The following is a 121896-nucleotide window of genomic DNA, read 5'->3' as shown; positions in this document are numbered from 1 at the left end:
CTAAATGCTAGTTTCACAGCAGGCCAAGAAATTCAGAATAAGGAACAGCTTGGTTTTGAAGCCAAAAACTGAAAATTCTCCAGAACAGAATAAATTGTCAAGTTGCCTCTGGGAGGAAAATTCATGTAAATCAATTTTTCGTTCCCACTCACAGTTCCAATTTAGCAATTTGCACAACAGTCAGCTCTCTTCCTTCTCTTTTCCCCATTAAGGGATCTTATTTCCTTTGAAAAGGAAAATAAAGCTTCCACTATCTCCCATGCCAGAGAGTAGATGTCTGAAATATGACAGAACACATATTGATTCTGCAAACACTTATTAAGCACTTATTGTATGCCAAGAACAGTGCAAGGCTTTGGAAATACACATATAAGTGCCCAAAGAGCTCCATTCACGGGTATTCCTTGTGCTTGGAATAATCCCACAGTTCACCCACATCTCACCTACATATATGCCTTCTCATCTAAGCTGAGATTACTTTCCTCTGACTTCCCATCTCCAGCTCTAAAATTTTTTGCTTTCTAACATTCACCAAACTCGTAATTACTCATTTAGTATCTGTATTTTGGAAGCTCCTTGATATTTTGATTCATGTCATCCTATTCACTACCCTTTCCTCAATGCTCAAGGGAAGCTCAGTAGGTTTTTATTGAATGGATGAGAGTGCCACAGCCCAGCACAGTTGGAAAGAGGAAAGAAGCATAAATAAAGTCTCTCCTTACAAATATTTGGGCCAACAAAGAAAGGATCATGGAAGAGACAGATCTGTTACAGTTAAACCTGAGGAGCTTCTATGAGCTGCCCCCTCTCCTGGTGCTGGAGGCTTGCTTGCTTTCTCTTTCTTTCTCTTTCTTTTTCTTTCTTTCTTTCTTTCTTTCTTTCTTTCTTTCTTTCTTTCTCTCTTTATTTGAGAGAGAGAGCGCGCGCGACCAGGGGAGGGCCAGAGAGAGAGGGAGATACAAGAATCACTTAGAGATCTTATTAAAATTCAGACTCTGAGTCAGTAGATCTGATGTGGGGTATAGAGTCAGCCTTTCCAACCAGCTTCCACCTGGTGCTGGTGCTGCTACACCAAACATCACACTTTGAGTAACAGGTCCTTTGATGACACCTTTTTATTATACAAAAAGATCTGTGGTTGTCTGGACGGTTGCAGATATGACTTTTTTAAAACAGCATCCTGTTTTCACACCTAATCCATCCAGCGACTGACAAAAGAAATAACACTTAAAAATGTATTAAATCAAGACCTCGTCTTCCAGAAACTGTCCTATTATGCACAGTTTAATCACGTCAATAGGGCACAGGAGAATCTAAGCCTTGGAATTTTCTCAGCCAGGGACACAACCTTCTTTTCAGTTCATTTCTGGAATGACTTAGTTGGTTAGGCCAGTGGAAGGATTTCACAGTCACTCTTTATTTATTTATTTATTTTTAACGTTTATTTATTTTTGAGACAGAGAGAGACAGAGCATAAATGGGGGAGGGTCAGAGAGAGGGAGACACAGAATCCGAAATAGGCTCCAGGCTCTGATCTGTCAGCAAAGAGCCTGATGCGGGGCTCGAACTCACGGACCGCAAGATCATGACCTGAGCTGAAGTCGTACGCCCAACCGACTGAGCCACCCAGGCGCCCCCACAGCCACTCTTAATAAAAGTAACCACTTCTTAATATCAAACCTAAAATCTTTTTATGATAAAATATTTTATCCTAAAAATATAAAGTATAACGAATAATGATAAACCCTATGTACCAGCTTAAGAAATGGACTAGTAACACCACTGGGGCTCTGTGTGTGCCTCCCCAGTGTGACCCTCCACCTTTCTCTCCCCAAAATAACCCTATTCTGAATTTCAATCTTCTTGGTTTTCTTGAAAATTTTAACACATATATATGTAACTCCAAGCAATATATTGCTTAGTTTTGGATGTTTTTGAACTATATATATTTGGGGTCAAACTTTATTACTCATCTGCAAATTATTGTTATTATTTGCTCATTTCCTTTGAGTCATCTTTCTTGACATAGTTCATTCATTTTCACTGATGGAAAAAACAACAAAATTTACATAATCCATTCTCTAATTGATAGGTATTTGGGTTTTTTCTCTATTCTGCTGTTATGAATATACTTGTACAACTCCTTTGGAGATGTGAAAGTTTCTATAGGATTTTAGTTATGTACAGGGGTGAGAGTCAAAATATTTAACAACTGGTAATACATAAATCTTTACTTGTTCTCCTTCCCCACTCCCACTCTGAGACAAATTCTTCTGTGCAGGTGGTTTATTTTGGAAAATGATTCCAAGGAACAGGAATAGGGGCTGGGAAGCTTGAAACATGAGGGAGGAAAAGCCAATCCAAGGCTGTTTCTGAGATGATCACCTGCTGAAGGCCACTGAGGCTTGATAGTGAAGATTCTGCAAGGGCCTGTGAAGAACACACCTCAGAATTGTCCACTTAAGGGGTGTGTATTTGTATACTGGCTCCCATCCCCATTGTTTGAAAGATGGACCATAGGGTGCCAACTCTCTAGCACCTCCTGGTTTGACCATAGGTGAAAATGACAGAGTGCATTCAAATCAGTTCTAAGCTGTGAGGCAGAGAAAGCCCAACCCAGAAATTATGGTGATGCAAGGTGCTGTCAGGTTATACCTGGACAGCTGGTTGCTGCAACAACTGGAATAAAAAGGTGGGCCAAGAAGATGTCAAGTGGACCAAAAGAAGACCAGTACTGATACAAATAATTGAATAATAAATGGAGGATAAGAGACAGCTCTTCCTTATGGTAGAATTCTAACAAATAAACGTAGAGAAATAATGTAAGTAGAAAATCACGATTATTAGGCAAATAGTACAGGAATGATTGTTGCCACCAAGAAACGACCACGAAGGCTTAAACTAGTGAGTGAAAGTGTAATGGAAAACAGGATGTTTACATGGTCTAAAACGATCTCACAAGACACTTATTAGCCACAAAGGGGTGAATAGTAACCTTACAATGGCAGATCAAGGTTAACGTCATCAATAAGACTACATGCTAATGGCACTGAGAAGGCCACATCACTTTTGCAGCATTCTAACAAAAACGCAGAGCCTTAACCTAATCCTAAGAAAATATCAGGCCAACCAGAATTGAAGGGTATTCTAGAAAGTAACTGCCAGTACTCTTTAAAAATGTCAAGAAAAAAGAGACTGAGGAACTGTCAGATTGGAGGAGACTAAGGAGACATGAAAATAAGTGCAATGTGGGATCCGTGATTAAATCCTGGGCCAGAAAAAGGACAGTAAGTTGAAAAATTGACAAGATCCAACTAAGATCTGTAGATTAGTTAATCCTCTTATATCAATGTGAATGTCCTGGTTTGAGTAAGATGTTAATTAAGGGAAGCTGGGTGTTGGGGGGAACTCTGTGTGCCATTTTCACAACTTTTTTGTTAAGTCTAAAATTATTTCAAAATACAAAGCTAAAAAACTAAATACTGGGGGATCTTATTAAAATACAGAATCCAGGGGCACTTGGGTGGCTCAGTTGATTGAACATCCAACTTTTGATTCTAGCTCAGGTCATGATCTCACAGTTGTGAGATGGAGCCCCGTGTTGGGCTCTGTGCTGTCAGCACAGACTGAGATTCTCCCTCTCTCTCTGCCTCTTCCCCACTCACATGTACTCTCTCTGAAAATAAAAAACAAAACAAAACAAAACAAAATAAAACAAAACAAAATAAAATAAAATAAAATAAAATAAAATAAAATAAAATAAAATAAAATACAGGATCTGATTTAGAAGATCTGGAATGGGGCCTGAAATTACATTTTCTGAAAAGCACTTTGGGGACACTAAAGCTACTGGTCTCAACAACGTATTTGGGACTTTTCTTCCCCCCATTGTGTTGAAGTGAAACTGATATGCAATAAACTTGCAAAAAGTAAACGTAATTTGGTGAGTTTTGACATATGCATACACCCATGAGACCACTGCCACTATTAAGATAATGAATTTATTGTTGAGGGTCAATTTTACATGGCTCTCTCATTTGTTTGTCTTACAAGAAGAGGCACTGAGGCCTTTGTCCCAAAATACACCTCTCCATCCTGAGGGCATTTTTGCTTATTATCCACTATAATAAAAATAGTTTCCTCTGGAGTAAGCATTGGACATGTTTACTTGCAGCCCATTACAAAAGACTCAAATTTCCTCAGCTTGAGAGTCCTCAGCTGTACAGAAGACTCAGGGTGTGCACAGCATCAACCTGGACTGCTCCATGTAGGAGTTGAGTGGCAAAGGAAACCAATGTAAATATGAAGATTGTGATGTTTGCTATGCCTGAGTAAAAAGTCCTTAATCTCTGACCCAGGAGTCTCCTATCTTCTGCCAATATCCATAGAACTGTGGGACACTTAACTTATTACTTTCCAAGTAGAGTAAAATTTTTTTTTTTGCCTTTCTTATTCTTTTTTTTCCCCAATATATGAAGTTTATTGTCAAATTGGTTTCCATTCAAGTAGAGTAAAATTTCAAACTCCTTTTCAGTTCTTGACAGCATTTGGTGATGAAGCCGAGATGCTGACAGAGACTGGACTTTCTAGGAGAGACAGGACGAGAGGCTTGTGGACTGCATGAGGACACAGGAATTTCCTAGTATCTGCTAGCTCATGTTCTTACCCAAGTGGTAGGTGAGAAGGAAGGGAAATTAGCAAATCTAATATATCTGCCCTAAAATCTTCACCTCTTAATGGGTTCTGTTCCTTTTCCTTAGTAAAAAACCCATCATTATTCCCTACCATCCCCATTTTTTCCTACAATTTTTTACAATTGCAAGATTCTTTAAAAATATTGCTATAAAATAGATAAATTTCGGAAAAGTCAGCTCCACATTATCTCCATAATAGCCCCTTTCCTTATCCTCCTCTTTAGACTAATATTACTTTGACCTAAAATAAAATTAAAAGAAAACCCCTTTAGGGGTGCCTGGGTGGCGCAGTCGGTTAAGCGTCCGACTTCAGCCAGGTCACGATCTCGCGGTCCGTGAGTTCGAGCCCCGCGTCAGGCTCTGGGCTGATGGCTCAGAGCCTGGAGCCTGTTTCCGATTCTGTGTCTCCCTTTCTCTCTGACCCTCCCCCGTTCATGCTCTGTCTCTCTCTGTCCCAAAAATAAATAAAAAACGTTGAAAAAAAAAAATTAAAAAAAAGAAAAAAAAAAAGAAAACCCCTTTACTCTATTAAGTGAATGTCTATTATCCTTCAAATATCCTACTTTGGAATGATACCATGGTCTCCATTACAGTCAAGGAATGGAATCCAGACTGACTGATCCTTCACCATCTGGATGTCACTTCACCATACTGGATGTGTATGTGTGCAAACCCAAAGCAATGAACAGAGAAAGACTAAATAAAAATGGCCTTAAAACATAATATGTATAGAAAAATCATTTACTTTTTCATTGTAGTTTCCCAAATAATTTTAGGTAATTTTCAGAAGGGACTTTTAACTACTAGGTTGATTCTATCATATTAGTATTTGAATTTTTCCTCATTATTTAAAATCTAAGTATTTAAAAATACAGTATATTGTCACAACAAGTTATAGCATCTTTTTCCCACTGCAAAGGATTAACCCTCTTCTCTAGTAATTTCCCTTGTGCAAAAATGTAGAATATAGAATAAGTCTAACATGATCTAAAGAGGCAGGGTTACAGAAAACCTTTCTTCTCTGACCGTATTAAGCTCACATTTATCTTGAGTAACAATTGAGTAACATATGCTTATTTCTCTGTGACCTTCTTAATGTGCAAAAACCAAAACAGGAAATAGTATTAAACAATTTCCAGGTAAAATTAAAAAACAAATCCAAAAGTTAAAGTGGAAAAAAGGTAAGGGAAAAACTTACATAATACATTTCTATTGCAATGCATCCTAGATTTTAACTGTAGATCTTAACATTGATTTATGAGGTTCTCAATGACTATTTAGTATAATTCTGAAATTTGTAAAGAACATCAGAGAAATAAGATTACAAATTTGTTGATGCATATGAATTACAATCAAAATTGTCTTGCACAAATAGGGAAATTTCAAATTAGTTTTCCACAAAATCATTCTGAAACATTTATACAAATCAGCTTATTTTAAATAAAAATGATTACAAACATTATGATAGCTTATGTACAAAATATGTATTTGTACACCCTATTTAACATTCTAAGGAAAAGTATCCTTGAAACTTTTTTGCCATTATACAATATTATGACTATACTACACGAATACAGAAAGAATGTAAGAACTCTTCTGCTCCCTACATTATAAAATCACATTCAAGTGCTGTATACACTTTGCCTAGAAGGATTTAGGAATGTTACTTAATGACTTCTTAAGTCACTGGACTGATTTTAAAGTTGTTTCTTTTTTTTTTAAAGAGATTTAATCTAAAGATGGCTCATTTAGCAAACACCCCAATTAGCAAATGGACAAAAGATATGAACAGGCATTTCACTGAAAAGGATAAACAGATGGCAAAAAAGCACATGAATAGATGTTAAGCATCATTATTAATTAGGGAAATGCAAATTAAAACCACATTGAGAAAACTTCACACCTATCACTGTGGCGAAATAAAAAATTGTGACATCAAATGCTGGTGAGGATATGGAGAAACTGGATCTCTCATCCACTGCTGGTTGGAATGTAAAATGGTACTGCTACTCTCGAACAGTCTGAAAGTTTCTTGGAAAGATATGGCTCATTTAAACTCAAACCTTACATCATTTATATTCTAAATAGTATAGATATCTGTACAGATACAGCCACTTTATTTCAATAAACCAAATTTATAATAAAGGGGGGAAAGGCAGTAGAAATAGAATACAGAGAACTTCAGAAATAATCTGACTCTTCAGGTTCCTGTCTCTAACATTCCCACTCCCAAGATCATTCCTGCATTCCCCTAAGGGCAAAGGTCCCATGGGAATGTGGTGACAATATAGCCAGTAACTTAGAACTGATGCTGGTACCAAAATATTTATGGCTACGAGGCTCCAAAACTTAAAAACATGTGATTCTGGATCACCTATTTGACTTCTCTGGGGTTACTATTTTGACTGGTTTGAAACAGATGACCCAGTATTGGGTATGCAAGATGATTCTGGGACCAGGCAAGTCTAGAGTATGTTTTAATTCTAACTGAGAAACATGATCTAGATTTCCCAAAGAGATTCGGAGTCTTTGGGGGTAGCTCGGAGCCTTCTAGGCTATCTCTGGATGACTCTAGAATCACTTCAAGTCGAAGAACTCCAGGGTCCTCTTTTCAGAGAATTATAAAATTCTTGCCAAACTCTTGGATTAGATTACTTTTAATTAAAGCCTGGTCCCCGGTAGAAGTCCTCTGCAGAAGGGGCTGTTTCTGAAGTTACTTCCCTCTAATGCCAGAGGGTTTGGTATTCTTAAGATTCAATCGGTGAGCTGTATACAATCAAATACACAAAACCTGTGAATGAACAGGCTTTAACCATACCTTAGAAAGTTGATATAACTATGTGTATTTATAGATGTGTATCTCTACACAAATATATATGCAAATATATAAACATGAAGAATTTAAAAATAAACAGTATGAGGATTCTAGCTCTCCTAAGTTGACCCTTGAACAACATGGGGGTTAGGAATGCTGACCCCCTGTGCAGTCAATGTATAATTTTTGACTCCCCCCAAAACTTAACTAGCCTACTGTTGACCAAGAATCCTTACCGATAATATAAACAGTTGGTTAACACACAGTTTGTATCTTATATGTAGTATACACTGTATTCTTACAATAAAGTAAGCTAGAGAAAAGGAAATATTATTAAGAAGATAATAAGGAAAATACATTTACAGTATGGTACATATATTTATGGAGAAAATCTGCATATAAAGCGGACCTGCACAGTTCAAACCCATGTTGTTCACGGGTCAATGTTGTCCTTCTTAATCCAACAAAACATATTTTACGTGCAACAAATATAAGCTACTTCCTATCAACAAATGCATGTAAATCAAGGATAAAATATATGCGCAAAAAAAAGTTGCACTTATAAAGCAAAAATTCACCCAACCAATAGGAAGGCACAGAGTTAAGTTGTGGAAATAGACATGGTTTCTGCTTCTGGGAAGCTTCCAGTTTGATAGAAGTGTTGCAAGGAGGCAGATAAAAGAGTGATCATCTCTTTTGTTCAGAGATGAAAAGGAAGCAAAAAGGCAGATCACATCAAGATGTTTTACAGACTACATTAATCCTATACTGAAGTCATCAACCCACTCTTCAAAACCACAGAGGATGCACGCATGGGGATGAGGGTGAATGGGTAAAAACAGCAGAAGGCAATTACAGCATAAGATTTTTTTTTTTTTTGCCTTAATAACCAGTAAAGTAGAAACACTATTCAAGATACGACCACCTCTTTTTGCTAATAACCATTTCCTAAGATAAAATGAGGCAGAGAGAAAAGGAGTGTCACAGATACTATATCTGCAGAGTCTTCAATTTTCTTCTAATAGTCTATATTAGTGGTTCTCAATTGGGAGTGATATTGCCTCCTGAGGTCCATCTGGCAGTGTTTGGAGACGTTTTTGACCACCGCAACTAGGGGGATGCTACTGGTAGCTAGTGGGTACAGATCAGGGACACTGCTAAATATCCTATAATGCATAGTACAACATCCCAAAATAAAGAATTACTTGTCCCAAATGTCAATAATGTTGAGATTGATAAGCCATATTATGGTCGGATGTAAAAAAATTAAAAATCAGTAAGTCTCAGTATGAAAGCAATTAGTACCACTTTAAGAAGGATTGTACAGAAACATTCTCTTCTGATAATATAGCTACAGATCTCCTAAAAATACCTGATTGATCCATAATAGGAAAATAAAACATGCTGAGAAATCTTAGCACAATTTTTTTTTAACTGCAAATATTAGCATACAAATGAAAACAAACTTGGAAGATGGAAGGGATAATTATTTTGCTCAACTGATTTTGAATAGCAACTGTTTCTACAACTACAAAAGCAAATGTGGTCATGTTCCTGATTTAGGTCAAATCTGGCAAAAGATTTACTAAACTGTGTCACTAAAAAACAATGCGAGGTAGTAAAAATAAATTAACTCCTAGACAAACAGAAGGAAAAATTAGCCACTGATTTTTGAGATGCTCAATTCTGATGAGACATATTCTAAGTTACTCTCTCACATTATCTAAAAGGTATTTAACCTTTATTTTGTGGTTGTATGATGTAAAGAAGAATGTGAAAAAGAAATGAGCTAACAGATTTTTAAGTATTAATAATATTACAATTCAGTATATCTTAATACAGAAAGACAATTCTTTCCTATGAAACCATACCCACTGAGAAGCAGAATCTGTAAGAAATAGTAAAACAGCAGAGATGCTTGCATATGATCTGATTTTGGTTAAAAGGCCTATAAATGCTCACTAAGCTTTGTAAAAAGGACATAAAAAATGAAAAAGAATAAAAGAACACTATCTACATAATGGAATCTAACTTGTTACAGTGAACAAAACACCTCCACTTAACAAAAATATTTCCAAATCTTAGTTAATGGAGTTAATGATACCATTGGCTATAATGATTCCATCAAAAATGTTAATACTTTAAGAAGACATAGTTCACTGAAATAGAATTTGGTGAAATGCAATGTGGCCCCTAGATGTCTATCACATCTGTCACTGAAATAGATACATGTGACAGCAACCACAAAATTCCCTGCAACAGTCACTTTTTAAATTACATTAGTATTTAACAACTAGTTCTAGAACAGTAGGACTTCATGTGACAAAGCCTGACTAAGAGAGAAATAAATTCATTATTGCTACAAGTCTAAATGGAACCTAGCCCAAATAGAGAGAGGGCCAAACAGTATGAGAACAGGTTGGAAGGTAGTCTCCTTCCATAGGACAATTTTACACCAGGCCTAAAGCTACTCACAACTCTGATTCTTTTACATTTGTTTCTATCAAGAAAGTTTGATATTGTAGAACTGTCCCTGCTCCTTTCTGTGGAGCTCTGGCCCAGGTGGTTATAGGGCAATCATTAGCATGGATATACTCTGATTACCTCTGTCCGCTACCCACTGAAGCTATCTGAGAGAGATGAGCAGATTGGACAAAAATAAAAGATATCTGGACAAGTTAAATACCGCAGTGAAGGCAATTCTTATGTCACCAATGAATTAGGGCACTTTCTTCAAATTAAGCACTGTCAATTAGGCACTTAATAAAAGCAAAAGACATTTATGCAAGCATCTCAACAACAAAGATAAAGAACAGGAAAAGAAAAGCAAGATTTATATTCACTAGCTGGATTTTGAAAAACAAAAACAAAAACGGGATGTTATACTTTAGGCAGAAGTTTTTGAAAGAAATGCTGTTTGAGAAAGAAAATATCTTCTTGTTCCTGATGAATCAAGACCTTTTTTAGTTTCATTAACTAAAGTTATTTTTCCAATACATACAGAATGTTCAGATTTTGGTTAAACAAGTAAAAATTAAGGCAGTGTCTTTAAGCCCAATAAAGGAAAGAACTGACTAACAAGTAAGCCTATCTGTGGGGCATATTGAGCTCATATTTGGATACAGTACTGAACAATTATGGTTTTAAATATAAAATATTAATGTTTCAAAATTTCGGCATTTCCTCATTCTTTCTTTCTAGCTGTGTGAACTTCATATAGCCCATTTAATTTTAAAGAATTAAAGGAACACTTGTCACTTAGTTTTGGAACAAAACATGAACGGTGCTTGACCCAGAACTAGTAACTCAGATAGCAAATGTGTGTATAGATCACTGACCCCGTATAAAAAGGAGAAGGACCCATAGCTGTAAAAATATGGCTGGAAATGGCTAATGTCCTTTGGAATTTACTATAAAACAGAAGATACAAAGTTTTGAGGTACTGTTGCCTTACAATTTACCAAGGTTTATATTAAAAAATGAGGGATTTTTTGTTTTTTCAAAAAAGCACTGTTTTTTTTTTTTCTCTCAGGTTGCAAAGCTCATCTTAAATCTTCTCAGTCATCGTCGTATTGGTTATTATCCCTGAGCTGTGTCTCATCTGCATGTCACATCAACCAACCATTCCACTTAGTGCTGCAGCTTGTTATACCAATTCATGGAGCGTTTCACTGCTTTGACCCAGTTTTCCATACTCATTTCATATTCTTGCCATTTCTTCTGTGGCTTGAAAACCACTTCACTTTGCCTCAGTTTCTTTAGTTCCTCCTTGTCAGTCCAAAACCCTATAGGGAGAAAAAAATTACTCTCAAATTTTAAGGCAAATAAGGAGTCCATAAAGTTTATCCACAAACCTATGTGAACTGGTACACAGATAAACAACTATTGTTTATTTTTTTAACAACTATTGTTTTAAAACACAATCCAAAATATTTTGCTGCTTTTGAATTTTGTTAGATTGACTATCCCTAGGAATAAATACACCAGGATTTCACAATCTTTTGTTTCTAACTATCAGCTTTATTTCTGTGTGGCATGTTGCCAAAGCATGTCTAGAGCAACCTGACCCTGTCATCATTTACTTTCATAACTTGCTAGAAGGAAAAAAACAAAAAACAAAAAACCCTGAAAACAAACAAACAAAAACAAAAAACCCTCCACAAAAACCAAGTAAGAAAGAGTATACTTTCTTTTTACATAATTAAAAAACTAAAGATAGGGGTGCCTGGGTGGCGCAGTCGGTTAAGCGTCCGACTTCAGCCAGGTCACGATCTCGCGGTCCGTGAGTTCGAGCCCCGCGTCAGGCTCTGGGCTGATGGCTCGGAGCCTGGAGCCTGTTTCCGATTCTGTGTCTCCCTCTCTCTCTGCCCCTCCCCCGTTCATGCTCTCTCTCTGTCCCAAAAATAAAAAAAATTAAAAAAAAATAAAAAAAAAATAAAGATAAATTAAGATTTTTGTCATATATCCTGAGGTACGAGGCAACTCCCTGGGATACTCGTAAATCCAAAGTTGGGGTTGAATATAATAAGTAGTGTCTTTTTCAAACTACTGTATTTCATCATGATAATATTGCTTTGGCATATATTGTTCTTCACAAAGAGGATCGTGTGATTTATAATAAAAAGCAGCAAGAAAACACATTTATAACTATGACCATAGTTACGATTGAGGTGTCTTGTTAATTAGGTATATCTTACCTACTTTGAAGTACTAACATAGTTGACAAATCTTCATGAAATACATTGTCTGTTACCAATAAAGCCGACACAAAATTCTTTGCTCTAAAATTTTGTCAGGTCACATTCTTTCTAATTTACAAAGTCAGCATTTTAGACTTACCTATACTTAGAGATATTAACTAATTTATATAAGTTATTAAAAGACTCAAGAATGGTTTTTATTAGTATAGTACAGTTAGATAAGTCTAGTCAGGAAATTAATAAGCATGTTCTTAAAATCCTTATTTCCAGAATTATTTACTAAGGACATACATATTTTTTGAAGTAATTTTTTAAAATATGTATCAAATAGACTCAGTTTCTAGGTGAACTTCGAATATACAGAAGATGTGCATAGCCTTCAAGTCTCAGATTTCTGAAAGAGAAGCAGTCCAACCAGAAATCTCCACTTCTCTGACACAGTAAAACTGCTCTCTGTAGTCAGTGAAGTCACTGTGAACTGGAAAGGTTTGAAATTCAATATAGACAAAAGTGAAACAGATAAAGCTCAAGCCACTATATTATGTTTAAGACAAATTTGTATGTGTTTGTTAAAGTATATTTAAAATGTTCAAGAGAATCTGACATATTTAGTCTTACAACATGAAAAGGTACAGAAGAATGTGATTTACCTTATAAATAATATTAGAATATTTATGAGCATTTGATTTACTGTAAATATAAGCTTAATTTCTTCATTTTGCAAAAGCTGTTTAAGTTCTTGAGAAGACGTTTTTAGTTACACTTGTAAGTTTGCTCAGTTAGGCATATGCAGTTATTAACAAGAAAATCAACTGTATTAAATTTATATTAGTTGAAATATACAAAGGAATTTAATAAATTTTTAAATGGGAATGATTATTTAAGAGAAAGTTATTTTCTTCAATTTAAATTTACCACACATTAATCATGAACAAATGAAAGTGACTGGTGTAATTTTATTCAAAATTAACAGATTTTTAGTAGAATAAGGTTTAAGTTGAACTTACAAGATTTCATGCTTTGGGGATTTATAACCTTAACATGCTAAATATTAGCCTAAAATTTTTAACTGTAAGATATCCTGTTTTGTATGAACACTCTTCCCTTCCACAGAGGAACACATTAAATATTCCCAGTGCCCTAAGGCAGCAATGTTGCTTCCTAGGGAGCCCTCTAATTGAAGTCCATTCTTCACCCCTCCCAACTAATCCTCTCACTAATTGCCAAAGTGATCTGTTCAAATACAGATCTGTCCATGTCCCTCCCCTGCTCAAAATTCTTCAGTGGCTCTCCAGTGCCTTCATGATAAAGTTCAAACTCTTCCTTATGAGGAGTCCACCCCAACTGGACCTCTCTTCCTCTCCAGCCTTCCATCTTGCTGTTCCTCTAATAGCACTTACCGTAAAGGGCTGGGATATTGGCACAAGGTGCTTTCTTTATTAGACCACTTAGCTCTTATGGCTCCTCACCTCCTCACCTGGCTGTCTGCTAATTCCTTCAAAACTGAGCCTCCTTGGAGAGCCTATACCACTTGCTTAATGCCACGGCTGTTCGCCAGGTTTAACACACAAGTATAATAATTTGTTGACTTGTCTGACTGTACCTAGAGACTCCCATAGCGGGGACTATGTTTTTAAACCTCTTTATTCCCAGCGGTGACTGTCATGCAGCAGGTACTCAACCAATTTTCAATAAAGGAAAGAATGGAGTGGTTCCTAATGCCAAAGAAAAGCCTATCTACTCAGAAAGTCTACCCAGAGACCTTCCCTTTGCAGAAGACAGAGCGGCTGAGAATTAATTTTCCCTGCCTCATAATTCTGAGTGAAGAAGTGAAATGAGGATGGAAGAAGTACAACCAGACCATCCACAGAGGAGGTCATATTTTGTGAGTAATGTGTATCTGTGTATGGAGCTTACTGGACACCAAGGTTTTCCAGACCCTCTCTATAATTCTGTCATTTGGGAAGAGAAATGCTATTGGCAAGAAACAGCCTGCAAGACAGCTCTCGCTTTTATAAAATCCACACATACCAACAGCAAGGCCAGCTAGAGAAGCTGCACCAAGGCACGACATGTCTGTGTTGACAGGTCTCTCTATTTTTTCATTAATCAGGTCTGAAGTCATCTGCATGACAAAATCATTCTTACAAACTCCTCCATCTGCCCTGTGGGGAGCAAGATATTTGAGATAAATTATTCCAACAAATGCATAAAAACATTATTCACCCTTTTTAAAAGGGCCACATATAATTTTTTAGATCCTTGATATTTTTTTAAGCTCAACTTTTTAATTCCAAAATTATATCACTTGGCACTGACCTGAGGATAAATAAAGGGCCTTGCTAGGTAATCTTCAAACATTTTTCCTTATTCCTAACATCAATTTTCTCACCTGTCCTGTTCGTCCTGGGACTAGTTTAAAATAGGCCAAGTAAATTAAGCCAACATAAAAATTCATTTGGACATCCCAGCAAAGAAAATTTGATGTTTCCATGCCAAAAAGATGGCTACACACCCGAAAAAGAGATTTTAAAGATGCTTATGATAGGGGTGGCTAGCTGGCTCAGTTGGTGAAGCTTGCAACTCCTGATCTTGGGGTTTTGAGTTCAAGCCCCACATTGGGTGTAGAGATTACTTAAAAATAAAATCTTAAAAAAAAATAAAAACAGATCTTTATAATATACATGTGGGTGTTAAGATCATCTTAATTTCTATATTGTGCTATATTCTCTATAAATCCAAAATTAGCTTCCCTTTGCTCTCCAAATTCCTATGACCAAGAATTTTGTTGCAAAGAAGGTAGGCATATGTATATTTTTAATCCTGAATAGTCATAATGATGAAAGTACTAATAGCAGTTACCACTCACTTTGATTTCTAATTAAATCTATTGGAAACAAAGTTTACGTACCGGACTTTTGTCACAGGGATATTGATCTCTTTCTGCATCAACTCATATAACTGTTTGTTTCTAGTCAAAAAATCAAGATAACTGTTTAGAAGAAATTCATATCATGATAATTCCCTATTCTTTTCAAATTGAGAAAAAACTGGTTTTATATATATGATATTTATAAAATATGCAAAAGAAAACAAATATATTATGTTAACTGAAGTTGATATTAGATGGGGCCTTGGGCTTTTCACCTTGATAAAAGGGACCATATTTTTCATTTAGAATTAAATTTAATCTATTATCATTCCTACAAATAAAAATTTAAAGCAACCATTCATTTAATAGAAAGCTATAAAGATGACATACCATGCATAATACCTAATAGAATTCATCAAATAAGAAATTATCATTTTGTAATCAGAAATTTTTATTTTAAATGTTCCAAGTGTTCCATATTCATGACAGCCACATTCTTAATTTTAATAAACTACAAATGTGCCATAATGAAAAGATCACAGGGAAATATACAAAAAAATAATTTTGGTGATTTAATCTTTGAGCATTATATTTAGAATTCTCCTTTATGAATAAGTATACAAAAACCTTTGAAAGTCCAAACTTTAAATCTTTTATACATAAGAAATTAGATACAGTTGACCCTTGGATAACGTGGGGATTAGGGGTGCCAATTCACCACAAAATCAAAAATCTGTGTGTAAGTTTTGACTCCCCCCCCAAACTTAACTACTAATAGCCTACTACTGGTGGGAAGCCTTACTGATAAGTCAGTTAACACAGAGTTTGTATGTTATATGTATTGCATACTGTCTTCTTACAATAAAGAAAGCTAGAGAAATGAAAATGTTATTACTAAAATCATAAAGGAAGTACATTTACAGTACCATATTGTATTTTTTGAAAAAAATTCACATATAAGTAGACCGCACAGTTCAAACCCATGTTGTTCAAGGGTCAACTGTATTTTTAAAAATCATTCTATTTTCAGATATCAGATCTAAGTGGTATTGATACTATATTAAAAAAAAAAGATGTTAAGGAAATTAGCAATAATTATGTTATAAACAGTATGAATTTAAAGGTATAAATGCTCATTCAAAATTAAGAAATTTCAGGGGCGCCTGGGTGGCTCAGTCAGTTGAGCGTCTGACTTTAGCTCAGGTCATGATCTCACGGGTTCGTGAGTTCAAGCCCCACATCCGGCTCTCTGCTGTCAGCACAGAGCCAGCTTCAGATCTTCTGTCCCCCTCTCTCTCTGCCCCTTCCCCGCTTGCACTCTCTCTCAATAAATAAATAAAAACATTTTAAAAATTAAGAAATTTCATAATCCAGTTTAGGAGAAATTAATAAAAGCAAATGGCAATACTGTATGGGGAGAGATTAGTTTAAGGCCGGTTTTGGTACCTGAAAGCTATTGATTCCAATATTGCTCGTACAAGATGGTATTTACTGGTGGAAGGCTTCAAACCCATAAAAGAGGCACATGCATAGGGGTCATCTAATGGAGCCTAAAGAAGAGATAGTAACAATTTTTATTATTGTTCTAAATTAAATCTATGGAATTAAAGACATACGCAATAAAAACATACCCATGTTAGAAAAAAACAATGCTTATTTAGAGTTAAGAAGTCTTAAAATAAATGACAGTCCCTAAACATGTTAACTATTAGGATAAATCTCTAATAGGACTTAAACAAGGTTGATTTATAGATATTGGACTTAGCTATACCTTCTGTTGGAGCTCATACAAAGATAAGGGACTAAAGCAGAGTAACAACTTATTAAATATCTAGCGTTACAAGAGGAAATGAAAAGCAATCCTAGTATTTCTCCTTTCCTCCACGTGTGAAGTTTTTACACTGAAATTGTTTTTGTAAAGTAGCTTTTTGAGGGTATAAGTTAATCTTAGTAAAAAACCATAATGCAGAATGTATGTTTTTCAGTGTCATAACTTACACCTAATATTTTGTCAGACATTCAAACTAAACTCTTCTATTTCTTAGCTTAATAGTCATATTGCCTAATATGAGAAATGACCCAGCCTAACATCTGTCTTTAAAAGAGCCAAAGTCTTGTAGCATCCGGGTGGCTCAGTCAGTTAAGCGTCCGACTTCGGCTCAGGTCATGATCTCATGGTTCATGGGTTCGAGGCCTACACTGGGCTCTGGGCTGACGGGGCAGAGCCTGCTTCAGATCCTCTGTCTACTTGTCTCTCTGTCTCTCCCCAAATTGTGCTCTTTCTCTCTCAAAAAATAAATAAATATTTAAAAAAATAAAAGAGCCGAAGTCCTGAGGTGGAATTATGTATCTATCAGATGAATTTTGTATTCATTGCATCCCCAGAAATCCAAGACAATTCTAGAACACAAAGATGAAGAACAAAGACCCTTGCCAGAGCTTATGGTCTCACTAGGAAAGATACAGAAGAACAGTTCCAACATCTGATAACAGGTCATGACAGAGGGACATTCTAGTGCTGTCAGAAAATGATGGTCCCTAGGAAAAGCACCTTCTACCTTCAGGGCCTTGAAATATCATCTCATTACCTGGAAAACTTTTTACTACCCCTTCTCCTAGTTAATCCTTCTCCTCTTCCAAAGCTTGGCTCAGATTCCTCTGGGAAAACATCGATCCCAGAGACAAGGCCAAGCCACCATCATTGCTTTTATGGAGACTGATGAACTTTGCTTCATATCATGTATATATAACCACATACGTTTGTGTGGATGTCTGTTGAAACTCTATCTTCCCCGTGGAAACTCATTTAATGTACTTCCTATGTGTCTCCAGGTCCTTGCAATGCATCTGGCCCCCACAGGGAATCAACACACATTTGTTCAGTCAATGAACAAACAATACTTTTCCTCATTATTTAACTGAAGAAATTCCATATTACATCTTATCTGTACTGTAGCTATGATTTTCCTCCTATTGTGATTTTATCCTGATAATTTTCCAAATTTATTAACATGTTTTGGTGATCCACTCAGTAAAAGCTTACTTATACAGTAACACTGGTCTATATCAGGTGGTAGAATACTGTATTAGTGCCTAGTAGTGTGCTATGGTTTTTTTTTCTGCATAAAAATTACTCCTTCTAATTAATACACCACATAAAATCCTGGTATGACCAGCCCGAAATGACTTTTGTAAAAACAGCTATGGACATAATTTATAATTAGTAGTAGGTCAATTTGAGGGGGTAATAAAGTCCATAGACACATAAACATTTCTTATAGGTTATAATGTCCCTGCATTAGTTAGTCCAAGTGAATCTGTCTTTGGGATGATATGGTAGGAAAAACACTGGGAAGTCCTTTAGGTCTGGTCACATCTCAACAGGGCAGACAGCCTCCAGCCACACCTTCAATCCGTCAATGTCAATCCCTTGAGTAAGCCTCCCAGACCATCAATCAACTAGGAACAGGGAGATTCTGTAAAGTTTTGCTTGGAGCCCTGAGCTAACCTTGCAGACCCCTGCCCAAGGCATAGACTACCAGCCTCGGCAGGCCCTTGTCACCATGGGTATCTTAGCCTAAACTGCTGGGTACTTGTAAGATGGTTAATGTCAACATGCCTCTTGCCTGTTGTCAACCTTGAACCTAAAGGCATCTACTGTGTCTTCCCGTTCTCATATTTTATGTTATACCATGAACCAGTACAACAGAAGAGTTAAGAACTTGGACTCTGGAGTCAGAACAGCTGGGCCCCAAAACCAGCTCTGTTGCTCACTAGCTGTGTGAGACTAGGCAAGTGACTTAACAGCTCTAAATCTTACTTTCCTCATCTTCAGAACGGGATGGTAAGAGTATCTTCTGCCTTGCTGAGTTACTGAGGATTAAATGAGACAATGCATGACATTTAGAACTGTGCCTGACACATATTTCACTACAAATTTTATATTACTATTCTTGCTTACCAAACCCCTTCCCACTACTGACTTTCTTCATATCCCCTTTCTGTGCCTTCTGAATTCTCCCTTCTATTGTAAATTAATTCTCCCAAACCATAACCAATTCTGAGAAGTTCTTTCTACTGATTTTGTGGTTGCTGTAACAAACCTGCCTCTTTGCTGGGCAAATTGCTTCAGTTGTAGCTATCCAGAGGACTGCCAAGCTTCCATACCACAGGGACCAGAAGAACACTGTACTTTTTTTTTTTTTTAATTTTTTTTTTAATGTTTATATTTATTTTTGAAGGAGAGAGAGACAGCATGAGCGGGAGAGGAGCAGAGAGAGAGGGAGACATAGAATTTGAAGCAGGCTCCAGGCTCTAAGCTGTCAGCACAGAGCCCAATGCAGGGCTCGAACTCACGAACTGTGAGCTCTAAAACTAAAGGCAGTTCTAATATTCTAAAATTAAAGGCAGTATCACAGATACTTGACCCTTCCTTTCCATTCCCCAATCCCTCGTTTTCTTTAGTTGTTGACATAGGCAGTTTATCAGCGATCTCCCTCCTATTTTCCAAACAGCTTAGAATCAACACACTATTGTCTGAATTAACTTTCGGTTTCTACTTAAGAGTTTCGTGTTACATTAGGAAATACTTGAGTTTGTAGTCCTCCTCCACCCTTCTCAAACCCACCAGATTGCCAGGTTGCAATCATGGCAGGGAAGGGACATATTTTATTAACGTGAAATTAAAAACCGCGTCTGTGAGAGTTTCCTCCGATCTTTTGGGTTTTAGTAATACTTTTTATCATATATTTCATATTATTTTTACAGACATATGGATTGATGCAGAAGTTAAAGACAGCTGCCAAGATAAAGTCACTACTAAAGTCCCCAGCAAATATTTCAAAAGGGAAGAATATATAGTAGCCTAACTACCTTGGCTGATGACAACTATGCATCTAAAGCTTCCTCCTGAAACGTCAATCCAACAAATACTCTTCGCCCCCTGTCCTATGATGGATGCTATTTAGTTTCCTCACATTACCCTAAAGAGGACCTAGTGCAATCTCTATTATGTCATTTATAAACTTTTAGTCCTTCAGGGTAAAGTACATAGAAGGAAATTATTACAGATACTAAAATAATGCCCAGGGGAACCTGGGTGGTTCAGTGGGTTAAACGTCCAACTTCGGCTCAGGTCATGATCTCGTGGTTTGTGAGTTCAAGCCCCGTGTCAGGCTCTGTGCTGACAGCTCAGAGTGTGGAGCCTGATTCAGATTCTGTGCCTCCCTCTCTCTCTGCCCCTCTCTCTCTCTCTCTCAAACATAATAAACATTAAAAAAATTAAAAAAAATAATGTCCATTTAAATGTCTAGTTTGGAAATACTGTATTTTTAGAGATTTGAAACACTCTGATTTAATCCTTTTCCACCAGTTTCTACATTATATTATCCAAACTTTCAAATTTTGGACTTCAACTGATTGCCTGAATATAGCATGGACTAGAAGAGAAATTTTTGTTTTTTGAAAGGAAATAATATTTAAAGAATGATTAAAAGGATAGGATAAGCTTCCCAAAAAAAGGAATTTTGTTCATAATAATATACCTTAAAAGTTTTTTAAAAAGCCTTTGTAATAATATGCTAAAATCAAAGGCAATATCCATAGATCTTTCAAATAATTACAAAGTCAAATATTACAAAGTCATTTCTCTTACTGGGTTCACTTTCTGATTAGGCAAAGTAACCAATACTCCACCACAACCAAAAGAAAATTTGATTTTTAAAAAAGTTAATGAAATTTATAACTGCTCAATATACCCATACGTGTGTGTGTGTGTGTGTGTGTGTGTGTGTGTGTGAGAGAGAGAGAGAGAGAGAGAGAGAGAGAGAGAGAGATCTTAACATTATTTTTCTAATTCTCAACTTCTTCTAAGTAAAAAATGTCAATATACTGATACATTTTCCCCACTGGGAAATGGTTAATTTTGGTTATGACAAAATAATGCTAAGTCTTATGTAAAAGTTCTATACCAAACCTACCAACTTTTCATTTCCATAAGGATAGAGTTCTAAGTTGAATTTGCTCCGCTTTTCTCATGGAATTAATGCTAGATCACAGCTTCTCAGCCCTGGAATGTACCTTCACTTTCATACTGCTCAGTGCCCAAACTTTCAAGTAAGGGAGTGGCAGATAAATAATTTTAAATGTAGGTATGAGTAGAGAAATGTCTGTTAATTGCCATTGACTAAGAAAAAAAAATACCTGCAATCCACTAAAAGATGGAACAAAACAGACTCCTTCAGAATCTTCCAAACTTTTGGCCATTTTTTCAGTCTCAGCAACATCTGTGAAAAGGTCTGCAAAAACAAAAATAACAACAACAAAAATGCTAAAACGAAATGGAGGGGTTGGAGAGGAACAAATAGAATTATGTTATATGACTAGTATTTACCTGCATCCACATTTATTATGAATACAGTATGAAAGGTCGCTCACTTGAAAGCATCAACACCAAGGCCAATCTGCTCTAGTATTATCTGGGCTCTCACACTGCATAGTTTATGAGCCCATGGAAGGTCTTCTTAAATGGGCTCTGTATGCAGCAGGACTTACTTTTTCCTTTAAAGATATTTGGACTGTTTAAAAATCAATTCTCTGCTTTTTTGGCATTAAAATAAATTATTCTCCTGAAGATAACACCAATCCTAGCTTTCTGAGGAAAAAATCATCTACCTATAGTAACCAAGAGAAACAACTGAAAAACTACTCCACCTAATGGGTTCAATGAGGGGCCGGTAATAGGTAGATATATGAAAAGCCAATCTTTAAAAAACAAACAAAAAAAATCAAGATCTAATTAATTTAATATACTATTTTTACTGAAGTGTATAACATACATGTAGAAAACTGCACAAATCCCAAGTATACAGCAAGATGAATTTTTAGTGTGAATACACCTAGGTAAACAACATCCAGATCAAGATACAAACTTCTTTTGTTTAACATAAAGTGTGTGAAATTCATTCATATTGTTAAAAGTGGTTGCACTTCATTCTTACCCTTGTATAATATTCCACTGTGTGACAATACACAATTTATTAAACTATTCTACAGCTGATATGCATTTGGTTAGTTTCTAGTTTTGGGCTAATATACATAGGCCACTTTGAGCACTCAGACATTCTTTTGGGTGAACATATGTGTATGTTTCTGTTTGTTATATACCAAGGGATGGTAATGCTAGTCCTAGGGTCTACAAATTTAGGACTAACTTTAGAAGATAGTGCCAAACCATTTTCCAAAGTGGTTATACCAAATTAAGGCTCCTGCCAACAGTATGAAACTTGCAGTTATGCCATATTTTTGCCAATAATTGATACTGTCTATGCTTTTCATTTTAGCTATTTTGGTGGATTGCATGATGGTTTGATTTTGTGTTTCTTTATTAATTAACAAAGTTGAAATCCTATTCATTCATCAGTTGGATATCCTTGTTTGTGAACTGACTCCTGAATAAGCATGTAGGACAGATAGCACAGATCAGATGAAAAAGCTCAAGAATCAGTCATAGTAAATATTGAAGGCTTTGTACAGCCTCAAGAAAATTGTTTTAATTTTATTGCATGTTTTGTTATTCTTACAATGAAGAACTGAGTAAAGTTTAAGAAACACCTATGTTAAAACTCAAGTTAATAAGGCTAGTTCAATAATATCTATAAATTGTATTCAAAATGAATTATCAGATCCATAAATCATATTCATTTGGTCAACATGTTCATACAACACATCAAAATATCTCTAGTACTTCAAAAACTAATTATTAAAAAATAACATTGGTTTTTAAATGTATACTTTAAACAAATCATGTCTAAATGTCTAAATTTTTCAATCAAAATTTGGAATAATGGCTGGATGGCTGGTTTGAGGAAAAGTTTTTTGGCGACAGGCAAAGAAACAGGAAAAAAAAAGAAATACAGTTAATTTACATTCTTCATTGGCTGTTCCAATGAATATACTTGCTTGAAGAATTTCTCTAAGTAATCTTCCACTTAAACTCTTCTCAAATGAGCTTACAATGTAAAATCTTTGGGAGTAAGCAGATTTCACTCCGTCTCTCCCACTGAATACAACTAAGAATCCTGACGGAATGCATGGAAAAGCTATCTGAGGACTCAAAAGAATAAGGCCGGCAGGGAACTTGAAGTAATGCCACACCAGTGGTGAGTTTCCTGTTTTCACTTTCTCTGATATCAGGGACAGCCTAAAACCTAACACTTGGATCTATACACTGGGTGCACATATGAAGTGCTTCCATAGAAGTACCCCTTTCTGGTCTGAGGTGCAGGACTCAGGAGTCTCTATGGAACAGACAGTAAGTGACAGATAACATTACACACCTATTAGAATTGTAAAAATTAAAAAACAAACAGACAAAAATGACAATACCAAGCACTGGAGCAACACACACACACACACACACACACACACACACACACGCTGCTGGTGAGAACGTAAGATGGTATGGCCACTCTCAAAAACAGTTTGGCAGGGTTTTGTTTTTGTGTTTTACAAAGATAAACTCATACTTATTTGTGTGTATGTTTATATAACACATATAACATCATGTTTATACAAGCCAGCAATCCCATTCTTAGATATTTATCCTAGAAAGATTTTTAAAAAATTAAACAGATGTTCACATAAAAACCTGTAGATGAATACTTATAGTAGTTTTATTTATAATCACCCAAAACTGGAAACAACAGCCCACAGGTCCTCCAGTAGGATAATGGATGAACAAACTGTGGTATATCCATAACATAGATTATTGCTGAGTAATTAAATAAAATGAACTGTTGATACATACAAAACATGGATGAATTTCAAAGGCATTAGGTTAACCAAAAGAAAGCTTCTCAACTGGTTATAGGATTCCATTTATAAAATATTGTGGATTCTAATATCCGTTTATATGATTCCATTTATATGAGAGCCATTTAGAGGATACTGTGCAAAAGGTCAAAAGCTTCACAATGCGTAAGACTTCTATTTCAGTTCCCAACTTCTGTAATTCATCCAACCAGATCATTCACTGATGTAAAGGATTCAATGAGGAAAGAGGCTATGGGGAAACAGTATCAAACATTTCTGGCTGAGGGGCACCTGGGTGGCTCAGTCGGTTAAGTGTCCAACTTTGGCTCAGGTCATGATCTCAGGCTCAGGTTTGTAAGTTGGAGTCCCACATTAGGCTCTCTGCTGTCAGCACAGAGCCTGCTTCTGATCCTCTGTCTCCCTCTCTTTCTGCCCCTCCCCTGCACTCTCTCTCTCAAAAATAAACAAACAGTAAAAAAAAGTTTAAAAAAAATTTCTGGTGGAAATGCAAAATGGCACAGTTCCTACAAAGAGGAATTTGGCAATGTCTAACAAAATTACAATGTATTTATCCTTTGATTTAGCAATCTCTGTTCTGGGAATTTATTGTAAAAACATACCTCCAACAAAAAGAAAATCCATATGTACAAGGTTATTCATTGCACCCTATTTGTATTTGCAAAGTATTGGAAATTACTTAAGTGCCCAAATACAGGATATTGGCTGGCTAAACTATGTACATACACATACTGTGCAGCTGTGAAAAGAATAAAGAAGATCTCTGTGAACTGATGAGAAGTAATTCTCAGAATATATTATTAAGTAAAAATGGCAAAGTACAAGAGAGCATATATAGTTTACCTTTTATGTAAGAAATTAGGGAAAATACAAAGCATGCATCCCAAATGATTTTGCAAAAAGAAATATAAAGGATAAACCAAAAACAAGATGTAGGGAGACAGATGAAGGGACAGGTGAGGGAGTCAACTTCTCTCAGCATATCTTTTTTCATGAGTTTGACTTTGGGAATCAAGTTAAAATTCCATATCAAAAATATATTGATAATGTGGGGCACCTGGGTGGCTCAGTTGGTTGAGCGTCCAACTTTGGCTCAAGTTATGATCTCATGGTTCCTGAATTCAAGCCCTGCGTTGGGCTCTGTGCTGACAGCTCGGAGCCTGGAGCCTGTTTTGGATCTTTGTGTCCTCCTATCTCTCAGTCCCTACCTCACTCATGCTCAATCTCTCTCTCAAAATAAATAAACAGTAAAAAATCTAAAAGTATATATATTGATAATGTTTTTAAAAAGGATGCAGGGGGGAGGGAACTAAAACTGGTAACAGAAACAAACTCAACTCTATTTCAAATTAATAAAATCGCTGAAGGAAGAAGAGTAAGAACTAATCGAAGTAACTTTTGAATAGTGTTCTTTGACCATATACTCATATACCCTTAAAATAAAGGGAAAAAAACTTGCAAAGGATCTTGAGTAAATATTGTTTGTTGTAGTGGGACAGTCTAGTAATTCTGAAGATCTTTTGTGTATATTTCAAGGGAGAGTAAATGAATGTATATCAATGTTGTTGGGAGCCAGAATTCTCGATGTAGAAGAGATAAAAATATAGAACATAAAAAGACAAGCAAAGACCCTTAGGGGCTAGACTAGAATTGGAGGTGTGATATTTCAAAAATTGTTAACACACACACACACACACACACACACACACACACACACTTCTAGCCCTGTTGAAATCTGCTGCCAATCACTGCTGTTACATTCATTCATTCATTCATTCATTCATTCATTCAAGTAGGCTTGACACCCAGCATGGAGCCCAACACAGGGCTTGAACTCACAACCCTGAGATCAAGAATCAGACACTTGTCGATACTACCCAAAGCAATCTACATATTCAATGCAATCCCTATCAAAATAACACCAGCATTCTTCACACAGCTAGAACACACAATCCTAAAATTTGTATGGAACCAGAAAAGGCCCCGAATAGCCAAAACAACCCTGAAAAAGAAGGGGCACATACACCCCAATGTTTATAGCAGCACTATCAACAATAGCCAAAGTATAGATAGAGCCCAAATGTCTACTGACTGATGAATGCACAAAGAAAATGTGGTATATATATACATAATGGAATATTACTTGGCAATCAAAAAAAAGAAATCTCACCATTTGTAACAATGTGGATGGAACTAGAGTATATTATGCTAAGTGAAGTCAGTAAGAGAAAGATAAAACATCATGATTTCACTCATATGTGGAATTTAAGATACAAAACAGATAAACATAGGGGAAGGAAAGGAAAAATAAGATAAAAAGAGAGAGGCAGGCAAACCATAAGAGACTCTTAAATACACAGAACAAACTGAGGGTTGCTGGAGCTGGGTGGGGGGATGGGCTAAATGGGTGATGGGCATTAAGGAGGGGACTTGTTGGGATGAATACTGGAGTTATATGTAAATGATCGATCACTAAATTCTATTCCTGAAATCATTATTACACTATATGTTAACTAACTTGGATTTAAGTTGAAAAATAATAATAATAAAATTATAAAAAATAGAAAAAAAAAGAATTACTTAACTGACTGAGCCACCCAGGCGCCCCTTTATTTATTTATTTTTAAATTTTATTCTTATTATTTTAAGTAGGCTCCATGCTCAACGTGGGGCTTGAATTCATGACCCTGAAATCAAGAGTCACTCATTCTACCAACTGAGCCAGCCAGGCACACTGCCAATCATTATTTTTCAATACCATTTTCCACTCATAGGAATTAGGGCTTATTGGGAAAGTGGCTAATTCCACTTAGGGAGTAGGAGAAACCTAAGATGAGCTTAAAACATCTTGTGCCAGAAACTAATAAAGTGTTAAAAAAAAAAAAAAGATATGGACATTTAAAGACATAGAGGATAATTTGAGAAGATTCTCACTGGTTAAATCCAGGACAAACTGAACATGAAAATAAAAAGAACTATAAGATTTGTAACCTGTTGAATAAGAAACCATGAGTTTATAGTGATAATAAGTAAATAAAAGGGGTGAAGTGGAAGCTCTTCACTGCACAATAGAAGGCTAACTACTAAACACGGAAGGGATAATAGAGTTAGCAAACACCATTTTGCAACCATTGGAATAAAAACTGATCCAGGCAAGAATTATCAATGAATGCTAAATTTAGAGGATGGGGGAAATTTGATGAGAAATGGGGTATCTAGCTAGTTTCAAAGTATCTCCCCACATATTATTTATTACAAAAGTAAAAACAGTAATTATACAATGGAGAAATTGGGAAACATCTTATGCATGTGAACAAAATTTTTTTAAGTTTATTTATTTATTTATTTATTGAGAGAGAGAGAGAGAGAGAGAGAGAGAGAGAGAGAAATGAATGAGCGGGGAGGGGCAGAGAGAGAGGAAGAGACAGAATCCTGAACAGGCTCTGTGCTAAGAGCACAGAGCCTAACGCAGGGCTCAAACTCATAAACCACAAGATCATGACCTGAGCCAAAATCAAGAGTCAGACACTTAACCGAGTGAGCCGCCCAGGTGCCCCACATAAACAAAATTTAATAGAACCAAAACAAGACTAAAGGACACCCTGCATCTCCAGGTATATATTCTAAGAAGGATACAGTTATCATTTATGTATGATATCAACCAAAACTACATAAGATGGATCTAGTCACAAGAACCCAAATTAAAGGATATTGTAGAAAATAACTGGCCTATATTTTTAAAAAATGTCAATGGCATGAAAAACAAACAAAGCTGAGGAAACAGTTCCAGATTAAAAGAAATTAAGCAATTTTGGATTTGATCTTGTAATGGGAAAAAAATGCCATGAAAGACATTGTTGGGACATTTGACAAAACTGGAATAGGGATTATAAATTTCATAAGGGGTGCCTGGGTGGCTCGGTTGGTTGAGCGTCTGACTCTTGATTTCAGCTCAGGTCATGATCCTATAGTTGTGGGATCCAACCCGGCTCAGCATGAAGCCTGCATAAGATTCTTCTCTCTCTCTCCTCCTCTGCCCCTCTCCCCTGCTTGTTCCCTCTATAAAATAAAAAAAATTAAATTAAAAAAAATTTTTTAAGTATTACAGTATAGCCAATGTTAATTTTTCTCAAGTTTATAACCATACTTTAGATAAGTAAGAGAATATTCTTGTTCTTAGGAAATGCACCATGAAGTACTACAGGGAAAGGAGCATGATGCATGCAGTAGATTCTTAACGAGCTCAGGAAATTATAAAGATATTTATCTAAGGGCACCTGGGTGGCTCAGTTGGTTAAGTATCTGACTTCAGCTCAGATCATGATCTTGCGGTCTGTGAGTTCAAGCCCCGCATCAGGCTCTGTGCTGACAGCTAAGAGACTGGAGCCTCCTTCAGACTCTGTGTCTCCTTCTCTCTCTGCCTCCACCCCTCCACTCTCTGTCTCTCTCTCTCAAAAATAAATAAACATTAAAACAATTTTTTTAAAAAGATATTTATCTATCCCACAGCATATGGGATAGATGGATGGATGGTAGGTAGACCGATAAAGCAATCACGGTAAAACATTAAAAACCAGCAAATCTGGGGGGTGCCTGGTTGGTGGAAAGTGTAACTCTTAATCTCAGGGTTGTACATTCATTCAAGCCTCGTGTTGGGTGTAGAGATTACTTTAAAAAATAAAATTAAAAAAAAAGCAAATATGGGGCAAAGGGTATACAAAAGTTTTTCTGCTATTTTTACAACTTTAAGTTTGAAATTATTTCAAAATGAACAGTTAAAAGAGTTCTCATTTTTATCTCTCTCTCACTATATGCCTCACTGTATATATTACCAGTGAAACATATATAAGGTACCAAGTCTTGGATATTTTAAAAAGAGATTTAGTTTATTAATTTTTACTATTTATCATTTCTCAGTTTTATAATTTGTATATCCTTATACTATTTGGCTGGGAAGTTTATTATGCTTCTCTCCTTTTTCTTATTAATAAGGATTCATCATTTTCATCTAAGTACTGTTCTTACAGAATTATAGTTATTTTCTATATTTTTTGGACACTATCAAATTATGTTTCAAATGTTTTCCTTGGCCCTATGCTACTCAAGAAAAGACATTTCAAATTTCCATGTGGCTAAGTACCATTTATATATTGTTTTTGCTATTCATTTCTAACCATATTACATAATAGGATGAGATGTTCCACTCTATTGCTTTTCAAAGTATGGAACTGAGAAAAGGATTTGTGTGTGTGTGTGTGTGTGTGTGTGTGTGTGTGTGTGTATGTGTGCATGTGTGTGCGCACCCACGCATATGTGTTTAGAAAGAGATTTCCTTGAACTTGAAATGAAAATATAAATGAACAGAAAGAAAAAATGAAGAACAGAAAAAATGCACACTTTGTGGTCTATTCTTGACCAGCACTTTACCCCAGAAGTCATACACCATGGAATTAAACTCATTTATGGGAAGAAGGGAAAAACAAATAAACAAACAAAAACAGGATACATTTTGAAACTTTTAACAGAAAAGTTTCTATAGAACAACACATAAAATATTTAAGTCTAGTTTAATTAGAGGCTCTTTTTAGTGTTAATTTCAATCTCTTAAAGAGATTTTTGTACATTGTTCCTAATGTACAAAAATAAAGATTTTATATTACAGTAAGATGTCTTTTATCAGTTTGGTATAAGACCAATTCAAATAATAAAGAACAAAATCTGGCCTGCTACTGGGGAATAAAAAACGTTATTTTTTGAAAAACACCTTATTTATTATATACTTTGCTTTGCCCATGTTGAGATCTTTGCTCTATTTTCTTTTGGCTAGAGTACCTCCTTGGGTAATTTCCTCAGAAAGTATATGCTGCATGACCAGAAAATGTCCTTTTTGTACTTAATATGAATGCTATCTTAGCCTGGCACCAGATTATTGACTCCTTGATCTTTTTCCTAATATGTACATGTTCCACTTTCTAAATTTTACAACTACTTCCATGCCAGTCTAGTTTTTTTCTTTAGAAATAAACGGCTCTTCCTATCTTGAAGCTTTTCTTTATTCTTGGGAATCAGATAATTCATACACATAGGACTGTCTTAGTTTATCTTTTTTTTCAACTTGGTAAGCTATTTCCGTCTGTGTAGTAAGGTCTTTCTTCTGCTCATGGAAATTTATTTCCAATTTGTTGCTTCAATTTTTACATTTTTATAACTCCATTTCCATAATTACATTTTCATATGCCACAAAAGACTAGTATTCACATATTTTTTTCTCTTATCTTTCCTCTGTATCTCTTACCTCTTAGTTTTATCTTCTATTTGTTTCCTCTTCTTTGTTTTTAAATTTTCCCTGATTCCTATTTGCATTTTCAGCACTATTTTTTGTTTTGTTAGTATTTCTTTTTACATTTTACATATCTTGGTTTTGTTCCTCAAAACTCTTTATGTTTTCCAGACATTTCTTTGTAATATTTTCTTTCATCCCTTTAAGTTTGACTTTTGTTGGTGTTATTTTAATCTTCTGTTTCTCCCATCCTCTCTGCCTGCATAGGAGCTACCTGTTGAGCTTGGTCACTCCCATTCAGGGCGCTATATGCTCCTACACTGTGCTCTCTTTCAGGTCAGGCTTATGGGGTTATCAGGCAATGAGAGGTAGGGGAGTGAACCTTGGCTCTCTGGTTTCTGGAGATATGAGAAAGTATTAGGCCTCCCCACTCAGATTGGAAGAGGGGCAGTGCAGACCAAACAGTACTGATGTCATTTGGTAGGCTCACCCAGGGATTCGCCAGGCCACCTTTCTTCTCCACATGATAAGGGGATTTTCTCCTGGCTCAGCAGGCTGGATCCATAGAAAACATCTAGAGTGTCTTTAGCAGCGTCTAGTATTTTCACCAATAACACTCAGGTAGTGCCCTCTACAGACCCTGGGCCTGCATTGTCTACTTGAGAACTCAAGGCTTCAGTTCTTGCTGGGTTTCACTTCAGCTTCAGCAGGAAGCCACACTTCTCTTCCCCAGGAGGAGAGAGAGACAGGATCATGAACTAAGATCCTATTCACCACCAGTAACATGTATCTGTTCACTCCCTAAAATTAGTTCACATGTGAGAAAATGCTTATCTCATTCTCTCTAATGAAGGATATGTTATCTCTCTTGGGAAGATAACCAGAGAGGAATCAGTTTCCTTATTTCTAGTAAATAAGAGTCCTCGGTAATTTTAAATGAGCATGGGGAAGTCTTAGGGGATCGCCCGGAGCAAGCAGATGTGACGTGTAGCAATTAAAAGTGATACTGCTAGGGAAAAAATGTCCCCTGACCTGTGTTACTGGGGCACAGCAGAGAAACATGGCTATGTAATACACAGGCTGTTCATCAATCACAATAGCTAAAAAGTGGAAACAACCTAAATGTCCATCATCTGATGAATGAATAAATAAATTCTGGTACTTCCATATAATGGAATATTCAGCAATAAAAAGAAATAAGTACTGATATATGCCATGACATGGGTGAACTTTGCAATGTTATGATGAGTAAAAGATGGCAGTTACAAGATGCCACATATTGTTTAATTCTATCCACACGAGATGTCCAGAATAGGCAAATCCATAGAGACAGAAAGTAGATCCATGGTAGCTGAGGGGAGGTGGATAGAACAGGAAGTCAATGTCAGTGCATACGGAGGTTTCTTTTAGGGGGAATAAAAATGTTCTAAAATTAGATGGTGGTGATGGTTGCACCGTCCTGAGACATACTAAAGAACACTGAATTTTACACCTCAAATAGGTGAATTATTTGGTTTGTGGATTATATCTCAATAGAACTGTAAAATAAAAGCAAAAAATATTTACATAGACTGTTCTGCAACTGCTTCATCCCCTCCTTAATGTGCCATAGGCAGCATTCTGCATCAATAAGATATACAACTACACCGTTACATGTGACTGTACAATGTCCCACTGTATGGATATACTGTAATGCTTTATTATTAGACAGGAACTTATTTCCAACTGCTGCACTAAACACCTATGCATGTACACGTCTTTGCATATCTGTCCCATTGTTTTCTTAGGAAACAAAGAATAGAATGAGGCCAAAGGGTCTGCACTCTATAAATTGGCACATATTGCTTGCTTGTCCTCCAGAAAGGCCATACCAGTTAATATTCATCACAAAGGAGGGGTGCCTGGGTGGCTCAGTTGGTTGGGCCTCCAACTTTGGCTCAGGTCATGATCTTGTGGTTCATGGGTTCGGGCCCTGCATCAGGCTCTGTGCTGACAGCTCAGGGCCTGGAGCCTGCTTCAGATTCTCTGTCTCCATCTGTCTTTCTGCCCCTTCCCAGCTTGCACTCTCTCTCTCAAAAAAAAAATAAATAAACATTAAAAAAACATTCATCACAAAGGAAAACAAGAAGAGTTTTTTTCTCTATATTCCCACCAATACTGACCATCATCAAACTACTTAGTAATCTCTGCCAATTACAGGTGACATCAGTTTTTAGATGTGTATTTCTTTGATTATTGAATTGAATTGCATTTTTTTTTGTTTTGTTTTGTTTTGTTTTTTAGTAATCTCTACACCCTGTGTGGGGCTTGAACTCAAGACCCTGAGATCAACAGTCACAAGCTCTTCTGACAGAGCAGCCATGTGACTCTGAATAGCATTTTTTAATAGTTATTTGATTTGTGATATCTGTACTTCTGTCCTTTGTCCATTTTTGTCATTTTTTTTTAAGTTTATTTATTTACTTTGAGAGAGAGAGGGAGAGAGAGACAGAGAGAGAGACAGAGAGACAGAGCATGCAAGCTTGGGGAGGAGCAGAGAGAGAGAATCCAAAGCAGGGTCCACACTGCCTGACACAGAGCTCCATCTCATGACCACGAGATCATGACTTGGGCCCTAATTAGGAGCCAGACACTTAACTGACTGAGCCAGCCAGGTACCCCCACTTTTTTTCGTCATCTTTATTAATTTTTCTGACGTATGCTACAAATTGTTCTTACCAAGTTGTTTTTTAACTTTGCTTATGGCATCCTTCTCCTTACACATTCTAATAATTTATATAAATTTGTTATTCTTTTTCTTTATGGTATCTGGCCTTAATGCCTAGCCTTTTACTATCCCAGTATAATAAAATAATGCCCTATATTTTCTAGTTCCTTTTATGTCTCATTTGAACAATCCATTCATTCCCTACTGATCTGTAGTCCTATGGCATTCTTGAATTCTTTAAGTGCGGCCTATGAAATCTGTTTATAAGATGACTTACCTAATTGTTGAGCCCATTTTATGACTGTACCAGTGTCTCCTGCATTGCTTTCAGCTAAGCATACAACTTCTTGCCCAATCTTCCACCCAATTAGTGGATAAAAGCCTTAGAAACAAAGAAACAGTATAAGTCAAATATAAATAGATAATTCATCCAGAGATGACTACAGTAGAACAATTTGATTTTCTTAAAAAATAGCAAAGTGGCAGGGTGCCTGGGTGGCTCAGTTGGTTAAGTATCCGACTTCGGCTCAGGTCATGATCTCGCGGTCCTTGAGTTCGAGCCCTGCATCGGGCTCTGTGCTGACAGCTCAGAGCCTGAGGCCTGTTTCAGATTCTGTGTCTCCCTCTCTCTCTGACCGTCCCCCGTTCATGCTCTGTCTCTCCCTGTCTCAAAAATAAATAAACATTTAAAAAATTTTAAAAAAATAGCAAAGTGGCTCTGAAGTCAGTGGTCTCACAAATTTCTAACCTCTTAGCCTTAGTTTCCTCAATTGTAAAATGGTCTACCTCAGAGAGCTACTGTGAGAATAAACTGAGTTAATGCATAAAAAGAACTTAGTGCAGTGCCTGATATGTAAAATGAACATTAAACATTAGCTTTTATTATCCATAGGCATGTCTATGTCTCTAGAAACAGAGGAATAGAACCAACTACACTATCTCATTTATTTGTGGAGGTTCCTAAGTAGAAACAACCTGTTGCAATCAATGATCAGATTTTCTAGCTTCCATTTCCCTAGTTACGGGAAAAGGAAGAGCTTGAGGGGGGATGGAAGGTAAGAAAAAAAAAAAAAAATATATATATATATATATATTTTTTTTTTAAGAGAAACAAAGCTTTTTTTTTTTTTTTTAATGTTTACTTTTGAGAGAGAGAGAGAGAGAGAGGAGAGAGAGAGAAAGCGTGAGCACGAGTCGGGGAGGGGCAGAGAGAGAGGGAGTCACAGAATCTGAAGCAGGCTCTAGGCTCTGAGCTGTCAGCACAGAACCCAACGCGAGGCTCTAACTCACAGACCGTGAGATCATGACCTGGGCCAAAGCTGGAAGCTTAACCGACTGAGCCACCCAGGCACCCTAAGAAAAACATTTTAAAATCTACCTCTTAGTAACCACAGTAGGAGACCATAGCCCAGATTAAGAGCTCACAGGCCTCTTAGGGTGTTCTTCCACAATCTAAATTTCTTGGTTTATACATCCTAGGATGTCTTCCATCAGGGAGATCAATTTCTTGGCAATTGCCATTACATATGCATGGAACACTAGTTGAGAATTACCACAAAAAAAATTTTTTTTTTCACAAAAAGAATTGCTAACACATAAAAAGAAAATTTAGAGGCCTAGAAAGATGTTTTAAACACATATGACAAATTAGGCAAATATTTGGAAAACTGACCAAAATACCCTAATCCTGAGTTTTTCTATAATAACATCTTTCTCATTTTTTATGCTTTGAAGAAGGGAAATAGAAATTAACTAAGAATAATAACAAAAAATATATTACAGAGTGTCCTTAATATAAACTGGGAAAACAGTATCAGAAAAGTTAAATATGAAAATAAGTGATATTTGTCAAGAAAAAAGATAAATTCTAACTACCTCCAACAGTATGTTGCACGCTATTTCCAGTATTAATATCCAAAAATGTCCCAGTTCCCATGGTAAGTTTCACGTCTCCAGTCTGGAAGCAGCATTCTCCAAACATGGCTGATTGCTGATCGGCGACCTACCAAAAATGTTCAAATGTAAGATGGCTGGTCCTTAGCAGTGGCCTATTTCACTGTATCCCACTGTCTCCTATACTATATTCTCATACTTCAAAATTTTGTTTTCTTTTTTCCTTTTCTTAAAAAAAAAATCCCTGGAAAGAACAAAGAGCAACAATAAGATAGAAGTCTCTCTAGGGAATGTGCCTCGGGAATTTTTAGTGGGCAATCTACTTTATGATTTTTAAGTGTCACAGGAATAATCTTAGAAATAAAGGTCAGAATAAAAATTGCGCAGAAAAAACAATGAAGATTTTTTAACTTAAAAGCAGTTTCATTCATTAGTCAAATAACTGACCTCACAAATTTCTCTTTTAATGAGTGAGATAGGTGTATGCTTAATCTAAATACATGTAGGTCGAAACCACACATTCCCAACCATACATTTTTGTTAGAAGAAAAAATATAACATCTTGTGAAAATAATTAAATGTACATATACATTGTTAAGTAGCAAAAATTCAATGGGGTAAATTTTAAAGATCTAATTGGCTTTATTAATTGATGCATGAATTGGGCAGCACCCTATCTAGCAGAGGTGAGCTCCAAAGGGCTAACGAAAAGGATAGTTTTTAGAAGCAGAGAAAGAACGGAGAAAAAAGGAAACTATTGCCAAAGAATTCATTGTTTTAGGCAAGGTCACCTTCCTAAGGGGAACAGAGGAGTCTATCGTTAAACTTCCTAGTGCTGACCAGGAAATTCCCATGTTGACTGGTTAAGGGTTATATTTCTGGGGGGTTGAAACTACAGATAGATTAGCTGTTAAGTCTTGGTTAACTGGCTTGGGACCACCATTTGACGCCTGTGGTTTTCTTTTTAACAGTTTCCTCCCCTTTGATCAGACTCTCAGCTTAACTGAGAGATGTGATCAAAATTTAAAGCATTAGCGCCATTCTCTGCCATCAGCTCCAAAGCTGATCAGTTGTTACTGGTCCTTTGTGTGGCACTCACAGGTCATGATGGTTTTTTTGCTTGATCTCTGTGACATTCACAGGTTACAACTTCAGGTTCACAATTTCTAAGTCAATTGTCCTTTTCATTCTTTTTCTGACATTCCAGTCTTGGGGAAATCATTTGCTTGGTGGTTAGCAGTTAACATGCATTTAAAGCTTTTGAGAGAATACAATATACCAGGGGGATTATTACGATAACTACAAGCAGGATAATTCCCAGTGTTTCGAGAGCACTTCAGAGCCATAGTCCCCAAGACTCAAAACAATTAAAATCAAAGAAAGACCCTGCTGAAGAAGTTATTCTTTTAAACCAAGCAGCTTGCTCAGTGATCTTATGTAATTAAATTTCAATTTCCCCAGAAGGGTTAATCCAGATATAGCAGGTGGTGTTGGCCACAGCAGAGGTACCTCCTTGTTCAGCTAAAAGATATTCAGGGGCTATCCTACTATTAAGAACAACTTTGGCCAAAGAGTCTAAGGATCTTTGTTGGACAGCAGTTGCTTTAGCAGCAGATTTTGCAATAATTTCAAGAATTGAGAAGTTCCTGATCATAGGTTTATTTACACTTATCCCTAATAAGGGACGTAGGGACCTACCAAGAGGAATGAATCCTGCATCATAAAAGCCTCCCAGCAGATCCTTTCTAGCTCAACAATGAAACTTCTGGGGAGTTGTCCAAAGAAATGTCTTATTTTGCTTGTGAAAAGTTAGGGGGTCAGTTAGACTTTCTCATGGCCTGAAATAAAAGGTTGTTCTAAATTCCAAAGGTTTACCCCCTTAACAATGGCTTGGGGAGAAACAGATGAGGGCATTTTCTTTCCAGGTCAATGTTACAGTAAAAGAAAGGAGAAGGAGAAAGGGTTTCATGTATAAAGTTTAAAGTCTTGATCCATAGTCTTGGGCAGAAGCAGGATGCCTTGATGTAAGCAATTTCTCTTCCTCATCAATTCGATTTGGAGGTTTCCAGTGTCTGTACAGGGCCTGGTTGCAGGTGGAGCCTTCACAAGCTGAGAGATATGTACTCAAGGCTCCATCCCTTCTGGTTTTGCAGCAGTATCAGTGATCAGGAGCCCTTGGTAAGATTCCTCTTCAAATGGGGCCTGAGAGCTACCTTCCTCTGATAATGTTTCCAGAATACCTAAATCTCCAGGCTCTACATTGTGACCAACAGGATCATTTGAATTGGAATCTGAGAAGGTTTCTTTAACTTGTTGATGATAGGCTTGAGCATAAGATATTAGAGGTTTACAGTAGTTGGTCTTAATAGCATGAGACAACAAAGGATCAGCAGACGCTTGTATACTGACAGAATTTCAATAAGTTTTGCAAGGTTTTCGTTAAGGCTCATAGGATGTGCCCTGTGAAATGGGTGCCTCGATTGCTGCAGATTGTGGAAGGTATGCCCCAAATGGGAAAACATTTTCTAACAGTTTCTTTGCTACTGTGAGGGCATCACAGCTTTGCAGCAGGGAAAGGCTTCAACCTGTCCATAAAACATACAAACAATAACAAGAATATATTGATAACCCATTGTAAATGGCAGTTGAATGAAGTCCAGTTGCAGGTGTTAAAAGGGGCCAGAGCGGGGAGGTCTGAGGCTCTGGGAACAAAATCAGTTTTTCCAGGAGGACCTGACAAATCAGAAATTCCTGGTAAATTGTTTTTGCAATATTATAGAAGTCTCCCTCCCAATGTCTATTCATAATTTGGGTCATCTTAAATGCCCTATGGTGCATGAAGGAATACACAAATTGAAAAATAGTGTTTGCCAGGGAGCTGGGAAGAACTAAGCAGCCATCTTGGTTTTCTGATAGCCCCAACTACTCATTTAATTGGCAATGTTTACCCATCTTAATATCTCTGACTCAGCACCAGGCTGTTGCCATGTTATAGGACATTAGCATGGCAAAAATCTGGCAATGAGAGGACTTTTTTTTTTTCAGAAGCAGAATGGACTTTATGCACATGCACCAAAATCTTACAACATAAAGAAGGCTTAGTATTACTTCTTTTTTAAAAATTTATTTACTTAAATTCAAGTTAGTTAATATCCAGTGTAATAATGATTTCAGGAGTAGAATTTAGTGATTCATCACTTACATATAACATCCAGTGCTCTACCCAACAAGCGCCCTCCTCAATGCCCATCACCCATTTAGCCCATCCCCCACCCCACACCTCTCTAGCAACCCTGTTTGTTCTCTGTATTTAAAAATCTCTTAAGGTTTGCCTCTCTGTTTTTATCTTATTTTTCCCTCCCCTCACCTATGTTTATCCATTTTGTTTCTTAAATTCCACATAGGAGTGAAATCATATATTTGTCTTTCTCTGACTGATTTATTTTGCTTAGCGTTAACACTCTCCACTTCTATCCACATTGTTGCAAATGGCAAGATCTCATTCTTTTTGATTGGTGAGTAATATTCCATTGTATATACATACCACATTGTTATTCATTCATCAGTCTATGGACATTTGGGCTCTTTCCATATTATGGCTATTGTTGATATGTGCACCTTCAAATCAGCATTTTTTTTATCCTTTGGATAAATACCTAGAAGTACAATTGCTGGGTCATAGGGTAGTTCTATTTTTAATTTTTTGAGGAACGTCCATACTCCAGCGTGGCTGCACCTGTTTGCATTCCCACCAGCAGTGCAAAGGGGTTCCTCTCTCTCCACATCTCTCCAACATCTGTTGTTGCCTGAGCTATTAATGTTAGCCATTCTGACAAGTATGGTTTTGATTTGCAATTGCCTATGATGAGTAATGTTGAGCATCTTTTCATGTGTCTGTTAGCCACCTGGATGTCTTCTTTGGAAAAGTGCCTATTCATGTCTTCTGCCCATTTCTTCACTGGATTATTTGTTTTTTTGGGTATTGAGTTTGATAAATTCTTTATAGATTTTGGATACTAACCTTTATTTGATATGTCACTTGCAAATATATTCTCCCATTCCATCCAATGCCTTTAGTTTTGTTGACTGTTTCTTTTGCTGTGCAAAAGATTGTTTCCTTTGCTGTGCAGGGGATCTCATACCCCCCGCTGTTCAGGCAGCCCCCACAGAATAGTGAGGGCAGTCAGCTCACCCCACTCCAGCTCCACAACTCTCCTACATTTTTTCTTTGGCATGCAGCTGGGATTCGAAACCCTAAGTCTTAAAGGACCACGTGGATCCTTTCCCTTCCTCTGGAGTACAGCTAATGAAATTTTGGCTGGCACCTACAGGGTCTTTTGTCCTTGGGGAAGCAATAAACCCTCTTCCAAAAGCCTTCCAGGAAGGGAATGTTCTCTCCCAGTGAACCCTGGAGATCCCTATACCACCCTATGCACTCCATGGCCAGCTCCCTCCTCTCCAGAAGCATGAGCCACAGCTCTGGTCCAGAGAAAGTTGTACACTTCCAAAACCTCAGAATTTGAGCTCCAAACATTGTTTGCAAAACACATCTGGGACCCTTAGTATTTCTCACTCCCCAGTCCATGGTCCAGAGAGGTTTTCCCTCTTGTGTCAACTCTCAACCTCTCTCTCTTACCCTCCCTTGTCCCTCTCCACAGAAATGGTTCCCTCCCCTCAGCAACACCACCATTTTTCTCTCCCCAGTTCACTTCCATGTACCTCACACTTGCCAAGCTGTCTCCCTCTACCTGTAGGGATCCTTCTGTCACTCAGTGGATAGATTTCCTGGATGTTCCAAGTGATCAATACAACTGTGTTTGAGGGACAAGGAAAATCCCAGTCCCCCGACTTCTCCACCATCTTCAGTGCCACAGCATCTTAATGAATCTTTTCTTGCCCACTATTACACTGCATCTAATGATCATTTTGAAATGTAAATTCATTCATGCCCTCCCCCTCACACAGAGTCACTTAAGCCTCTAGTGGTTTACCAATCATTTAGAATAGCATTTCCAATGCTTACCAGAGAATAGAAAGTCCTGCATTATCCACTATGCTATGTATAGCTTTCTTTAATTTTATCTTCTAACACATTCCTCACGGTCATGAAACTCTGGGTGCTCTGACCCCAACCATCCCCTGATCTTTCTAAAACATTTACTCCCTCTTTGGCATCCACCATTCTCATTGCCTGGTACGCTCCTCCCATATGTATCTATGTGATTGCTCATCCTTCTTTTGGATCTCTGCTCAGAAGTCACTCAGAGAGGCCTTCCTTGATTCTCGTATTTGACAATGCTTCCCATGTCATTTAACATATCAAATAAACTTAAATAGTTTAGCAAATTCTTTGGAATGTTCCAGGCCAAAAAGACTTAAGCCAATCCAAAGTCCAAACAAACAGGGGCGCCTGGGTGGCTTAGTCAGTTAAGTAGCTGACTTTGGCTCAGGTCATGATCTCACGGTTTGTGGGCTCGAGCCCAGCATCAGGCTCTGTGCTGACAGCTTGGAGCCTGGAGCCTGCTTAGATTCTGTGTCTCCCTCTCCCTCTGCCCCTCTCCTGCTCATTCTCTGTCACTCAAAAATGAATAAATATTAAAAAAAAATTTTTTTTAAGTGCAAACTTTGTCTTTTTAAAACAGAAAACCAAACTCTAACTTTGTATCAGTTTAGTTTTGATATTAAAATCAATTCATTCCAGTCTGAGTCCTGACCACATATACAATTCCTTTCCAGAGATTCCTTTTTCACAAACTTTCTACAACTATTTTTTCCTAAAAAAAAAAATACATCTCAATTCCTTACACCTTTTTTTTTTTAATCAAAAACATATATTTTACTTCCCTTGCATATGGAGATGTTTCCCTTATTATTTCTAGTAGTGTTAAACAAATGGGAACTGTCTGTTATACCAGCATTCTTTAGATTGGCAAATTTATAAATGCATTTTATAATTTTTAGAAGCATATGCCTTTTAAATTTTCCAATGTAGCACTAATGATGTGGGGAACAAAGACAAAAGAAAAAAAAATAATTTCCTTACAACTTCGAGCCCATTGACAAGTCCTTGAGACAGGAAGTAACCTTCCCCTAGGTACTCAGCGGCCTCAATGATAACACTTTGCTAAGGGCAAAAGGCAATTTTAGCTTAACATTATCCTGACCTCCAGGATCCTGTAAGTCTCCTTTAACATATAAAAATTCTTTTAGAAACCTCCTTTATCTCTACGCCCCAGGATATAGGTTAGCAATCATCCTCCAAGCATAGGGCTCACTGATACACATCTAAAGGGTCTCATGACTAAGGTTTTATTAGACAGTACTTTTAAATGACCTTTTCCTAACAACAGCTAGCCCTTAAAGGTCCTGGAAACCTTGTTTCCAAAGTTCCTTAGAGACTTATGCTATCCCTAAACCCCTCCCAAGAATGTATATAATCAGTCACCCGTCACTACACCAGTACAGCTCTTTCCTATAGGTCCTGTCCCCATGCTTTAATAAAACCACCTTTTTGCACTGAAGACGTCTCAAGAATTCTTTCTTGGGCTTGGCTTTGAACCCCAGTATTTCCACATCACTGAAACATCCAATTATATTTTAGTTTTTCTGTAATAAGAAGCCACAAGTAGATAAAACTATGTTCAATAATTAATGTTTTAGTATTTCATGTTATTTACAAATAATCTAGATATTTAATCAATTTAACTTAACTCATTACTTAACCTAACTCAGCAAAACCTTAAGATGTTGGGTTACCAAAAAGATTTAGGAAACTATTTAAAAGTTTACCTAAATTTTTGGGGCGCCTGGGTGGTTAAGTCGGTTGAGTGTCTGACTTCAGCTCAGGTCATGATCTCACAGTTTGTGAGTTTAAGCCCCACGTTGGGCTCTGTGCTGACAGCTCAGGGCCTGGAGCCGGCTTCGGAGTCAGTGTCTCCCTCTCTCTCTCCCCCTCCCCCACTTGCTCTCTCTCTCTCTCTCTCAAAAATAAAAATAAAACATTTTTTAAAATTGGGGCAATTTTGGGACTGGTGAAGAAATAGGTAAACTTTGGATTGCCTCTAGAGCTACATTTTTAGTTTTGTAAAGATTGTAAGATAAGGACAGTTGCTTTCAATTCCTCTAAAAATTGGGTTGTAACTTAAATGACATAGGTTGATCCACCTATCCAACTATATTATTCTCGGTTTGCTTCATTTTCTTCTAGGGACATACTTTGAATTTTCAACATTTCTGTTGGTATTGAATAAACCCCCATGGGTGTAAAAAGGGTCCCCAAAGAGGTGCAAAGGATACTACCTTCCCTAGATCTAAAGTCACTCTCAATGACAGTCAAAATAAAGAACACTGCTGACAGTGTAGAACCTGCTTGGGACTCTCCCTCCCTCTCTCTCTGCCCCTCCCCATGTGCTACGCTCACGCTTGTACATTCTCTCTCACAAAATAAATAAATACACTTTAAAAAAGAACTTTCATAGGGGTGCCTGGGTGGCTCAGCTGGTTAAGTGTCAGACTTCAGCTCAGGTCATGATCTCGCAGTCTATGAGTTTGAGCCCCTTGTTGGGCTCTGTGCGGCGGGCTGAGAGCCTGGAGCCTGCTTTGGATTCTGTGTCTCCCTCTCTCTCTGCCCCTCCCCTGCTCATGCTCTGTCTCTCTCTGTCTCAAAAATAAATAAAAACATTTAAAAAAAATTAAAAATGAACTTTCACCCTTTGCTGGCTCCTGCTAGTTTTTCTAGGAACCCCTCTGCAGGCTCTGATATCTACCAGAGTTTCCTCTTGACTGTTTCATGGAGTAATGTAGCAGTGTTATCAGAAAATCCCTCAGTTTCAACAACTCTAAGAGAGGCCTATTTGGGTGTCCTCCTTTGAAGGTAAATACAGGGGTGTCTATAAGGCCATTAATGTGGTAGAGTTTTGTTTATCATTGTGCAGTCTTTTCAGAGTGGAAAAACAATTCAGACTGAGGATGAGTGGAATGAGTATTCCAAGGAGGAAAGAGCGGAGCAGTAGGAGTTACATCAGTCTTTTGTTTGGGGTACTTCTTCTATCTTTAATTTTTCATCAGCCTTTTGCAATGAATCTTTTAATGAAACAACTTGGGAATTTTGAAACCTTTTGGAGGCTTCTGCTTGCCAATTAAAACAGGTATCTCATTCTGTTTAATTTGGGAATCCTTGCTTCCAAGTGCATTTCTTTTTTTTTTTTTTCTTTCACTGTTTATTTATTTTTGAGAAAGAGAGAGAGAGAGAGAGGGAGGGAGAGAGAGAGCATGAGTAGGGGAGGGGCAGAGAGAGAGGGAGACACAGAATTCGAAGTAGGCTCCAGGCTCTGAGCTATCAGCACAGAGCCCGAAGCAGGGCTTGAATTCAGGGACTGTGAGATCATGACCTGAGCTGAAGCTGGACACTTAATTGACTGAGCCACCCAGGAGCACGCCAAGTGCATTTCTTAAATGATATTATCTAATTGGAATGTTCCCATAACAGCAATTGTATTTCTAGGTTGTAATTCCCTCGAAGGCTGACAGCAGTTTGGTAGGATTCTAGGTGCAAATGAAGTTAACCCATATTTCTGTCCAGCCATATGTAGCTGCAAATGGGGTGTAACTCATATTTCCGTCTGGCCTTATTTTGGAACCCCAACCTGATGGTTACCCAGCCAAGTTCTTCAGGACACAAAACAAGCTTAGGAAGATTGTGCCATTGTTGCAAGACACCTGCAACTGCCAGGACTATAGTTCTTAGACATAAAGTAAGCCAGGTGTGCCAGAAGGTGGCATGCTTGACTATTTAGAATTTAAAGATCCCATTAGCAAGCCTTTGGGTTTCCGGAGCTGAACTAATCCTTAAAAGGGACTTCAGGGGCGCCTGGGTGGCGCAGTCGGTTAAGCGTCCGACTTCAGCCAGGTCACGATCTCGCGGTCTGTGGGTTCGAGCCCCGCGTCAGGCTCTGGGCTGATGGCTCGGAGCCTGGAGCCTGTTTCCGATTCTGTGTCTCCCTCTCTCTCTGCCCCTCCCCCGTTCATGCTCTGTCTCTCTCTGTCCCAAAAAAAAATAAAAAAACGTTGAAAAAAAAATTTATAAAAAAAAAAAAAAAAAGGGACTTCAGGTTGGGGCTGTTGGGTTGGGGATCATGCATATTTTACAGTTCTATACAGTACCTTACTGTATAGAAGTTTTCTTGAGGTTGATGGGTGAACTTGTGTCAATCTAACCTACTCTGTGATCAACTTCTTCTATTTTCTTGAGGTGGTGAGCACTCTAACACCCTTTAAATGCTCAACCTGCACCGACCAGTTTTTGCAGTTTTTTGGCATCTTGAGATCTCTGACAGCAATAGCTTTTATCTACACAAAACAAGACAAACATGTGCACCTTACTGTATCAGCAACAACCAAGAGATGTTACTGTGTCCTGGCCAAAAGAAGGCCCTGTGCTCACCACCACCAATTCTTGCTGGGTGGGAACCTTGCTGGGGTTTTCCAGCAATTCCAAGGAAATTGTGGTCTGAAAGGCTAGGGATTTGGCTCTGGGCAGACCCTTTTGTCAGCTCAGTTGGGCTCCAGGCAAAACTGCCAGCCCTGGGCATAACCTTCTGGCAGCTCAAGCTAACCCACCCTGTAAAGGAAAGCCAATTAGACTGAGGGAGCTTGAATGCACAAAGAGCAGAGCTCAGAACCAAGAGGGAACTTACCCACAGCCCTCAGAAATAGCGAGAAAGACAGTGAATTCAAAGGGTGTGCAGGATACCATGCCTGCTTCTCTTTGTCCCTGAATGCTGCTGGAAATTCACTTTGGATCTTGTTGCTGCCTGCCACCCAATCTGTTTAATAACAAAAACTTTAACCGAGTAAATTTTAAGTTCTAATTGGCTTTATTAGTCAATTCATGAATCAGGCAGCATCCCATCTAGCAAGCAGGGGGTGGGGTGGGGGTGGGGGGTGGGCTCCAAAAAGCTACAGCAAAAGAAAGATTTTTTTTTTTTAGTGTTTATTTACTTTTGAGAAAGAGAGAGACAGAACGTGAGCAGGGGAGGGGTAGAGAAAGATGGAGACAGAATCTGAAGCAGGTTCCAGGCTCCAAGCTGTCAGCACAGAGCCCAACGCGGGGCTCAAACTAAAAAAACCACGAGATCATGACCTGAGCTATAGTTGGACACTTAGCCAACTGAGCCACCCAGGTGCCCCAGAAAAAGAAAGATTTTTAAAGGTAGAGAGGGAGTGTAAAAAGGAAATTATTAGCAAAAATAAATTAAAAAAAAATCCATTGTTTTAGGCAAAATTGCCATACTATGGGAAATTTGCCTATCAGTAAATTTCCTAGTGCTGATGGAAAATTCCCATGTTGACTGGCTAAGGGTTACATTTCTGGGGTTTGAAACTATTAGGCCATGTATTATTAAGTCTTGGTTTACTAATTGGGCCACCATTTGGAGCCTTTGGTTTTCTTTCCTTTCTTTCTTTTTTTCTTTCTTTCTTTTTTTAATTTTATTTATTTTTAAGGCAGAGAGAGACAGAGCATGAGTGGGGATGGGGCAGAGAGAGAGAGGGAGACACAGAATTGGAAGCAGTTTCCAGGCTCTGAGCTGTGAGCACAGAGCCTGACACGGGGCTTGAACTCACAAACTGTGAGATCATGACCTGAGCCGAAGTCGGACGCTTAACCAACTGAGTCACCCAGGCGCCCCATCTTTCTTTCTTTTTTTTTTTTTAAAGATTTTACTTTAATTTTATTTATTTATTTACTTACTTACTTACTTACTTACTTACTTAAGAGAGAGAGAGAGTGTCAGGGAGGGAGAGAGAGAATTTAAAGCAGGATATAGGCCCAGGCAGAGCCTGATGTGGGGCTTTATCTCAGGACCAGGAGATCATGACCCTCAGGTCATGATCAGTTGGCTTAACCAACTGAGCCACTTAGGTGCCCTAAGATTTTATTTTTAAGGAATCTCTACACCCAATGTGGGGCTCAAACTTCCAGCCCAAAGGTCCAGAATCTCATGCTCCACTCACTAAGCCAGTCAGGCACCCATCTTTTTAACAACATACAGCAATATTATAAGGACCAAAACTCCATCTGAAGAATACTTTGTCACTAACCTTCAATTCTTCCAGCCATACCTTAATCTGAACCTGTGTCTACCATTAGGTTGGATAAGTCTAATCCTCTCTAAGTGACCAGGAATTTGTAACTTAGGAATTAAATTCCCCTTCCCTTACCCGATTCCTCCAGCTACTATAGCAACCATACATCTAGGGAAAGATGGTCTGTACTTCCTACTTAAGCTATTATAGGAAATCAAAGTCAAGGTCAGAGTTTCAACACCCCCCCCCCCCAACCAGCTGGTAAATCCTTGAGATTCTCTAAGTTCTAGCTCTCTCATCCAGACAGAAAGAGTACAATCAAGAAAATCCTCAAAAACCTGAAACAGCTAATTTTTCTCTCTCCCACAGTTTCTTTACTGGTACATGCTGGTTAAGGGTTTTATACAACCTAAATACAACATTCTTCTTTAAATTGTCTTGTCACTGTTTGGTTACACTGTATCAAATACAACTAAGCATTGGCCTTATCCCTGTTTTTTGTCTCAGAGTATCCAATATAAACCACACGTTACTCAGAATACAACATTTAAAAAAAAATTAACAGCTTTATAAAAAGCAATACATATACTTCTATATACATATAGAAGTAAGGAAAGATTATAAAGTGCTTTCACATAAGGCCCAGTGATCCCCTTTCCAGAATACAAAAAATTACTTCTGATTATATCCAGGGCACTTTAACTTAAAAAGAAAAAAAAAACACTTTAATTTTATTCTGCAAGGACCTTCTATGTCTCTTAAATCTAATCCCAACTATTCATATATATTAGTTTATACTCTACATGGAGAAACCCCCAAGTTTTCTACTTACCAAGGCCACTACTGGTATAGGCACACCAAATATCTCTTCATCCACTGATCCGAAATGGTGGCTTCAAATAAAATTAATTAAAAAGTCAGTTATAGCTCTAAAAATATTAATTCTAAAATTTGGCAAATTGATTTTCACATAGGCCAAAAAATTATATAATGGACACACAAGCATCTCAAACAAATAATAAAATGCTTTCCCTACTAAAGCAAAATTTTGCTGGTTTCTGTATCCGATGTCCATTAATACCTCGTATCCCTCACAGGAGGCAGGAGAGACAGTGGTATTGAAAGCAGGGAGGTCAGGAGCCCACTCCAACACATCTGAGTATAAAAACATATCATCAGAATCCAAGCTAAATGATACAACAATTAGTGATTGAAAAGGAAGGGAAAAAACCCTTACCTTAAAAGGGTCAAATAGCCCAGTTGCACTGGCATTTGAAAAATCCGTGGCAAATTCAGAACCTAAATTTACATTGAAATAATATATTATCTGATGGTGTCAATCAACAACTATCCCTAGTTTATAAATTAGACCTTTGGCCTCAAAATCATTCCAAAATGTCTATTTCCAGGACAAGGTCTCCAAAGGAATTTCCCACTTAATCTTTTTGAACTTTTAGAGTTTACAAAAGTACTTTCAAATACACTGTCACATCATGATCCCCAGCTTCAGGATGAGGAAAGGGGTTCAAAGATGCAACGTGATTGCCTAGAGTGACCCAGCTGCAAAGTGGCACATCTGGTATTGAACTCATGTTACCACTTTTGAAATTAAGACTGTTCCTCCACCTTCTATTTGAGGGTTCATCACAATTTAAATATCACCCTCCTTGGGGTGCCTGGGTGGCTCACTCATTTGAGCGTCCGACTTTGGCTCAGGTCATGATCTCGTGGTTTATGAGTTTGAGCCCCACATCAGGCTGGCTGCTGTCAGCACGGAACCTGCTTCTGATCCTCTGTCCCCCTCTCTCTCTGCATCTCCCCTGCTTGTGCTCTCTCTCTCTCTCTCAAAAATAAATAAAACATTAAAAAAATAAAAAATAAAAATCATCCTCTTACAAATTCAAAATTAAGGTAACTTTACTACTGCATGGAGTTACTGGGGTACCAAAAAGCAATGTATTTGGGATACAGGAAGGAACAAAAGGAACCTCTATTTTTTTTAGGTGAATCATTTCTGTCATTTCTAGCAGTCAAATTTCAGTTACTTGTTGTGGAGGAGGGGTGGAATCCTTGGGTGGCTCAGTTGGTAAAGCATCTGACTCTTGATTTCAGCTCAGGTCACGATCTCATGGTTTCTGAGTTTGAGCCTCACATCAGGCTCTGCATTGACAGTTCGGAGCTTGCTTGGGATTCTCTCTCTCCTTCTCTCTCTCTGCCCCTCCCCGGCTTGCTCACCCACAATAAACAAACATTAAAAAAATTTCAAATCATGGGAATCTACTCTCGAAGCCAAAACTACAGTGTATACACTGTATGTTAGCTAACTTGCCAATAAATTATTAAAAAAAAGTAAATAAGTAAAAAAAAAATTTCAGTCACTGGAGACAGATCTATCAGATCATCTTTACCTTTTGTGAGCTTGTGTAACAACCAGGTATCAATAGTCCCAAAGCAGCAATTATCTTCTTCAACTGCCTTTTGCACCTTGAAAACACAATGGCACAAAACTGACTCAAAACGGTTAAATTATTGGGGCGCCTGGGTGGCTCGGTCAGTTAAGCGTCCAACTTCGGCTCAGGTCATGATCTCGCTGTCCATGAGTTCGAGCCCCACGACGGGCTCTGTGCTGACAGCTCAGAGCCTGAAGCCTGTTTCAGATTCTGTGTCTCCCTCTCTCTCTGCCCCTCCCCCGCTCATGCTCTGTCTCTCTCTCTCTGCCAAAAATAAATAAACATTAAAAAAAAAATTTAAAAAAAAGGTTACATTATTAAGTACACAATTAAAGGCCAAAGAATAAATACAATATAATCCCTTTTTTTTTAATAAGAATGAATATATACAGGGGTGCCTGGGTGGCTCAGTCAGTTGAGCATGTGACTCTTGGTTTCAGCTCAGATCCTGATCTCATGGTTTGTGAGATCAAGCCCTGCACTGGGATTCTCTCTCTCTCTCCCTCTGCCCCTCTCCCCTGCTCATGCTCTCTCTATAAAAAAAAAAAAAGAAAAGAAAAAAAAAAAGAAAATTTTTTAAAAAAAGGAATGAATATATACATAAAGAAACTATTTTTAAAATATACACCAAACAGTTCTAAGCAATTACTATAAGGTATAAAAGGCTTTAATTTCACATGAAGCATGTATTTTTGTGATGAATAAACAAATAAACTTTGTTCATCACAGAAGTATATATATATATATACATTTTTTTAAACATAAGAATAGGTTTAACTATAAGAGGTCTAAAACAGGGGATGGTACACTATGACCACAGTTCAAATCCAACCCATTGCCTAACTCTGTACAGCAAGTTAAGAATGGTTTTTAAATATTATAATTGTTTTTTTTTAAAGAATACTTTGTGACATATGGAAAGTACATGACATTCAAATTTCAGTGTCCACAGATAAAATTTTACCGGAACACAGCCATGCTCACCTGTTTATGTATCATCTATGGCTGTTTTCATACTACAATAGCAGAGTAGTTATGACAGAAACCTCATGGCCTTCAAAGTTTAAATTATCACTAACTGGCATGTTACAGAAAAAATCTGCTAACCCTTAGTGTAAAGCATGCCACAGAAAACAAAAGTATCAAAAGCTCTTTAAAATACCTAATAGAGAAAATGAAATGCTTATTGAAATATCATTATTACTATTTTTTAAAGAGGCTCTATGCCCAACATGGGGCTCGAATTCACGACCCTGAGATCAAGCATCTCATGCTCTTCCAAATGAGCCAGCCAGGTGCCCCCAATATATTATTTCTTTTCAAGATATTATTAACATAGTAGAAACAGTGCCCTGCATCACACTTTACCACCTCTCTCTTATTTGTCCATCAAGACTAGCATTTCCTGGCTTTGCCAAACTTGTCATCCAATGGCTATATTCCGTGTGGCCATTATCTCACAACATCATTACTTCCCTACTAGAGCCTAAGCTACTTAAGAGCAGGAACTAAATTGCATTCATATTTATAAGCGCAACACCTAGGAGGGTTCCTGGCATATAACAGATGTTTAAAAAATGCTTCCTAAATAAATGAGATAAAAAGAATAACAAATGAATACACTTACGGATGGATTATATGTTAAGAGTAGAAAGGATCAATAAAATGAAAATGACATAAATTCCAAAAAAAGAAGTCACTTGTAGATTGTTTGTAACAAGTATTTTGAAGATTCAAGTTTTGTAAAACTTAAGTATGGAGTGCTTAAAGTAATATTACTTTATTTCAAACTCTCTTTAAATTTAGAAATTGTGATTCTAAAATTTGTTCCAGATTAGACAAAGGTTAATCTGTATTTCAGTGAGTAGCAACAATGCCTGGCAAGTAGTAAATTCATCTGTTCATTCAAAAAATGTTTGAGAGCCCAGTCCTCTGATAGGTAGTAGGTCGATATGAGGCTATGAAGACAGAGTTGATATTAGGGCTTCCCAAGGTAGGAGGATCAAGGTCAACTCTCCATGCTTTGGGAGAAGACTCCAAATGCCTCTACTCTATGAATAAGAGTAAACCAGAAAGACAGGTTCTCACAGGAACTGAAACTCAGTTTTAAATCATCTCAGTCACTAAACTGGATTGAGGTAATCCTGGTGTCTAGAAAAATGGAAGAAACATAAATCTTATCCAGAGCAAGAAAATGCTATGTTAAGGCTCTCATAATTTCTACACACAATTTTCCAAATACTATGTCTAGCTGATATACATACACATGCATACAAATAAGTAACTAGGCTCACCGAACTCATCAAGTTGTATATATTAAATATGTTCAGCTTTTTGTATGTTAATCATACATCCATAAAGTATTTTAAATTTAAAAGAAATGAAATAATCAGGCCTCTGAGGAAACAAGAGAACATGAAAATAAAAGAGAGAGAAAGACAGAGTCCATGGGGCTACACATACTAGAATAGTCATGGACTTTAAAATACCATGCTAATTATGTAAAGAAAAAAGTTCTAGAACTAAAAAAATTAAGAACTTCATGGATGGGTTTTAACAGTACATTAGAAGCAACGTAAGAGAGAATAGGTATGAGAGAGAGGTTAGAAGAAAATATCCAGAATGAAGTACAAAGAGACAAAAGAATGGAAAATATGAAAGAGTGAGAGACAAAGGTATTTAATGAGAAGGTCCAACATGCATATAATCAAATTTTCTAGAAGGAAAGGAGATAAAGAGAATGGACTAGAAATGCCTTTTGAAAATAATGGCTGTAAAATTTTAAAAGCAACAGAAGATACCAAGGAATAAACTCAAGACACCCTACAAACCTCAAGTAGGTTGCCACTCTTAGACAATAGGTGCAGAAAATGTATTTAATAAATTTAACATCCACTAATAATAAAGAGTCTTAGAAGGGGGGCCTGGGTGGCTCAGTCGGTTAAGCATCTCACTTCAGCTTAGATCATGATCTCACAGCTCACAAGTTAGAGCCCTGCATCAAGCTGTGTGCTGACAGCTCGGAGCCTGGAGCCTACTTCGGATTCTGTGTCTCCCTCTCTCTCTGCCCCTTCCCTGCTTGTGCTCTGTCTCTGTCTCCCTCAAAAATAAATAAACATTAAAAAAATTTTTTTAAAAGAGTCTTAGCAAACTAGGAATAAGAGAGAATTTCCTTAATTTGAGAAAGGTTATCTTTTTTTTTTTTTTATGTTTATTTTTTGAGAGAGAGAGAATGCACGAGAATGGAAGAGGGACAGAGAAGGGGACAGGGGATCTGAAGCAGGCTCTGCACCAACTGCAGCAAGCCTGATGTGGGGCCTGAACTCATGAACTGTGAGATCATGACCTGAGCTGAAGTCAGACACTCAACCGACTGAGCTATCCAGGCATGAGAAAACCTAGTACATGGGCACCTAGGTGGCTTGGTTGGCTAAGCATCTGACTCTTGATTTCAGCTCAGGTCATGATCTCACAGTTCGTGGGCTTGAGCAGTGTGTTGGGCTCTGCACGGACAGCACAGAGCCTGCTTAGGATTCTCTCTTCTTCTCTCTTTGCCCCTCCTGCGTGCACACTTTCTCTCCCCAAATAAGTAAGTATTTAAAAAGAAAAAAGAAAAAAAGACTTACTACAAATTCTTACTAAATGGTGAAATGTTTAAAGCTTTTGTTCCAAGATCAGGAATGAATGAAAAAAGAATGTATGTGACCATCCCTTCTAGTCAATATATCCTAGAAGTCCTTGTCAATGTTTAAAAGGAAAAGGCATATTTCTATAACATCTTGTTGCGTTAAAGAACTGCAAATTAAACCAGTGAGACACTACTTCACACCTATTAGAATGGCTAAAATCCAAAACTGGTATCAAATGTCAGCAAGGATGTGGCCCTCTCTTTCACTGTTGGTAGGGGTGTAAAAAGTACAGTCACTTTGGAACACAGATTGGCATTTTCTTACAAAGCTAAACATAGTCTTACCATTGGATCCAGCAATTGCACACCTAGGTATTTACCCAAATAGGTTGAAATTTATGTTCATATAAAACCTGTACAAAAATGTTTATAGCAACTTTATTCACAAGTGCCAAAAATTAGAACCAGAAGTGTCCTTCAACAAGTGAATGGATAAACAAATTGTAACAATCTAGGCCATGAAACACTAATCAGTGACAAAAAGAAATGCACTACCAAGCCACAAAAAGACATGGAAAAACCACTGTCTTTATATTTCTTCCCGTCTGCTCCTGTGGGTTCAGTTTGCCATCTTTTGCCAGTGTCTTAAGGTACAATGTTAGATGCTTTGTTAATATAGTCTCTATACATGGGGAACCTGGGTGGCTCAGTCTGCTGAGTGTCCAACTTTTGATTTCAGCTTAGGTCATGATCTCACAGTTTCTGAGATTGAGCCCTGCATCAGGCTCTGTGCTGAAAGTGTGGAGCCTGCTTGAGATTCTCTCTCTCTCCCTCCCCCCGCCACTCTCAAAATAAATTTAAAACTTTAAAAATTAAAAACATAAAAAATATATATAGTCTCTATACATAATAGTCTTGCTATTAATTTCTATTTAAACACTGATCTTGCTGCAACACATAATTTGGTATGTTTTCATTTTCATTCATCTCAAAGTATTTTCTAATTTCTCTTAGGATTTCTTCTTTTACCTACTGGTTATTTAAAAGTACATTGTTTGGGGGCACCTGGGTGGCTCAGTCAGTTGAGCGTCTGACTTTGGCTCAGGTCATGATCATGCGTTCATGGTTTCGAGACCTGTATTGGACTCTGGACTGACAGCTCAGAGCCTGGAGCCTGCTTTGGATTCTGCATCTCCCTCTCTCTCTGCCCCTCCCCTGCCCACACTCTCTATCTCTCAAAAAATTAAAAAAAAAAAAAAAAAAGTTAAAATTTTTGTAAAATACACTGATTTCCATATATTTTTGAACTCTCCACATTTTTCTGCTAATTATGTTTAATTATGTTTTTAAGGATTTTATTTTATTTTAGCGTTTATTTATTTATTTTGAGAAAGAGAGAAAGAGAGCAAGCACGAGCAGGGGAGGGGCAGAGATTCCCAAGCAGGCTTCACGCTGACAGAGGACAGCCCAATGTGGGGCTTGAACTCACCAACTGTGAGATCAAGCCCTGAGCCAAAACCAAGAGTCAGACACTTAACCAACAGAGCCACCCAGGTGCCCCATAAGGATTTTATTTTTAAGTAACCTACACCCAACGTGGGGCTTTAACGCACAACCCTGAGATCAAGAGTCACATGCTCTACCTACTAGGCCAGCCAGGAGCCCCATATCTGTTATGTTTAATTTCATTCATTATCAGAAAAATATTTTGTATAATTTCAGTCCTTTTAAATTTATTAAGGCTTGTATTATGGTGTAGCATGTGATCTATCCTGGAGAACATTCCATGTACACTTAAGAATGTATATTCTGTTGTTACTGGAGATCTCTATAAAAGGTCTAGTTAGCTTATACTGTTGTCCAAGTTTTCTATTTCTTTGTTGAGCTTCTGTCTAGTTGTTTTATCCATTATTAAAAGTGGAGTGTTGAAGTCTCCAACTATTACTGTTGAATTGTCTATTTTCCTCTTCAATTCTGTCAATTTTTGCTTCATTTGTTTGAGGCACTGTTACTACATACATATATGTTTATAATTGTTATATATTTCTGATGGATTGACTTATCATTACAAAATGTCCTTCTTTATCTCTAATAACATTTTTTGTTTTAAAGTCTATTTTGGGGTGCCTGGGTGGCTCAGTTGGTTGAGCATCCGACTTCGGCTCGGGTCATGATCTCCTGGTTTGTGAGTTTGAGCCCCACGTCAGGTTCTCTGCTGACAGCTCAGAGACTGGAGCCTGCTTTGGATTCTGTGTCCCCCTCTCTCTCTGCCCTTCCCCTGCTCGCACTCTGTCTCTCTCTGCCTCTCAAAAATAAAGAAACATAATAAAAAAAAATTTTTTTTAAAAGTCTATTTTGCTGGATATTAGCATAGCCACTTAGTTTATGGATGCTGTTTGCATGAGAGATCTTCTCCATCCTTTTACTTTTTAATGATTTGTATTTTTGAATCTAAAGTGTTTCTCCTATAGACAGCATGCAGTTGGATCTTCTTTTTTATCAGTCTAAAATCACAATGAGAAAGCACTATTTAAGTACCAGAATGGCTAAAATAATAAAAAAAACCTGATAGTATCAATTATGATGGTAAATGAAATAAGAAGTCCTCTCATTGACTGATAGTGGGTATGTGAATTGTCAAAAACTGTGGGAAACTTTTTAACACTATCCACTAAAGGTGAAGATACACATATCCATTCATGCCCTAAAAATTTCATTCCCATGTATAGATGTAACAGAAATGCATTTATATGTACTTCAAAGACAGTATTAGTCATAATTGCCCCAAACTAGAAATAACTCAAAAGGACATGAACAGAAGGGATAAACAGATAGAGATATAATCATATATTGAACACCAAATAGCAATGAAAATGTAAGAAAATTAATTTACACCCAATATGGGTATATTTCATAAATATAATATTAAACAAAAGGAGTCAGACACAAAAAAATAAACACGGATTCCATTTATACAAAATTCAAAAAAAATTCAGGTAAAACAAAAAGATAGTGTTAAGAAAGAAACATATAAGTAAAAAAGTAAAAGTGGAAAGAAAATCTGATACACAGTTTCATAATGTTCTGTTTCTTGATTTAAATAGTGTTACACAGGTGTTTGCTTCACAGTGTATCACTGGGTGGTATAGTTTTGTTTTGTTCCGTTTTCTATTATGTGTTATGACTCACAATAAAAAGGTTTAAAAAAAAAACGAGTAAAGATTCCTTGTATTCTATCCCAATATGTAGTGGACACCTAATTTTCCCTGAAATAATCAAATTATTATCTTTATTCCTTTAATTTTGTCTTTCCTATAGTCCATACACACACACAAACACAGGCACACACAATCTTTCCTTACCTCAACCAGGTTCTGTAAAATCCAGGCCAATCTCAAAGAAACATGCTGGTTTGTGAAACTGAACATACTGACTGCAAAAAATCGTTTACTTCTAGTGAAAAAGTGTAGCACTCGGCAGGAGCTCTGTATTAGCTGTTAAAAAAAAAACATATTTTAGGAAAATGCACTTAATGGTGTTTGATATTTCTATATTAATTCTACACATATGAAAACAAACCCAATAACAAATCATTCAACTACGTCTAGTGTTCTCAGCACCTAAGAACATGAAGTAAAGCAATGTTACCCCAAGTGGACATTCGTATCCTAACATACGAGATATAACACATCTACTATGTCCTTCTTTAATAAACACAAAAAGCTCAAGTCTTTTATTTTATTATTATTATTGTTTTTAATGTTTATTTATTCTTGAGACAGAGACAGAGCGTGAACAGGGAGGGGCAAAGAAAGAGGGAGTCACAGAATCTGAAACAGGCTCCGAGCTGTCAGCACAGAGCTGGACGCAGGGCTTGAATCCACGAACTGTGAGATCATGACCTGAGCCTAAGTTGGACGCTTAACCGACTGAGCCACCCAGGCACCCCTCAAGATAAAGTCTAAAAAAAAAAAAAAAAAAAGGGAAAGGGATGCCTGGCTGGCTCAGTGAGCAAAGCATGCGATTCTTGATCTCGGGTCATGGCTTTGAGCACCACACTGGGTACAAAGATTACAAAAAAACAAAAAAAAACAAAAAAAAAACAAAACTTAAAAAATATAAAAGAAAAAGAAAAGAAAAGGGGGAGAGTCAAGGGATAGGCTATAATCCTATATGAAATATATTTTGAATGAGGTTACTATTAACCCATAAGGGAAATTTCCCTACACACTAAGTACCTAAAATTGGGATATATGATTTCACTGAACACTACCTATACTTAACAAAATCAAAGATGAAATATATATAGTTTTAAATTTGCTTCTTAGTAAGCAAAATCTTTAGTTAAAAAGAAAAAGCCTCTCACAGAAAACTTGCTTTGAGTTTTAAGGTTTGTAAGACATAGTAAAAAAAAAAAATCAAAAACAAAAACTCTATCCTGCCACCTACTACAAGAATGCCGATGGACAATTCAACTTCTGAAACTGATGTTTTAAAGAATATTCACTTATAGAGAATTTACTGCCTTCTTGCATTTTTCCCTCTGTTATTACTCACCCCTCCCCTAAAAAATAAATATAAAGGTTTGGGTTTATTTAATAAATAATAAGTGTAACAATCAAGAAAATGTATAGACTCAATTCTCTCTACATTTTAGTTTTGTCCTTTGTTTTTTAAGTTTATTTATTTTGAAAGAGAAGGAAAGAGAGAGCAGGGGAGGGGCAGAGAGAGAGAGGGAGGGAGAGAGAGAGAATCCCAAGCAGGCTCCTCACTGTCAGCACAGAGCCTGATGTGGAGCTCAAACTCATGAACCCATGAGATCATGACTTGAGCCAAAATCAAAAGTCAGGCGGCATTCAACCTACTGACCCATCCAGGCATCCCTTGTCCATTTTTTTTCCTTTTCGTTTTGCTGAAAAGTTCTACTCTTAGCAAATTTTAATTATATAATACAGTGTTATTAATTATAGTCATGTAATACATTAGATTCTCAGACCTTATTCATCTTATAACTGAAAGTTATAGCCCTTTTAACTTCCTTTTCATCTCATTCAGTGCTCAAACTTCCTGTGTTTCTACATATTTTGTAGACCATCTTATTGATGGTTAAGAATACATCCTGCTTGGGGCGCCTGGCTGGCTCAGTTGGTGGAATGTGTGACTCCTGGCCTAGGGGTTGTGAGTTCAAGCCCCATGTTGGGTGTGGAGATTAATTAAAAATAAAATCTTACAAAAATATATCCTGCTTAAAATCACCCCTTTTAAATTAGAAAAAAAAAGTATGTCTTATAATTCACACATTGCTGGGGGGAAGGTAAATGATGCAGCTACCCTGGAAAAAGTTTTCTGACAGTTTCATATAAAACAAAACATGCAATTACCATTTGACCTAGCAATTAATTGTACCTTTGGGGTATTATCCTAGAGAAATGAACACTTACGTTCACATAAATGTCTGTACACAAATGTTCAAAACAGGGGTGCCTGGCTGGCTCAGTCAGTTAAGCGTCCGACTTCGGCTCAGGTCATGATCTCACGATTTGTGGGTTCGAGCCCCGTGTCGGGCTCTGTGCTGACAGCTCAGAGCCTGGAGCCTGCTTCAGATTCTGGATCTCCCTCTCTCTCTGACTCTCCCCCATTCATGCTCTGTCTCTCTCTGTCTCAAAAAATAAATAAACATTTTAAAAAATAAAAAAATAAATAAAATTTAAAAACCACAAATGTTCAAAACAGACCTATTTGTAATAGCCAAAAACTGGGATTTCACAGATGTCCTTAAACAGGTAGTGCATCTGTACCCCTGAATACATCACAGCAATAAAAAGAAACAATCTACTGATTCAGGTACAACTTGGATTCTCCAGGGAATTACACTAAGTGAAAAAAGCAAATCCCAAAGGTTTTATACTGCATCATTCTAGGTATATAATATTTTTGAAGTCAGAAAATATTTTTAATGGAGGACAGATTACTGGTTGCGAGGAGTGATGGATGGGAAGAGGCTGGAGAGGTGCACAGGACAGAGATGGCTGTGGTTATAAAAGGGCAACATAAGGGGCCCCTGGGTGGCTCAGTCAGTTAAGCGTCCGACTTCACCTCAGGTCATGATCTCACGGTCTGTGAGTTCAAGCCCCATGTCTGGCTCTGTGCTGACAGCTCAGAGCCTGGTGCCTGCTTCAGATTCTGTGACTCCCTCTCTCTCTGCCCCTCCCCTGCTCATGCTCATGCTCATGCTCTGTCTCTCAAAAAATAAACATTAAAAAATTTTTTTAAATAAAAAATTTTTTAAAAATAATAAAAGAGCAACATGAGGGACCTTTGTAATGATGGTACAGTTCAGCGTCCCGACTGTGGTGGTGGTCATACGAACATATAAAAGAACTGTACAGAAGTCAGAACACGCCCACATACAAACAGAAAAGAGTACAAGTAAAATAGGGAAATCTGAATATGATCTACAGATTGTATCAATGTCAGTATCCTGGTTGTGATGCTATACTCCAGTTTTGTAAACTGTTACCATTGAGAGAACCTGCAAAGCCTATAAGGGATCCCTGTATTATTTTTTACAACTGCATGTGAATCTATAATTATCTCAATTAAAATTTCAGTTGAAAAAATTATACGTCTCAAAATCTGTGAAATATGATAAGTGCTGTGAAAGAAAGAAAGGGTGGTTTGAAGCAGACTGGAGTCGGGGAAGGGGGTCATGCTACTCTATATAAATAAGATGGCAGGAAAGGCCTCACACAGAGGAGGTGGCAGGTGAGCTGGGCTCAGAAGGATGAGAAGAATCCAGTCATGATGGCAGGAGAGCCCCTTGCAGGTCTGAAGGTCTTAAGGTGAGAGGCTGCTTGGGTGCTACAAGAACAAAAGCAGGCTGGCAAAGCTGGAGCCAGATCCTTAGCAGCTTCAGGGAAGAAGGGGTCTGGGAAATGGTCAGAGTTGTAGACAGAGCTGATCCATGGTAGGGAGTTAAGATTTAGTGCTAAAAGCAAAGAGAAGCCTTAGCAATCATTAAGCAAGAATCAGAACAACAGTGAGAGGAAGCATGGCTGCTGGAAAGACTGGAGGAAAACAATGGTGCCAGGAGATTGCCAACACACTTTAATTACTTCATCAAGTTGCTTGGAGCTAGCCTTGGCTAAACTGACAACTTTGGTGCCATTTCTGGCACATACACCCTAAACATTTCCAGGAGCCTCAATCAATAAACCATAAGGATCTGGGATAGGATGGGTGCAGGGTGGGGTTCCTCCACTGGCAGGACAGGCCCTGGAATCATGTGTGCTAAACTGTAAGAATCCATGCACATTTTTTCCTAAGAGAAACCAAGCATCATGTGCATGTTCAATATCAAGTAGATGAAGTCCTTTAAATGCAGAGTTTTGTGTATGAAGTCAGTTTTGTTTTTATTATTATTTTTTAATGTTTGTTTATTTTTGAGAGAGACAGAGAGTGAGTGAGGGAGGGGCAGAGAGAGAAGGAGAAAGAGAATCCCAAGCAGGCTCTGCACTATCAGCATGGAGCCCCATGTGGGGCTCGAACTCACAAACTGTGAGATCATGACCTGAGCTGAAATCAAGAGTCGGATGCTTAACTGACTGAGCCACCCAGGCATCCCTATAAATTGTCTAATTTTAAATTATACCATTCAATGTTCATGACATTTTCTTATAATCATTTTCAACTCCTTAATCACTCTTTCCTGTACACAGCATCTCTCAGTACTCAGCCTTACAAGTTATTAAAGCAAGGTACATCTTCATATATTAAATTTTTTTTTTTTAACGTTTATTTATTTTTGAGCCAGAGAGAGACAGAGCATGAACGGGGGAGGGTCAGAGAGAGAGGGAGACACAGAATCTGAAACAGGCTCCAGGCTCTGAGCTGTCAGCACAGAGCCCGACGCGGGGCTCGAACTCGCAGACCGTGAGATCGTGACCTGAGCTGAAGTCGGACACTCAACCGACTGAGCCACCCAGGCGCCCCTGCATCCTCATATATTAAACTAACAAAAGAAAAACCAATGTGGGTGACATTATGGCAAAAGTGTTTCTTTCACTCATGCATTGCTGTCATATTCTATAATATATTCATGTTTGTTTCCATATAAAATTAGTGTCTCCAAATAGTTATTGAGTCAAATCAATGCTCCAGATACTCTCTGAAGCATCATTCTGTAGAGGCACCTGAGTTGAAAAGGCATTTAGCTGTGTGGCATTAGAATATTTAAAATTGCAGCATGCAATATTAATTATAACATCACATATTGCAGGTCTGGCCACATTTGGAAAACTGTCTTACCCTCTGACTCAGTAACCCCACACTTATGCTGCCACCACCACTATTGTCACTGTCATAGTCACAACCATTGTCATTTGCTACCATGATGTGGTAAGCATCAGATGAAGAGCTTGTGACTGTCAGCCAGTTATGCGTCTTGATATCCATTCTCCACTTTTAACAAAAGATTATGAAATTTGGACATTTCTCTATTTTTTCTGGACATGGTCTGCATTTTGTCCACTTCTCCAAGAATGGTAACATGAATTCTCACTCACATGAGACGCTGAGGTCCATCCTAAACCTTCTCAGGGCTTCCTGAAGTGTAGTTGTTAAGTACTTTAGTCTACCACATATGCTTTTGGGTGACAATTATGAAATTTCCCTGATGTGAGGAGTGTGCATATGTGTATTCTCTTCTCAACATTCTAAAACAGCACAGGTAGGAGATTATACAGGTAAGGGACATTTACAGGGAAGACAGTAATATCTAAACCACAGAAGATAAGAAAAAGATTACCTTCATTAGGAATGAATTATTCCAAGATTTTACCAGCTCAATAGCTCTTAGGTCTTGCCAACTAATGAAGTTGTGAAAATGATTTCCCGTTTTCCTAAGAATGATAAAAACAGTATTTTGAGACTCAATATAAATCAGAGACTATAGTAAATAAAAGATCTGGCACAAGAGAAAACAAAATTAGAGGCAACACTGGAATATCAAAGTATAATTTAATTAGATGGGGCTTGCCGAAAGATTTTTTCATTTTATAAACTGAACACATTTTGTAACAATTATAATGTGATAAATAAAATGAAATTCTAGATCAAACTCTATCAAAAAAGATATTCTTTTTGAAGCAGTACAACGTGCACACGTCTAAAACAAAACACATCTAATAAGAAGGCCTTTAAAGACTTGCTTATACACTTTAAAAAGCAAGAAGCCAATGCTTCCTCCCTTCATTTTACTTGAAACACACAATCAGATAAAAACATCTGTGGCTACACAGAAGAGCTGAAATATTGCCTGACCCTATTTCTATACCTCTCACCTTTGGGACTGGCTTATCCTCTGCAACCTACTAAGCTTATCAAAATTTGTCCAATTAGAAGAAGTTCAACAAACTCTGGGTCAACACTACAATAAAAGTACAGAACTAAGAAATATCATAGAAATAAGTCATTTTCCTTTTTGGCTCCTGCAAATTCAACCACTGACATCTACTAATCTTTGACATACAACTCAGGCTTGCTGTCTACCCTATTCCAGGTGCCCCTCTGTGTGAGTTTGACCACATTCAATTCCCTAGACTGTCATTTCCCACACTTCTTAAGCAGTCCACACCCATGGGCACATCCTCAACTTTATTACCTGGAAACATTCTACACCCGAAATTTTAACATTCCAATATATTAGTCAACACATCTAGCTATTATTTCAGTTCTCTCAATCTTACTCTGTAAATACCTTCCCTTCAGGGGCGCCAGGTGGCTCAGTCAGTTAAACGTCCAACTCTTGGTTTCAGCTCAGGTCATGATCTCACAGCTTCATGGGTTCATGCCCAGCTCTGCACTGACAGTGCGGAGCCTGCTTGGGATTCTCTCTCTCCCTCCCCCAATCCCACTGTTTCTGTCTCTCTCAAAGTAAATAAACAAACTTAAGAAAAAAAATACCTTCCCTTCAAACTCACTGTAACCATTAATCCCTCAAACACGTGTCTTCCTACCAACCTCTCAGGCTTCCGTCCTTTCCTGCATCCCATGATCTAGCATACTCTCTACCCCGTGATTCTCTCTCTTTTTAAAAATTGTGGTAAGAGGGGCGCCTGGGTGGCGCAGTCGGTTAAGTGTCCGACTTCAGCCAGGTCACAATCTCGCGGTCCGTGAGTTCGAGCCCCGTGTCAGGCTCTGGGCTGATGGCTCGGAGCCTGGAGCCTGTTTCCGATTCTGTGTCTCCCTCTCTCTCTGCCCCTCCCCCGTTCATGCTCTGTCTCTCTCTGTCCCAAAAATAAATTAAAAACGTTGAAAAAAAAATTAAAAAAAAAAATTGTGGTAAGATATATATAACATAAATTTGCCACTTTAAGCATGTTTAAATGTGCGGTTCAGTGGCATCAAGTACATTTCACAATGTTATATATTACCATCACCCTTATTTCCCAACATTTGGGTTGTTTCTACCCCCTTGCCTTTGTGAATAATGCTGCTATAAACACTGCTATGCAAGTACCTGTTTGAGTCCCTGTTTCAATTCCTTTGGGCATATACCTACGAACAGAATTGCTGGGTCATCTGGTAAGTCTAGTTTTTGAAGAACTGCCAAACTTTTTCACACAGTGCTGCACCATTTACATCCCTGCCACCAGTATACAAGAGTTCCAGTTTTTCCACACCCTCACCAACACTTGTTGTTTTCCATTTTTTTAATTATAGCCATCCTGATGGGTGTGAAGTGGTATCTCATTGTAGTTGATACGTGTTTCCCCAAGGACTAATGATATTGTACATCTTTTCATGTGCTTATTGACTATCTGTATATTATTCAAGTCCTTTGTCCATTTATGTATTGCTTTATTTGGGGTTTTTTTTGGTGTTGAGTTGTAATAGTTCTTTATATATTCTAAATATTAATTCTTTATCAACTACATGATTTGCAAAAAAATATTTTCTACCATTTTGTGAGTTTTCTTTTCACTCTCTTAATAGTGTCCTTCCCTTTCATTTTTCACTTCTTTTTTTTTTTTCTTTTAACGTTTATTTTTGAGACAGAGAATGAACGGGGGAGGGTCAGAGAGAGGGAGACACAGAATCTGAAACAGGCTCCAGGCTCTGAGCTGTCAGCACAGAGCCCGACGCGGGGCTCGAACTCTCGGACCGCAAGATCATAACCTGAGCCGAAGTCGGCCGCCCAACCGACTGAGCCACCCAGGCGCCCCTCATTTTTCACTTCTACTAATGAGAATCATAGCATTCACCTACATTCATGAACACGTTACTTCTTTTTCCTCCAGTGATCCAAACAGCCACCATTATCATTAGCACAAATCAGAGACATGATTTTCCTACTGTAGTCCTCCATCTTAGATGAAATTACAAAGCAAACACACCAAGATGCACACCAAGATGCACACCTTCCACATTATAGGCCGTAGTCAGTTTCCAGAAATCTAACTGCACATTTAAGATATCAATGACTAAATTTTCCTAGACATACATATGTATTTTTTTATCTCAGCCTCGCAACCCTGAGATCAAGACCTGAGCTGAGATCAAGAGTCAGATGCGTGGAGAAACGGGAACCCTCTTGCACTGTTGGTGGGAATGCAAATTGGTGCAGCCACTCTGGAAAGCAGTGTGGAGGTTCCTCAAAAAATTAAAAATAGACCTACCCTATGACCCAGCAATAGCACTGCTAGGAATTTACCCAAGGGATACAGGAGTACTGATGCATAGGGGTACTTGTACCCCAATGTTTATAGCAGCACTCTCAACAATAGCCAAATTATGGAAAGAGCCTAAATGTCCATCCACTGATGAATGGATAAAGAAATTGTGGTTTATATACACAATGGAGTACTACGTGGCAATGAGAAAGAACGAAATATGGCCCTTTGTAGCAACGTGGATGGAACTGGAGAGTGTGATGCTAAGTGAAATAAGCCATACAGAGAAAGACAGATACCATATGGTTTCACTCTTATGTGGATCCTGAGAAACTTAACAGAAACCCATGGAGGAGCGGAAGGAAAAAAAAAAAAAAAGAGGTTAGAGTGGGAGAGACCCAAAGCATAAGAGACTGTTAAAAACTGAGAACAAACTGAGGGTTGATGGGGGGTGGGAGGGAGGGGAGGGTGGGTGATGGGTATTGAGGAGGGCACCTTTTGGGATGAGCACTGGGTGTTGTATGGAAACCAATTTGACAATAAATTTCATATATTGAAAAAAAAAAAAGAGTCAGATGCTTCACAATCCCAGACTTCAAGTTATACTACAAAGCTGTAATCATCAAGACAGTATGGTACTGGCACAAGAACAGACACTCAGATCAATGGAATAGAATAGAGAACCCAGAAATGGACCCACAAATGTATGGCCAACTAATCTTTGACAAAGCAGGAAAGAATATCCAATGGAATAAAGACAGTCTCTTCAGCAAGTGGTGCCAGGAAAACTGGACAGTAACATGCCGAAGAATGATCCTGGACCACTTTTTTACACCATACACAAAAATAAACTCAAAGTGGATGAAAGACCTCAATGTAAGACAGGAAGCCATCAAAATCCTCGAGGAGAAAGCAGGCAAAAACCTCTTTGATCTTGGCCACAGCAACTTCTTACTCAACACATCTCCAGAGGCAAGGGAAACAAAACCAAAAATGAACTACTGGGACCTCATCAAAATAAAAAGCTTCTGCACAGCAAAGGAAACAATCAGAAAAACTAAAAGGCAACTGACAGAATGGGAGAAGATATTTACAAGTGACATATCAGATAAAGGGTTAGTATCCAAAATTTATAAAGAATTTATCAAACTCAACACCCAAAACACAAATAATCCAGTGAAGAAAGGGGCAAAAGACATGAATAGACACTTCTCCAAAGAAAATATCCAGATGGCCAACTGACACATGAAAAAATGTTCAACATCACTCATCATCAGGGAAATACATATCAAAACCACAATGAGATACCACCTCACACCTGTCAGAATGGCTAACATTAACAACTCAGGCAACAACAGATATTGGTGAGGATGCAGAGAAAGAGGATCTCTTTTGCATTGTTGGTGGGAATGCAAGCTGGTACAGCCACTCTGGAAAACAGTATGGAGGTTCCTCAGAAAACTAAGAATAGGACCACCCTACGACCCAGCAATTGCACTACTAGGCATTTATCCAAGGGATACAGGTGTGCTGTTTCAAAGGGACACATGCACCCCCATGTTTATAGCAGCACTATCAACAACAGCCAAAGTATGGAAAGAGCCCAAATGTCCGTCGGTGGATGAATGGATAAAGAAAATGTGGTGTGTGTGTATACACACACACACACACACACACACACACACACACACACACACAATGGAGTATTACTCGGCAATCAAAAAGAATGAAATCTTGCCATTTACAACTACGTGGATGGAACTGGAGGGTATTATGCTAAGTGAAATTAGTCAGAGAGAGACAAAAATCATATGACTTCACTCATATGAGGACTTTAAGAGACAAAACAGATGAACATAAGGGAAGGGAAACAAAAATAATATAAAGGAGGGGGGCAAAACAAAAGACTGATAAATATGGAGAACAAACTGAGGGTTGCTGGAGGGGTTGTGGGAGGGGGGATGGGCTAAATGGGTAAGGGGCATTAAGGAATGTACTGAAATCATTGCTTCACTATATACTAACTAATTTGAATTAAATTTTAAAAAATAAAAAATAAAGTTAAAAAAAAAGTCAGATGCTTAACCCAGGTGCCCCAAAGACATATTTTTAAAATGCAAATTGTACATTATGTCAAAATAATTTCAACATGGCTTTATTTTTTATTATTTATTATTAAATTTGGGGCAATTTTTATACTTCAGAGACTTCCAACAGTTAAGAAAATTAAAGAAAAATTAGTTGTCAAAAATATGAAAATATTTTAATAGTGTTCTCTGATGCATAAAAGTTTTTGATATTGATGAAGTCCAATTTATCTATTTTTTTGTTTTATTAACTGTGCTTTTGGTGCCATTTAAGAAGTCGATGCTAGACTCATGGTCATGAAAATCTTCCTCTATGTTTTCTTTAAAACTACAAAGTTTTATCCTTTAAATTGAGTCTTTGATCCATTTTGTGAGTTAATTTTTATATATAGTATGTGGCAAGGGTCCACATTCATACTTTTGCAAATGAAAATCCAGTTTTCTCAACTTTGTTGAAGACACGTTTTTCCACATTGCCTGGTTGGTGTCGTCAAAAATCAGTTGACCATTGTATTTGATTCCTTAGGCTGCCATAACAGCTTAAGACAAAAGCAATTTATTGTCTCAGTTTGGAGGCTAGACGTCCAGAATCATAATGCTGCCAGGGCCACACTCCCTCTAAAATCTATAATGGAGTCCTTCCTTGCCTTGTGCTGGCAGTCTGTAGCAATCTCTGGCATTTCTTGGCTCATTGCTGCATCACTCCAACCCTTCTCCTTCACATGAAATTCTCCATATGTCTGTCTTCATGTGGCTGTCTTTGTATGAGGACACTAGTCACACTGAACTAGAAATCCACCCTACTGCATTATGGTCTCATCCTAATTTAACTAATTACATTCGCAGTGACCCTATTTCCCGAGGTCAAATTTTGATGAGCTGTTGTTGCTTCTGTTGGGTTATTTCCCCCAAATCTCCCTCATTCCTAAGTGTGAGATTACTGAGTCCAAGGGTAAGAAGACTTTCCAACTCCCCATATGTGGCCAAACCTGCAACAGTTGATGTTATAGTCAATACTGCATATTGATTATAATACCACTTCCAATGCCTTCTCAGCTAGGGTGCCTGTACCAGATGGTGCTTCAGGGAGCGTCTGGAGCATTGGTTGTACTTGATAACTATTTGGAGACATTAATTTTATATGAAAATAAATATATTAAAAAATATGAGAGCAATGTATGAGTGAAACACTCCTGCCATAATCTCACCCAGACTGTTATTTTGTTAGTTTAATATATAAAAATGCGCCTTGCTTTAATAACTTGTAAGACTGAGTACTGAGAGGTGCTATTTACAGGAAAGACAGAGTCATTATGGAGTTGAAAGTGGTTATAAGGAAATGTCATGAGTCCTGAATTGTACAGTTTTAAATTATACTATTTATTATGTGTAATTTTATATCTTAATGTTTAATTTTAGTCTTTAACAGATTAATTCATCAAACATTCCTTAGGGTGTGACTAATTCCTTCAGTCAGTGAGATGCGTAAAACGTATTCCTTTGAAAATAAATGTGATAACTCTAGAAATCTGGTTTACCCCCTCCTCAGGGATTGCTGATTTTTCTTCCTTGAGGGTTGGAGTTGTCAGTGTGTGACTTTTCCAAACTATTATTGCAAAGTGTGTATTCCTTGTTGTGTGTAGTCACTGAAGTTTCTGTGACTTCTGTTCTCTCTGTGTCAGTGAGCTGACAAAGATTTTCTTAAATGTCTGGCTCCAGAAAAAAACCATTAAATCTCCCAACAGACACTGGTTAAGAAAGCCACTGCAGCTGAGAGGGCTGGAACCTAGGTAAGCAGCTGTGCCTGTCCCGTGGGGCACCACCAAAGCATAAACCAAAGCATAAACATCCAAATTTTCGTAGGACAGTGTCCCTACTGCTTGTCCTAGTAGCAGCCACTCACTCCAGTAATGGGAGCTGCTTTTCCCATACCCACAGAAGCACTGAGGAGTAAAAGACAGTGGTCAGTTTGCACACACCCTCTTACCTGAGAGTAGTTGCCGCTACTTTCATCCAGCACTCCCCTAGTTGTTAGAAGGCCTAATTAGGTTCTAGAGTTTTGAAGCAGTTTACTACAACCTCTCTTTCCAGCTCAATGGTTGCTTTGACCAATCCTCACCGGTTCCTACTCATGAGGTTCTTTTTACCCCTTACCTTTCAAGTTAACCATCTATCTTCCCAATACCTAACCTGGGATCATTCCAGCTTTCTTCTGTGTCTGCTTTCTTTGTTTTTAAAAATTTTTTAAGTTCTTTTTTAGTTTATTTATTTTGAGAGAGAGAGAGCGAGAGAGAGAGAGAGAGAGAGAGCGCACAAGTGGGGGAGGGGAAAGAGAGAATCCCAAGCAGGCTCTGCACTGCCAGCTCAGAGTCAGATGCAGGGCTCGAACCCAGAAAACCGTGAGATCATGACCTGAGCTGAAATCCGGAGTCAGAGGTTTAACCAACTAAGCAACCCAGGTGACCCTCCTGTGTCTGCTTTAAATGCCAGAACCTTGTGAACTGGTACCGATCCGTATGTACGGAATACAACCTAACAAAGCCTTCAATGTTTCCTCATAACCTCTCATTACCTCAACCAAATGTGATACAAGTACAATTCAGATTTCTCATCATTCATGAAAAGTATATTCACTGTGATAACCACTGTCTTCCTTATTTCCAGATTTACAGGCTCATTTCTATTTGACTTGACCATTCTGCAATACTGATTCCGGACCATCACTTCATCCTACCTAAAACTCACTTTCCTGGAGTGCCAGGGTGGCTCAGTCGCTTAAGCGTCCAACTTTGGCTCAGGTTATGATCTCATGGTTCAAATCTGAACCCCACTTTGGGCTCTCTGCTGTCAGCACAGAACCCACTTCAGATCCTGTCTCCCCCTCTCTCTGTCCCTCCCCTGCTGTAGCACTCGCTCTCTCTCAAAAATAAACAAACATTTAAATTAAAAAAAATAACTGTCACTTTCCTAAGCTTCCATGATATCACTGTGCTGTTTCTCCTCCTACCTCTCTAAGTATATGTTCTCTGGTTTCCTCTGTAAATATTTCTTCCTTTGACTGCCAGTTAAATGGCTGGTATCTGCTGAGGGTTATATGCTTGGTCCCCTTCTCTTTTTAACTAACTGTTGTCTGTAAAGAAATCTGACCCACACTCATGAATGCTGTCAGCACAGGACTACTCACCCATCTACAACTCTAGGGCCAGCTTCTCACATAATTTCCATCCCCTCACAAATAGCTACCTTCTACTTATCTCCTAGAATTGCTCCATGCCACCTCAAATGCAACACATCCACCCCAAACCTGCTGCCCCTCTTTCTCTAGTGTGCCACACTTGGGTTAATGGTATCCTTTAGCTGCTTCAGCCAAAAACTAGGGGGAAGTGGGGAGATCATCCTAAGTCCACAGGGATTCTGTTATATCCCTGGAGTTTATATTTTAATGGAGGGGAGAAACAAATGAGTAATTAAAACTATCATTTCATATAAGGATGATGCCATGAAAGAATGCATGGTAAAAGAATAGAGTAACTGGGGGTGGGGAGTGTTTTTAGGTATAAGAGCAGAGACTTGAATAAGCAATTGTCTTCAAAGACACTTCCCCGTCTTCCTCTCATTCCTCTCAAATCCACGGTCTACCCTGATTCAAGAATATTCTTTCCAGGGGCACCTCGGTGGCTCAGTCGGTTAAGCATCTGACTTGGTTTCAGCTCAGGTCATGACCTCATGGTTTATGGGTTTGAGCCTCACATCGGGCTCTGTGCTGACAGTGAGGAGCTTGCTTGGGATGCTCTCTCTCTCTCTTTGTTTGCCCCTCCCCTGCTTGTGCTCTGTCTGTCTCAAAAATAAATAAATAAACATGAAAAAAATTTTAAAGAATATTCTTTCTAAAATGTAAATTTGGTCATATTACCCTTCTGCTTAACAGCTTTTGATAATTTCCCACTACTTATAAGAGATAAACTCTTTACCACAACAAATGGCCTTTCCTGGTCTGGGACCTTGCCTTCCTCTCCAGGTACAACTCAATCACTCAAACATTTGAAGGCCTACTATGTGAAGGTACTGTTCTAAGTGTGAAGGACCTAGTGAGAATAGGGCAGACAAAAATCCCAACACTGGGGGCGCCCGGGTGGCTCTGTCAGTTGAGCGTCCGACTTCGGCTCAGGTCATGATCTCACAGCTCGTAAGTTCAAGCCCCGCGTCAGGCTCTGTGCTGACAGCTCGGAGCCTGGAGCCTGCTTTGGATTCTGTGTCTCCCTCTCTCTCTCCCCTCCCCTGCTTGTGCTCTGTCTCTCTCTAAGATAAATAAACATTAAAAAAAAATTTTTTTTAAATCCCAACACTCATGGAACTTCTTACACCTATGGGAGATATGTAATAAATAAATATTCAAATAAGTAAATAAGAATTTTGGATAATGATAAGTGATATCAAGAAAATCAAATGGTAAATTGATGGGCAAACAAAATGGTCAGGGATGGTCTCCTGGGAGAATGATCTCCATGGTGAGGTCGGAATGATGAGAAAGAGGTAAGATCTCAGGTAAGAGCGTTCCAGATAGAGGGAGCAACAAGTGCAAAGCTGCTCCTAATAAAAGTAGGAACCAGTGGGAATGTTCAAGAAACAGAGAGCAGGCTAGTGTGACTGGAGCACAGACTAGGAAGAGGGTAGTCAGAGAGAAGATCAGAGTCAGGAAGAAGTCAGAACCCTTGGGTATGGTGCCTTCCCTATTTCACCCTCCGAATTCCAAAGTACCTTTGATTCTTCAGACACTCCATACTCTTGTGCCTCCTGTTTATGCCCTTGATTTGCTCTTTTTACTTAGAAAGCATCTATTCACGGGGTGCCTGGGTGGCTCAGTCAGTTAAGCATCTGACTTCGGCTCAGGTTATAATCTCATGTTTCATGAGCTTGAGCCCTGAGTCAGGCTTTACATTGACAGACCGGAGCCTGCTTTTGATTCTGTCTCCCTCTCTCTCTGCCCCTCCTCCACTCCCATTTCTCTCTCTCTCTCTCTCTCTCTCTCTCTCACTCTCTGTCAAAATAAACAAGCAAACAAGCAAACAAACATGAATATATTTTCTACCAGGGAAACCAAATACTCAATTACTCACTTACTTACTACAGGACGAAGTCCTATGGAGGAGAAATACAGAAGGCCATGAGTATCCTTAACAGGAGACCTTGCCTAGTGTAAAGGTCAGGAAAGGCTTCTTTGAGAAATGACAACAGAACTGAGCTCTGAAGGATGAGGAGGAGCAAACGAGGAGAGTGAACATTGCTGACAAAATGTGTTACACATTCGAAGGTTCTCAGGATGAAGCATGGTGTGTTAAATGTTAGCACAGCTGAAGAACAAAGGGATAAGACCACAAGAAGAACGAGGCATCATTAATTCATAGCATGGTAGAAGACAATCTAGAATACTGATCTTAAGAAGTAACACATATTCCAATATTCACTTAGCAGTGATGTGGGTTTGTTTTACCTATGTCAACAATAAAAAAACAAATGGAGGAAAAACACGACAAGCAATATGTAAATGAGTTGCCTTAAACCTCTCTAACACAGTGTACCATTCCATGGTTCCTAATGTATTTCTGTCATAAGTAATTGGAAAGAACCATTAACACAAGTATCAAGTACTACAATAAAAGATATATTTGGTGCTGTGGGAACACAGTCATTTACATACTTGTATTATGAGACTGTCAATTTCTTGAGGGCTGGTCTTCTTATTCATTTTCATATTCAGCTCTGTAGCCAGCACACTGCCTTACTCCCTGTAAGTCCTCAAACAGTTACTGAGTGAATCTCAGTTTGCCTGCATGACTCATAGTTTGTGTTACTAATTGGCACACACCCTGATCTGAGGTTAGCTGGCAGAAGCCTCCCTGAGAGACACAGGGATTGAAGGAACAAAACAGATCCGATTTTGTAGAACAAACGAATTTAAAACAACCAAAATAGAGGAGATGTACTATAGCTATTGTCAGATACAGGCTAAACACACCACTGACTAAATACATTGAAAAATACTTTAATCTGAAGAATATGAAGAAAAGTCAAGGCCTGTAAAAAGTTAATAAACACCAAGCATCTCAAGGAGGGAAAAGGAGGAAACAAAAAAAAAGAAAGTTAAATGTTTTAGGCTTACTGACAGCAACAACAGGAAAACAATGTTTCTATGGCCGTGATGATAGAAATGGACGGTGACCATAGGGGAAAGAAAGAGTGAGTTGGGAGGAGGTGCTGGCCAGGTCTGGAATGCACAGTAGATTGTGCCAGGGTCCTGTCAATCTCTCTCTAGAAAATGAGCTCAGAGCTGTGCCCACTCACTCCTGTGCTGTATCTCAGCTCTTTGTTGGGGAGCTTGTAGATCTGCCAGCATTATGTGCTACATGGCACATGGTGCCCAGGGAGCACTATTTTAAGACTCTATTATTTTAAGGTAAAAGAAGCACAAAGCTTTGTGTGTGTGTGCGTGTGTGTGTGTGTGTGTGTGTGTGTTGAATATCTAGTATTTCCTACAAGCAAAGTTTCCAAAACTCATGATGAAAGAATATGAACATCTCAAAAAAGGACAGCCAAGAAGAAAACTCAAAATTAATTGTCTGAGGAAGAAAGCCTATCCTGCCAAAATGACAACAACACCAATAAGGGAAGTGAATGGTCTTGGATGGTCTTGGAATCTGACCCTTCTATTTCTCCTAAAAGTGAGGTATGGTCCTACTGCCACACAAAAACTTTGCATCCTAGTATTTTGACCTTCCTGTCATGAATGACCTGGAATCTAGGTTCTGATGAAAACAATCAATGTGGCCAATGATCTAATCTCCAAATCCAACAAAACATGACACTTCCAATCAGTTGTTTCCCTAGGAACACTCTCCTGCCTCAACTTCCATACCACCCACTTCCCAGATATGTGTTTGTCCTGTCATGCTAGCTTTTTGCTTTCTGACTCCCAATTAGTTGGGGGGCAGGGTGGATACTCACTGTCTAAATCCTCAGTCTTCTTTTCTTTTATCCATATAATCTCTACCAGAGAACACACCTACTCTTCTGGACTTTATCTATGTCAACAGTTCTCAACTGGGAGTGATTCTACCGCCCAGGGGACACTGGCCAATGGATGGTGATGTTTTTGGCTGCCAAAACCAGGGGGGGAGGGTGCTATTGGTACCTGGAAAGCAGAGGCCAGGGATGCTGCTAAACACCCTACGATGCCCAGGATAGCCCCAACAACAAAGAATCATCTGGCCCAAAATGTCAACGGTGCCACTGTTTAGAAACCCTGACCTACACAGATGACTTTAAATCCTTTACTCTTTTATCTGACACATGTATTACCTATTTAAGACTCGCTGTGCCCAATGCACTGGGTGGGGAGCTGGGGGAAGGCACAGAGGGACTGTAGACGCAGGCATCCATCTGAGAAGCATTATACCCTCAAAGAAAGAGCACCTATCTGGAGGAAATGAGCCATGCCTCAGTATAAACCAGACAAATGTTCTAACCACCTTTAGGGGATCTCCATATCCCCATGTCCCAAACCAAACACTTTATCATCTAAAGATGATAGTATCATCTATCATTCCCTTCAACCCACCATCATCACCACCTAACTGGTTCCTCCTTTTATGTTGTCTATAATTTCAATCATTATCTTCCCAAACATCACTGGTAAATTTAAACTTCTTCCTCTTGCCCAGTACTGAATTAGAGGCCAAGTCCTTGTGAATTCACCCTGATTATGTTTCTTATACTTATTCTTACCCCTATATCTACCACTTTTCTTCCCCACTGCCCCTCAAGATGCCCTTTGGTGTCTAGGGCTTTATAACAAAGAAACATTTTATAGAGTTTTGCTGGTATCATTTTAATTTTTTTTATAATTTTCTTTATTTGAGAGACAGAGAGAGAGAGTGGGAGAGGGGGCAAGGGGAGAGAGAGAGAGAGAGAGAGAGAGAGAGAGACACAACTCCAAAAAGGTCCCACGCTCAGCATGGAGTTGAGACATGGGGCTCGATCCCACAACCCTGGGATCATAACCCGAGCTGAAATCAAGAGTCGGACACTCAACCGACTGAGCCACCCAGGTGTCCGTTGTTAATGTTTTTAAAGAAACTCATGTTGAAGGTAATATAGAGGTAGTGGGAAGGGCATATGTTTTGGGGTCAAAAAAGATAATTTGGAATCTTGGCTCTATTTATTAACTGAGTGGCCTTGAACCACTTACTTATTTCGCTAAGCCTCAGTTTCTTTCTCTGTAAAAAGACATATTACATAATACCTAATTAATAAGTATGTTTGTTAGGATAATAGAACCTGAAATATCATAGGTATTCACTATATGGTAGCCATTATGATATTATAATTACGTTTATACATACCTCATATGTTGTAGGTACTTAAATATCAAATTTGGAACAGACTGAAAATATAAACCATAATTATAGAATTGTGTTTATGAAATTTGTTAGAATCTCCTGAATCTTTTTAAAAATTTTTTTTTAACTTTTTTAATTTATTTTTGGGACAGAGGGAGACAGAGCATGAACGGGGGAGGGGCAGAGAGAGAGGGAGACACAGAATCAGAAACAGGCTCCAGGCTCCAAGCCATCAGCCCAGAGCCTGACACGGGGCTCGAACTCACGGACCGCGAGATCGTGACCTGGCTGAAGTCGGACGCTTAACCGACTGCGCCACCCAGGCGCCCCGTCCTGAATCTTTTTAGATATAAGCTAATTTTTAAGATTTCAATCCATGCTTATTTGAAAAACTAACTCACCTCAAAAGAAAGGAACGGAGAATTGTAATGACAGTAATAATATTTTTATTGTTATTATTTAATAGAAGTCAAGCCCAAACAACATGCAGGGAGTGTACTTTAAAATGCCAGAAAGCAGGCCCACTTTCATCCCTCTTAACCAAGCAAAACTCTTAATTCATAAATTTAAAACTCCTCAAAAAGGTCTTACAGCAGCACACTCACTATGGTATGAACCCAGCAACAGAATGTTTATCAAACAACGTACTTACTTGTTCCATGTAATAAAAGTTGCTCTCTGTGTTGAAATGCCAAGACCAACAATTTGATTCATCTCTATTCCTGCAGCTAAAAATAAAGATAGGTAAAACACATGGGGGTAAAAGCCAGTGAAGTTTTCTTTATAATATTATAGTATGGGAAATAGAAAATTCAATATAATCTTTAAGAAAAACATCTGGGTTTAGCATTTAGTAACATAACAGGAGCTAATAAAGAAAGCATTACTAAGATGATTTTGTAGTAATTTTTTACTTAAAGGGAAAAAGGTCATATTTGAATAATAGCAAAATGGGATTTTGCTTTAAATGTTAGGAAAAAAACAAACAATACTCAAGGTTACTTGGATTGTATTTTCTTCTTGTAATACTAAAAGAATGGATCTTAATTCAAGCAATGATCAACCTATGAAAATTAATACAGGGAAACCTCTCTAAAATGCAGTCACAGCCATACCACTGGGTCAATTACAGGAAGACCTATCAATTACAGACCCCACGAAAAGAATCCTCAGCAGAAAAGAATTGACAATCACAGGTCCTGATAGGAAAAGACGTACACTGCATCTTCCATAACAAATCTACTACCCAAGCCAATGAGAAACCATCATCACCCTAAACTCTTGCTCGTCTCCCAATGGACCACAGTTCAAAACAAACCTTCCCAACTTCTTTCTCCTTTTTAACAAAATAACATTCCTCTTTTTTGTTTGTTGGACTAGCCTATGGTTTTTGCCATAGCTTGCTTGTCCCAAATTGCAATTCTGCTATTCCTGAATCAACCCCTATTTGCCGGTAAAACAACTTATTTTCAAGATCAACACACCATAATAGAAGCTGGTTGATGACAGTAAAGGAAAATCCCCAGGGAAAGTATTATAATTACTGAAGCTCAGATCTTATTTTCCATACAAACAAATGCTAAATGCAAATAAAACATGGGTTTTTTTGGTTCATATTTCTTAAAATACAGCTACTTGAGTATTTTTCATGATATTGTTTTAAAAGAGCAATTTATTCCACTAGGAAAAATAGGGACAACTTCAATTTGAGTACCGAGGAAGACATATCACCTCACATACAGTACTTCTCTCAAAAATATTTAACCTGAAGCTAATCATGAGGAATAAATCAGGACAAGCCCATAATGTAGGACTGTCTAATAAACTGGTTTGTACTTTTGAAAATTGTCAGTGTCATAAAGAACACGCTCTAGATTAAAAGAGACTAGACAGACTGACTGCTACATGCAATGCCTCATCTTTGGCCGGATTCTGGATGGGAAAAAAGCTATTAATGACTGAGATAAGAGAGGACTATTGAAGATGAAGCATTAGAAAATATTACTGTATTAATGTTAAATTTCCTCTAAGATAAGTGCACTGTAGTTATATAAGAGAATTCCCCTTTCTTTTTTAAAAAATATTTTTTAACGTTTGTTTATTGTTTTGAGAAAGAGGGAGAGAGAAAGAACACAAGCAGTGGAGGGGCAGAGAGAGAGGGAGACACAGAATCCAAAGCAGGCTCCAGGCTCTGAGCTGTCTGCACAGAGCCTGACGCGGGGCTGGAACTCATGAGCTATGAGATCATGACCTGAGCTGAAGTCAGACGCTCAACCGACTGAGCCACCCAGGCATCCCGAGAATTCCCCTTTCTTTGGAGATAATGTTCAAGTATTTAGGGAGAACAGGTTATTATGTCACAGCCAATGTTCAAATGGGTCAAATAAAAGAGTTTGCAAAGGATGGTAAACACTACTAAACATGTTTGAATCTGGGAAAAAGGTATACAGGTATTCCATGTACTACTGGAACTTTTTAAAATAAGTTTGACATATTTCAAACCAAAAAAGGTAAGAAGGAGAAGCAATTGAATCACAAAAGTGAAGTAAAAGATCTTTTGGAATTCACATTTATAAGTCATCTTTTGCCATGTTCTTAAAGAAAGTTGCATTGAAAATGTTCTTAAAGAGCTAAGATTTCAGACTGTCGCTATGGCCAGGACAGCACTTTGCATCAAGAGGCCACACAGAAAAACAAAAACAGGGGCAGCTGGGTGGCTCAGATGGTTAAGTGTCTGACTTCAGCTCAGGTCATGATCTCACAGTTTGTGAGTTCAAGCCCGGCATTGGGCTCTGTGCTGACAGCTCAGAGCCTGGAGCCTGCTTTGGATTCTGTGTCTCCCTCTCTCTCTCTGCCCCTCTCCGGCTCATGCTCTGTCTTTCTCTGTCTCAAAAATAAGTAAACATTTAAAAAAAATTAAAAAACAAAAAAAACCCTTGTCTAACAATAAAGGTATCTCAAGTGTAAATTTCTAACAGCAGGAACTGTGTGTTATAACTTTGTTAATAAATAACCTCTGGTATTTTGTACACAACACGAAATCAAATGAGCACTAACTACAACTAGGAATGAAGAAGGAAGGTGAACCTTTATACTACAGTTGAAAAAAGACTTAAGCCAGAGGAGAGAGTTGCCATTACCTTTCCTTGACAAAGTGGTTAATGGTAAACCACAAATGTCAGCTGAAAAATACTGGGAAATTGTGACCCCAGTAAAATACTATTTGTATAATTATAGCTTAGGCAACCCACAAAATTCTAAAGACTGAGGAAAACTCTTACTAACACAAAATATACTTTATTATTTTTATTTTTCTAAATCTAATTACCTTTAACAGACTCTTTTATTACAGCAAGAAACTGAAGCCAGAGAACATCAGGATCAATTTCAACCCAGCCAGTTTGAGGATAAAGACTTTGTACCTATTTAGAAAAAGGAAATTTAATAAAAACAACATTAGAGCACGTCAATAATATCTGGGTCTTAAAATTACTGGTTAAAATGATTAACAACATGATTTTATTATCTAATTCATTTTTATTGTTAAAATGCAAAATAGGAAATAAAAAGTTTTCTTTTGTTCATGACTTATAGAAAATTTTAGTTTTCTTTGTCCTTACTTTCCAAATTTATCTTTATTTTCCAAGTTTTCCAGAATGGAGATGTTCCATTTTTATAACAAGAGAAATATCTTTTTAAATATAAAAATCAACAAATCAAGTACCAGGTTCTGGTTCAGACTATGATGAAGGAAGCACACTCCACCCCGTCTCTCCCACTGAATGCATGGAGCAGCTATTTGTGGACTCCACAACTGAACTGGTGGTAAGTTTCCCGTTTTATTTCCTGATCTTCCCTGGCCTGGACTCAAGGCAGTCCACAAAACCAGAAGTGAGTACCAGGGCGCAGTGGAAACTCCAAGAGAAGCTCTCATGTTTTGGCTAACAGAGAGAATGGGAGAAGTCCTCCATATTTCTTTTTTCCCCCACTTTGCCCACATACGTTTGTACCTAAGCTATCTTGTAGTAGTGGTTGCATCAGTAATCACAAGCACCTAAAATACTGAAGGAGGTAAAACTTCCTCTCCAATCAGAGGAGCTGTGGCCCAAGACCCTCATGGCTTTTTTTCTCTCTCTGTGCTTCCTGATGCGTAGCCCCAGCTGTGGGCATAGGAAGTGCCAGCAGAGTAGGGTAATGAAAGCTCTAGCGTTCTGGCAAGAGTAGCCACAAGGGGAGGCTCAGGGAATCAAAAAGTACCAGGAAAATCTCAGAGAGGGAGGGGCTTGGGAAAGCTGCTCCAGAAAGTTGTGAATGAATCTCGAGGCTCACCTCAAAGCTGCACATGTGTGAATGTAATCCTAAACAGCATAGCAAAGATGTTAAGAATAGAACTAAGGGAGAGACCACTACCCAGGTGCCAGACTGACTACTGGGTGGCAAATGCACAGGACAGATGCAAACAGTACCACCAAGATTTTGGAAATAACCAACAGTGAAACCAAAGTCCACAGAAGGGTAGCCTGAACCGAACTGCATTCATTGCCTGGTAAAAGAAAAATATCAACATTCATCATAAGATTTACACAAGACCCAGACTCTTATAACACAATATTCAAAATTCCTTGATACAATCTGAAAATTATAAGGTATGTGAAGAACCAGAAAAATCTACCCTCACATGGGAAAAGGTAATAGATACTAACGCCAAGATGACAAATATCAGATCAAGACTTCAAAGCAGCGATTATAAAAATGTTCCAAGAAAGAAGGGCAAATTATTTTGAAACAAATGCCAAGATAAAAAGTCTCAGCCAAGAAATGTTAAGACAAAAAAAATATTAGAACTGAAAAATACAATAATTAGGAAAATGGGGGAAAAGGAAAGATGCTGGTCAAAGGGTACAAACTTTCAGATATAAGATGAATAAGTTCTAGAGCCCTAACATACAGCATGGTAACTATGGTTAATAATAATGTATTGTGCACTTGAAATTGCTAAGAGAACTGTTGTGAGGTGTTCTCAACACACACACACACACACACACACACGCACAAATAGTGATTATGTGAGTTACTGGGTATGTTAATTAGCTTAATTGTGGTAATCATTTCACAATGTATATGTATACCAAAACATCATGTTGTACACCTTACATATATATACAACTTCTACTTGTCAATCATACCTCAATAAAGCTGGTAAAATCAATTTTAAAAAAGAAAAATATAATAATTAAAATGGGGGCGCCTGGGTGGCTCACTCAGTTGAGCATCCAATTCTTGATTTCAGCTCAGGTCATGATCCCAGGGTCTTGGGATTGAGCACCGCATTGGGCTCGGCACTGAGCATGAAGCCTGCTTAAGATTCTCTCTCTCTCTGTCCCTCTGCCCCTCAGCCACTCATGCTCTCCCTAAAAAACAAAAAACAAACAAACAAAAATCCTGGATGGCCTCAATAGTAAAATAAAGATAATAGAAGAATGGCAGTAAACCAAGATAGATCAATAGAAATTATCTGACATAAATATAAGAAAGGAAAAATATTGGGGAAAAAATCAAATAAAGCCTCAGGGATCTAGGAGACAAGAGCAAAAGGTCTAGTATTTATGTCATCAGACTCCCCAGAGAAGAAAAGAAAGAGTTCAGCGGAAAAAAAAAAAAAAAATTACTCCAGGGAAGTAACAGTGCTGAAAATTTCCTAAGTTCAGTGAAAGATTTAAAATCTATATATTCAAGAGGTGCCTGGGTGGCTCAGTTGGTTGAGCGTCCAACTCTTCATTTCGACTCAGGTCATGATCCCTGGGTTGTGGGATCAATCCCTGAGTCAGGGTCCGTGCTGAGCATGGAGCCTGCTTAAGATTTTGTCTCTTTCTCTCTCTCTCTCTCTCTCACTCTCTCATTTTCTCTCTCTCTCTCTCTATCTCTGTCTCTCTCCCCTGCCTGCATGCCCTCTCTCTCTACAATTAAAAGACAAAAGGTTAATGCAGAAGGACAATGAGAAGAGAGCAAACAGGCTCAGACCTAGGTTTTATCAAATGTTGTTAATGGTAACAGTGAGTGTGTGGGTGGCACATGGCTAAAGAGAGCAGAAAGATGATACTTCACTCCCTACTCAGATTGCACCGCATCTTTATTCAACCCCGGCAGAGATTCCATGGTAAATTAGAGGTACCTCCAAAGGTTGGGATGCCAAATGAGGCTGAACACACAAGATCGGTTCAAAGTCTTTATAAGGATCCCCAATCCCCTCCTCCAGCCCCATCACTGCCCCTACCTAACCAAGCAGATGGTAAAAGGTTTACTCTCCAGAGGGGCTGATCCAGAAGAGTTCTTTCCCTGCAAATACCAGATATAGCTAAGTGGGGTAAGACTACTGAGTGGTACTGAAAATATGAACAAATAGCCAACCAAAGATCGAACATGTAAGAAAAGGCCAAAATAAAGAAAAAAAAAGGAATGCTGAGGAGACAGTGACTATGTGGGGAGCATGAGGGTGACAAGGTCTGATATGAAAAAAGAATCCACTGAGTTCTGAGACATATTTAACAAAATCTACTCCCTTTCTATCTAATATTTGCTTTTTTCTAGGCAAGGCTTTCATGACCATAGACAAATGGCTCAGCTGCAACAAACACTTCCTCATCCAAAAAAACTCAAAGTGGACATCACTGCCTCAAGTCTACAAACCTTCAGACTTGATGGTGGCACTCCACAGTCACTCCCCCCACTCCACCAGCCCAGACATCTCACTATCCCCAAACATGTCACAACAGAGAAATCTCTTGTACTGAAGGAAGACCACACCGATTAGACAAAAGTATAACCAAAGCTAACAAGATCTGTTTTGTGGATTACAAACAAAACAAAAAGACAGCAACCAGAAGTTTTCAAGACTGTCCAGAAGGGTACACAGTAGTAGAGGCCATACCGTTTTCTTTGAAGTGGCCTTTCTATCCTGTTCTTCCCACCAAGATGTTATTGTTTTCCATGGTTTCTCACAATAGCATGATGTTCCAATGGGGAACATGATAAACTTTCTCCATTTTTAAAATTAGAAACATCAAATATTGACACGTGGATTTACTTTGTAACACCAATATTCAAGAATCTATAGAAAGATTTGCTTTTAAAATACAAATTAGGGGCGCTTGGGTGGCTCAGTCAGTTGAGTGTCCAACTCTTGATTTCAGCTCAGGTCATGATCCCAGGGTCGTGAGATAGAGCGCTGAATCAGGCTCTGTGCTCAGTGGGGAGCCTGCTTAAGATTCTCTCTTTCTCTCTCCCCACTGCCTCCCCCTATGCCTGCCTCTCCCCAGCTTGTACTTTTCTCTAAAATAAATAAATACATAAATAAAGATAAATAAAAAGTACAAATTATTTTAAAAGCCTAAAAACGTATCTCTGCTGCTAAAAAATGAATGCCACAAGAAATAAAACTGGTCTTCTGAGAGGCCTGGTATTAGCCTCCTAACATAAGGGTTCATGTTTGGGATTTCAATTTTATGTAAAAAACTAACACAGCCTATTTTGTTCTTGTCTCTAAAGGGTGATCTCTTCACTTTTTCTTTCTCTCTTTCTCTTTGAAGCTATTTATGCAGCAGCATCAATCGAATCCTATACTAAGAGGTTTTGGGTTTCTACTATGCAGTCTTACCATCATATTAGCAGAGGTGATTTTCATCTGAGAAAATATACAAAAGTTCTGTGTCCAAACCAAAGTTTCATGAAGCAAACTGAATTCTTAATACTTTAATTAAATGCAATACAGTGATTTATTCTGTACCCATGAGGTAATAAACCAGGTGCTAAGTAGCAATGTAGGCCAAAAAGATCCTTCTTCTCAAAGAACTCCAGCTATCTGAAGTAAGTGACCGACCAATTGCTGATTGTTCTTTTCTAATTTGTTATGGACCAACAATTTTTTTTAATGTTTACTATTTATTTTGAGAGAGAGAGGGAAAGCATGCATGGGGGAGGGACAAAGAGAGAGGGAAAGGGAGAATCCCAAGCTGACAGCCTGCAGCCTGACCCTGGCCAATCCCATAAACTGCAAGATCATGACCTGACCCAAAATCAAGAGTCTGACACTCAAGTGACTGAGCCATCCAGGTGAACCATGGACCAACAATTTTTTTTAATTTTTTTTATTTCTGAGAGACAGAGCACGAGAGGGGGAGGGGCAAAGAGAGAGGGAGACACACAATCCCAATCAGGCTCTAGGCTCATCGCTGTAAGCACAGAGTGTGAGATGGGGCTTGAATGCACGAAGGGTAAGATCATGACCTGAGCCAAAGTGGGATGCCTAACCGACTGAGCCACCCAGGTGCCCCTGGACCAACAATACGACACAATTAAAAAATTTTCTAGGGGCACCTGCGTGGCTCAGTCAGTTGAGCCTCCAACTTCACCTCAAGTCATGATCTCACACTCTGAGTTCAAGCCCCGCATCGGACTCTGTGCTGGCAGCTCAGAGCCTGGAGCCTGCTTCCGATTCTGTGTCTCCCTCTCCCTCTGCCCCTCCCCTGCTTGCAACGTCTCTCTCAAAAATAAATAAACATTAAAAAAAACCAAAAAGACGCAATTAAAACAATTTTCTAGGGGCTCCTGGGTGGCTCAATCGGTTAAGTGTCTGACTTCAGCTCAGGTCATGATCTCACGGTTTATGAGTTTGAGCCTGGCATTGGGCTCTGCTGTCAGCACAGAGCCCGCTTTGGATCCTGCATCCCCTTCTCTTTGCCCACCCCCCAACCCCCGCTTGCATTCTTTCTCTTAAAAATAAATAAAAAAATTAAAATAAAACAATTTTCTTGGAAAAAATTACATACAAAAGAAAATCCCAAGTGTTTCAGTATTAAGGTCAACAGACATAAAATTACTCTACCAAACTGCTACACAAGTTTCTAAATCTTAGTTTCTTTATCTCTACCCCAGATGCCCAGGGACTACACTTTGAGAAGCAGTGCTATAAACTCCTACTACAGTTGGAGAGGCATTGCTAAAAACTCCTCAATCTAAGTGCTTCATCCGTTAGGGCAGGGACTTTTTGTATGTTCATTAATTCACATGTCTTTCCAGACACATCACAGTAGAGAGTGTGAGCAAAACATTCTTTGCTCCCGCTATTCAGAGCAATGTTGATTCAACTTTGAGATTCCTACCTCATTTCTCAAAAGTTAATCATTTGCCCCTAATAAAATAGCAACCAAAACTTTGTATTTTCTGACAATCTGTGCCTCCCTTTGGTTCCAAATACTTCAATTCCTTAAACAAACACACATACAAACAACAACAAAAACCCCACGACTGCCTAAAACAAAAGTACTGTCTGTCTAGAATTATGAGGGAGACTGTGTGAAAAGTATCACTGTGTTGTGATAAAGACTCATAAAAAGATAAGACGCATGCAGTCACTGAAGGACAGTGTTCTTTCAGGTTGGAGGAGGGATGTGTGTGTAGGTTTCTGCACAGGTAGCCAGAGAAGGGCCCAGCAAGTGGCTGGGCTCCCAGCTCTCTGTCCTGGTCCTGAAACCAGAATGAAATTCCCCCGTTTTCTCAAAGCAGTAACTTGGCTAGACATACTCCTGGCAAGTGCTATGGTTGAAAAACACTGCTAAGGGGTTGGGAAGAAGAGAGGGAACTGAGCAAAAACAAGAGTCCAAGGGCTGATGGGAATGGTTTAGGTAACTAATGGCTCCTAACGCGGCAATCAAAAAAGATGGTGATATTGGAAAGAAGGGTAAAAACACCATATCCAATCAACATTATTTTTGGTGCACTTGTAGAAATTAACACTTCATTAAAATAAGAACAGAAGAACATCAATCTGTTGGTCGCTTTACTAATAACAACAAGGAGTTGGGAGGTTTCTCAAATCAGAAAAAGCTATTTTTATCAATGTTCAAAGATGGAAAAGATAGGGCCCCTGGGTGGCTCAGTTGGTTAAGCGACCGACTTCGGCTCAGGTCATGATCTCACTGCTCCTGAGTTCGAGCCCCGCGTGGGGCTCGGTGCTCACGGCTCAGAGCCTGGCGCCTGCTCTGGATTCTGTGTCTTCCTCTCTCTCTGTCCCTCCCTAGTGTGTGCAATCTCTCTCTCTCTCTCTCAAATATTAAAACAAACAAAACAAAACAAAACAAAGCAAAATCCAAAGATGGAAAAGATAAAAGTAATGACAGCAGCCTTCAAAACTTATCCAATACCTCCCATATCCATGAAAATCAGTCCCTCAGGTGAGCAACCAGCACTCTGACAGCAGTTAATGAAGACAAATGAAGAATGGACAATAAATTCTGTTAAGATCTGAAAAATGTAAATGTAAATAAAGACGGGACTGGAGGTCTCCTAAGGAACTGGGAAAAACCTAGCAAGTCACAAAGCACCTTTTGGTTGGATACGCGCGGAGTGCCCTGCCCGGCCCTGCCCTACGAGTCTCCGCAGTCCCACGCAGGAAAGGCTGGAAAGGCGAATCCGCAGGTGATAGAAGCAAGCGAACGACCTGGTCACAAACCCGGCCCCTCCAGCCCTCAGCCAGAACAGGAAGGGCGCACAAGTGTTAGCCCTGTCCGGGGAGGAAATTCGGGTATCTGCCCGCTCCCGGTCCGCGGCTCAGGGCCAAGGGCCCGCCGGTGCTGCAGGTGGCTGCATGCAGCTTGATGAGGCGGCCCCACCCGCTCGCCTCCCGCTACTCGATCCCGCATGCTCTGCGCGACCGTAACCCGTGGCCCCGACGCCCGCTCCCCCGTCACCTTCTGTGCGCTGGAGCCGCGGATCAGCGCCGCGTGGTCATAGACGTGGCAGCGGATGACCGAGCTGCCCACGTCCAGCCCCAGAACGAAGCCTGCGCGAGGCAGGCCTGGCGCGCTCTGCTCCGGGCGCCTCTGCTCTGAAACCGCACGCACCCCGACCATCACGACCCCGCAAACCTCTCCGCAACAACCGCCTACCGAGCGGGCGCGTTTATAAAGGCCCGCACCTCAGGGGCCGAGCGCGCCCAGCCGGGCCACCGCCCCCGGCCCGCCCCTCCGCGAGATCCGGGAAGCGTCCCGCCCCTACCGCAGCCCCGCCCCTGCCGCGGCCCCGCCCCGACGCCGTGACATCACTGCCGCGCAGAGATCCTTTCGGCGCGGGGGCTGGGCGCTGAAGGCCCTGAGGGTTGCGCGGAGGTGAGCGAGTTTTGGGAGGTGGTCGTCGCGTTTCTTTTCACCAAAGTTACAATTTATGACAGTTTTTAAAAATAAAGTGACCTGAAAAGAAGTTAAAAATTCATTCTGAAGTATATATTGATGAGCAGAGCCTAGCTCCTCCCGCAGACCACTCTCCCAAGAAAACCTGGTAAAGTTTGTGCGTGTAATACACATCGATAAATACTTGTAAATGAAATAACACACGAGGAGTAAGACCTTCTCCAGCCCTCTGGTAAGGAAGAAGGGACAAAGCGTAGGGGGGCCACTTTTCCCCCCCCCCCCCCCCCCCCCCCACCACCAGCAGTCTTTCAGACAAGACAGAAAGTCGCAGAAAGGCCTAGGGAAATTTTGAGATTCCTGTAGCTTCCTTTCACCAGCCTTCGCAGAAGGTGGTCCAGCTCCAAAGGTGCAGTCCTGATCTGTAGGGAGCAGGAAGGTGTTAATGCCTGCTTCAGCAGCCTCTCCGCTACCACCAGCACCAAAAAACCAGTGCCTGAAAATATTCATTATCTTCTTTTTGTAAAATTATGAAAGTAATATGGATACATGCTTTTTTGAAAATGTTTAACGGTACAATTAAAAAGTAAAGGATCTTCATTTTGAACCAAATTGTCCTTTTGACCAAACTGCCACATTAACCAACTTGCTTTCAGCCAATTTTACCAAACTGGGCTCTTTGGCCATATTACTTGAAGCTTACAACATACACCTATGAGAGTATATTCTTTTGTCTCTGTACCTTGTTTCTTTCCAGTAGTACTCATTCCAAATGGCCTCAGGATTGCTTTCACCAGTGATGAAATTAAGAATTTTGGCGAGTCATATATGTGTTAATCCTTAGTATTGTAACTTGAAATGAATGACTAATGGGTTGTGTACTGATCAGAGTTTCCCAGAGAAACAGACCCAGAAGATTAGAGAGAGAGGAAAAGAAGGAGATTGAGATTTTAAGAAATTGCCTCACATGTTTTTATGGGTGCAAAGTTCCAGAAATCTGTAGGGCAGGCTGAAAGGCTAGAGATTTAGGTAAGAGTTGATGTTACAATCTTGAGTCTGAATTCTACAGACTACAGAATTATATATTCTGGTTCCTCTTCAGATTGCATAAATCTTTCGCCTTTTATAAATTCAAATCAGTTATCCTATTATCAAAGGATCAGAGAATGTGAAAACGAGGACTTCAGCAACCACTTAGTCTAATGTTTCTTAATCTGTTTCCACTCTTGAACACCTTTGAGACCCTGATGGATGCTATCTTCTGAGAATATGCTTATATACACAAAATTTGGCATGTAATTTCAGGTGTTGGGTGTGGGATAAACTAAACATGAAGTTCTCAGGTTAAAAATCCAGAGCTGATTTCCCAAACCTGGACAATTGCCTAGGAGAGGGCTGAGTAGCAAAGGGACACTGTGTTTCTTCCATGTTCATTGTTCTCTGCTGGCATCTCTTACCCTGCTCTGCTCTCAGGGCAAGGAGCCTGTGGGCTATAGGGCACAAGGTTCACAAACTCTGAAGGTCCCTTTGATAGTGGGCCAGTCCACTGTTCTTGAATCAGAGGCCACTGCTACTCTGAGCTCCACCACCTGGCGGCCCTGGTCTTTATCTGGGTCCTCACATTCTGGGCTTGGCCTCAGAAGTGGCCCTGCTCTCCCTGGCTCTTTCCCACCACTGTCACTCCTTACACGTTCTCCTCTTACACCAGAGACCAGGATTACCACTCATTGTATCGTCTCGTACACTCCCAAGAACTTGGATTCACTTCCTCAAGACTAGATCAGAAAGTACACAAGGACCACCACACCCTAAAGGGAAGTGAATGGTGCTTCAAGGCTGAACCCAGAAACCTCAATGCCTTCCTGCCTCCAAGGAAAGTAGTCACAGTCACCTGCTAGGCTGACCAACTGTCCCAGTGTGCCCTGGACTGGGGAACTTCTTAAAACATAGGATTTGAAATGCTAAAACCGGGACAGTCTTCCTCACTACTCAGAGGCTCTTGGGGTCCACCGGTGATTTTCTTTGGGACACTGGCTACCTCATGTGTAGATGTCAACCACTGCTTTCTAGACATCTTGAGGACAGAGATGGGGGCTTAGTCTTCTTTTTTCCTCCAAGACACACAAAGTAACTGCTCGATGACTGAATGAATAAACAAATAAATTAGTATGTTCAAGTCCCTGTCCGACTCATCCGTGTGACTTGGCCACAAGACAGAGAAGTGAGCCCTTCATAGTCCTGCATGAATCTGGGCATGTTATCATATGGCCGCCAATGCAGACTTTCTAATGTGTAAGGAAGGTGTGGAGTTGTGCCGGCTGCCCTAAGTCCTGTATTTGGAACTGAGCCCTGGATACCCACATAAATAACAAGTCAGCTCCTTTTTCTTAACCTTTATTTTATGCACCCAGTCTGATTTGGATTGGACTCCTGCCTCAGTTTCCCGATCTGTATTCACTCCTGTGTCTGGAGTCCTAGCCTGAACACCACTACGAGACAGAGGTAAATGTACCATGAAGTGCATGAAGCTGACGCTTCATGCCCCCTACTTGAAGGGGCCCCTGCCAAGGTCCTGACAAGAAACTTAGCTAACTTTTCAGAGCTCCATGCTGTATTTAGCATTTGCAAAAGTGAATTATTTTGGTATTTTTTTCTCTTCAAGCAGGCCCCCAAATTTTACAAGCTTCAGATCCCACAAAACCATAATCTTCCAACGCTTGTGAGTCCTCAGAAATTCCCTGTTTCTCAGTGTCTGCACTCACTCTTCTGGACCCCAGGTGGTGGTGCAGAATACTGCCACGCACCCACTCCGACTCACTGTTCTGAACTCCTTGCATATTGACAGCGGAGATCGAGTCTGTCCTCTGTACACAAATCTGAGACATCATGGTGGTAAGCACTGGCTTCCCTTCTTGGGGCCAAATTAATCCACCCCTGCCCATACCTCACCATTGTTCCACCAAGGTGCTTGCCTGCCTTGCTGTTGAGCCCACTCACACCCTGAAGCAGTCAAACTGGAAGGAATGAGAACCAAGAACTTCAAATTCTCAGGCCTGATGCCCATCAGGATCTGAAAATAAAAGAGGACTTTGGGCCCCACCAAAATCAAGGGGAGAAGTGGAAATTGAAAGGAAGAATAACTATACTAAAAAAAAACAAACAAAAACAAACCCAGACTAGAGGAAGTTACTTCAGAACCCAAATAAATAAACAAAAGTCCATAGTCACATGCACCCTAGCAAACAAAGCATAAAGGAAAATGTGAATTTTATATCTGTCAGAAAGAGAAGTCACATGAGTAACTGCTGTGCCGATTACTGCACTTATACATGTGTGTTCAGTCCTGCGTGTTATCTCACTTAATTCTCTCCAGAACCCAGTAAGGGTCAGTGTGAACTTGCATGGTTAGTCCATGATGAACCCAGGATTCTCCCCCTGTACTGTGATTCTTCAGTGCACCTGAAACATCAACTGTTCCAGAGGTCAGCAATGAGAACTACTCCTCCACCTGATAGGTATGTCTGTACAAACCCCACAGCATCATTGCCACGATGTGTGGAAGCCTTCTTCCAGCCTTCAGAGAGAGAAGTGAATAGGTACATTTTCTGTCCAAACCTTGAGGGGACCCTGCAGAAATAGTGGCCTCTTTTCACGGCTGAGCTGCTGACAGTCTCAGAAAGGGTTACCATCTAATATAAAGGAAACCACAGTCACACCTGCCATACCTGCCCAGGTATCTGCCCATCTCCACACTCTTAAGAGGCATCCTGTGTCAGAAACATGAGAAGGCTCATTCCTCCTTCTCTTAAATTCTCCCCACCTGAAGTGTATTAAGTGACAGAAAATCTTTTCATTCACTCACTTATCTGTGTATGTTGTGGGAAGGGAAAGAGCTTTATAATGCACAGGTTTGGGAACATGCCTTTTATGTTTATGATCATCCAGTGTCTGGAAAGTTCTAAAGAGAGGGCATTGCTTAAAAGGAGTATTCTACCTCCCCTTCTGATTTCAATCATCCTGTTTCGCTCATGGTCAGAAGCCTTTTATTCAACTATGGACATTATCAAATCTCCAATGAATGAGTTCTGTGAGTTAAGATAAAAACCACATTAGAAAATGACTAAAAAATTTTTGTTTAATTCATAGATACAAATAAAACTTTGTTTTTTGAGGAAAAATTTAGAAGTTCTGTATAAGGCAATTAAAAATCCAAAGTGAAGAGTGGTCCTGCATAAGAAAATGTGGGAAATTACTGCTAAGCTTTCAATAATAAAGATTTCTATCTCTGCTTTTTGGCTAAGAAGCCAAAATAAAAAAAGGAAATTTCTTTTCACATATTGCTCAGCTACTGTTGTCACTATTTTCTTCCCTAACACCATAAGATTCTCATTTTTTAAAGCCAGGTTTATTGAGATATACAGTTCCATGAATTTTGATGTATACATCTGTGTAACCACCACCACCACTGAGATAGAAAATATTTCCATCACCTGTGAAAACTCCCTTTGCACACAGCACTCTGAATCATTTACCATGAGCATAAGGTGATATATCATCTGCAAACATAGCTCAGAATTCTTGACTTTAGCAGATTGATCTCAGTCATTTTAGTTTCAGCCCATTACAAGAAGTTACAGTTTCCAGACTGACTTTAAATGAGCCCATCCTATGACGCATGGGCAAGATGTGTTGACCTAGGGGTTTTCACCAAATAACATACTTGTGTAAAGCTAAGCATAGTAAGTTACAATTCTGGGTTCATTTGTATGACTTGAGTAAATCCAAACTATTTGATATGATTGTTAGCAATGAGGACAATTTAGTAGGCATGTTTACATTTTATGTTGTCAAAGAAAGAAAAACCCTGCTTTGCAATGTAGTTACTACAACCTAGGCTAAGTGAGATAAATCAGAGAAAGACAAATACCATATGATTTCACTTTTATGTGGAATCTAAGTAACAAAACAAATAAGCAAACAAAAAACGGAATCAGACCTATAACTACAGAGAACACACTGGTGTTTGCCTGAGGGGAGGCAATTGCGGTGGAGGGGGCAAAATGGTGAAGAGAAATGGGAGATACAGGCTTCCAGTGTATGGGATGAATAAGTCATGGGAATAAACATAATGAATATACAACATACAACATAATGAATATAGTCCTTGATATTGTAATAACGTTGTATGAAGACAGATGGTATTTATACTTGTGGTGAGCTTAGCGTAACATATGGAGTTGCTGATTCATTAAACTGTACACCTGAAACTAGTGCAATATCATGTATCAGTCACACTCAAAAGAAAGAAACAAAGAAACAAAGAAAGAAGGGAGGAAGGGAGGGAGGGAGGAATTGGAAGTATATCATGCTTTAGTATTGTAAAACAGATGAAACTTAGAATAAAATCTAATTCGGAACACACTGGAAAGAAAGAAATAAGGAACCAATAATAATAAACTAGACTTTAACTGAAAAAAAGTACAGTCAAGTCTCATTATTTACAGCAGTTGTGTTCTGTAAAGACATCACCAAAACTGAGTTAGCAAACACTGAACTATTTCTCCTGGAAGCAATACAGGATGGGCACCTCCATCAATGACTCAATACATAACCTTGTTTTATGTGTGTTTCTCTTTAAAGATATCTTATTTATTAGTTATATATTGTTGATTTATTAACATTGAACTCACAACCAAAGTACTGTAATTTATGCCTGAATGAAGCTTATCTAACACATGTATTCTCTCTGTAGGGCACATCACAACCTTCTTATGCTTAGGGACACTATGCAGCATTTCACTACACACTTAGGAGCCCTTCTAACTGCAAAATCATGAATAAAAAGCACAGATGTGAAAAGAGTGGCACTAAATATTACAAAGAACATCTGTTTACAGTATAAGAGCTGAAACAAGAAAGCAGAATGTTGCTTTGATGAGTGTGCACATCTGTTTCTGTCCCTGTCTCTCTCTCTTTTAAATCTGTTGTATATAGATTTAACAATGTGCTTATCGGTCTATTTGCTCAGCATTGCTTTTCATACCTCATTCAATTTCCATCTTTCTAGGTCGATTTCTTTTTCTTAGCTTATATTTGAAGAAGTAGTTCTTTCAGTGAGGATTTATTTTTTTATTTTTTTATTAAAAAAAATTTTTTTTCAACGTTTTTAATTTATTTTTGGGACAGAGAGAGACAGAGCATGAACGGGGGAGGGGCAGAGAGAGAGGGAGACACAGAATCGGAAACAGGCTCCAGGCTCCGAGCCATCAGCCCAGAGCCTGACGCGGGGCTCGAACTCACGGACCGCGAGATCGTGACCTGGCTGAAGTCGGACACTTAACCGACTGCGCCACCCAGGCGCCCCCAGTGAGGATTTTTGAGTAATAAACTTCCTTTATTTCTGAATATCTGAAAATAGTATATCCTTACTTTCAAAAGACAGTTCAGCTTGGTAAAGAATTCTAGTTAGTTGGACAGTTATTCTCTTTTTTAAAAAAATTTTAAGTATCTTTTAAGTTTACTTATTTATTTTTGAGAGAGAGAGAGAGAGAGAGAGTGAGCAGGGGAGGAGCAGAGAGAGAGAGGGAGAGAGAGAATCCCAAGCAGGCTCCACACTGTCAGCATGGAGCTCAATGTGGGGCTTGAACTCACAAACCATGCGGTCATGCCTGAGCTGAAACCAAGAGTCAGACACTTAACGGACTGAGCCATCCAGGCACTGCTGAATGGTTATTTTCTTTCTGCACTTTGAAAATACTGTTGCATTGGCTTCTAGCATTGTCATCTCAAGTAAGTTTGCTGCTGGTCTGATTCTTTGTCTTTTGTGTGTACTCTGTCTTTTCTCTCTGGTATCTTTAAAGTTTTCTATTCAGATTTAATGTTCTGATCTTCCTAGAGGTGGACTTATTTTTTATTTATTCTTTCTCTTTTTTTCTGCTGTGCTCATTTGTTTTGTTTCTTAAATTCCACAGGTAAGTGAAATTATATCGTATTTGTCTTTCTCTGACTAACTTATTTCACTTAGCAGAATACTCTCTAGCTCCATCCATGCTGTTGCAAATGGCAAGACCTCATTCTTTTTTATGGCTGAATAATATTCCACTGTGTATCTACCACATCTTCTTTACCCATTCATCAATTGATGGGCACTGCTTCCATATCTTGGCTATTGTAAATAATGCTGCTATAAATAGATAGGGTTCATGTATCCCTTTGAATTAGTGTTTTTGTGTTCTTTGGGTAAAAACGTAGTAGTTTGATTGCTGGATGGTAGGATAGTTGTGTTTTTAACTTTTTGAGGAACCTCCATACTGTTTTCCACCGTGGCTGCACCAGTTTGCATTCCTACCGACAGTGCAGGAAGGTCCCTTTTCTCCACATCCTCACCACTGCTTGTTGTTCCTTGTGTTGTCGATTTTAGTTTTTGATTTATTCTACTGGGAACATCCTGTTGTGACCTGTCAGTTGGAGGACATAGGTCTTCAGTTCTGGAAAATGGTTTGCTTTGTGCACATTGCCTCTTCCCATTCTCTCTATTGTCTTCTTAGGGAGCTCTCATCAGATATTTGATTTAAAAAAACTTATTCTGACACAATTTTAGATGTACAAAAAAGTTGCAGGGTATCACAAAGAACTCCCATATCCCTTCTACCCAGATTTACCAAATGTTAATATTTTGCCACATTTCATCTTTTTCTATTTAACCATGTGCCCTTTTTTTTGAAGCATTTGAAAGTAAGTTGTAGGCACAACGCCATTTACTCCTAAGTACCTGAGTCAGAGTTTTCTAAAAACAAATATATTCTCTTACATAATCATCATACACAATACTATTAGCTAATCTAGAGAGCTTATTCAGATTTCACCAATTGCCACAATAATGCCCCTTACAGAAAAAGAAAATCCCAGATCATGTGTTGTAATCAGTTGTCTTGTTTTTTTTTTTTTTTTTTTTTTTTTTTTTAAGTCTCCTTTTATTTGGGACCATTGCTCAATCTTTCTTTGTCTTTTGTGACATTGACATTTTTGAAGAGTATCGGGCAGTTATTTTGTAGAATGTCTTTCATTTTGAGTTCATCTGATGTTTCCTCATGATTAGGTTCAGGTTAGGTACCTGGGTCAGAGTAGCACCCACGTGATGTTGGGCTATTCTCAGCAGGGGTGGGACTAGAGTAAGCCAGAGGGTAGGTACTTAATATGCAGAATTTACGGAGATGTTCATTCTCAAGTACAGAATCAGCCCTAAGTGCCTAGCTTGCCTCACCCTAGTCCCAGGCCTGTTTCTCAATACATGGTATTAGGAGATATGTGTTATTGTTGGTTCAATGTGATATCTGTTGGACACTATGTTAAATAAAGTACATTCAGCCAGCTTACTTCATTGTGCAGTTACTATAACTTTTTTTTTTTTTTTTTTTTTGTAATTAAGAAATGTCTTGGGGCGCCAGGGTGACACAGTCAGTTGAGCATCTGACTTCTGCTCAGGTCATGATCTCGTGGTTCTTGGGTTTGAGCCCCACATTGGCCTCGCTGCTGTCAGTGTGGGGACCTGCTTTGGACCCTTTATCTCCCTCTCTCTCTGCCCTTCCCCTATTCATGCTTTCTCTCAAAAATAAATCAACATTAAAAAAAAAATAAATGTGTTATAAGGAGATACTTCGAGATTATATAAATATCCTATCACTTTTCAAATTTTTGCCCAGTAATTTTAGCATCCGTTGGTGACTCTTGCCCTAAGCAATTATTAAGGTGGAGGCCCTTGGGTTGCTCAGTCGACTGAGCATCCAACTTTGGCACGTGGGTCATGATCTCACGGTTTGTGGGTTCAAGCCCCACATTAGGCTCACTGCTGTCAGCCTGTCAGTGCAGAGCCTGCTTCGGATCTTCTCTCCCCCGCATCTATTTTCCCCTCCCCAGTTTGTGCTCTCTCTCTCAAAAAAAAAAGAAAAAACAGTTTTTAAAAAATTACTAAGGTGGTTGCCAATTTTTTTTTTTCATTCCCTCATTCTTTCTACATTTATTAGTTGCCTTTCTATGGTCAGGGCAATTTTCCCTTCTTCCCATTTGTTTGTATATTTTAAACATACTTCTTGAAAGTCTGTTTCAGACTGCTGTCTTATCTATTCGTCTTGGAGCGCAAATACTCCCAGTAGCTACATATGTTCCCCCACATTTCCAGTGGTACAGTTTCTTCTGGGGAGCTGTTCTCTCTTAAATTGTGAGATAATACATGGAGAGGTTCTCTGCAATGGAAATTCTTTATGTTGTGGGTTATGAAAGCACTCTTATAAAGCACTTTCAAGTTTGCCTCGGCCAGGGCCTAAAAGAGAGATTGAGAGGAAGAAGGGGAGGGGTAGAGAGAGACAGACAGACAGAATCCCAACCAGGCTCCACACTGCCAGCACAGAACCCATTACAGGGCTCAAACTCATGAGCCAATGAGACCATGACCTGAGCCAAAGCCAGGAATTGGACAATCAACCAACTGAGCCACCCAGGCAGCCCTCAGATGAGTTTCTATGTTAATTTACCTGGTTGGAGCTCCCACCAAATGCGAGTATTGTGAATTCAGACCCAGCACTTGCTGGTGGGTGGCATAGGGTCAAGCAGTCAAGCAGCAGTGATTCCTAGAGCTCAAAGTCAGCTTGCCACACTTCCATGTATTCAGCTACCGTGGAGAAAAACCCAAATGGATTTAGCACAGCAGGCAGCATGACTTCTTGTGTACATTGGGTCTTCTTGCCCCTGAGGCCCAGGTGGATGCTATGCACACGGTGAGTCCGTGTCATAGCTGAGAAGCACCGAACTTAAGAACAACCCCCATCTTTTGAAGGGGCTGCTGGCAAATGTCCCCAACCTTTGCCCCTGAGGACAACGTTATCATTATTAGCCTTATCAGGAAATAAACCTGCCCTCAGATCCAGAGGGAGATACCTTCTCTAATCCCCACATCTGTTTGGTATATAAACATCCTTGAAGAGTGTAGGATAAAAGTTGTCACAAGACATATAGAAATGCCATGGAGAATCTCCCAACACAAAGTCACTTTTCCCACCTGAGCAGGAACTCACTGCTCTAACCTTAAGAACACTGAGAATTGCTTTTCTTGGTTTCAAGCATGACAGTATATAAAATATTTTTTGGTTGCTGTTGCTAACTAAGTATTAATCAGAATGTCTATTGATTTGACTGGGAGTGGAAACAGACAAGCTTCTGTATGACTCAGTGCTTCCTCCTTGCCAAATGCCAGTTATTAAGTGTCTATTTCCTTTCTTAAGCTGTTTGGAGTATAGATCCCAACCAAACCTGCCACTATTTGCCAATGTCCATGCAGTACTACCAATGTCAGACCCCTGTCTCAAGTGTTTACCCTGAGTGTAATCATAACAGAAAATATAATAGAAAACAATTGGACAAATCCAGACTAAAAGATATTCTGCATAACCAGCCTGGAACCTTCAAAATATCAATGTTGTGAGAGATAGGAAAAGAAAAAAAAGCTGAGAATTTCATTTATATTAAGGTAAATTAAAGGGAGGTGACAACTAAATTCAATGTGCAATCCTAATTGGATCTTAGATTGGGGGGTGGGGAGTGGTTTTAATATCCTGGAAATTTGCATATGACCTGTATATTAGCTATAGAATTCTATTCACGTTAAAATTCCTCATTGTGATAATTTGTGTTTTTGTAGGAGAATGTCCTTGCTCCTGGGAAATATATGCTTAAGAATTTTGAGGTAAAGGATCAGAAAGGGAGAAAGATAAAGAATAAATGGGGCAGAAATGTCAATGACTGGGGAACCTGGGTGATAGGTATGTAGATGTCCATTATACAATCTTTGCAACTTTCCTATAGGTTTGAAATTTTTTATTTATCATTTTTTAAGTTTATTTACTTATTTTGAAGGAGAGAGAGAGAGAGAGAGAAAACACGAAGAGGGGAGGGGCACAGAAAATGGAGGACAGAGGATCCAAAGTGGGCTCTGTGCTGACAGCAGAGAGTCTGATGTGGGTTTTGTTTTTTTTTTTTTCATTTATTTATTTTTGAGACAGAGAGAGAGCATGAACAAGGGAGGGTCAGAGAGAGAGGGAGACACAGAATCTGAAACAGGCTCCAGGCTCTGAGCTGTCAGCACAGAGCCTGATGCGGGGCTCGAACTCACAGACCGTGAGATCATGACCTGAGCCAAAGTCGGCCGCTTAACCGACTGAGCCACCCAGGTGCCCCCTGATGTGGGGTTTGAACCCATGAACTATGAGATCATGACCTGAACTGAAGTCAGGCACTTAACCTATTGAGGCACCTAGGCTCCCCTGTTTGAAAGTTTTTAATATTTTATTTATTTTTGAGGGAGAGAAAGAGAGAGAGAGAGAGAGAATGCAAGCAGGGGAGGGGCAGAGAGAAAGGGAGACACAGAATCCGAAGTAGGCTCCAGGTTCCAAGCTGTCAGCACAGAGCCTGAGGTGGAGCTCGAACCCATGAACCGTGAGATCATGACCTAGCCGAAGTTGGATGCTCAACCTACTGAGCCACCCAGGCGCCCCTCTGTTTGAAAGTTTCTAAAATGAGGAGTTGGGGGGAAATGCTCAACACATTTGTACCTTCACTTATGAAGCTCTTTCTGATAGATTTGAACACTCTCTTTGCTGTATTCCACAGGGCCCTATAGATACTTCTATCAAAGCATACAGCCAGTTAATCTTCTGCACCCACTCCTGTAACGCCCCGGATTTAGAATCCAAGAGACCACCAAGGAGCCGATACCGATGCAAATGCACAAGGGTTTATTTGCAAGCTCGAGCTTGGGCCCAAGTATACCCGACACAGCGGAGCAGGGACTTAGACCCCTAGGTTAAGAGGCGTAGCAGTTTTATAGGGGCCAGTGGCCAATGAGATTGTAACACACACAGAAAGTTGCATAGTCATGTCAGTCCACACGCAGGTGGCCAATTGAATTATAATTCACCCTGTAGTAACTGTTTGAACTAGCCTATCACTCTGGTCAGAATTGCCGCACAAGTTTGGCGGGCAAAAGGCGGGGTTTGCATTCTTTGGCGGTTAGGGGTTCCGCATTCCTATACGAGCCGGTTTCCAGTAAGGGTGTTCTCAGCGGCTTGACTAGGGTGGGGGAGTGTCTTAAAGCAATAAGCAGGTCATGTGGGGGTTATACATGAGATGGTGGGTGTAGCACAAAATGGAGTTAGTCTTGCTCTGCTTGTCCAGGGGTAGGGAATTTTTGTTAAATACCTTGGGTCCCACACTCCTTTCCCTGGATAGAGACCCTCCTGAGGGCAGGGACTCAGTTTCTTTCATCTTTGTAGTACCACCACCAACTGTATAGCAGAGGTGAAATAAATGCTTGTCGAATAGACCAAAGAAGGAAGCAACAATCTCGGAGTTTAGCTAAGCCCTTTTGGAAACCATTCCCATTTTCAGACCTTGCCAGTGAGCTCCTGGCATTGACTTCCTACCACGAGCTGCTCCTGTGATTGACATTTTTATAACACGACAGTTTGTTCATCAAACAACCTAAGTATGTCACTGTGAACTTCCTCACCCAGATTGAGTACCAAAATGTTAAATGAAACAAGGGTTCACTCTGATTCCTGAGATCAAAATCTTCAGTATGAGAGGAGTGTGTTTATTCTGGTCCTGTTTCTTATCTGTAAGGCAGTTCTCCCGATAAATTTTCCCTAAAGCCAAGGACCCTTTTTAAAAAAAAGAGATTTTAGTGTAAAGCCTGGTCACACTCTCTTTGTTAGACTAAATAGATTTTATCTTTGTTCATGTGTTTTCTGTCCACTTATTTAGCACTTGAAAAAAAAGTTTAGTGGGATGCGTTGGCCTGTTTTTCTGTTTAGAGAAATTATAGTTACTAACTGGGTTGAATTCAAATAGTACTTATTAAGGGGTGCTTGGGTGGCTGTTGGCTAGCCGTCTGACTCTTGATTTCAGCTCAGGTCAAGATCTCACAGTTCTTGAGATTGCGCCCCACATTTGGGCTCTGCAATGACAACGCAGAGCCTGCTTGGGATCCTCTCTCTCCCTCTCTCTGCCCCTCCTCCGCTCGCATACAGTCTTTCTCTCTCTCACAAATAAATAAACTTAAAAAATAAACCCCCCAAAACCAAATAATACTTAATAAGAATTAGTTTTTGTTTGTCCCATGACTCTTGGGTGTTTACATTTTGGTATATATACCTTTCTTCATATGTATATATGTATTCCGATATACACATGAAAGGTAAAATCCCTCAATTGGTCATGTTGGCTATGATTTTCCTGGTCATGATACAGTTTGCCTAATGTAGGCCAAAAAAACTGCCTAGAACTACAAAGGCCAAGACCTCTTCTTATTTTTAATAGTATTAAAATTTAGTTTTTCTTACTATAGCTTGACGAACTTTTGCCCACAATTAAAATATTATTTTGGAGGGTTAATGAGACTCATCATTTTTCCATTCTATTTAACATCTCTGGTTACAAGAACAGGGTTTTTGCCACCTTTTCCGATAATAGGATTTTGAGACTTGAATTTCAGTTTAACCTAATGCCTCTTAATCAGGATATTCAATTCTTTTCTGAAAACTGGAATAGAGTCATCTGGAAGTTGATCCTTTCACGTAAACAATGCACACATTTTGTTTAACCATGTTTTTAAAAATGTCACCTGTTGGAATAAACAAACCTTAATCTATTAAATTAAAATTACAATATTGAAAATAAGAGGAAATTATTTGGAAAAAGAAGGCTGCTTTCTGGAATTAAAATAGACTTCATGCAAAAAAAGACACACAACCCAATTTCAGAACAGGCAAAGGACTTGGGGCACCTGGGTGGCTCAGTTGGTTGAGTGTCTGAATCTTGATTTTGGCTCAGGTCACGGTCGAGCCCCAAGTCGGGCTTGTGAGATTGAGCCCCTAGTTGGGCTTGTGCTTGGCATGAAACCTGCTTAAGATTTTCTCTCTCCCTCTCCCCCTCCCCTACTCTCTCTCTCTTAAAAAAAAAAAAAAAAGTAAACAAAAAGAATAGGCAAAGGACTTGACGAATAGACATCTCTCAAAAGGAGATATATTATAAATGGCCCTAAGGTTGCCATAAAACGCCATAAAGTTATATTATAAAAGGCCATAGGTTAAAAGTTGCTCAACGTCATTAAGTCATTAGGGAAATGCAAATCAAATGAAATGGTGGTCATAATTCTTGTTTAATGTTTGTTTATTTTTGAGAGAAAGAGAGAGACAGAGCATGAGCAGGGAGGGGCACAGAGAGAGGGAGACACAGAATCCAAAGCAGGCTCCAGGCTCTGAACTGTCAACAGAGCCCGACACGAGTCTCGAACCCACAAACCATGAGATCATGACCTGAGCCGAAGTTGGACCTTAACCAACTGAACTACCCAGGTGCCCTGGTCATAATTTTTTTTTTTTAAATGGAAAATAACAACTGTTGGTGAAGATGTAAAGAAATCGGAACCTTCATCCATTGCATCTTACATTTGTAAGATGGGACAGCCATTGTGGAAAACAGTTTGGTGATTCTTCAGGAGACTAAATATCAGCCAGCAATTCCTCTCCTAGGTAAATGTTCTAAAGAAGTGAAAACAAGTGTGGGAATAAAAACTTGTGCCTGAATGTTTATGGCAGCACTATTAGTAACAGCCAAAATGTGGAAACAATGCAAATGCCCATCAAATGGATGAATGAATAAACAAAATGTGGCACATCCTGACAAGGGAATAATAGTCAGCCATGACAAGGACTGAAGTGATACATGCTGTAGCATGAATGAAACTTAAGCACTATGCCAAGTGACAGAAGTCTGATCCAAAAAGCTGCTGTAACACAACATTTCACAAGTGCTGTCTTGAGCCAGTTTTGAAGTCATGGTTAAAATTTTCATTTCCCCTGCCCCTTTGTGGGTAATTTGCTAAGAACATTCCACCCTAACTACTTCCTTTTTGGGCTCTGACACTCCTGGGTTTTGACACATATTTCCAGCTGCTAGAGGCCCCTAGGTAACTAACACCCAGGGGTGGCTTCTTCTTGCTTGGACCCACAGAATTATTCAAAATACTTGGTTCTCAGGAAGCTCACAAAACCTCTCTAATCCCACCCTGCTTGTCACTCATAAACTGCCTCCAACAAGTTGGACTTCCAGCTTATTGTTACCTTGTTCCAAGGTGCATCTCCCTGTATGGCCCTGTGAGGCTTCCTTCTTTCATTTGGAGCTATCAATAACAAACACGTCTCTCCAGTTTGTGTGTTCTGTCATCCAAGGAATCTATAATTATACCTAATAACATGTAATATAAAACAACTAACATGTTATTCTACTTATATGAAATACCCAGAATAAGAAAATCCATAGGGGCGCCTGGCTGGCTCAGTCAGTTAAGTGTCTGACTCTTTGATTACGGCTCGGGTCACGTGAGATCGAGATGTGGGATTCTCTATCTCCCTCTGTCTATGCTCCTCCCATCTCATGCTCTCTCTCTCAAATAAATAAACATCAAAAGAAAAGAAAAGAAAAGAAAAGAAAAGAAAAGAAAAGAAAAGAAAAGACATAGAAACAAAAATCAGACTTGTGGTTGCCAAGGGCTAGGAGGAAGCAGAATGGGAAGTGACAAGTGGAGTTTCCATTTGGGGTGATGAGAAAGTTCTTCAACTAGCTAGCGGTTATGGTCACACAACATCATGAACGTGCTTAGTACCACTGTGTTGTACACAATAAAGCTGCTAAGACGGTAAATTTTTCTATGTGTATTTTACCACAGTAAACAATAACAACAAAGCTACAAGGCAAAAAATAAAATAAGATAAGACAAGGTCTAAAAATAAAGACTGCACGTATGTGTTTTAAAGTATCCTGGTTTCCTATGAGTACAAGATGACAAAGTCTTGTCAACTTCTCTAAGCATTGGTAACCTATTTTTTCTAAAAATAGACTGACTTTGATTGTATTAAATGCGTTTATCAAAAAAAAAAATACTCTACATACTAACAGAATGGCTAACATTAAAGACAACCGGGACAAATTATCCTACTTTGGTGGTGGAACATAAGACAGTACAACCACTTTGAAAAAAGGCTAAAAGGCTAATGGTTTCTACATGAAACTAAATATATGCATATCCTATGATCCACAAATTCCAATCCTAGGTATTTACCCAAGATAAATGAAAAACAAATGTCCCCCAACAGACTTATATAAGAACGTCCAGAGCAGCATTATTCATAAGAGCCCCAAACTGGAAACAGCTCAGCTGTTCATCAGCTGGGGAATAAATCACACGCTATGTCCTTCGCACAATGGACTGCTATTCAGAAATAAAGAGAAACAAACTACTGATACACACAGCATGAATGAATTCTAAAACACTGTATTGAATAAAAGAAACCTTGCATGAAGAGTGCGTAACTGCATTTTCCCATGGATACGAAGTGCTAGAAATGGCCAAATTAATTTTTGGTGAACAAGTTTAGAATAGTGGTTGTCTCTGAGTGTTTGGGGGTAGATATTTATTGGAAGAGGGTATGAGGAACTTTTCTGTGTGTAATGTTTAAGTTCTGTGTCTTGGTAATGATTTAGTTTGCACACATGCATATATTTGCTGGAACTTATGGAACTGAACACCTAAGATCTGTGCGTTTCATTTTATGTAAATTTTACCTTTAAAGAAACAGAAAAGGAGGCACCTAGGTGACTCAGTCAGTTAAGCATCTGACTCTTGGTTTTGGCTCAGGTCATGATCTCGTGGTTGGTCAGTTTGAGACCCACAAGGGGCTCTGAGCTGACAGTGAGAAGCCTGCTTGGGATTCTCTCTCTCTCCCTCTCTTTCTGCCCCTCCTGCGTGCGCGCTCTCTCCCTCTCTCTCAAAATAAATAAATAATCTTAAAAAAAAAAGAAACAAAAAATAACCACTAAAATACTGAAATAATGACATGCATGCTGAATGCTGAAATATTTGGGGGAAAGTACCCTGATGTCTGCAACTGACTTTGAAATGCATACAAAAGGAAGACGGATTGTTAAATGGAAAGAGAGATGGGTAGATGGCTAGATATTTGATAGAGTGAGAAAAATAAAATATTAATGGTAGAATTTAGGTGGTGTGTATATGAATGGCAACTCAAGTAATTTTTTTCACCTTTTATGTGTATTGAAAAAATTTTATAATAAAATATAGGAGAAAATAAATAATAAATAATATACATCACCAAACCCACCCTTCTTATTGTTTGTGGTCTTAAAACTTCTCAAGGAAATTGGACAGATATTTTTTAAAACAAGCCACGTACCTCAAATTCTAAGAAACAATTTTTCTTTGTCTAAAAATCTCCGCGATCACCAGGAACAGCAACAAAGCTTTTTTGTCCATCTTGACTGTGCTGACTTTTGACAGCTGGGCCAAGTGTTGGGAGCCAAAGGCTTGCAAGCTTCTTAGTATCAATTACTAAGCTCTAATAGCCAATTACAGTGTGAGCAGATGAAACCCTCTAATTCAGGAGAATGAATTCTTTATTGCCTGAGAGTAACCACTCTGCAATGTCAGTCTCAATTTCCCTTCCCAGCCGATATCCAACTGTGGTCTTCTTGGCTTGTGTTTTTCCTTTACTCCTACCCTTCCACCCACTGTTGTCATGATATTTCTTAAGAAAAGAGCCAGCCATGTACACACTATGCAATAGTGTTACACAATAGCAAATGAACAATCCGTGGCATTATAAAGAAAAGATTTTGGAATGAAAGTGAGGAGATCTGGGCTCTAAATCTGGCTCTGCTGCTACATAATAGGTACTTGACCTCAGGCAAGTCACTTAACTCCCCTGAACTTCATTTTATTAATCACTGCAATGGAGGAGGCAGGCTGAGAGGTTCTTCAAGGTAAATTCCAGCCCTAAGATTCAATGGCCAAGTTTTGAAAGTGCTGATCTCCTACGAGTACTGATTTCCTTACTACACGTTTCTCAATATTGTAACATTTCTCCAATTAGCCTTGACATTTAATTGTATTCATTTTTACTCTTATCAAAGTTAAACATGTATGTAGTTTATAGAATCAAACACTCAACAAGGCTTACTATGAAAAAAAAACCCAGCAGCACACCCATCCCCACATTTATCTGTCCTCAGAAACACTTAAACAAATTTTTTTTGAAACTGCACGAGGAGTTGAAAGTATTTAGATATTCATACTTGAATTGTTCTCACCTGAAGGGCTGTTGTTGCCTTCTCACAACACTGCTTCCATCTTTTTCTATGTTTCCTTAATGCCAGACCATCTGAAAGTGGGAGACAGATGTATGACACTTCACTCCTAAATACGTCAGTGTGCATCTTCCAAGATCAAGAATATCTCCTACATAATTCTGTCATTGCTATACCTGAGAAAACCCATTCAATAATAATGCCCATACTCAAAGATACCCATTGTTCCACAAAATGTCTTATCAATGAGTTTTTTGTTTGTTGTTTTTTGTTTTTGTTTTTTCCTAACCTAGATCCAGTCAAAGTTCACACATTGTTTTTGAGTGTTAGGTTTCTTGAATCTCTCCCAACAGCTCCTGTCCCCAATCTTCCTCGGAAGAGATCAGGCCAGTTGCCTGGACTGGATTTGTTCCAGTTCCATAAATCCCATATTTTTTGACCGTTTCTGTTCATTAGAGTCAGGACAGACATTTTTGGCAAGAACACCACATTGTAGCTGTTGTGTCTTTCCCCTTGCATCACAGCAAGAACCAGAGAATATCATCAGTCCCCTACTACTCTTGGCAACTACAGGTTCCCCCGCGATCCAAACACCATGTGTGTGAAAACTTTTGTAAGCTGAAATGGCAGAAAGTGAAGAAGCAATTACCATTAACTATGTGGAAAAAGTTTTGCACATCCCCAGACCCTCAAAATAACCTCTCTTAGGCTTTTGTGATACCTTAGGACACAGCTTGCTGACAGACGCACAAAATAAATGGAGATAAACACGGATGCTCACAGACAGAGTTCAAAGCTGAGGCGGCTTGATGCTGAGATGCTGAGTATCCGCCCCAGGAAGGAGCTGGGCGCGGCCCCTCTTGCTCCTCCCTGCGCGCTGCCTCTACCACGGCTGGGCTGGCTGCAACGCAAGCCTGAATGCCATTTGTGCTTTTAGCCTTTCTTAGTAAAAGGGAACAAGCTCTTTGGATTTCTTTTAGTTAGCAAAAGCAGATACTAATTAGGTCTTTCATGAAAACAAAGTGGCAGGATGGGACTTTCAAAAAGAGGGATGCCCGTGTGCCAGGCTTGACCGCTCGCCCAGGAGAGTGACCACCAGATGTCACGCTGTGAAGGTGTGCTTTCTCCTTTGTACTTAAGTCACCCACAGAGAAATATCTTGAGACTGTGAGAACACCTGATTTACAGATTTTGGATTTCTGAATTGTTCTGGAGGTAGAGGTTTCACGAGTCAAAAGTACCATTTTCCGCCCAAGGACCATGAGATAATAGGGTAGGACTGAGAAGAAAGTGAGAGACCTTCTCCAATTGCTTTATTGTTTTATTTCCTTTTATTTTAGACAGTCGCATTAAATCTCTTTGTATTTCTCTCCGTAGGTAACATACATTTTCTTTCCCCTCCAGTTTTGGGCACAATCTATTGATTTTCACCATGGAAAAGTACACACACATTTCCACCCACCACCACCGCCTATCTGCATCCTTTCCATCTTCCTAACACAGTTATAACATGATTTTGTTTGGATCACTGTCTGGTGTTTCCATTATCATAACCATTTAAAAATCCACAGTGGCCTAATGTATCAATACTATACTGTGTATCTTCCGTTTGCCCATCCAGTTCCCTCTCCACCCCTTCATTCTGCACAGTGTCTTGGGAGGCTGATATGCATGGACTCCATCATAGGTGTCCCTTATACCGTGGTTACCCAGTTGGGTTTGATCAATAAAGGGCACGAGCAGAATATTGAAGGGAAGACAAAATGAGGCCCTAGTATTTGTTCCCCAGCTTTCCTCCCTACGAGGTTGCCATGAGTTAATTGCTTTGTTCTGTAAAAGGCCTCAGTTCTTGTCAGGCAACACTCTATATAATGGCCTCTTTGGGCCAAGCAATGCCATGTTCTTCTTGCCTCTTCAGGCCTGGAGTGGTAATAGTTCCTATGTTGTTATTAGTCTTTTTAAAGTTTGGGCAAATCTGCCTGTACCCAAAAATTATTAGTCTCTTTATTAAAATCTCCTGAATTATGCCATCTATTTTTTTTTGCTGGACATGGTATGATTATTTTCCTTGTCTGTAAAACTTTTCTATTTTCTCTGGAATTAATATGTGATCTGATCTTTCTTATTGAACTTATTAATTCAACCCGAATACCTTTTATGCTTTTCTAAATCTCTGAAAATGTTCAGAAACATCAGAAATTTTCTCAAAATCCATTTTTTTTTTTTTTTTTTAGTTTATTTATTGAAAGGAGGGGGGCGGTCAGGGAGAGAGAAATCCAGGCAGGCTCCACACTGTCAGCACAGAGCCCCACACAGGGTTTGAACTCATGAACCGTGCGATCATGACCTGAGCCAAGATCAAGAGCCAGACACTTAACTGACTGAGCCACCCGGACACCCCTCTCAAAATTCATGCTTTTAAAGACATTCTTTTCTGGAGCTCTCTAACTTTTTCTAGTTTGTGCTGGTCAGCCTCTAGGCCTAATGGACAGCTTTCATATGGGGATCTGCCTTTGTATCATTATGGAAATTATCTTCGCATGTGAATAGAAATGAATAGAAATGAATAGAATGAAAACCTCTTTCCATTTGGTTTAAATCTTCAGTCTTGGCTTACATTCCCACTCTATTAGTGCATGTCATCTAGTAGTTTCCCGAGAAGGGATACTTACAAGGTAAATTATTTGAGACTTTTTATTTTTAGAGAGAGAAAGAGAGCACGAACAGGGGAAAGGAGCCAAGGGAGAGAGAGAATCCTAAGCAGGCTTCATATTCAGCATGTAGCCGGACATGGGACTGGATCCCAGAACCATGTGATCATGACCTAAGCAAAAATTAAGAGTTGAATGCTTAACTAACTGAGCCACCCAGGCGCCCCTATTTGAGACTTTTATATTAGAAAATGACTTGGGGGCCTGGTTGGCTCAGTCAGTTGAGCTTTTGACTTCGGCTCAGGTCATGATCTCACAGTTTGTGGGTTTGAGCCTTGTGCTGGGCATTGGGCTCTGTGCTCACAGCCTGCAGCCTGCTCGGGGTTCTGTGTTTCCCTTTCTCCACCCCTCCCTCTCCCCGACTCATGCTCTGTCTCTCTGTCTCTCTCAAAAATAAACATCAAAAAACATTTTTTTAAAGAAAAAAAAAGAAAATGTCTTTATTTTATCCTAACATTTTATTGCTATTTGGCTAGGTATAGAATTCTATGTTAGAAATTATTTCCAGGGTGCCTGGGTGGTTCGGTCAGTTAAGTGTCTGATTTCGGCTCAGGTCATGATCTCGCGGTCCACGAGTTCGAACCCCACATCGGGCTCTGTGCTGACAGCTCAGAGACTGGAGCCTGCTTCAGTTTCTGAGTTTCCCTCCCTCTTTGCCCCTCCCCCACTCACTGTCTGTCTGTCTGTCTCTCTCAAAAATAAATAAACATTAAAAGAAAAAAAAGAAATTATTTCCTCTCCGTATTTTGAAGTATTCGAACTCATGAACTGTGAGGTCATGACCTGAGTGGAAATCAAGACTTGGATACTGACTGAGCCATGCAGGCATCCCACCCCCGCTTTTTTTTTAAGAGCCTGGAGTGGTCCAAGACTGGAAGCAGGGAAAATAAGGGACCGTTGCAAGAGGCCAAGTATGAGAGGAAGTGGAGTTGCATTAAGGCAGTAGTCATGAGGACGGTGGCAGATACGGGGGATGACATTGCACCAGGACTTGAGAACCAACTGGGTGTGGCGGGGGAGGAATCAAACACGCCTCGCGTTTGTGATCTATATTCTTTGCTAGTAATAAGTGCAGAAATACCACATGATGACATTATAGCAAACATACAAAAACGATGATTTCCTTCTTCACTTAGTGGCCCTAAGGAAGTATCATTGGGAAAGCATCACCCGATTACCCCAGAGATACTAGTTAAGGCTCTGCTGGTGTTTGATTAAGGTGAAGTGGGGAAAGTGGTTTGTGTGTGCTGAATCAGAAAAGATTTATTATTTAGCAGTGATGGACTCCATTAAAAAAAAAAAAAAAAGAAAGAAAGAAAGAAAGAAAGAAAAGGTCACAAAAACTGTGTTAATGTTTGTCCCATAGCTGGTGCTGCAGTGTATACATATCCTGGGGTTTCAGTTCCTGGGCTCCTTGCTATGGACACGAGCATCTGTCTGATACTGCTAATTCAGACTCTGCATCCTATTCTCTGTCACGTCCCCTTATGAGGACTCTCTGATAGCACCCCGTAATGATTTTTCCTTTGCAGAGAGGACTAGATAAAGACAATGAGCTGTGACTAACATCTACCATTCTTAACCATGGACTGTGTGCTCCTTCCCCAGAAGAGAAAATATATTGTTTTGTGGCAAAGTAAAAGAGCAAAATTCCCTAACAAAAGTCCCTCTTTGTCTGGAAATCATGCCAGCTTACTTTTTAATGTTCTGATTAAAGAAGAAAGAAAGAAAATTGCTTTTTAGGATGCTGAATGAGGTAGGAGCATTGTGTTATAAATACACAGTCATTTCTATATGAAGGGAACACAGTCTGTAGGCTGGCTCAGCCCCAGTTTCTCTTCCCCCTCCTTTGGAGTCCTTCCCCGAAAACCTGCACTTCCTGGCAGTGCCTGGCACATGGTAGGTCCTCAACTAATACACGTGGAACATATTATTTCAAAGTATATCCTTCAAGCAGTGTTGGGGTTCTCCCTTCTGCCCTCCCAGCCCCACTAAATCTACCCCTGGTCCCCGCTGGCACGTCCTCCATCATTTTCTTTCCCTGTGCCAGAAAGCTCTCTTCTCCTAATACTATGTCACCTCTTGCTTTCTTTGCAGAAGATTTCTGCCCCAGATGTGTGTGGGGAATGCAGACATCGGCCTGTCTGCTATTACGTATCACGGGTCCAACAACACGAATCATTGGAGTGGGAACATGTTCTTGGAATGAACATAACTGAAGAATCCCTACAGACAAAACTGCAAACAGAATGATACATGCTTAAGTTTTGCTGCAAGTTGTCAACACCAGCTTTGAGAGAATCCTCTTTTTAAAACATTGTTTTATTCATTCATTTCCCGTCACGTTACGTTAAAAAAAAAAATCAGACAAGGAGAGATAGAAAACCTGGCAACCTTGTACCTAGAGATCTGTACTGTCTTTTCAGCCTGTTCAACTACAGATTTAGTCACAATAAGGATCCTGACCAGGTCAAATTCCTCCAGGTCAAAGGAAATAAAGATAGACATACTGTTTTATAAGGCGGTCACTGCCATCTTGGTGCTGCAAACAGCTGCCTCAGTGCTGTTACTCCAGAAGTTTGAGTTGAATAGGAAAAGACATTGATTTACCTGGGGAAGCTATCCACCCTGATGGCTTCCTTGAAGTCAATCCGGATTCCTGATGGAGCTCTTTTTTTGTGCCTCCCTCCAGAAAAGCAGGGATTCAGGACAGTTTGCTTTGGCAGTCTAACATGTAGTCCACCTTACGATCTTTACAACCCGAGGTACAATTCTAGACCATTCTGAGTGATTTCTTCAGTCAAATGGTCTTGGATATCCTGAATGATAGGTCATTTTCCATTAAAACACATCCTTTCCAGGTTAGCGACCTCTGCTGACACATGACAAACCGGATTCCACAGGTCGTTTTACTACTGCTCCCAACTAGGCATAATATTGGTCATTCGACAACCTAAGCAGAGTGGATGACTTAGCGAGGTGCTTCAGGGAGCTCTTCTAACACTAACATTCCTGGATAGATGGATATATAATAAAGCGGGTAAAGGGTTGATGGTAGAATCTAGGTGGTGAGTATCTGTAGATGTATAATATTTTAAACTGCATTTTTTAGGAAATTTTTGTAATGAGGGGTGCCTGGGTGGCTCAGTTGGTTAAGCATCTGACTCTTGATTTCGGTTCCGGTCCTGATCTTGCGGTTCATGGGATTGAGCCCCATGTTGGATTCTGCGCTGGCACTGGGGACCCTGCTTGGGATTCTCTTTGTCTCCCTCTCCCTCTGCCCATCCCTCGCATGTGTGCCTACTGTCTCTAGAGCTCTCAAATAAATAAAATTAAAAAGAAAAAAGGAAACGTTTGGTAATGAAATGTTGGAAAAAAGACAAACTCCAGTAAGGGTGTCTGGTGCTGAGGTGTTCGGCACGAGCTCTTTTCTGCCAGGTTTTTAGAGAAGCAGGGAGCCTAGGAAAGGGAATAGCAGTGAGTGGCAGAGCAGGCCAAATCTCAGAGATACTTGTTGAGGGAAAAAGCCAAATTTAAGAATAATGCGTAAAGCATGATGCCATTTATGTAAAATTAAAACCAAAGAACGATTGTAAGTAGTTAATATGTGCAGATAGTGTGTGCAGTATGAAAAAAGGCCAGAAGAATATACACCATACTCTCACAGGAATCTAGAAGGTGGTCACCAAGGTGTTACTCTTACCCATCATGCTTTAAAAATTTGGAGGAAATGTAGCCATGTATTACTTGTATAATTAAAATTTAATTAAAAAAAAAAAAAGAAAGTGGGTTTGGAGATCCGAGAGATCTCTTTTGAATTCCAGCTCAGTTATGTACTATATCTTTGGATGCATTAACCTCTTTTTGTCTTAATTTTCTTATTTGATAAGCGATTTAGTACTATTTTTATATAATTATTGTTTTGAGGATGAAAGTGTTATATAAAATGACTGGCACCTAGTGGACACCCCATCAATGGCAACTGTTATTAGTACTGAGCCTTCAGGACAGAACTTCAGGGCTATCTTCATGGAGACACAATTAATGTTTTAATAAGTGACTTGCACCTTTGGATAATACAAACTGTAATGCCTTTCAGCCATCACAGTGGAGTAGTGCCCAGCGTAAGGCATAATATAAGGGGTTGCTCCATCAATCTGTGCCCAGTTGTGTTTTGTAGAACATGGTGTGCTAATGTAATAAGCAAAGAACCTCACTACCATCCATGACCTTCTGGTTGACAGTGCTCTGACTCAGTGATACATTTTGGGCAAGAAATAGTTTATACTCTTGATAATCTGTGAATGTGGTTGCAGAAGTCAATACTTAACATTCGAATGGAAGTACACCAGAGAGGATCTCTGTTAAAATATTAATGGGTTAGCCTGAGTGTCTGATTGTGGAAACTCTGATTCCACATTTCTTCTTTCACTTTGATATCCAACATATGGAACAATAGAAGAGCTCCCAAGAATTGGTGCAGCTGCCTCATTGGTACCAATTCAGTGGATAACTGAAGCAGCATTCTATGATTTCCTGTCTCTATTCTAGTCTCTATAATGTCACCAGTTTTCATTTTGAAAACAAATAGCCCCTTCTTAAAATCATGTTAATACTAACAGAAGAGCATTCTGGGGATATCTTCCCATCCCGACTCTTGCTCTAAAGCATGCTGCTCCACAAGAATGGGCCACAGCAGACATGTTTGTATTAGTTGGCTGACCTTACTTGCCTGGGCAGAGGTGGACACCTGACACAATTCCACCCATCTGGAGTTGAGATGGAGACATGCTAGCCCTAGGCTGGTTGCTGGAACTGAGGCAATGTATAGCTGGAACACGGAAGCCACGAGTGTTCAATAGGCAGAGATGAGAGTAGGAAAGGTAAGATATCCATGTTCTGGATGGCTTTTTTGTTCTTGGTCCAGGCCCCTTTGAAGCCCCGCTATGTTCTTGCTCTTGGATTCTAGGTAATTTTCCTGCATCCATATGATAAATCTTCTACCCCCCACCCTTATTTTATTTTTTCTTGAGCTACTTAAAAATTTTTTTTTGATATTTATTTATTTTTGACAGACAGAGGGACAGAGCATGAGTGGGGGAGGGGCAGAGAGAGAGGGAGACACAGAATCTGAAGCAGCTCCAGGCTCTGAGCTGTCAGCACAGAGCCTGAAGCGGGGCTTGAACTCACAGAGCATGAGATGGTGACCCGAGCCAAAGTCAGAAGCTCAACTGACTGAGCCACCCAGGTGCCCCTTCTTGAGCTACTTTAAGTGGGATTTTGTTATGCCCAAACAAAGCTGCTTTGACTAAGATAGCCTTCACGATGAAATTAAAACACTTTAACGTGGTCTGTAATGCTCTTTATGACCTAGTGTCTACGTTCACCTCCATTTTACCTCTTACCTGTCTAAATTGGCACCATACAATTCAGCCCTGATCAGTCTCCTCCCTCACTTGAGTCCTTGAAGCATAGACCACAGGCCTCCTGCTGGATCAGAAAAGAGACCCTGATACTTTCCCAGCCTATGAGGTTCCCCTTTCTTGTGGACTTGTTATACTGGTGTTGTGCCTCGTGTTTACTTGTCCTTCTTCTACTGACTTTATGGATAGTCAAGACTAGGTCTTATTCCTATTTTTTTTTAATGTTTATTTTTGAGATGGGGTGAGGGGCAGAGACAGAAGGGGACGGAGGATCTGAAGCAGGCTCCGCACTGACAGCAGACAGCCAGATGTGGGGCTTGAATACACGAACGAGATCATAACCTGAGCTGAAGTTGGACATTTAACTGAGCCACCCAGGTGCCCCATTATTCCTATTTGTTAATGCTGTGCTTGTACTAAGTCCTTAAAAGATACCAATAAACAACAAATAAAATGAGAGTATATTTTTAACAAAACTACACAGTGTTGATGTGAAAACTAGATTATGAAACCTGAACCTTATAGTATAGCAAAGTGGTTAAGAGTGTAGGTTTTGAAGTCAGACTACTGCATAGGTAAAACCTATTTACATGATAGGGTTATGAGGATTAAAGGGTATAATCTGTGTAAACCATTTATAATATTGGCCTGGGATATTAGGCACTTAGTAATCAGTAGACTTATTGATTGATTGATTATCTAGGAACTCAGTGAAACATGGCTAACACTCCTACAATTGTAGGAATCAGGGGCTCCATAAAGCATTGGAAAATTCTTAATTTTCTTTTAACATTTATTCATTTTTGAGAGAGAGAGAGAGAGAGAGAGAGAGAGAGAGACAGAGCATGAGTGGGGAAGGGGCAGAGAGAGACACACACAGAATCAGAAGCAGGCTCCAGGCCCTGAGCTGTCAGCACAGAGCCCGACGCGGGTCTCGAACTCACAGACCGCCAGATCATGACCTGAGCCAAAGTCGGATGTTTGAGCCACCCAGGCGCCCCAAGCACTGGAATATTCTAAAGGCAACCATTTGCCAAGTTGAAGGGGTTTAACTGGGATGGCCCTTTTATGAGAGCTGTTTACAGGCACATCATACAGTGAGCTTTGGTTACTATCAGGATAAAGCTGTTTTGCAGGCCTTCTTTTATGTAAAAACTGTAAGAACTGCTAGACCAGGATGTGGTTGTTGCTTAAGAGCCTGACTTAGACAGGTCAGCATTTCCTTGTCAACTCACAGGCCGGTAGGAGCAGCTCAAGATGACCTGCCTTCCCCTCCCCTCTCACCACTATTACAGATGAGTGACCCGACCTACAGAGTCACAGAGACCACAGACCTCATAGCCCCATGGAGAGGAGACAGAGTGCACTGGAAGGTAACCCCCTAAGGTTCAGGTCCTGAGAACCTTGATTGTACTTCCTGGATTGTATTCTGTAAGATTGCCCCAATTTCTTGCAACAAATTTCCTTTCCTTAAGCTAGCTTGAATGGGTTTTGGTTTATTTAGTTTTGATGCTCAAGTCAAAAGATTGGTACCAAGATTGGAGAGAAGTCCAATGATGCTATAGAGTTGGGGTGAAGAGGAGTGGTTACTATGGATCTCAATATGAGGAGCTGGAAGTCTAGGGGAATGGAGTGGGAAAATAGCTAAGTTTCCATTGGTAAGTGTAGACCACAGGCCTCCTGCTGGATCAGGGGGCCACATACTATATCAGGATGTGATTGCTCTTTAGAGTCTTGAGTGAAGTCTAGTCTCACTAGAGGCAGTCTGAGGTTTATCAGGCAGACTGGGAGCAGATACAGTAGGAAGAGATGTTCTTCCCTCCTTAAGCCCTTCTTTCCAACTCCTTCCCACCCATACCATGGGAAGATTTTGGTAAAATAATGCATTGGAGTTATATTGTGAGACATGGGTAATATCAGCAAGATGTGAGTCTTGGTAGATTCCCCAGTCTTATGAGTAGAAATGAGAGCCTCTTTCTATGTAGCTCTGTAAGAACCTTCCCTTGCATGGTAGAAAAGATACAGGGGATCATGACAGGAAAGAAGAAGAGAGAGAGAAGAGTCTCCCAGATGGCCAGGTCAGGCACAAGGACTCTACAAACTGGATACTGGAGAGTGACTCAGTGGGAAAAGCATAAAGGCATTTGGCACCATTCAGAGGACTGTATATTTGGGATAGATCTTCATATACAAAGGATAAATCCTTATTTACTAACATTTGTAATACACCTAGTATGCACATAGTGCTTTATACATATTAACAACACGAAGAATGTTTTCTTCCTTTTAGAAGATGAAGAAACTGAGGCTTATACCTTATGTAACTTGCCAAAGCTAATATAATGACTTATTTACAACTAGTAATAAGTAGAGAAAGGATCTGAACAGTGGCCATCTGAATCTACAGTCTTCAGACTTTCTCCACTAACCATGCTGTCTCAGTTTAAATGACATAGATTCAAGATACAGATATAAAAAGATATAGGGTTTAAGTGAATACTGTAATGTTTCTACTTTTGATACTAATGTAAATATACAAGAAAAAACAGCTTATGAAATCATTCTCAAGGGTTTAATTAAAATCCATATAGCATTTAACATGTATAGATGTTTTAACTCTTTCAATGACTCTCATATTTTAAAATCCTTCTGCACAACATTTTGAGGCTAACTTCATGCTAGAAATCTACAAATGTACAACTTAACACAAAAATACATTCGGAGTCCATTCCAATGCAAGTTTAAAACACTTTAATTGCAGACAATGTAAAGATATTTAAAAAACAAAAACTACAAAATGAGCACATAAAAGTCTTCCCTTTTGAATTTTTAATAAAATACTGCTCTGTATAAGATCTAATGAAAAATTCCAATTACTTATAAAATAGCTATGTGAGAAAAGAAATGAGTTAAGATACATATGTATGAATTATACTTATATTGTTTAAATGAACAGAATGTTGAACACTTTAATTATACAGCACACCATTTATTACTCATATATCAAAATAGATGAAAACCCTCAGAGAAGCAACTGGGTGCAAGCAAAAGAAAATGTAAGAGACCTGAGGCAACAAAACAAAACAACAAAAAAACCAAACCCCAAAACAAAGGAAAAAGCCCCTTAGCTGTAAAGGGAAAGGAATAAAATAACTTAAAGCAAACTGTGGGCCAAATTCTCAGTCCTATTATTTCATGAGAAACAGTATGAGAATTTAGCTTCACAATACTAAAATATCTGTAGAAGCTTAATTATTTGGCCTAGGCAATTTAATAGTATACCAACTGCCGAAATCAACAGCAATGGGTGTACTTCTGGAAAAAAATTAATTTTTACAGGTTTAACTACGTAAAACTATCTATTGGAAACCAGAGTCTCCATCACAAATTGCACTTGAGATGGCTGAATGCATTGATTGAGCAAGGCATAATTGTTGGTTCACTGACATACACACAAATACAAAAGCAGCTATATTCCTGATATTCTTCATTACTAAAACTATTTTATACATTTTTTCCCTCTTAAAAAAAAAAAAATCAGTGCCGTCTGAGCTTTTAACTCAGTGTTGTAACATTGACACTTCCACACGCCTGCTGACTCAGCACTGTTGTCTCTCTGTTTCAACACTGTCTCTTACTGCCCCCTGGTGGAAGATGGAGAAGTCTGATGGAAATACGAACCAGGTCAGTTTGAAAAATATTCATTTCTGGAATTTTAAGCCTTATCCTGACTAGGAAAAGGAAGCTCCCATGAAAAAGACTATTCCACTGACAAAGCTTACAAAATATATGTAAAGAACACTGCCAGTTTGAGTACTATCACTATCTCTAGAAAAATGATAAAGGAACTTCTGTGATTTTTTTTTTTTTTGAGTAGAGAATGCCTGTCACAGTTATTTCTTTCCAATACATTAATTGTCCTCTACAGTAAAAATGCAATTTGAAAGCAAGATGATCCTAAGAAAGATAGCAAGCTCAAAAAGTTGTGGAAGTGTACACAGTTGCTTTAAAAAAGATGCTCTGAACGATGAGACAAAGCACATTAGGCCTAATTTCAATGGAGATCTGGACAGTTCTATTTACTTAATGTAAAAATTAGACTACCATTATAAAAATGTATGATTCATTAATACAAATAGAACAGATGATTAAAAAGTGAGTGAATAAAAAAGCCCCTGCAGCTTATCTATTTCCTTGAGCTAGAAATATAGTCTGAAAATGCAGTGACTGGTATCTTATTTAATTAGATTGCTTCTTCTACCTCTTCACTGACCCTCCCCCTGAAACGAAGAATTTGGACTAGTTTGGAAATATCAGTCTAAAACCAAAGCAAATACCTGATCACCTGATCATAGAAGAGGAAATAAACAACAAAAAACCTGCATTAAGAGTTATTTCTCCCACCAACAGAAAAAAAAAAACAAACAAACAACACCTTATCTTTTCACAGTTCTAAAGGAACTACTTATCCCTCTGAAAAGCAAGGAAGTCTTAACTTGAAACCAAGGTACACACAGTGGCAAAAATAATTTTCCATGCAACTGTCTCTCTGATGTTTAAGACTTTAGTCTACATGATGTTTAAAGCAATTACATTCTGTCAAATTATAAAACTCAGGTAATGATCAGGTAATGCAGGAAACGGTAACAAGGTATGATGAGACTAGAAGAATCAATCTTCAAAATTCACTTAATGCGCTCAAAAAAAAAAAAGAAATTATTGAATAAGAATATTTAGATTTAACTGCTGTAGTTATGTGGAAGCATGAAGCATTTGGGGACTCTGTTCTTCCGTGCCCTATACAGACCACAGCTTTCATTGAACGTTTATAACAGATTCAACAAATGGGCATATTTCTATACTTTGAGCTGGTTTGAGTCTGCCCCATCCAAAAGGGAAAAATTGTAAGTTTCCCATACTATCAGTGAATCCAGTCTCCTCAAGATTATCATGAGATAAAAACAGCCTCTACTTCTCACAGCCTCCACAGGGAGGCACAAGTCCTGTTGATCTATTGACCTCATGCCCACATCTGGAATAGGTCTACAAGGGGGAAAGGAAAAGACATGAAGGCGTGACCACTATCTAGTCACTATCAAGCGCTTTCCTATTTTAATCTCTCTTTAATCTTGACCTTTAGAATACTATGTTTTTTAAAAAAGGGAGGAAAGAACAAAAAGAAAACACTTTTACTGCCTACGCATGGAGAATTATCAGCTCACTTTGTTCAAACACGGGAAATATCTTTATGAGTTCGGTGGCAATATGCCTGTTGGAACTTTTCTTGGAGTTTTCAGAAGATGGCACATGCTCTGTACTCTAAAAAAGATGTGGGTTGTGCACTATTTTTAGAGGGGTCACACAGCAATGATGAGTGAGACAATTCTTGACTGCTGGTTTGTACAGGTACATAAGGTGAAAAATATTACACACTTTAAAGTAGTAGAGGTTGACAGAAAATTACTGTCATAATTTCAATTTTTTGTATTGTATTCCTATAATAGATGTTTCCTTTTAAAATAAATAGAGAGTCTGTGAGATAATGAGGACAAACATTGAGAATTATTTCAGCCTCATTATTCAATATCCCACGACAGATAAACATTCCCAACAAGGGAATGCTGGGAACCAATGAACACTTGACTCTGGAAAATTAACAGAAAATAAAATCACAGAAACTCACATGACTATAATAAATGCCAGATAATGAACATTTATCTCTTATACTAAAGGCACTACTAATATACAAATATCCTACTAACATATAGAGAAACTCTGAAATCAGCAGTTAGAGAAAGGAATCCATTTAGTTCAATGCCAGCATTAAAAAACAAATAGACTACTTTAAGACTCATGGCAGAGTTTTTAATGAGTTCAGTGAAACTGGATATAATAATAAGCAGCTCCATATAAACATTATGGTTTCTACTCTTAAAAAAGTATGATAACTTACTTCCTTAAAAATATAAGCATATCACAAAAACTAAAGGATAAATATATATATAAAAACTCAGGCCCTGGTACCACTGAGAAGTTTTCATAAATTCTAAAATAATTTCAACAGCCATAGCTTGAACACTACACACCCACACATGACATGCAAAGACAAAATGCCAGCGTCACTGAACAGTTCAGCATAAAGCTAAAAATGTGGGAACAGAATGAGACAGGCATTTGTCATATAAATTAAGTACACCACAAACTGATTGTGCCTGTATTATAGCACACCTTAGAATTTTTTAAAAAATTAGAATTTCATCAGTCCCAAGAAGCACTACAAGGATCAACAGTGGAGCTCTCACATATGTTTAGGTAAGCAGGTAAAAAGCTATACAAAAGAGTACACAATTTATTTCAACTAACAACATGATTAATAGATTTTACTTTACTCTGTTAGAAGGTTAATTTGTGGTCATTGTACCCTGTAGATTTTGAAACTTAATTTTATTAGAAATTACTAATGCTGGTTTTTGAGTAATCTAAAAAATTGTAATTACTTGCTCAAATCTAGATTGCTATTTATAGTTCTAAGCAGTTAAATGAAATACTCTGACCAATATTCTAAACTTGCTTTGGTACAAAATCTAGAATAAAGCAAAACTGGCAGCACCACCACAAGTGTGATCGTTTCACAGCAGGTATAAAGGACCCTCAGAGACAACAAAACCTAAGTTAAAATACTTATAAATAAGAGCCATTCTCCTGATAAACTTGTTACATCATTAAAAAGAGAAATAAAATCCACACTTGGTAAATTATACTTGAGGCCCGATTTTCACGCTCCATTTAATTATCCCTCAAGAGTGTCAAAATTTATTATTATTGCACTATGATGTCTACGTCATAGTTTAGGATGCTTCTAATGATGAGGCCAATAGTTAGAGTGGTACATTTTAATGCTTAGTCCACTGATACTATTTTAACACAAGGTTTAATTTAGCTTTTTTTCTTTTTTACAGCTTTACTGAGGTATAATTGATGTAAAACAAACTGTACATGTTTAAGATGCACAATTTGATATAGCATGAAAAGTGCCTGACAACAAATCAAAAATTTTAATTGAAACATATTATTTTAAAATAGCACATTCCAATTTTTTATGAGACACAGATATGTATTTCTAAAAAGCTGGCTGGAAAGAAAAGAAATTAATTTAATTCCAAGTACCAAATTTACTCAGATGGTTTAGGAACACCAAAATTGACAGCCAGTTTTCTTGATTTTCTTCTTGAAGAAGAGCTTGGTGTTGACTTGTGGTGAGACATACTGTGGCCTTGGGAGGCGCCTTCAACTTGAAAAGAAGAAGCAGGTTGAGTAATTTGAGAGGACTTTAAGGAAGCTGATGAAGTCTCCTGTGGAATCACTTTGGTGACATTGGAAGATGTTGGCTGGCTAGTCTGAAGTGGGGTAGCTGGAGCACTCTGGGCCTCCTTACTCTCAAAGTTCTTTTTGTTTGCAACCCTTTTCTTAGTAACCTTTAAGGAATAAAAGCATCATTAATTAACAATGCAGGCAGAAAAAACTAGTGTCATTAAGCATGTTGCTACTATCTGTCAATAATGTTGACTTGTGATTTCTACTTATAATCTCCAAACCAGACTTCAATTAAAGGCATTTAAATATTTAAAAATTCTCTATAACTTAAAGAAAATTTATATTCCTGATTTTAAAATCACTTGTGCTAGAAAAAAATGTTACTTGTTGCAATTATTAATTATTAGAACACAAACTCAAGATAGCAGGAACCAGGTCAGATTGATCACCACTGGTCAAAATGTATTATTTTTTCTAAAAAAATTATTTTTAATTTTTTAAAAGTAATCTCTACATCCAATGTAGGGCTCAAACTCACGACTCCAAGATCAAGAGTCGCATGCTCTACCAACTGAGCCAGCTGCCCCGACTAATGGTCATAATATATATTCTTAGCATCCAGACCAGTACTGGACTTCTAGTTGGCCTTGAATCAGTAATTATTAAATAAACAAATTTTTCTCAATAGTCCTTGAGCATTAAAAAATGAACTCTCTTAAAAATATAGTAATTCTTGGGGCACCTGGGTGGCTCAGTCAGTTAAGTGTCCGACTTTGGCTCAGGTCATTATGTCGCGGTTTGTGAGTTCAAGCCTTGCATCGGGCTCTGTGCTCACAGCTCAGAGCCTGGAGCCTGCTTCGGATTCTGTGTCTCTGTCTCTCTCTGCCCCTCCCCCACTTGTGCTCTGTCTCTATCAAAAATAAATAAAATGTAATATATATACACACACACACACACACACACATATGTATTTATGTATACATATACATATGTATACGTATGTATATACATACATATACATACATATGTATATACATATGTATACATATGTATACACATGTATACATATACATATGTATATATGTATACATTTATATGTACACATATGTCATATGTATACATATGTCATATATGACACACACACACACACACACACACACACACACACACACACACATATTAATTCTCTTTTCAGGTCTCACCTGTAGAGGTATGAACTGATTGTGTACACCACTGGGCATTCCCCCAGCCATGGGCATGGTCCCAGAATATGAAGCATGATGAAAAGGCTTCCCAGGAACTGGCACTGGTGGTCCCCATGGCATTGAGCCAAAGAGGTGAGATGATGAAGGCATTATATTAGCTGTTAAAAATCATGGAAAAGTTCTTTTTCAGTAAAATAGTACCATCAAAACCCTGAAATTTAAGACCTCCTTCCGCTACCCTTTTTTTGGCTTTTATCATTTTGCCAAAGGGCATATATACACTTAACTTATGATTAATCTTGCTTATAACATTGTACCTCGGGACACCCCCTTAGGACCATAAGCCATCTACAGAAGTCAGCTTATCATGCTGTCTGGCCTACAAAGGCCAATGGTATCATATACTAATACGAACTTCAGGAATATTTGTAATACTATTTAAAAAAATAATAAAAGGATCATCAAACTGTCCCTTGGGGGAGAAAAAGAGAGAAATCTTAAGGATCTCACCTGCCCCCAGTGCTAAGTTGCTTCCATAGTGATCCCAGCCTACAAAAAAACCAAAAAAACTCAAGTCTTGAAATCTGATCACTTTCATATGACATGTAGAATCTTTCTTTTCCCTATTCTAATATTTGTAATTCAAGGATTTAAAAGATTACGTTTTGTTTCATATTAAAAGCACACTGAACCAGTGGTTTCCAAACCTGATTTCTATATCTGAGTATTTGGGGAGCTTGTGAAATACAGATTCCTAGGCAAGGCCTCAGACCTAGTAAACCAGACTCACAGAGGCCCAGGAATCTGTATTTTTTGAAGCACAGTTGACATACAGGATTATATGAGTTTCACGTGTACAACATACTGACTTGATATTTATATGCACTGCAAAATGCTCACCATGACAAGTGTTGTAACTACCTGTCACCATACAAAGTTATTAAAATATTACTGAATACATTCCCTCTGCTGTACTTTTTCATCTCCCTGACTTGATCAGTACAAAACTGAAAGTTTGTATTTTTTAGTTCCCTTCACCTCTTGTGCCCATCCTCCAACTCCCTCTCCTCTGGCAACTACCAGTTCAATCTCTTTTTATGAGTCTGTTTCTGTTTGTTTTTAGATTCCACATATAGAAGAAATCATATGATATCTGTCTTTCTCTGTTGTACCTTGATGGACACTTAGGTTTCTTCCATATCTTGGCTATTGTAAGTAATATTACAATGAACATAAGGGTGCATACATCTTTCTGAATTAGTGTTTTTGTTTTCTTTGGGTAGATACACAGAAGTGGAATTGCTGGATCATATGGTATCTCTATTCTTAATTTTTTGAGGAACCCAAGGAATCTGTATTCCTCAGATTCCTCAGATTCCTCAGCCCAGCCCACCTGGGCTCCACAGGTGGATTCTTATTCAGTTAGTACCAGTGCAGCATATGGGAACTACTACATTAAACAATGACAAGTGAGACACCAGCACATTGCCACTGAAGGAAGATATGTACTGTGTTCATAATTTCTTTTCAGAGAAGTAAAAAGGCAGCCAGACCTATAAGATAGGATAGTTTGATAATTCAGCCACTTAAAAAAGTTCTGGATCAGGAGAAAAGAATCATAATGTATTTTAGTATTCTGAATTAAACATGTACAAATTCTTGCATGAAAAAAACTTTTAATATGAAAAATGCTAAAAATATTTATAAAATTAGGCCTTGATACTACCTATAAGCAACTGTGG

The 121896-nt window shown here is 38.9% G+C and overlaps 2 protein-coding genes and 1 long non-coding RNA gene across 10 annotated transcripts in view; 1 reads left to right on the top strand and 2 right to left on the bottom strand.

The window, feature by feature from the left end:
- Window positions 1-6547: 6547 nt before the first annotated feature.
- On the bottom strand, window positions 6548-85100 carry GK5 (glycerol kinase 5). Of its 2 annotated transcripts, XM_049628726.1 has the most exons (16): window positions 84854-85100; window positions 77437-77530; window positions 74761-74836; window positions 60760-60853; window positions 55316-55447; window positions 48284-48359; window positions 47113-47174; window positions 46957-47030; window positions 46708-46768; window positions 34773-34899; window positions 33175-33279; window positions 21283-21377; window positions 16528-16631; window positions 15121-15180; window positions 14241-14374; window positions 6548-11294 (listed from the first exon to the last, which is right to left on the bottom strand). In XM_049628726.1, exons 1-16 carry the CDS (start codon window positions 85013-85015, stop codon window positions 11140-11142), a joined length of 1611 nt encoding a protein of 536 aa, XP_049484683.1. In that variant the 5' UTR covers window positions 85016-85100; the 3' UTR covers window positions 6548-11139. The 2 variants fall into 2 exon arrangements, with proteins under 2 accessions (XP_049484683.1, XP_049484684.1); XM_049628727.1 differs by lacking the exon at window positions 33175-33279 and having other exon boundaries at window positions 84854-85099.
- Window positions 85101-114193: 29093 nt separating this feature from the next.
- Window positions 114194-121896, bottom strand: part of XRN1 (5'-3' exoribonuclease 1) — a 121033-nt gene continuing 113330 nt past the window's right edge. For 5 of the 7 annotated variants that reach the window (XM_049628718.1, XM_049628719.1, XM_049628723.1 and 2 more), the window contains 3 exons: window positions 120665-120703; window positions 120152-120312; window positions 114194-119110 (listed from right to left, as the gene is read on the bottom strand). In XM_049628718.1, coding sequence (XP_049484675.1) covers window positions 118808-119110; window positions 120152-120312; window positions 120665-120703 — 503 coding nt within the window. In that variant the 3' untranslated portion in view covers window positions 114194-118807. The remainder of the gene's footprint in view (window positions 119111-120151; window positions 120313-120664; window positions 120704-121896) is intronic. The other 2 variants (XM_049628720.1, XM_049628721.1) reach the window with 1 other exon arrangement.
- Window positions 120203-121896, top strand: part of LOC125921272 (uncharacterized) — a 24101-nt gene continuing 22407 nt past the window's right edge. Inside the window, exon 1 of the long non-coding RNA XR_007457361.1 lies at window positions 120203-120286. This is a non-coding gene — a long non-coding RNA (uncharacterized LOC125921272). The remainder of the gene's footprint in view (window positions 120287-121896) is intronic.

This window comes from Panthera uncia, chromosome C2 (assembly GCF_023721935.1).
Source record: "Panthera uncia isolate 11264 chromosome C2, Puncia_PCG_1.0, whole genome shotgun sequence".
Lineage (NCBI taxonomy): Eukaryota > Metazoa > Chordata > Mammalia > Carnivora > Felidae > Panthera > Panthera uncia.
Note: the sequence above shows the minus strand (reverse complement) of the source record. Positions and strands in the feature narration are given on the sequence as shown.

Bases quoted from the DNA above. Each gene is read 5' to 3' on its own strand.
- GK5 (XM_049628726.1), bottom strand. From the start codon at position 85,015: ATGGTCGGGGTGCGTGCGGTTTCAGAGCAGAGGCGCCCGGAGCAGAGC. The intron at 48,360-55,315 runs GTAAGGAAAGAT...TGTGTTTTCAAG, and splicing joins TTTTACAGAACCTGGTTGAG to GTGCAAAAGGCAGTTGAAGA. The intron at 14,375-15,120 runs GTACGTAAACTT...TGCTCCCCACAG, and splicing joins ATCCCTGTGACAAAAGTCCG to GGCAGATGGAGGAGTTTGTA.